The sequence below is a fragment of the Cuculus canorus genome, chromosome 23 (assembly GCF_017976375.1).
Source record: "Cuculus canorus isolate bCucCan1 chromosome 23, bCucCan1.pri, whole genome shotgun sequence".
NCBI classification, from domain to species: Eukaryota; Metazoa; Chordata; class Aves; order Cuculiformes; family Cuculidae; genus Cuculus; species Cuculus canorus.
The window spans coordinates 8,102,708-8,216,675 of record NC_071423.1 but is presented as its reverse complement, the minus strand read 5'-3'; the positions used below and the strand labels follow the sequence as shown (position 1 = coordinate 8,216,675).

The 113,968-nt window shown below is 44.3% G+C and overlaps 3 protein-coding genes and 3 non-coding genes across 6 annotated transcripts; all 6 read left to right on the top strand.

The window, feature by feature from the left end:
• Positions 1–31,333: 31,333 nt before the first annotated feature.
• Positions 31,334–76,247, top strand: CLMP (CXADR like membrane protein). Its single transcript, XM_009557539.2, has 7 exons — positions 31,334–31,739; positions 65,755–65,912; positions 66,580–66,781; positions 67,604–67,771; positions 68,128–68,250; positions 69,984–70,125; positions 71,503–76,247. Exons 1-7 carry the CDS (start codon positions 31,712–31,714, stop codon positions 71,795–71,797), a joined length of 1,116 nt encoding a protein of 371 aa, XP_009555834.2. The 5' UTR covers positions 31,334–31,711; the 3' UTR covers positions 71,798–76,247.
• Positions 76,248–78,596: 2,349 nt separating this feature from the next.
• HSPA8 (heat shock protein family A (Hsp70) member 8) lies at positions 78,597–84,157 on the top strand. Its single transcript, XM_054086935.1, has 9 exons — positions 78,597–78,731; positions 79,914–80,123; positions 80,668–80,873; positions 80,956–81,108; positions 81,203–81,758; positions 82,044–82,246; positions 82,563–82,761; positions 82,968–83,200; positions 83,670–84,157. The coding sequence occupies exons 2-9, from the start codon at positions 79,919–79,921 to the stop codon at positions 83,865–83,867; spliced, it is 1,953 nt and encodes a 650-aa protein (XP_053942910.1). The 5' UTR covers positions 78,597–78,731; positions 79,914–79,918; the 3' UTR covers positions 83,868–84,157.
• LOC128854392 (small nucleolar RNA SNORD14) lies at positions 81,885–81,972 on the top strand. Its single transcript, XR_008453452.1, has one exon. It is a non-coding gene; the product is annotated as a small nucleolar RNA SNORD14 (small nucleolar RNA).
• Positions 82,385–82,481, top strand: LOC128854390 (small nucleolar RNA SNORD14). Its single transcript, XR_008453450.1, has one exon. It is a non-coding gene; the product is annotated as a small nucleolar RNA SNORD14 (small nucleolar RNA).
• LOC128854391 (small nucleolar RNA SNORD14) lies at positions 83,265–83,361 on the top strand. Its single transcript, XR_008453451.1, has one exon. It is a non-coding gene; the product is annotated as a small nucleolar RNA SNORD14 (small nucleolar RNA).
• Positions 84,158–108,862: 24,705 nt separating the features above from the next.
• Positions 108,863–110,619, top strand: BSX (brain specific homeobox). The gene is made up of 3 exons (XM_009557544.2): positions 108,863–109,127; positions 109,877–110,073; positions 110,374–110,619. The coding sequence occupies exons 1-3, from the start codon at positions 108,863–108,865 to the stop codon at positions 110,617–110,619; spliced, it is 708 nt and encodes a 235-aa protein (XP_009555839.2).
• The last annotated feature ends 3,349 nt before the right edge of the window (positions 110,620–113,968 follow it).

Genomic DNA, 113,968 nt, shown 5'->3' with positions numbered 1-113,968 from the left:
TTAGTTTTGCTATTACTTTGCTTTTTGCAGACATCATTAGCTTAGGACCACATGTTTGTTTCTGTCCTGAACCAAATAGAGAGCAGTTGGAAGCTCAGCACAGCAAATACAGCTCCTAAATCATTCCCAACTGCAATTGGCTGCATCCTGCTAGGAACTGCTGTGGGAAAAAAAAAAAAAAAAAAAAAAAAAAAAAAAAAAAAAAAGGCCTCATTCTTCATTTGCAGGTCCTCTGGGGAGACCTGAAGGAAAGCAAGGTTTGGCCCTTCCATTACAAGAGAAAATAGAGCAGTGGAATTTTTTCTCCCCTCCCAGCACCCATAAATTTAAATGTAAACCATTTATCAGTGCATTGGAGCAGGGAGAACGGAAAGCAGGCTACTTAATGTCAGAAAATTCAAGAAGAAATTGAGCAGTTTCTGGCGTTGCATAAGGCAGCTGGAGCATGGGATTTAAGTAACATCACATGATTTAAGAGGTCACTAGACATCTATTCAGTCCCCTTGGGCACTCTGCAGGATTGCTCCCCACTGGAGACTGATAGAACTCGTAATCCAGTGTTCAGGAAAGGCTAATGTGAAATGACACAACCAATGATGGATTCTTCTTCTCTCTTGGGAAATGACAGTGCACTCAGACACCTCTCCTGGAAAATGTTTCAGCAAAACCTTACTGTTTACTAGCCCATATTACACAAGCTTAAACTACTCAAATCCCCTTCGCAGAGAATAGGCCCAACAGCTGATCACAAGGTTGAACTTACAATTTGTCAGCTAATAAATACTATACAAACGTAAAAGGAGTCCTTTCAGGAAACTTGTTCTTTTTCTGACATACAGTGCTTCTACCACAGAAACAGGTCCTAGGGTTTGACCTAATTTCCTTCCATGTTTTTCTCTACATAACCCAATTTAGTTTTAAATAAAGGTATCAGGTAATTCAGAAGGTAAAAACTATCTTCATATCACTAAAAGCCGAAGAGAAATTAAAGCATATGTAGACTGTGAAGAACTTGAACACAGAAATGTTCATAACTCTGAATCACTTCATGAAGACTTCTTGAACTACAAGGAATTTACACCAGAAGAACAGGACGCTGCTCAAGTCACAGAGCTCAGGCTAGATTTGAAAAACACTTGAAAAAATAAGTATCTTTTCTCCAATTCAATACTCTTGGCAGAAATATTCAACTGTAGGTGCTGAATTTCTTCAGCGAACCATTTCATCCTTCTCTTAGCTTGTGTTTCCTTCAGAAATCCCCCTTAAATAATAAAAAAGCAGAGATGGGCAATTGGATGCAAAAAAAAAAAAAGGTACAATCTCAAACACCTTAGCGCCCTAACAGGGGTGGGCAAAGCAGACCTGGCAGCCAAGGATGTGATTGTTTTGAGCTTCCTCTTCTCAGGAAATAAACATATTATCTATGTCTCACATGCTGTAAAGGGACACCGTATCTCATATCTTGCAGACTTTTAGCAGAACTGCACAACAGTGAAACTTAAGACTGTCCGTTCCTGTTGTAATCCATAACACTGATAGGCAGAAGAAACAAAGACATTAAGACAATCAGATCCCTGATGGGCTGTCTGACATGGCCCTTTTTGAAATGATTAGGTCACCAATTCACCCGCTTTCAGCCTCTGATACCATTTGTGAACAATGAGAAACCTGGAATTGCATCTTCCGTTTTGATTTAGAAACAGTGATGCCATGGATTTAGATACACCTGCGAGTAGTCCCAGCTCAGGGGAGCTGTCAACTCAGATACCTTTAATCAACATGAACATGCCTCTGAAAAGAGATTTGGGTTTGTTCGGGTTTTTTTTCCCCAGTTACATTAACGCCATCACTTAGATTTAACTTTGTTTATGCTTACCTCACACACTCTTGAGGAACCTTTTCACTCTACCATTTCCTGAGATACTGGGCTATGCTGGACTTGAAGATCAAGCACATCATGCAACGCAACCAGAGACTTGCAACACCCACAGCAATAAAGAGTGGCGAGCAATCCACCTCAGGGAAAAATGCCTCCTCTCCCAGAAAATTAAGGTATCTGGAGCTATCCAAGTGGATGACAAAAGCGTATCCTCTGTCAATACCACTCCCAAATCCACATCAGACCTTTGGCAGGTTTAGAGCTGCAATTCCACAGTTGCAACTTAGAATTTTACTTTTTGTAAAAAAAGGCAAACGTGAATCAAGCCTTTTGCAAGCACAGACATAAACTTGGTGCTCAAACTCAGAGCAAAAAGTTTGTTCTACTTAGAGAAACTCATTGTGCGTTAGGGGGAGCATATAAATTCCAGCCGCTACCCTTAGGGCAATGTTAAGAGCTGTGTCCTCTGGGGCTAAAGTCATTTGCTAGAGTAATGGCCACAATTAGAGGCTTTTGTCTTAAAGGCCAGAGCTAGGCACAGAAGAGAGTTGACATCTTAACTACAATCCTTTCCCCTCCCATCCCAGCTGCTGTTGCCACCGAGGCCAAGACAAGAATAAAGCTGATGGATTACATTAGAGACAGACATTTAGCAGAAGACAAGAAAATACCAGAGACAAAGTTCATGAGCAAACCCGTGACCTCAAGGCTTCTTTCCAGGACAGTGTATTTAATAATAAATGAAAGATTAATACAGCTCTCAACAATCAGGACAGACCTTCAGGGAAAGACAGGGCTAGAGCCTGTTTTATTAGAGTCATTTAGCATATTCACAATGTTTGCTCCACACCAAAAACACTCCCCACAAACGGATGCATTGTTCAATTTTAGCTCTTCAATTTCACCTTCTTCCTAGCATTTCCACACACACAACATTTTTCGAAAAGCAGTGAAAAGAACAACAAAGCCAGTGAAAAATCACCATTACATCAAGGGCATCATTCCTGCTAAGCAGTAAAACAGTTCCTCTTTCAAAACAATCTAATGAGCAAGCTCTCAATGTGAACATATGGGGAGAGCATCTGCATTCAAAACTCAAACCTTCCTAGTCCTTCTGGAATACAACTACCTACAATAAACATTCCCCAGCCTGAGCTATGGAGCTCAGAGCACTATGTACTGTCAGTGGTTTACGTAGAACTGCCAAACCCCAAGCCACCACACTGATCACGCATTAAACTCCAAGATGTGCTTCAGCAACAGGAGCTACCAGATGCCTGGAGCTCCAGCACTATTGCTCTAGAAACTGGGCTTTCCATACCTGCGCAAATCAAGGCAGTTGAACCCTGCACAGAAGACACTAAACTTTCAGTTCACACAGTGAAGTTGAAATAATGCAGCAGTAAAGCCACAGCTCCTCCTACCTCTCCAATCAAGTCACAGAAACAGCCAACTGTAATATTTTTCAAACCCTGTAGCCACAGGGTTTATTGAAGCACGCCTACTCCAAATAGGGATTCAAAGGTAACTTGAATTTCTGCACCTTAAAATAGCTACGGAGTGCAAAGGTCTTTGTATTTGTTTACTTGGACACCTATTTTCATTGATCAAATTATAAAACAAACACACTAAGGTATTATAACAGATTCTGACAGAGCCACCATAAGACTGATTACTATGGCATCAGTGACATTTGGGGATTTGCAATGTTATAACAACAGTTCATCACTTCTATGTCCCTCTCCCATATTGTTTCAGTAAATAACTTCTTAAACATTCAGATACATACAGAGTATGTAATAAAAAAACCCCCTTTTCTTTCAAGGCTAATCCATTCTTCCTCCATGAGGACCTGTTTAAGTCTCATACTGCAAGTACTTGCCTTTATCTGCCCAGAAGGATCCCTGCAGCTGTAAAGCAAATTCAAAACATGCTGAAGCCACAGCCTCAGACAACCCTCCCAACACCCACTGCAGTCCAGGGGACCTTCACCCCAGACAGCACCACACACAGAGTGGTCTCAGACAGAGGAAAAATAGTTACCTATTTATAAGGTATTGCATTCTGCCTAACTACCCTTGAACTCGGAGAAGATCATTACCAGCCCTTAGAAGAGGCTCCTCTGAGGGTCATCTGGAACCTTCCACAAGCAGAGCCTCCAGCTGCCCTGGCCCAGGACTGCTCACCTTGTCCCTCCACGCCTTTTTCCTATAAAACAATATGAAGTTACCCAGTTCGCAGAGAGGCACTGCCACACAGCTTCTTCCTCAAGAAGAGAGAGGACCCTGGACAACAAGACCTCACAGAGCTCTCACTACACCTCGGCTCAACCCCACAGCTGTGTCCACTTACAGGAAAATCTGCTGACACAGGTGGGGAACATACAAGTAGGAGTTTCCACTAGGTGCATTGATTGCAACTGCTAATGCCTTCCCTCAGATAGATATTTTTCAGCAGCCAAGTTCCTTTTGTTTGAATTCCCCATTGCACCAGGCAAATATTTATGAAATTAATAACCTTCCCTAGCTCTATTTTTGCCTTTGCTGCCACACTGCATCCCTAGATGCTACACTAACTTCAAGCAAGTCCCAACCTCGCCTACCAAAAATACAAGTGGAGGTTTAGGTTAGATCTTAGACAGAAACATTACTTCTGTAATAAATTGACTGCAGAGGCTCCTGTCAGGTCCCTTTTATTCATGGAAAAGCCACTGAGCACCCAGACTTGCCCAAGCCTGAAATAAAAAAAATCCCTGTCTCGACTTCACATGCGAGGTTGGATATTTCCATGCCAAGTGACGAATCTGACTTTTCAGTCAGCCTTACACACACAAGCTGCCTTGGCAGAAAACTTTATACCTATTGTCAAATGAGTGAACCTTTTGATCCCTGAGACACATACTGGGGAAAAAAATTGCTATTCTTTGGCTGAACTTTTAATCTTATTAACTGAAAAGGGAGTAAGACGCATGCTAGCCTTAGTTCTGTGACAAGCCAAAAAGGTCTATTCATTTCTTAACACAACACACCAGGAACAAATAGTCCAGTGTAATCACAAATTTACCACTTCTAGGGGTAAAGATTAGATTATTTCAGCAACAATCGGAAGTCAAATCTGAGCACTTCTTGCCTGTCTGAATACAGGAACTAGAGAAGTCCAGCAGACACAGTTTCCTCCAGGATGATGCACGGAATTTGAATTTTAGTCTTTCCAACAGAAAACAATTGCATGGTAAATTAATTGTTTCATTATCTAGAACCAAGTTATCTGAAGGGCTGTCAACACACCAAGATCTGATAGAAATGGTTGGACTCGATGACCCAAGAGCTCTTTTCCAACCTGGTGATTTATATGATCTAAATATAAAGCCTCTATATGATCTTAATATAAAGGCTACAGCTAAGCTGTAGAGCTCCATAAGGACGTAGACTCACCATACAGGAGGCCATTTGTGTTATTTCTCTGGGAGACACAAAGGTTTTCAACATGAACTGTCAGATTGCATACCAGGCTACATTCAGAAGCTGCCACCCAGAGGAGGCTGTCGTTATGCTTAAGCCTCACGATGGTTTCACAAAGTATTTTGGGATTGCGCTCAGGTGACAAGGTCAGCATAAATCCAAGTTTATCATCACTTCACCTACAAAACCCTCCACTGCGACCTCCACTTCAGTCAAGGAAAGCTTCTCCATAAAGTCTATATCTTCAGCTTAAACCTCACTCCATATCTAAGGGGTGCTTGTACTTAGATCACTTGTGCTCAAGTCTATGGTTCTTCAGCCTGAAGAGTGGTTCCTTACACATCCCAGGCTGCAGAAATGCACATGCTTTTTCATGCTAGCCATACAAACCACCTAATTTCAGAGCAAGCCTTTGACTGCCTTATTTACATCAAGAATATATGCTGCCTTCCATGTTCAATCAACATTCTCTAAGTGCAGCTTGAATTCCTAACCACTTGAAAGGCAGACTAATTGCTACTGAGAACACCGAGTGCTATAAATCATCTGCTCTCTAGGGATTCCAGCAGGACACCACTGACAGATTTCAGGACTAAATACCAGAAGCTATAGCAGAACAGCAAAAGGGAGTATTAAAGAACAGGGCAGCACAACACTTCACACAAGAGCATGATGCTATAAATACAAACTCACACCATTGTGCAGGCATACATACATTCCTGCATGAAATATTTACACAATGTTTTAACTCACACTACCTAGACTATCTTTGTGATGAATACCACTGTCCAAGTAAAGATTGCCAAAGCTCTTTACAAGTTCCAGCTCTAGTTCATAGAACCATGGAATGGTTTGGATTGGAAGGGACCTCAAAGCTCATCCAGTTCCAACCCTGCAGCCACGACTTCTCTGGGCAACCTGTGCCAGTGCCTCACCACCCTCACAGGAAAGCATTTCTTGTTAAAATCTCACCTAAATCTCCCCTCTTTCAGCTTAGTTTACAAAGCACTACCTTTTGTGCCACTGCTAAGACCAGCACTGAAAGCACAGCCTCTTTGATAAGGAGTACTCCAGCACACAAGTATGTTGACCACCCTTCACTGGGGTCCTTAAGGAAGATTTAAAAGCTCTATGGGGGAAGTAAAATTCTACTCCCTTGTAAAGGAGCATAAACTTCCCCCTTTGAGGAAAAACAAAATCGTTATCCTCAAAAAGATGAACTCTGGCATTTTTCCCCAGCCTTCAGAGTCTTTCAGCCTGTATAAACTGCTCAGATGACAACCACAAAACTGCAGTGAATAGGATGTGGTAGGGTTCAGACTCTTTACTGCTGTGTACCAGCAATTGAGGGAGTTATTTTAAGCTTTCTGTAATTGACTTAATTTGCATGCAGTATAGTCTGTAGGGCAGGAACTATTTTTATTGTTTATGCAACACCTAGCAAAACTGACTCCTTGACCACGCTTAAGGATCCTACATGCTAAATGATACCAGGAATAGATTTATGTATGCTGCTGTTGAAACATCTGACCTGAGGGATTAACACAGTACCTAAGGTAGAACTGAGGTCTTTCAGTTGAACAGTGATGAAAGTCAGCACCCTTTTCAACCACCTACCCTTGAAAAACCTTCCTTGAGGTCAAATGGACAACTGTAATGATAGCACCCATTCTGTTTGTGATGCAAAGCCTTCTTTTATGAAGATGACATTCTTGCAGTTATGATCGCAAGGAAAGATGAGGGAATTCTAACAGAACTATTCCATACAAAACCCCTGCCAATGCTTCTTTAACAGTATCGCACTTTCCCCCCAATGCCCTGTACCATCAGTGGACTCCAGCACATCCCTCATTTTAGTCATTCCTGCTCTAATTAATTTCTCAACCATGCTTCTGTCATATGGGAGAATTCAGTCCTTATATGCCCTCTTCCACCTTATTATGTGGTCTAGAGGACAAGAAACATGCCTCTTCAATCCTTCTCATATTAAACAACTCAGAAGACACATTTGCATACATTCACTTGCATGAAATTCCTTTCCATAGCAAGATGTCCATTCCCCACCAGCAACGGAACACACCCAGACTAGCTCTCTAGCATTGCCTAATAAGCACCTTCCAGCTTGAATTTGCTTTCCTCTTATGCTAAAAAGAAGCTTCCCCAGCCAGTCCTATGCAAAGGACTTTCACCTAAAAAACAAATTATTGCATGAAATCTTGTTAACTGCACTACTCCTGGGTCCTCATTTTGCCTTCAGGGGATTTTGTTAACATCCAGTAACAGATAAAAGCATACACAGGTATTTACAAAGAACACTGCTAGGACACTGCTGTCACATCTGAACAGCTGAAGCAGCCATCTGTTTTCTATACCATCTGGTTTGCTGTAGTCCTCTCGGTGCCCACTGAAATGTTGATCTCCTGCTGGCCACACCATGACTAATCCAAGTCAGGATGTTCTTGGCCTTCCTACCCACTTGGGCCACTGCTAGCTCATGTTTAGCTGCTGTTAACCAGCACCTCCACGTCCTTTCCGACTGGGCAGCTTTCCAGCCATTCATCCCCAAGCCTGTAGCATTGCACAAAGATGTTGTGGCCCAAGTGCAGCACCTGGCACTGTTGAACCCCACACATTTGGCCTCTGCCCATTGACCCAGCTTGTCCAGACACCTCTGTAGCACCTTCTTTCCCTCAAACAGATTAACACTTCCACCTAGTTTGGTGTTGCCTGCAAACTTAGAGGGTCCATTCAATACCTTTGCCCAGGTCACAGATAAAGATATTAAACTGGCCCACCCCCAACACGGAGCCCTGGGGAAAACCACTTGTGACCAGCTACCAACTGGATTTAACTCCATTCCCCACAACCCTCAAGCCGTCCAATCAGCTTTTTACCCAGCGAAGAGCATGCCTGCCCAAGCCAAGAGCAGTCTGTCCAGCAGAACGCTGTGAGAAACTGAGTTAAAGGCTTTAGTAAAATCTAGGTAGACAACATTCATGGGGTTCTCCCTCATCCACTAAGTGGGTCACCCTGTCACTGGAGGAGATCAGGTTGGTCAGGCAAGACTTGCCTTTCCAAAACCCATGCTGACTAGGCCTGATTATCTGGTTATCCTGTATGTGTCATGTGATAGCACTTCATAACATTCCCCAGCACAGAGGTCAGGCTGACAGGGCTGTAGTTCCAAGGATCCTTACTCCTGCCCCTCTTGGAGACAGGTGCCACATTTGCTACTCTCCAGTCAACTATGACCTCCCAGGATAGGCAGGATATCAAGTCTTTTAAGCATCAGTATAAAGCAGCCACCAGTGCAAGTCACTAGAACATAAAAGCAGTAGGGAATGGCATTAAGTTTCCTTGGAGTCCTGGAGAGAAACATATCTAAGCTTTAATGTGGTATGACATAATTAGACTTAAACTGTTTGATTATGATCCAAGCCTCTTCCCTAGACCCCTAGTAGGGATGAAGTACTAGGCTCTGGTCAAAAATGTTCCAGTTTTTTCAAGCTGTTAAATGCTGCTGTGGGTTTACCAAAGCAATTTCTTTCATCTCCGCTCTTCATGTGCAGCAATTTCTTTATCTTCTGGATCAGCTCATGCAAAGAAATAACCTTCAACTACTGCTCTTTCCTCCTTATGCCAGCAACCACTGCCTTGCTCAGACTTCTCGCATAGCCCGCTGCGTTTAGCAGACGCAGCAGTCACTAGAAATGCTCAGCAAGGGCTCCATCTACTGGGACACAGGGCAGGCACAGGTACCACCCCGATGCAGGGATGAGGAGCTAGCAAGCAGTCCTGATGCCCCTGAAAGTTGCAACGTTGATGCACACATTCACTATGTTCATGCAGCTGCAGACTTAAGCAACAGCCATCTGGATAAGGCAAAGCTTAGATGTCCTGAACTCACTCAGGCTCCAAGGTCTAAAGAAACTCATCTTTCACCTTTTCATCTACCATGCTGAAATCATCTATGCTTCCCAGAGCATTCATGATTGACATCCAAGAACTAAAGGAAAGATATTTCACAAAGTAGTCAGGTGTGACTTCCACTCTCTGCTGAGCAGGGCTCCAGGCCTAAACTAGAGCAAACAGGTCCCAGCCAGCCAGCCTCTTCCTCTTACTTCATACCTTCAAGTCCCCTTAGCATGCATAGTTTCTGTTCCAAGTATGTCTTCTGATGGGCCCAAATACTTGTCAGGCAATGCTTATTCTGTGTCTCAACATAATCATTGCTAACATGTAGAAACTGTTGGCAGTCTCCCTCAGGAACGCTTGTTATGAAATGGAAACAGAAGGGATGTTTCTGCTTTGCAGGCAAGCCATGAGCTCATTTCACACATACTTGTTCCTTGTGACAGAGAAATCAGGTATTTGGAAGGCAGCATGAACCAATAAGCAGGCATTTCTGTTTTTTTCACCCAGTCTGCTAAATTTAAGGGGATTCTTCATGAGATTCTAGCAGAATTTAGTTCTAAATGCAATGTTTTAGCATCTGTTTTGCCTTTCAGAGGCAGGTTGTTGCATAGTGACACAATGGAAAACTTAATTCTAGAGAAAATACAAAAATAGCAGTACGTGTAAACAAATTTCAATTCATAAAAGCTTTTGGTTGTCTTTTACAGCAGAAGCATAGTTAGCAGAAAGAAATTTACAGGTTTCTACTAGTATTTTGGAGAAGAACCATGTAGATCCAGCTTGCAAAAACTGTCTAAATCTATATCATAGCCATACACGAGAAGCTTATCCCCAGAAAGGCATAGATGGATTCCTATGGGACTAGGGACAAAAGAGGTGGAAGGATGAGGTGCTGCCTATACTATCACCACATTGAAGCTTATCAGCACTAAGGGGCTTTGGGTAGATGGCAAGTTATCCAGTTACTGAAGTGTAAGAAGTTGTTGTGAGAGACCAGATACGTAGCTCACTCCAGTGCAGGACTGAGTGTGAATGAACAGGTTAAAAAACACATGGCTCATAAACCCATGCACCTCTTTGTTAGCCAAAGCCTCTTAGCTAAGCCAAAAGCCTCTAGGACAGCTGAGGAGGGGCTCTTAATCAAGGGTGCAGGGACAGAAAGAGGGGGAACGCTGAAAGAGGGGAGATTGAGATCTCAGGAAGAAATGTTTTCCTGTGAGGGTGGGGAGACCCTGACCCAGGTTTCCCAGGGTAATCGTCGTCCCTGGAGGTGTTCAAGGCCAGGTTGGATGGGGCTTTGAGCAACCTGATTCAACGGGAGGTGTCCCTGCCCATGGCAGGGTGTTGGAACTGAGTGGGTTTTGAGATCCCTTCCAACTCAAACCATTCCATAATTCTGAGCCCCCTTTTCTAATCAACTCCTCCGGAAAATAACAGAAAGGGCACACACTGTTCCTTCATGGAAGGGATCCACCACTTCTAAGCTATTGTATGTATTAGCTCTGACATGAGACTCAAGGCTTGAGCCCAAGCAGTAGGGAGTTCTACCAGCGTGCAGGACATTTAATTTAGCTTCAATAAGACAGTCATTTTAAGAAGATACAGGATTTCACATTTTTTGTTTCTTTGCAAAAATTAAAACGGAGACCTAGTCACAGTGTGGAGAGAGACTTTTTCCTCTCACAAATGAGTAGAACAAATCCATGCAACTGCCCTGTGCTGTGCTATTAACAGAATTGTTTTCTTCTGTCCATCACTGTCACAAGATATCACAGCATGTAATAACTGGTTTTTGTTGATGCTGCAGGCCAAAGAGTCCAAGTATTCTCTCTCCCACCCTTGCCTTTGAAAACATACCAGAAGTTTTCACTAAGAGGAAGAAACAGAGGGTTTTTTTTCCTAGAACTTGAGGACAGCACAGAAAAATCAAGGGATCTCATTCTTTAAAGGCGTTTTGAAAGGTATTTGTGAGTAGAAGGCTTACAGGACAGCCTCAGATACTAGAAATATCAAGAACTTCCAAGAAGATTCTTCTCCATGCCTCATCTATCTCAGATGGATGGGGGATTTAACTGTACAAACCAGTCTGTGAGTTAAACCCTTCAAAATCTTGAGTAAGAAACAGTGTTTGGCAAGTACAAGTCACTACAGCTCCCAATGAATGAGCTACTGGTGGCACAGTATTTCTTCAATGCTTATTTAATAGAGGTGTCCAGAAACTTAAAGTTATTGCTTTTAAAACTGCAAATTAAAAGCCAAACAGGCCGCCTTTTACTACAGCAGTGAGAATTTGGAAATAACCAGATAGCAACTGAGTAAGTGTAAAAAGTAATTCTTAACAAGAAAATTGTTGCTGGATAAAGCTGTCTAATGGTAAAGGGAATAAGATTGGCAAAGGCAGATATCACCAGCTTTTCCAAAGCTCTGGGAACACTGATCCCGTCATTTCTAGCCCACCACCCTCCCTCCCGCTGGCTCCCACTAGATGGCATCGGCACTAAAAGAATAGAGCCTGCAAATTCTTGATCTTGCAATCCAGTAACCAACAGTCAAATACAACCCCCTAGGCTTTGACTGAAGTTGGAAACTGCATTTTCATGAAACAGTGGCTTTTTCATGCCAAGTTTTTCCCTTAGTTGAACACTGAGAAAGAAATAAAAAGTCAGAAGCAGTATCTGCTCTGCATTCATGGTGCATCTAACATCAACACACACAGCTCCAAATGAGGCTCTTCAGCAGTGCTGTATCTCAAATCACATCCGACTGCCCCCTCAGAAGGACAGAATGAGCCATGGAGCCTTGCCTCAGCATGAGTTTTAGTTTTAACAAGAGCTATTGTCTGGAATCCAGTTTTAATAAACCTGTGTCTGTCATGCCCTAGAGCTTTCATGCCCTTGTGCATCTCCTTTCCAATCCTAATTTTCATAACAATAACGGCAACAGAAGAGCTCTCAGTTTCATTGGTTTTGACATATGGCACAATATTTAATGACTGGAATAGACTACTATCTTCTTTTTCTGTGTCCCTTGTTATATTTCAACTGCTAAGTCCAAGATTCTTCCTATTGCACCTTCAAATGATAAATATACTCCAATTTTCTGTTAAAACGCTGTGGCCAGCAGTTGCTGAGAAACACTACATTTCTGTTTAGCTCCATGATACATTTATACTTCTCCGCATCAAAAAAACCCTAAACATAACAGCATTTTTCCCTTCCTCATGGTAGCAAAATGCTCCTAAGACACCACCAATATCCACAAGCCATACACCGCAGGTATCTAATGCAAGCAAGAATTTCACCCACTAGAAAACCACTAAATAAGGATCAAAGTCAGAAGCCTACATTCTTGATCTATGCTATAGAATCAAGTAGCACATCTACTTACGGTGGGAGATGCAAAGGTAGACACGTCCCACTTCACCCTGTCTTAACTCCAGAACACAGCCTAACCATGGTTATACCACCTTTGAATCAACTCGCACCTCCAAAATCTTCAGGTGATAAAAAGCTGAAATCAAAGTTTGTTAAAACCAGTCCATGTCTTTACCTCACTTGACTGGCACCTACCTAGATAATTTCCTCATAAATACTACACTAAAGGCCCAAAACAGGAAAAAATGTATCCCTAAATCTAAAAATGGCCTTAGTGCTAGAAAAGTAGGAAAAAACACTGTCGTATTTTATTTCCAACTGCATTGGATATTAATAGCCAGGCTGAACAGCTTCTACTGTTTCCTGCAGAGCACGAAAGCTGCAAGAATCATGGGTTTCTGTTGCTAAAGATCATTCTGTGCTTCTCCAAGACCATTGTAATCAATGTGACAGAGGAGAGCCTGAAACAAGGTGACATTTTCTACCTCACTGTACAAAACACAAAGGAGTAGGTTGCATTCCCAAACTACCAACAATCACAAGCATCTTACCAACTGAAGGAAAAAAAATAACAAATACCCACACTGTGGTGCATGTGCACATGCACGAATGGCGTAAGTCCTCTAAGAGATGTGTGATCTCAAGTAAGAGATGGTGGCTGTGCCTTTCTGCCAGAGAAAGGACAAAAACCAGACAAAATCTATTCAGATTTTCCCCTCCCTAATTTTCTATTTTTCAAATGCTAAAGCTCCCAAACATTTAAAAGGCTTTCATCATCCTCCTGAAAGTCCAAGCACAAATACAGGCTGGGTGGAGACTGGATGGGGAGTAACCCTGAGAAGGATTTGGGGTATTGGAGGATGAGAAGCTCAACATGAGCCAGCAACATGCACTTGCAACCCAGAAACCAACCGTGTCCTGGGCTGCATCCAAAGCAGTGGAACCAGCAGGGTGAAGGAGGGGATTCCACCCCTCTGCTCCAGTCTGGTGAGACCCCACCTGGAGACCTTTGTTTACTTTTGGAGTTTCTTCCTCCACCTTACCCTACAATGTATAAAAATTAACATCCCATAACCAAGGTAGCAACACAGAAGCTCTGATAGGATTGTTAATAGGCGTTAGTCCAGTTACAGGCATTAATCCCAACAAAGCATGATCTGTAAATTCTTCATTAAGCAACATTTTTCTTTCTTTTTGTAGTTAAATGTTGAAAAAAAAAACCCCACAGTATATATAGGCAAGTTGTTACAGATAATGCTATCTGTGAAACATTTTTCCTTTTAACAGACCTCTAATTATGTAAAGTATGGAATTTCTGCATTCGGACACCAAGAAACAGCTTCTGTAATGTCCATGTAGCCATGTGGGAAGCATGCAGGCCCAAAAGACTGAGCATCTAAGTTTTGAGGTGCACATCCAGCCTTAATTTCACATCACAACATTGACATCACACGCTTTTGATTGGCAGATGAGATGTTTGATTTAATCTCCTGTCTTCTTTCTCTGTTAGATAACTGCTTCAACCCCCTTTCTTCCCTTCATCCATCCAATTATTCCACTGTACTGAGGTCACATCAATTCTCTTGCCAAATTATTCTGAGGAAGGGATAAATTCAGCGCTGCAGAGCTGTCAATCTAAAACTTTGAACGAACATCCACTTTCAATAGAGCATCCGTCAACAGATCAAGCAACAAATAACCTTGATAGTGCAGAGAAGAGTTTACATTTTATAGCTATTCTGATTCTCAGAGATCAGGAATAATTGCTGCTCCCCCCACATCAAACTTTCCACCCCTCAGTGTTCCCTTCCACCCCTATCACCCACAGTCTAAGTAAGAAACAACTTTTCACATCACAGTAATGGGACAGTCTGGCAAGTAATAAGAGCTCCTTGCAAAGGGGATGAAAGGAAAGATACCGAATTGTCCTTGACACCAAATTGATTTCATACACATAGTGGGAAATAATACCAATTTCAGACGCAGAGGCAGCTGCTGGTCCACACTCTCCCGCTGCTCAGGATTCCCTCTGGATCTCATTGAAGTGAGGCAAAGTAAGGACCAACTCACAGCCAGCACTTGACTATCAGCAAAGCCTTCACGTACAAGTGACTGAACAAAATACAAGACAGCAAAAGGAAGAGCGACCTGCATGAACAGGGACACTATCACGTTCATTATTGTTTGCACAGGAGAAAGCTGTTTCATCAGAAAGATGTAGGTAAACTCCCACTATGCAGACTATGTTGCCCAGCTAGCAAGCATGTCAGCATTTCTACTGCCTCTCTCTGCCTAGCCAGTCCAGCAGAATAATCATGGGTGGAACCCAAAGTAACACTCCCCTTCTGAAACTTGGGCACAACCAGATGGTTAGTAACTCCAGTTACTCAGTAAAGTGATCAAAATCCTTCTGTCAAGCAAAAGGTGGTGGTGCAGGAAAAGCTAAGAATCAAAACAGCCAACTACGCAAGAGAAAAGTTGGTGCAGAAAGCTAATGGCCATATCCCTTTGTCTGAAAGGCCAAGGTCAATTCTATTGAACTCCATGCAAGGGTTAGAACACAGTCCGTTCCATCTGTTAGCAAAACCAGGAATACCTCTCTTCAGGTAACCATAGCCAAATCAGTGATCAAGCGTCCCCTTCTCCCAGAAAACATAGGTCTTGGTGAGTTCTCACTGTTTTTCTTCTCACTGTGAAGAACAGGAGATAACATAAGAGAAATGCTACATCTGCAGGCTTTGTGGTGCCAGAACTTACTTCCCTCCCTGAGGAACTTCAGGCCACCCAGGATCCCCCTGCTTGCAGACAGCAGGGCACAAGTTCCTACAATTTATGTTCCAAAGGGCTTTTTGCTTTATCATCTCCCAGACGTTATTTTGTCTTCAGCCCCAAACAGACACATGATGTACTTAGGAAAGGTATTTACATTTTGAAAGCATTTCCATTAACTAGTTTTTTTCTTTTTCCTCCTTTCTCTTGCTTTTTGAAGGTCAGTCATAAATAATTCAGAGCTACATACTGAAAGAACATGCAAAGCTCAACTTTTTACATACTCTGGAGTTAAAGAACCAATTCCCCCTTAACAGAGCATCATGGATAGGTAATCTGTGTGCTATTTAATACAGTAAGAAAATCATTTAAGCACCTGAATAAAACAGCATTAAGTACAAAAAACCACAAGGTACTTCAAGAATTCAGTTGCAGTAATGCACAGGCATACTTTACCCTGTAACACACACTGATGTGGAATAGGCCAGCTTATCTAAAAGCATAGTTATAAGCATAACCAGGCATACAGCGGTTCATATTAAAGCCTGTTTATGCCTTCTGAAACTTCACAGAAGCAAGAACACTGGATGATAGATAAAACATTGAGCCATATACGTGTACAAAACAGTACTTAGTCAAGAATAGACTAGACAAAACCAGTAGTTTTTCTCTTCTTCCAATTTCCCCAGCTATATTGAGTTAATAGTTTATTTTTTCAACCGGCAAACATTGGGAGGCAGTTACAGCCTCTGGCTCAGAGAATCTCCAAATCACTTCTTGGAAAATATCAGGGTGATGCAAAGGAGAAGGTCATACTGTGTTTGCCTGCTTCTTCTGCTTATCCACTAAGCTTTTACTACCAACCAGCATCACAGAGATTACTGCAATTTCTGGACTTCTGCTCTGATCAAGTACAGTTGTTCTATTCTTTAAAGTTTCCAACAGGCATGGAGAATATTCTTGTGAATGGGCACAACTAAGACAGGACTCATAAGCAACCTTGCAGTAGTGGAATAGGATACATTACAATGATGAAAGCGCTGCTGCTTCAGAAATATCAACTTCCTCACCAGGACACATGGACACACTCTTCACCTGAAGGTTTCTGCTACCTGGTGAGCTCTCAACTAGCAGCCCTCCTGGGTATATAATTAAAAACCTGCTCAGGTCCTTGTCAATGTAACAGCCTTTCTCACATTGCTATCACTGCACAACCTGGTTATGCAGACTCCTTAATTGTCACAGCAACACATCGTGACAACTTGTTTAAAATTTCACTGAAAACATTTATCAAATGCAACCAAAACATTTCTCCAAGAGGGAGGAACTAGATTGTTTGCTCCTTCCTCTCATCACTGCAATTTCTTATCCTCAGGTTACCAAACTCAGGGGAAATTATCATAATAGAATAATCTAAAAGAACAATAGTAACAGTGAGGTACAAATAGATCCAAGGGCTAGAAGCCAACCCTCAACACTAGCATTTTCACAACAGCAATACTGCCTGGGAATTCTACGGACTGATCAGCCCCTGCATGAGGTTTGCAGCCAGAGACAGGGAGACCAACCTCATACAGCCAGTGGCAATGTACTCGATTAAACTCTTTACCTTTGGAAAGAGGCAGTGTCACTGAAATCAGAAGGTTTCTGAGAAACCTTCAAAGTGCTAATTACTTAATCCCTGTCTGCCAGCAAGATGTGAGGGACAGAGGGGTTGAAATAAGAATATCTGAACATCTAATTCCAATGTCAAAGTAGCTCCTCCTCACTTTTTCTGATTTCTTACACAAAAACATCACAGTGACTTTAAGCAGCCAAATGTCAGTGATATCGCTAAACATTAGTGTAAGAAAAATGTTAATTCAACTTTATTTTTCCATAGGTTTAGCTGTTTGTTTCTATGTGGAATCATTTTTTAACCTGATTGTTGATCATGGAATGGGAATTCTATTCCTAGACTGAGAATATCTCATTAAGAAAACTCGTCTGCATAGCTGGCTGAAATTAGAAGTTGAAGCAGAAAAGTTTATTTAATGAAGTATTTAAAACTTTAGTTTTGAACCAATATAAATGGAAAGCAAAACCATACGTGTAGCAGGTTATCTAATAGCTCACTTGGAGGGCATGAAACAGATTAAGATCATTGTCAGCAGCAAAGCTTTCTTTTGCTTTCTCTGTCACACTCGCACAACTCTACCCCATTGCATACCTGGAAAACGTTCCAAATAAAACCAACCAGGAAGAGTTTGAGATTCTGCAAATGCAACGTATCTCTTATTAACACAGGTCCCTCATTCAGAGGTCTAGCTAAGCCCAAATATTCACTTCAAACATTCTTCTGCTTCAGTAATCCAAAGCTGTAAGTGTCCAAAAGCAAGCTGCTCCGTCTAGTTCCTGTCCAGGTACAAGTCAATACTTCCTAAGGTGTCATACACAGATCAATTCTCCTAGCTGTAAACCAAGTTAGTTATTATGCAAAGCAGTTTCCTCTAAGCAATGAATCGAGAGTAGTCTTCCTCCCTATGGAGCCCAAACAGATCCTGGATTGCATATCTCAGGCTAACACATCTCTTTTGCCAGAAGTTTAATATTTGGTTTCACTTTATTCATATGAGAAAGCCCCAATGGGAAGGGAAGAGTGCTCGCTCCCAGATGGGAATTCTCACACTGCTTCCAAGCAGCTGTCTGACAGCTGACATTAAGCATGACCTGGTTTGAACATCATCTTAATGCAGAGGTTCCCAAGCACCACAGTTTAAGCACCACATATCTCCCATCCCAATCTAAAGCAAGATACATAACCTTGCAGTCATAGTGGCCTAAGGGTACCAATAACTATCATAATACATGTCAGCAGACACAGTAACTGGTTAAAGAATGTCATCTTCATCACATCCCCCGAGTCCTAAGACTGCATCTTATCAAAGTCATAGTTTGCAGGGTTGATTAACTCCATGAAATTTATTGCCATGACAAAAGGCAAGTATTGCCCAAGATAGATCCATCATGCATTTGTCAGAAGCAGGAAATGAGTCACCTCAGTTTGGGATCTACTTTCTTTTAGCATCTGTTCCTCATCTGATGCTAGACTACTAATTAATATGATGCTGAGAATTAGCTTCCATGCAGGATACACATATTTCAATCTAATACACAGAAGAAGTGCAGCTGGTAACCCAGGAGGGGTTAGCCAAAGGACCCGGCTGGTGAGTAGCTTTCTCCATGTGCACTTGAATGAGAAGACAGGGAAAATCCTGTTCCAAGTTCAGTGTTTCTGGCAAAGACACAGCATTCTCAATGACTAAAAGCATGCAGGTGAACACCTTCAGCTAACTAGCAGTGTACAGAAGAGATTTCTCCACTGCTTCTATGAGCTGAAGAACTTTCATTTGTACCTTTCACCTCTCTATTCCTCCCCCTCCTCTCTGCCTTTTAAAAATATTTTGTATTTTAAGTTAGCTGCAGAAATTTAGTTTGGAGCTTTTCCAGGTTGGAGCCTTCAAGTCCCTGTCAGCAGAAGCCTGTGAGTTAAGAGAAAGAAATTTGCAAAAATCTGACACCTGCCACTTTCCATTGAGCTTTGGGTGGAAAATGTCCCTGGCCTCTTCCATTTTTAATGTCAGACTCAGCCTGGCGGAAAAGATTACCTCCAGGTAAAGTCATTCAGAACAGGACTTTGTCTGCCAAGCCCCTCCTCTCTCACCACTCCACTGCTGCACCACAACATCCATGGGTAGTCAGGCTGAGCATCACTTTTTCCATGGCAGGGGAGGTGCACACAGATTGCACAGACAGCATTGCTGCCTCCCGGGTTGTATTTTTGAGGCCAGGACTTTAACAATATCCTGATGAGATTCTCCTCTGCAGGAATGAAGCAGGCTGTCCCCTTTGCGATTCTTTCACAATAAAACCAAGCACATTTCAGGGGCTTCTCATTGCCAGAGGTTAGCAATGTGGGAATCTCCCGCTTCCCAGATATTTAGCAGCCCTCAAATGCCCTTATTAGTCTTTGAGGAGAGAAGCTCAGCTGGAAAAAAGTCAGTATTGTTCCAAAGGATTATGCATTCTAGCTCTTCCCAACCTGGGCTACAGCAGTAATAATTGAAGAGCCTTCTCCTGCACTATATATAGGCACTTCCAGAGAGTTCTGTGCTGTATGAATGTTGGTCAGGGATGGGTATAAGTGCATTTAGATCAGAAATAAATTACAGAAAACCACTTGGTTCCTCCTCCAGTTCCCTCCAAGAGATCAAGATCTGTAGCTCAGTAGGGGAGGTACTGCATGGAAGAACTGACAGACCAGCGTTCCTCTTTAATAGGTGAATACATAACACAAAATCAGCAAGGTGGTACCACCAACTGGTACAGCTCTTTATACCAGAAAAGCAGACAATTTCAAATAAAAAAAAGTGCCTTTCAGGTGATGCATTTCAGATCAGGACTCGAGCAATAGCCTGTAGGCTGCCTAAATCTTAAGCAAACGGCCAATAACAGATTTCTTGGATAGAGGAACCCAGAAAGGGCAAGGAACTCTTGAAAACTCAGTAACAGGATAATTTAAAAGTCTGAAGGAGGCCATGAAGATGATCTGAGTGCTTGAGGACCTCCTATATGAGGACAGGCTGAGAGAGCTGGAGTTGTTCAGCCTGGAGAAGGGAAGGCTCCAGGGAGACCTTAGAGCAGCTTTCAGTGCTGAAAGGGGCTCCAGGAAAGCTGGGGAGGGGCTCTTCATCAGGGAGGGCAGGGATAGGGAAGAGGGAATGGCTTTCAGCTGAAAGAGGGGAGAGATTGAGAAGAAATATTCTCCTGTGAGGGTGGGGAGGCCCCGGCCCAGGTTGCCCAGGGCAGTGGTGGCTGCCCCATCCCTGGAGGGGTTCCAGGCCAGGTTGGATGGGGCTTGGAGCCCCTGATCCAGTGGGAGGTATCCCTGCCCATGGCAGGGGGTGCAACTGGATTGGCTTTGAGGTCCCTTTCAACCCAAACCATTCTATAATTCTATGATTATCTAAGAGAACAGTTATGACATGATGAGAGCAAGTTTATACCAGATACCAAAGTTGCTAGATAAGGCTCATCTCTTAATTAGTTCTGGGCTAATAACTTTTTAAAAACCTTGATCTTTCTGAGAAAATAGGATTCAAGTACCACTACAGTTACTATCCCCGACAGCATACAAAAAATCCACCAGCTCCCTCTGCTTGCTTTCTTCCCTACATACGCTTATTTGGGGAACCTGCATTCCTGTTATTCCTCCAGGACCTCTCCAGGCTGAAGTTAGGTAAGTCAGCAGCAATCTCAGACACCGAGATGCCCCATGGAGAGGTCTTTCGGAAGTCTTACACAGCTGCTCACCCCTCAACGGAGCTTAATGGATTCCTTTTGTGCAACACAAAGTACATTTTTCTTATCAAATCCTCAGAAACTTGCTTCAAGTGTCATTTTGAGCTGAATATTATAACCTGAATGTTCTAAATTAGAAGGAAATAAAAGCAAAAAAGATGTCATTCTTTCCTCTCTAATATTATACGATACTGATGCTCTTTATTTATTGATAGAGTACTCTCATTCCAGCCTAGCAGTCTCAACATCTTCATGAATATTTCTATGCACACAGGAAGGAAATCCTTCTGCTTCTGTCCTTGCTGCTGGGACCATGACAACTGATGTCCTTAGAGATCCCAGGCTATTGTAATTCAGCTACCAAGAAACCTGAGCAAACCCATCTGTCTACCTGCTCTCCTTAAACTAGAATTCCTTGTAATTAACACACAAACAGTTTTAAGGAGCTGGGAATACTTTTGAGAAGGTTTACTCATTTAACGACATGATTAATTCACAGCACCATACGTGCTTAGTAAGCCTTTTCCAAATACTGAAATCTGTGCCATCTCTCAAGAAAGATCACAGTGGGTGGAGAAAAGCAAAGAACTAACTCTGGTAAGAGAAATTTATCAGACCAATCTGGGAAGCTAAGAGGGAATAAGACTCTTTCAGAACTTGATCCTGAGTGGAGTCAGACCAACACACCCATCTTAATATCTATACCAAAAATTCCAATAAGAACCAGGCTATAGAACCTCAGAGGAGATCAAAAGAGAAAAACATGTCAGAGTAGATGTTCTTGTTCAATAACAGGAGCCACCTTTACTTCACTTAAGCAAGCTAAGGCAGGGGTCAAGAGAGAGCTACTGCCTTCTGTGAGACAGCTGGCTTGTACAGAAAGCAATTGCTCCTCAGTGTACTGGCTCAAGCAGTTATCAGATTACTCCTATTAACCATGGTCCTAATTCCCCCAGGTTGCCTACTGATGCCCAAATGATTTGACTATCACTTGGGGACCCATACAGGAACATGGCATCATGAGGAAAGAGACAAGTGATTTCCTGCATTACCTGCTGCATTCACTGCCTTTTTATTTCACTGCTTGAGTTCTTCTGAAAGAAGGGGGTGGATTTCCCCCAGTCACAACTTGACAATACAGGCAGAGCTGTAAAAGGAACTTTTAAGAACATTGCCTCCATCTGCATCACAGGTTCCCATACCCTGTATCCCTTGTCTGGGTTAAAAATCTCCCACCACTTCTCCAAAAAGACTCCTTTGGGTTTAAATGGCTTTGATTGGTGCAACTGAGACTGTCAGAAAAGGTTTGGCAACTGAGCAGTGAACCTTTCTGAGAATCTTTTAGCCATGCAGAGTCAGCGTCAATCTCAGTGACCACACTGGCAATTTAATAGGAGCTGAAAGAACAGGTCTTGGAACCTTCACTCTTTGCAGCTCACATTAAATTAGTAATATGCATTCAATGATTATCTTAGATGGCATTATTTAAACATAACCTCACAGGACATTTGCCTTGAGCAAACTGTGGCAGAAAAGCTGAGACATTATGTAGCTCATATATGCATGAGTGTACAACAACCAGCTTGCACACATAAGTGTGCCCAGGGAAGTTCACAAGCTTTAATGTCTTTTTGAAGCGTATGGATACACAGAGCACAAATCCAAACCCTTCAGTCCATACTGAAAAGCCAGATTTTTATAATCGGTAGTAATTTTTGGACAAGGTGGAAGCCTCCTGTTTTCAGGCAATCAGCACACAACTATTTTCTTAAATATCAGAACCACCAGTTCCCCTGGGTCAGACACACAAGTGTCTCAAGTGTTTCGTGAAATCTTAAGTGTCACATCTCAGGTTACTCACACAGAGGTCTGCCTTACTTTATTTGTCAATACAACAGTACGTTAAGTCATAGTTTGCAGTAATTAGGTTAAATTAAGCAGCACAATGCAATACAGTCTACAGCAAGAACACAACTACATTAGCAACTGGTGCAATAAAGCTGCCATAAAATAAAGCAATCCTTGTACATAGGATTGCATCTAGAACATTATCACCCACAGAGAAAGTACCAATAATGCAAGCCCAAGTCCTCCAAAACAAGCCTGCATCTTTCCACAATCCAATGAAAAGAAGGTGAAATTCGCATAGCAAATCACACAAACCCCATTTTCACAGCTACAGATTTATCTTTTTCTACTCCACTCCTGAACCAAGGCTTGGTTAAGTGCTGGAAAAACATGGGGCAAAAAAAATCTTGTCCCACCAGAGTTCTCAGTACAGCAGGAAACAACCATGGTGTGAACAGTCCGCATAGAAAGGCAAAGAAAAGTTGGGTTTGGACTCTTCAGATGTTCTTTCATATTAATGTAGGCATCACTTAACTGTCCTAGAAACTGGCTTAAGTCTTAACCATCTGGAAGTAGGAATGGAACATCAAGTTCAAGATGCCAAGATAAAAGCAAGCTGAGAAACTCAGTAGAAATTTTCTACTTCTTAGGAGCAGCAAGTAGGCCCAATTACAGTACTGTAGTGCATGGTTAGTGCAACAGTGTGATAAACCTTGCAATTAGAATACTTAAGCACCAGGACACCAAATCCAGAGATCAACCTTCACAACCAAATGTTGGTACTCGTTAAAAACGGGACATCACCTCTAATTCAATGGCAACACTCCTTTTGATTCAAACTCGCATCTTCAGTTTTGGCATCTCTTCAGCATCTGGAGTTCAGTGCAGTCTTAGAGGACAGTCATACATTCCACTTAAGCCACTTAAGAGGCTGACATGCATGCATGGAGAGGTAAACTGAGGAACAATTTAACAGCTCCTTGTATCTCAGAGAGCAGGTAAAAAAGGCAGAATTGAACACAGGAGCACAAGTGCTCGAATGCCACACATTGCCATAGCAGACCATCATACCATTCCAGGTAATGCTTTATATTGGCCCTCCTTGAATAAACAGGCTCTTGAGTTGTTTTGCATACTCGAAGTGAACTTTGTGTTAGTGGAGTCTAAAACAAAGCTCCAGAGACAGAAGGTTTCTGCCTGGCCCCTGCTTGCGACAGGCTGGCTGCCATTCAAAACCGGAACACCCCCATATCATTTCCACTTCACAGTATTTTTCTTAACATTGACCTAAAAAAAAAAGTTTAAGAATAAGCCCACAAGTCTCCACAAATCTTTATAACTACAGCATTCTGCCGCCCCATGCTAGGTCATTGCAACAGCGTGTGGGGTCAGTGCACCCACTAAACACTCAGCTGAAGCTTTCACTTTTGTTTCTTATAGGTCTGTAAACAGCCACCACACATAAAAAAACTCTTGCCTACTTCCAAGTTGGACTGGGTAGCAGTCAAGAGATTGGAGTTATGCATGCCATGGTCCCTAATAACAAGGTTAATAGAAGAGAGAGAGAAGTTTCTAAGATGCAAGACGTTTATTTGTCTTCTCTGGTTTGATATAATCTCTCCTTTTCCTTAGGGACACAGAGGATCTTACCCAGTTGTTAAACACTGCTGCTAACAAACTGATGATTGCTGCAAGAGAGCAGAAGTGAAGACAGCAGGGATGGAAAATTCTACAGAGTGACCATGCGCACACAGAAAGAACCTGCTGGTTCTTCCTCTTCCCTTCTCTAAGGCTGAATAAATAAGTAGTATAAGAGGACTAGACTCTTGGGACTCACAGTAGGGCTCTTTATCAGGGAGTGCAAGTATAGGAGAAGGTAGAATGGTTTTAAGCTGAAAGAGGGGAGATTGAGATGAGATCTTAGGAAGAAATGTTTCCCTGTGACAGTGGGGAGGCCCTGGCCCAGGGTGCCCAGAGCAGTGGTTGCTTCCCCATCCCTGGAGGTGTTCAAGGCCAGGTTGGATGGGGCTTTGAGCCCCTGATCCAGTGGGAGGTGGTGTGTGTATGTATGGTACTGGATGATCTTTAAGATCCTTTCCAACTGAAACCGTTCTATCATTCTATGGGTATTCCTAGGTTGCCCTACCTACTATACACAGCAGCTTCAAGTTCACTACTAACACTATTCAGCATTCACAAATGTATTTATAGGAAAACTCATAGCATTTCTTCCTGCCCTTTGGTTTTTTTTAAGCTGGTATTCTTCTAAGTCAGCACTTCTAAATAATCTCTTCCTAATATCATGAAGAAAATGTTGCTTGCTAACCAAGATGTTTTACAGGCTGCAAACCAAGCTGAAGCACTGACTTCCCCAGGCAGCTGGCAATGCTGTGTCATACTAACTGCATCCTCTGATGGAGGTGGTCAAGAATGTAAGCTTCAGCCTAGTTGTTTATTAATAGAGAAAGGTTAAAAGGGCAGAAGTATTTGGACAGAATTTACCTGAAAGTAATTCAGAAGTACAGCATGCCTTGCTGCCCTGGAGAACGTTATTATTAATTTTTTCAACAGCAGCACTGACGTTTATATGGAGACTATCACAATATTTGTTTAAAGTTGAAAAGAGCAGAAGACTAAAAGGGATGTTCACCTTTTACCTTTGACAGTTTCATGTGAAAAGGCTTAAATGTTTGTTTTTGTGATAAAAAAAAAAAAACAAAAAACAAAATACTCTTTAATTTTTCCACAGGTCAGTATTCAACTCCAATGACCTCTATCAAGTCCTTTGAAGGAGGTTATTTCTACAGAATCACGACAGTGCTCACGATGAGCCTTATTACCTCCACTACACCTGAAATAGAAAGACATTGCAACATAAAACGGAGCTGCAAGGAATTTTGAAAGTCTGTTAAATAGTACTACGGGACTCTACCTGCAAGCTAATTTAAAATCCCATCCTCCAGTATTGACACCTTATCTGTTTAATTAAACTACATTATTGCTTTCTTTTGCTTCTAAGCAGCTGAGCAAATTTCTGCTGCATGTTCAGTTTTATCTATTCCTGAAAGAACTCCTACCCAGAATTAACAGGGGTTTGTACTGTGAAAATACTTGGCAAACAAACCTCCTAGTTCTTGTTACACAACATTTGAAAGCTCTAAGACACAGATTCCATAGTGCCAGTTGCTCATCTAGTAACTAGTGTGCCACAGAAAACAAATTATAGAATAATTTGGGTTTGAAGGGACCTTAAACAACTGAACGACCCCAACTCTCACAGCCTGTCATATGGGAGGTGCTCCAGCTGTCTGATCATCTTTGTGGCCTCCTCTGGACCCGTTCCAACAGCTCAGTATCCTTCTTATATTGTATTCTTCTTACAGTAAGAAAAGGAGAAAATTAAAATTGGAGAGGGGTAACAGCCTGAATATCACATCATAGATCGGTGACAGGACTAGCAGAAAGGCTTAAGAGCATCTATCAATTTAAAATGTCCAGGTACTAAACAGGTCCTACTTCAGAGAAACACCTACACGCTGGGAAGCCAAAACATAAGTCTTAGGAGTTTAGTCTAGTAGGAATTGTACTCCTGTCTTCCCTAATAAAGAGCTTCAAAAGGGAAAAAGTAATAGAAAACTGCACCAACGCAAACAACAGCATCAGAACTAAATTATTAATTTATTAAATTAATCAGTTAAAAGTCACAAGCACTTACAAGAGAAATGCCACAGTTATACAAGCCTCCCTGGGCTCACGTTCAGGCAAAGTAACACTCCAGCCATCTCACTCAATCCTTCTACAGTACAATCCTTCCTATGTTTTCCTGTATTCCACTCACAATAAGTGAAGCTTGTATGCTCAAACCATTTCCCAATGCATAAAAACTGTACTTACTTTAAAATAAGCTTATTCTAAAGTGCTAAAAACAACATAGTTTGCACTTACTTTACAGTAAAAGCAACAAACAACTTCCCTTTTCTTCTTTTTCTGAGCCATTATGTTCTCACGCGTACTTCTTCCTAGATTATATATTCAGTTTTTCCTCCAGAATTTCCTGTCTCACCTATCACACAAGCATAACAGAGTCAATATAAAAAAAATAAACTTTTTCCTATCATAACTCCTCTACCTAAAACACCAACCATCCTTTTCTCCTGCTCTTAACTCATGCTCTGACCCTCCCTGTTGACTCTCCAGTGCTCCACACCTGTGTTGTCACCCCCTGTAATTTCAAATGATCCCCACCTGTGATTCACAGGTAACCTTTTGGCCAATTTTCCAATCTCACAGCTGGGAAATTAAACCACAGTGTTTCATTGGTAGGTTTTTCAGAGGAAACAGAATAAAATCTGGCATTCTGGATTGGATTATTTTTTTTTCTCCTTTGTTAGCAGTCTGAGCTGTGAAAGTAAGGAGAAGTTGTTTATTTTTGATGCTTTGGTGTTTTATTAGGCTAGTTGCTACTGTTTTAGCTGAGAGAATGCTTTCCTCTTTGGAAACAGAAGCATTATATTGTATAAATATCTTATTACTTTGGTGTTTATGCACATTATAGGGTTTGACCTGGTTTGCCTTCTGCTGCTAAAGCAATTAGTACAATACAAGCAGTTTATGTTGTGCTCAGTTTTTTTGCTGTTGTAGCAGCAACATAAGATTAATAAAGGTTAAAAAAAAAAAATCTGTTTCTGTGCATGAGGAACTCTTTACTTTTTGTTCCTCAAAGTATAAATACAGAGCACAGCCCCAGGCTTGCATAGGAAATAGGAGTATAGGACAGCAAAAGTAGTAAGGGTGTTTTCCTGTAAAGCAAATGTGAAAATCAATGTTGGAGCAATGAGTTGTGTGGAGTGAGGCACTTCACACTAACTAGAGCTTCAAGGAGCTTCTTGGTTGTATGCGTTTTTTGTTGTCAGTGATACATTTCCTGGGAGTGTGAGTGCTAAGGCTTGTTCAAGTGAGACTTTCTGCTAATATTAAATGACTAATAGTGCTTTTATAATCAATTATTGAAGCCTACTCGAGAGACGAAAGCTTCTTAAACAACAACTGATTTCTAAGTCAATGTCTGAGTCCTGATGCAGCAGAAAGCAGCCTTTCTACCAGTGGCTTATTGTGAAAACAAATCTGTGTGAAGGGTTTTGTTTTCTAGCCTCACATTCCTTGTTGTATGTTCTGAGTTTTCTTGTTCAGAGGTTGGTTTGTGGGGTTTATCTTCCCTTGGTCAGAGTATTTCTTGTCCTTTTTATTACTTGCTAAGCCAAAAGGTGGGCAGAAACAGCTTTGCTCACTAGATTCAAAGCCCTCATCTGACTGTCCTGGTGGGTGAACCTTGTTCTTCTGCTGGCTGTATCACTAAGCTGTTGAAGTAATTTAAACTGAGATACATTTGTGTTGGGAGTCTCAGAGAGCAGACTTAATGAAGAATCGACACAAGAGGGTACCTGAGTAGCTGTAGTCTGCATTACTACTATGGAATAACAGTTCTGGAAGAAAGCATGGCTTCTGGATACATTTTGGGTGATGGGGGTGTTACAGCTGCTATTGCCAGGCATCTGCAGCATTGGTTTGTGTTGAGAAGGTAGTGTGTGGCTCTGCAGCAGTGGGAGAGCAGTTACGTCTCAAGGAGATCTTTCCTTGGAGCAAGAACAGCAAGATGGATGGAATAACCCAATAAAAAAGAAAATCTGTAGGGGTCAGAGGAAGGTTCCCCTCAATGCTTTTGTGGGTTGAGGTGCAGGAACAAGTTAACGTGTGTTGGACAAGCTCTTGGGACATGCAGACTGAAGAGAGCATGAAAGGCAAGGGGTTACTCATGCAAATGTGAAGAGGGCTGAAATGGTGACAGCACATGGGAAGAGCACAGAAAAGCTGGGCTGCGGCCCATGAGGATTTCTATGGATGTTTGTACACAGATATTTTATTTATGCCTGAGAATTAAAAGTCAGGGCATGGCAACAGCAGTACAGGAACCCTGAAAACCTATCTCAGTTTAAGGGGTTTTATTTTCCTTAATGCTTATGATTTCAAACATCAGCTTCTCTTCCCCTGCTCTTCCTGCTGAGGAGTGCATGACACACAGTTCCCATGCTGTGCTAACACAGTACAGCAACGGGTGGGAGCATCCACATACTTGCTAAGAGAATTGGATTCTTCTGGAAAAATAATGTGCTGCAGATAGGACCTGTTGCCCCAAACATCTCCTGAGGGGGTGTGTTGGTGCGATGATGTGGATGTCCTTACTTGTACTTAACGCCAGTCTTTGCTGGCCTCTCGCTGGAGCTGTTGCACAAGCAAGAGATGCTCTTGCCATAACAGGTGTGAACACCAGAGGGAGAATCCCCACCGAACCCCAAAGCCTGACTTGAGGAACTTTCTGAAGGGGCTGAATGTGATGTGAGAACAGGTTATGGAGTGGCTTGTCCAAGATGATGGAGAGGAGATTTTGCATGCATGGCCTCCTCTTTGAATCCTCTGTGTGCCCCTCCTCCTCTGTGTGCATCCCTCAAACATCATAGAATCATAGAATAGTTTAGGTTGGAAGGAACCCTAAAGATCATCTAGTTCCAACATCCAAGCTCTGTGGATTTTGGTGGAGGCTGGGCGGTGAGAGCAGGGTGACAAGGCTTCTTGCTGTTTTATTTTCTGATGCATCGATTCTATTAAAGCAAAGCAGCATGCTGGGTATTTACAGCGTGGCTTGGGACATCTGCTGTCAGGCTGGTAATGCAGAGAGACAAGCTCAGTGCTGCTTGGCTTCTGGAGAGCGGGGGAAGGGATGAAATGCACTTTTCTCCATTGATTTGTGTCCTGCACTGAAACATCAATGATGTTCTCTCAGATCCACTCAACTGTTTGAAAACCAGCAGCCTGTTTGGTCAAGTGTGTGTGGGAAACTTCTGAAGGAATGGGTGGAAGGGCTAGAGGCAGCTGCTCTGTAGATGCTGTTATATTCACCTGATAGTGATTGCTATTGTATCATTAGTCAATATTAGTTGTATATGCTGTTAAAACATTTTCTTGCTCTTACAGAGAGAAAAGCTGTTTAGGAGAGGAGGAACCAAATGTTTGGTTTGTTTCCATTAGAGGCTGGTGCGAGTGAAATGGAATTTTAATGAAACAGTATAGAGAAGGTTGCCTTTATCTGCATTATTTCTCTCTAATGAGATCTACCTGAATCTCAAGTCCAGTTTTGTGTAAGGCAGCAGTGTGTCTTGTTCAGTAGAGTTGAAAAGAGTTTCTAAGCATTGTGCCCCTCATTGAGGACTTCATAAAGATTGATGTATTTGTTTTCATCCCTGAAGAGGGAGAGCAGCAACTGTCCCTGATCTCGCAAGGGAGGTATACAGAAACTGTGTAGATGGGGTTACCCAGGGAGATAATGAGAGAGCTTGAAACTGAAGTCTGAGGTCTCAAACCACAGGCTGGCAGCCCTTTCTCCTGCATCTTAGAAATGCTTTCCTAAGTGTGCCTAAGGAAAAGGTTTTTTTGTTCTGTCTTCCAAAGTTTTCCTTTGTTGTACAAGATGGGTAAACTTGATTTGCAATCAGCTGTGTGATGGAGATTTCTTGGTGAGTATGCCATACAAAAAATACACTGTTGCTGCTTATGTAGGTGCACCTTAATGCATTTCAACTATCTAGCTGGGGTCCTGGTACCTGTACAGCTGCAGCAAGACCCAGATCAGCACAGGAGAGCCACCAAAATGCTAACTCAGCTTCTTGGATGGTTTTACAGCCACTGTAGAATTTGAGGTAGCAAGTGTTACTCTTCCTTTAATATCCAAGTAGGCTAGCTGGAAGTGCTTTGCATCTCTCAAAAGCAGATGTACCCTAGGGCATACGGGTATAAAGGAGCAAGCATGACCTGTATATGTGTGAAGTGCAATAGATCACAACTACGGTGCATACACAGTCCTGTAAAATATCATTGTTTGCAGAGCCTTGCTGTGAGCAGCCAGATATATGCATGGTTTACCAAAGAGTAAAGTTCTCTTCTGGCTGGCTCAGCTCAATAGAGGGCCGAAGTTGTCTTCTGTGAACTCTCCACCCTACCACCCTTGAGCCTTCTTACAGAAATCAGGAGGTTTGTCTTCATTGCTGGGATGGCAGAAATGGAATGGAGTCTCTAAGCTAGTTTTTAAAACTTGCTTGCTCGCTACCTGCATGAGCGTGAAGCTGAAGATGGGCTGTAAAGGTCTCCTGGGCTGCCTTAAAATGGCCTTTAGAGCAAGTGGTAAGTTATATCCCATAGTGTTGCTAAGTGTAGGTAGCCAATGTCTACCTGATTTTGCTTTTTCTTTTATCAGTGAAGCACAGATAAAATGCATAGTTAAATGAATTTTTAGGAATAAGTAATTAAATCAATTTTTAGGCATTTCTTTCTCTCCTAGAAATTCAAAAAGCAAACCGTGAAGCAAATGGAGAAAGTACTCTAGTAAGACTAAAAGCTTTAATTCTGCAGCTTATGGTCTACAAAAGTGAATAAAGACCATGTGTATATGTGAGCGTGTTTATCATTCTGAAGAGCATGTGTGCTTTTTCCGAGAGTCTCTCTAGCCCTTGAGTGATGAATCTGATTTTTTTCCATGCTTGATTTTTACTGCCTCAACTTAACTCTTGTGACACTAGAGAGAAATCGTCACTTTCTTCTTCAAAGGTAAATATCTATAGTGCTAGAAATTGGCTTTACCTCACCCACATGACTGGTCTTCACTATTAATCCCAGCTGATGGCAGGGAGGGGCTCTTCTGGGAGGCAGCCATGTGGTGAACATTGAGCACAGTGTTTTCCCCTGCTTCTCTCCTTTTCAGACAAGCAAAATTGTTCTACGCTGCCGTAGATGTGAACTCCTTGCTGCACTGCCTCTGTCTCTTCTTTTCCAGAAACTCAAGGGCCTGAATTTCCAGCCATAGATCAAAAAGCTCTCACTGAATCCACCGGAATATGGACAAGGAGATGAAGAGCAGAAGGGAAGAAAGAGTGAAGTTGGTTATTTTTCTGGCACATGGATGCAATTACCCTCAGTGCATTCCAGAGGCGTTCCTTTGAATCCTGTGCAGGTCTGCCTGCCATTCCGGGGAGAAAGGAAGAAAAAGGGAGGAAAAGTCCCTCTTGTCTGGAGACGGAATGTCTGTACTTTCAATTCTCTTTTTAGGTAGGTTGGCTTTTTTGTTTTGTTTAGTGTTTTTAATCAAACTTCCACGCGCCCTCTCTGCTTGATTGCAGTTCATTTCTGAGCAGCTGGAGAAAAGAATTTTTAAAGAAAAAACTTTTAGGGAAAACAAGTTTGGGTATTTTTTGCGTTCTGATGCTTTTCTTGTTGCTTTATTAGCACAATGGGTAGCCAGAGATCTTTTAATGTTGGGATTCATTTTTAGAAGTGGTGGTTAAACAGAGTCCTTTTAGAATGTTTTTTGTGTTTAAAGACGGCAGTGTTTTTTAGCAGGGAAACTAATGAGGCGCTTTAACCTCTCTGGCAAAACAAGGTGAACAAAATGTCTTTGTTTCGGGTGTAGTGTCAAATTTATTTAACTGTTTTGATTTGCTTCGCATTTAACATTCGGAGTTTAAAATAAAAAGGCTTTCTTGTTTCCAACTGATGCCAAAGATGAGAAACAGATGTGCTCAAGTGCAAGAGGGAGGAGTTGGGGGAAAGGATGGGAGAAGGGGATAAAGGGAAAAAGGGAAAAAATTGGGAAGAAAAGGCTGCTGAAAGAAGGGAAGGAAAACAGGTGGAATTTGACTGTTGAATAGGAGAGGAGCAGAGAATGGGGACCCTAAAGGAAGGGGGAGAGTGAAGGCAGAATGGCTGAAGACTACTGTTTATTTAAGCCAGAGCCTACAGAGAAGAGTTTGCAGCCCGGAGGTCTTTGAGGGGGCTAGCCTGCAAGACTGGCTTGGAAGCAGCCTGGGTTTCTGCATTTCCAGAGGCACGGTAATGTGATGAGTGAGCTGCTGTCCCCATTCCGCTCACCAGATCGCGCTGACAGGCAGACAGCTTTGAAATCTGTCGTGGCTGGGCAAAGGCTGTGATTTTTGGGTCCTCCTGTCCCCAGGAACCTGGATTCAGGTATGAAAAAGTGAGTTGGTGTTTGATTCCCAGGGAAGAGTTGAGCCCCACAGGGCTGAGGTACCTGGGAACAGGCAGAACAGAGGTTTTGGACAGATATAAAGAAAACCTGCAGGGGACACCCTGTTCCTTAAGCCTCACAGGTGTGGAACACGGGCTATCCAGATCTTTAGGTACCTGAATGACAGGCAGCATTTGTAGACATGCTGAATGTCTAGGAAGGGAAGGGAATGTCTATGTAGGGAAGATTTTTGCTCTAAGGATTGCCATTAGCACGGGTTTTATCTGTAAGAGTGTGATAGGGGCTTGGACGTCCTGCAGAATCTGCAGAGGAGTGCAGGCAGAAGTTTGTCCCCTCTTCACATCTGCCTTGGCCATTTGTATCTCAATGTGGTGGAGATAATCTTTAAAGAAGACTCCAGGAGATGAGGCAGAAAGGTTAGGATGAGCAGCTAGACTTCTGCCAGAAGTCTGGGCTGGGTCAGCCCAGCAGAACTGGCCAGCAGTGGCTCTGAGCAAGTTAGGAGACAGAAGGGTACTGTTGCTTATCCCACTGATGGAATCAAATGGAACTGTGGTCTTTGATCCACCAACCTTATTCAGCTGTTGAACATTCCCATAGGTTGAAGGGTTGGAGCAAAAGAAATGAGGTGTTCCACAGAAAAAGTGCTTTTGTCTGTAAGGTAATGGCAACTTAGCTACTATTGCTTTTAGAGATAAAATATGGGCTTCATCATAATTTTTGTCTTTGGCATCTAGGCATTTCCACTAGGTTAGCAATACAAACACCAGGCGAGACAGTCCCTGCTTTCATCAGCTTAATGAATTGAGTCTCTCAGCCTCCTTGGGAGTTGTCCAAGCACTGATGAGGGGAGGATAAGTGGCTTCCCAAAGCTCACAGCAAAATCTGAAATGTTTAGTTTCCAGGTATTATTCAGTCACCAAACTGTCCTTTGTCTTTCCCTGTCTTGCCAACAGAGAACTTGGTCTTCCTGCTCAGAGTTAGGCTTCATTCAGCAGTATTAGAAGAATGTTTCAGGGAAAAGTGAAGAAGTATTGTGGTTCCCTCTTCCTAGATTGTCCTGAAAACAAGGAGGCTGGGGAGTTCCACTTGCTAACTAGAGAGTCTAATTGGTTTCCTGCAGTATAAAGGTTTAGAAGTGCCGGTGATGGTTTTCTTTTCTTGCTGATAAAGTAGAAGATTAATGTGGAAAGAAGTGTTTAGAGAAGCCAAACAAACATTAAAAGAAGGTTGCCTGGTTCGGGATTTCATTATTAAATGTACTAATAGCATGTCTAATATATACAGACCTTTTCTTATACTGTTTACCTCTCTGGAACAAGTAAACAGCTGTGTGAGGAGATGCGAAATGGGAGGTGGTAAGTTTTAAGGAGACCTGTAACAACAGAAAGATGAATGACTTCTCTAAGTATGGGCAAGAGCATGACCATGCTTACTTCCCTAATAAAGTCCAGGTAAATGAAGCAGGGAGAAGTGAGGAGTGGAAGGTGATGCGTGCTAATGTGTGTACCTACATGGAAGTGTTTGACATCTGATTCTCATCTCAGCCCTCAGCTGGTCAAAATCATTTCAAACTGTAGGCACTCTTGAAAATCAAAATGGAAATTTCCCAAGGAAATAACTAATTCTTCACTTCTATTATGAAGCTTTTACACTCAATGTTGCATTTCTCAGCCAGTAAAAGTAGCAAATCATGTAATATAAGTGTTTTACTGAATTGGTTTAAGTTTTCAGGTGCTGGAAGTCTCCTTTGTCTTGTTTCATCACCTCCAATTTTTGAAATCATTAAATTTTGAATGCTTTTGATGAGCCTTTGTTAAAGTAGAAAGCTTATTTTCCTATAATGAAATATGTTCACATGGGTGGTGCTTGTATGCCTGGCTTTGACACTGGTATGATGTGGATTTTCTTCATTTGCTGGCTACTGCATGTTCTCCGCTTTTCAGAAACCGATGGGTTTAAGATTCAAAGTAGTAGATGTGCCAAGCCAAATCAGTCAGCCAGCTATTGGCAGTGAACTTTTACATTCATGTTGGTGGTTGCTCACCACGATGCACAGTCAGCCTGTCTGGGAGATGTGATTCTAACACACTGAGCAGTCCTGTTATACAGGGGAGATGTTGGTAGAGTGGATGCAGCTGTAATGGTCAAAGTGCCTTTGGCACAGATGTAGCCAAGCTCTGCCCCTCTCTGCTCTGGGGTCCATGACTCCTTTTCAGTGCTGTCCCAGGGGAATGCAGTTGCTGCATTGAAACACCAAGGCTCTGCTTGTCTCACAGCACTGGAAAAAAGGTTAAGGCATAGATCCTTCCAGTGCCTGTTGGTATGAGCAATTGGGTCTGACAGCGTGCATTTGCCTAGATATTCTCCAGACTTCTAGCTTGAAAGTCTGTGATGATATGGAAGCAGCTCCACAGCGGTAGGTCAGCCTGGGGCTGTGCTCTGGTGTACTGACTCTGTCCTTCTCTCCTGCTATAAGAGCACAGGCAACCTGCAGTGTGCCCTATCGCATCTCCTTGAGATCCTTCTCCTGAAAGCCTTGCAGTGCTGCCCTCCAGGAGGGGGGGGGGGTGTGTGTTAAAAAGGTTAACCCCCTCCAGGAGGGGGTTAAAAAGTGTGTAGATTTGGCACTTTGTGATTTAGTCGGCATGTTGGTATTGAGTTAATGGTTGAACTGAATTGCTTTAGAGGTCTTTTCCAACCTTAATGATTTTATATTTCCTAATTTTTTCATGGTTCCAACTCTGCTGCCTTTGCCTGCTTCATAGAATCATAGAATGTCCTAAGCAGGAGGGGACCCACAAGGATTGAGTCCAACTCCCGTCCCTGCACAGGACAACCCCAAAATTCACACCATAGTTGTTTCATGCTGTACTGAGAACTCTGGTAGGACAAGATTTTTTTTGCCCCATGTTTTTCCAGCACTTAACCAAGCCTTGGTTCAGAAGTGGAGTAGAAAAAGATAAATCTGTAGCTGTGAAAATGGGGTTTGTGTGATTTGCTATGCGAATTTCACCTTCTTTTCATTGGATTGTGGAAAGATGCAGGCACCTTCTTGGTGTATTTAGCTCTAAAGACTTCTCCCAAGGACTGATTTGTATCATCAGTAATTGAAAACTAATTCCTGTTATGACCACTCCAAAAGCAGTCAAAAAAACATGTATGAGAGATTCAGCCTGCCACAGCAGTGAGAATTTAGTTCTAGCACAGGGCAAAAAGCTCTGTGATATAACACTACTCTAGGAATACCTAGGGGAAGGGAGCAAAGAAAAGCAGTGTATCCATTTGGCACTCTAGGGGGAATTCAAAGGAGCTAGACATAATTAAGTGAGTTGCTATCTGGCAAGATATCAGGGTTAACACTACTTGTGAGGCACTAAAATTCTTCTAAAGCCAGGGATGGTTTACATCAAGTATTTTCTGTCAAGATGCTCGAAAAGAAATGGCCTATTTTTCTCTGCTAGTGCTTTGTTTCATGTGAGGTAGTTTGTATTTTTAGCACCCAAAAATATTTATTTTAGGTGTTAATTTTATCCACTCTAGTTTTTCCACTCTACTGTGTGGAAGAAAAGGAGAAAAAAGGTAATGTTCCAGAGTGAGGAGAAGCAGTGTGCCAAAGGTCAGCTGAAATTCTGAAGATGAATCTATTTTATGGGAAGTAGACTTGTGTGGGAGGCAGCTTTTCTGAATTCCCCATGGAGAACAACTGGTGTTTTGCCTTTGTGCTCACCCCAGACCTTGCCTCCTCCGTGTAGAAACAGTGGTCTTTCCGTGGGATGCTGCAGCCCACTTCAGAAGGATTTTTTTTTGACTAAGAGCAGCACAAGCTTCCAGAAATGCCATTGCACAACTGGCTTGGAGATATCCTGATGTTTATCTTCAGCATCACAACAAATGCCCCTGTCTTCCTCAAGGCAAATACAGGGCTTTATAGAGATCTTAGCAGGTTTCCAATTTGGGATTTGTTTGAGTTTTCAGGAACTGCCTGAAAAGAAATGTAAACACTTCCCCTGAAAAAGCCTGGGGTGCACTTGAAAACCTGGTGTACAAGTGTGCTGGCTACATGGTGCTAAATCACAAAATGGTTTGGGATGGAAGGCACCTCAAAGCCCATCCAGTTCCAACCCCCTGCCATGGGCAGGGACACCTCCCACTGGATCAGGGGCTCCAAGCCTCATCCAACCTGGCCTGGAACCCCTCCAGGGATGGGGCAGCCGCCACTGCTCTGGGCACCCTGGGCCAGGGCCTCCCCACCCTCACAGCAAAACATTTCTGCCTAAGATCTTGTCTCAATCTCCCCTCTTTCAGCTTAAAATGATTGCAAGTGTGTGCTTCGTACCAAGGAAGTGGGATGCTGCAAGCTGTTTTCTCTTCTTAACACTCTCCACAGCTTGAGTCAAACTAGACCTTAGACTTCTACCTGAATTGGTCACCAGGCACTAATCATTGCTTGTGTGTCTTTAATGTATTTTACACACTTGCAGGGAAAATGCACACAATATTGTGTGGTTTTTTTGTGTTACAAAAGAGGCTACTTTGGGTGCAGTGGGAACTTGGCTGTGCCCTGTCTAAAAGATGAATGGATCTTTTTCTCCCCAAAGCCGTTTCTTCATCCGTTTTTAGAAATGGTTAGTTTACAGAAGCAGCAAAAAGCCAAGGGTGAAGTCAGGTCAGTGAGGTCCACGAATAGACGTGCAAATGACAGGATAGCAGGGGATGCAGGCTGTGCAGGAAGCACAACAATAGAAAAAGTGTAAAGTGATGGCAAGTCAAGCCAACAGAGGTGAGGGGGGTGAATTTCTATTTTGTTCACCCCTTACATTATCTTCTCCTTTGAGTCTGCCTCTTCAGTGTTGCTGAGTGGAATAACAGCCTGCCTCTGCCACCCAGGGGCTCAAACCTTGCCTAAATGTGCTTTTCCCTGGGCAGAATACAGAGGGGCATCTGCAGTAATGGCTGGGAAATCCAGAAGGGGCTTAACAACCCAGAACAAAGCTGGTCCTTTTTTCCAGAAGCTAAGTATTAGAAAAAGCAACTAGGCAATGTAGGAGGACGGGTACTGCCCTGCCTCAGCAAAGCACCTTTGCTAGACCTTTCTCAAGCCAAGGTTTCAGTGCCTATGTTTCTTCATGTGACTTATTAGGGGAGCTCCAACTTTTGTTTTGTAACAAGCTGCAAAGAGGACTGAGCAATTGTAAGATGTATTGAAGGTGGTGAATGTGATAAGGTTATGAAACAAGTCCTGTCCTCATCTGCTCTTTCATCTTCTCCAGGAAAGCATTTGGCAGTTTAAAAAGGCAAATGTTGTAACTCGGCATTTCTCTTAATGGGCCACACAGACTTGTGATGTCAGAATTGCTGTCCCACAAGAATCAATAGGCATTACAGTGTATTTCCAGCCTGTCTCTTCTCCTATGTAGCTGTCATCCATTTTTGTGGCTGGGAGAAGGTTATGAAGCCTTGGGGTGTGTGTGACTTGTTCCCGAGGAGGTAGAAAGGTTGAAGTTCAGCTTAGTGCCTGCAGTTTAATTGCTTTTGGTAGGGAAAGGTCACTGAAAATTTTGTTGTGCTGGTAATCTGCATCAGCAAGAGAGGCTGCCCTGCTCCAAAGAGTCTTTTGAAATGGAGCGTGCACAGTTAGAGGCAACTGATGACCATGACTGTGTTTGGTCTGCCATTGTACTGCACTGCTGCTGCTTCTGTAGCGTGATTTGTGGTGTCACACTTAAAGCTTTGGGTAACTCAGTCTAGCAGAGCAATACTGGATAGAGAAGTATATTAAGCCCATCTAACAGAGGATGGAGCTAAGATGGGGTGGGTGCACCCTGCCTAAAGCTAAGGTAGCTGTCATATGTCTAGAGCCCTCGTGCTCTGACTTAAAGCCAGTCTCCTTTTAATACACCCTCAAACAAGAGTAGGAGTAGTGATGGGGCCAGATCATGGGCAAAGAGCTGGATCTATCAGCTACATTTCATCAAGGCGAGGTCCTGCTGCTGCCATCTGAAGGGATGGCTCCTAAGCAGTGAGGAGGTTTGACTTCTTTACTTTAATAAGACACTTGGTAAAGTATTAATGGCTTTTGAGTACTGATGTGCTGAGAAACTTCACTGGTGGTGTGAGTGAGTCCCCTGGCCTTCCCTGTGTCTTTGAATAAATGGGAATCTTTTGCCTAAAAGCACATGCACCAACGTTTAATTAAAAGTTGAACTGCTCTTTGTAATCTCTTAACTAGCAGCAGTTACAAGGTAACTAACAATGTACTGCCGGTGGAAATGCCTCTCTGAAGCTGTTCTGCAGAGGGTAAGGGTCTGCTTTGCTGGAGTAACTGAAGGTAAAGCAAAAAGCAACTTCAGAGAGCAGTCAGTGTATGTGCTGGAAGTCTGGATGCAGTTCCCTACTCTGTTCCATGTCTTGGCAAGTCAAGTTGGTCCCTCTGTAGCTTTTTTCCCCCACTGCCTTGCATGTTTTACACTTTAGTAATTAAGTCTATAAGTTCTTCTGAGCAGAGACCCTTTCCTTATGAGCCGCGTGGCATTTAGTACAAACTGGGTAGGTCAAAGGCCTTTCCAGGACTGGAGCATGAAAGTGGCTCCTTGCCCTTCCTATTTTTGTGTCTCAGCAAAAAAATATTGGAATTGAGTGGGTTTCCAGTGTTTGGACTATTTGAGATGCATTCTGGCTATTTCATAACTGAAACTGCATAAGCTAATTTTTGTTAAGGGCTTAATAACATTGTGAAGGCAACGGAAATATTTAATGCAGATATGAACCTTTATCTGTGGGTAGGGCTGCAGAGCTCCAGGAAATGATGGGGTGGTTTTGTGTGAAGGGGAAAGCTGTTCACGTAACACAGCAAACCTTGAGTATTGAACTAAACCAGAGCCAGGCACGTTTTTGTGTAAAAAAAAAAAAAAAAAAAAAAAAAAAAAAAAAAAGCAGGATTTTCAACCTTGAAGGCAAATCACTTTATGACTTCATTGTTTAAATTTAGGTTTTGTTTTGCGGGGGGATCGTTAGACTTGAAGCAAAAGCCTTATAGCCCAGGGACTGTCACTTCTGATTACTTCCAGTGACACTTCCAATTATTTCCAATCACAATTCCAGGGACAAGAGGAAAAAGGAGCCACATTCTCCAACATCAGTGCTTTTTTTTTTCTGAACAAAGGACCATTTGTCAACCCTCTGCAGCAAAAGGTACAGAGCTGGCTTTGGAACTCTGCTGCGGTAGGGTAATTCCAGAGTAAATCTGTTGGAGTGAGACTTGAGGGCAGTGTCTGGCTGGGTGCTGGGAATCCTGCAGTGGATCCTGCCTTGTTGAGTAACATTAAGGAAATTGCTTCATTTTCCCCAGGCGTTAACTGGCACTAGGACTGATTTCAGTGCAGCAACACGCAGCTTCAGTGAGCGTCTGCTAAATGCTCTGTGGGTCTTGTAAGACATGAGCATACAGAAGTGCTGCTTGTGGAAAGCAAACAGCTTGGTGTGCTCGAAATGGGAAACGAGAGCCTGCTGAGGGAACCTGACCGACTTCTAGGTACATGAAGTGAAGAATGTGGTGTGTTTTATCCAATGGCGAGCCAATAAGCTATTATGTTCTTCAAAAAAAGAAGCCAATAGAAGCTGGAGCACTTAATTTTTAGATGTCTTGGGTAGCACAGCTTCAAGCTGCCTTAAAATGGTGCCTCAGCTTTCACATGTCGTAAAGTCTTTCATTTCCTCAGTTATACTACACCAGGCTGTTAGTGAGGCTGAGCCTGCTGAGTGTAGGGGTTATAATTGGTGACTGCTTGCTTTATTTGCTTTATAGTAGTTCTTAAAGGCCCCAGCTAAAATCAGGACTCTGCAAATACTAAGGAGACTGTTTTATGTTGTGGTAATAAATGATGAGCAGCAGACCTGGTCTGATGTCAGGAGTCGGACATTTAGGAACCTGAGTCAATTCACAATGGGCGTTGCATGCTGGACCTGAGCAGGCTTTGAAAGCAGCATAAAATGAATGCATAGCTTCATGTCGTGACTGAGATCCACGTCCCTCTGCTTTTAAAGTGGAAATACGTACCATTTATGTGGTTGAATGAAGTTCTGGTGATTGCTTATTCCTGCCATAAATCTCTGGTGGTTGTTTCTCAAGTTATGGTAGCGTTCCTGGATCTGGAGTATTTGTTCTGGGCTGCCTGGGATTGGATGTTGCAGAGCCATCTGTGGCATCTTCATCTGTGTTCCTATAAGGGAAGACTAGTGTGTCATTGTAGAACTGATGCTGCTGTAAGATGCAAAGACTGGGAGTTATTTGCCACTCGAGCACAAAGCAGATCACATATGTTTTGTCAACACAGCTCAGAAATTCAATCCCAGGTGAGCAATTTGGCACTATTCTTGTTCTGAGACCTTCAAAGTATTCCTGACCTGATGTGTTTATGGTATGTTTTGATGTCTGAAGTAGGTTCCACTGCAGGCACCCATTATAGACTTTGACCGAAGTGGCTCGGGCAGAAAGCTTGGTGCCAGTCCCGGAGGAGTCTCAGCATTTCACATCAGGAGCTGTTTTACCAAATTCATCCAAACTGAATGGATGTTCCCACAGTACAGCCTCGTCTTGTTCTAATGTGGTCTGTGCTGTGGGCAAACCCACTCTGCATTTCCATTGTTTCAAGCTCTTGCTTGGAGAGACAGGAAATTTCAACCAGACAAAGCATAGAGGTTTTTTTTGTTGACAAATGCTGTGATGTTTTTTAAATGTCTCTTCCAAAGGGGCATTTAAAGCAATTCTGGTCAAAGCAGCATTAGGGATGTTTCATTCTGTTCTTGGTTTGGCCAGTGACTCAGTGATTTAGTAATTCAGGCTCCATTTTTAAGTGCCTGTTAGCTCTGAGTGCTTCCATTTCAAGTGCTATCAAGGGCCAGAGCTTCTGAAGATGCCAGTCTAGGGAGCTTGGTGGCACCGTATGCTGTCAGATGTCCTTTAAGTGTTGAAAGTTTTGGGGGTGCATTTGAAAATGCCAGTTTCAATGCTGCTTTGTGCCTCAGCCTCTGTTTTGCAGAATAAGAGCTCTCACAGATGTAGCCACCTTACCCTCATGAGCTGTAAAATGCTTTCAAATCACTGCAGAAGTGGAGCTGCACAAGTCCAAAGCTCATGGTGTGTTAAAACATGTCAGTAGTTTAATGGGTGAAGTCTTCCTCTCTTAACTGTGGTAAATTGATCCCAGCTTATCTGGCTGTCAGAGTTCCTGCCACGTAGCCCAGGGCTACCCTTGGAGTCAATTAAAGAGAATTCTGCAGCTGCTAGTGAATTCAGACCAAACTTGACTTGGTACAAGAAAAGTTCAAAACTCCAAACTCTTCTGCTTTGGAGCTAATCTTGCATTGCACAATCCTTTTCCCTCTAATGAATTCAGCTTGCATCTTTTTCCTATTTAGTAATGCCCTGGGCATGTGGCTTCAATTGTGGGATAGCAATGAATACGTGCCCATTAGTACAAGCCATTGAATGCAGGGGAGGCTGCAGTGTTTCTTTTCCTTTTGAGTTGTCAGCAAGCATCCTCCCCTGCCCCATATACTCTTCTGTGAAAGCACGAGAAGAGAGAAGGACAGCCAGAGCCAGAATGTGACTGGAACAAACTGGGCCTTCTTGCACTGGATGGAAGCATTTAGGATGAGATTTTCTGGGCTGTAAGTTTTCTGAGGCAGCATGGTGGCATGGAGCAGACTTGTGCCACACTTTGGGTGCTGTGCATCACACTTCTGCCACGTGCTCAGGACTCCGAGGGTTTTATCTGTTTGGCCTTGGACACAGACCCTTTTAAAGCCTTTCTGAAAGCATGGAACCTAGGCATTTTTGAAAATTTTAGTTACTTTAATCAGTCACCTTATAGAATAAGACCTTTAAATCCAGGAAATGACGAATACTCCTCAGCTATGTTCTTGCACCTGTTTTCTCAGCTCTCAGAACAACCTGTGTATTATTTACTTTTAAAAGGAATGACAGTGTTGCTTAGATTAATTCTCTTTATTTGCCCCTTACCCTAAAAACATTTTTAAAAAAGGGGAGAGGAGTTGATTATTCATGTGTGTTGAAGGATTTTTTTTTAATGAGCCAGTTGGGCAATATTGACATTTCAGTGTTTGTTTCTCCCTTATAAGTGGTTGTCTGAGGGCTAATGAAGATGTGGACTGTTCCTTGTTCCATTCTTTATTACCAGAAATGAATGCACTGGTAATTCACACATGCTTAATTTCATAGAATATAGCAGTGGTACATGGCAGACCCTGCTCCAGCCTGGAGATGTGTTAAATAAACAGTAAAACCACAATTGTTTGCTGTCAGTGATCTACTGCTGCTGAAACAGCTCAATTGGGCACTCGCTATATGCTTCAAAACTACCCCTTCATGGAGGCTGTGCTGGGCAGAACCATGTCCTTTATTCTGATAAAGGCTGCCTTCCACGAGGAGAATTCATTGAATGCAAATACTTTTTATCACTTGGCAATGGCATGTGACATGCAAGAACCTTGTGCCTTCCTGTACCGCTGCTGCCTGTCTTTCCTGCTTACAGAGCAGAGTCGCAGCCTGCCCCATGCTTTGCGGTGCGAAACCCAGTGTTGCGGCATGCTTTGCTTCTGGCTGTAGCTTTCCTTTTTAGTCCCTGTCCTCAGGCTCCTCAGTGTTTCCTTTTCTGCAACCATGTGCATGGAAAACCCAGCCTACCCAGAAAAACAGTGACTCCAATAGCTGCTGGCATCCTTCATTCCAATGAGACATGCTTTGAGTATGCTGGAGGTCTTTTAACTCTATGTGCATATCTTGTGGGTTTGGGCTTCATACGCCTTTCATGGGGTCTGGGATGTTTGCTGTAAATCTAATTCTGGCAGTCTCATGGCAGTGAGGTAGAAAATCTCACTCCACTGAAAGCACTTGATGTACAAAGCCTGGCACGTGAACATCTTTGGCCCTTGGAAGGGAAATTAATTTCCTGTTCCTTCAATGGAGGAGCTTATTCAGTGAGGAATCCACCCTTGCTGCTGATGGAAATGCTCCTTTCTTTTTTTTATGATGATCTTGTGTAAGTAGAATGGGAACAAATCCACTAAAAAGCAATTGGATTCTGTTTTTCTAAAGTATCTATGGAGTAGATCAGAACTGAGCTCACTTAATACTCTCTTTGAAAAGATGTCTTCTAGCACCCTTCCAGTATGGATCTGCCTGGCAGTGTGATCTCATTACCCTGCATTTAGCAGGTTTGTGATGTTCTTGGCTTTTATTACCAGGGAGTGCAGGGATAGGATGGGGGTGGTAGTTTTTGAACTCATAGAGGGGAGATTGATATGAGATTTTAGGCAGAAATGTTTTGCTCTGAGGGTGGGGAGGCCCTGGCCCAGGGTGCCCGGAGCAGTGGTGGCTGCCCCATCCCTGGAGGGGTTCCAGGCCAGGTTGGATGGGGCTTGGAGCCCCTGATCCAGTGGGAGTTGTCCCTGCTCATGGTATGGGATGGGACTGGATTGGCTTTGAGGTACCTTCCAACCCAAACCATTCTATGATTCAACATCCAAGTCTCATCAACCCTCTGTGCCTTGGCGTCCCAGTATCATTTCTGTTGTGACACTGGGCTGCAAATGCTTTAGTTCATGGAACAGAGACAGTGTGTTGGTCTCCTTGTTACTGAAAATCAATTCTTATCAGCAAGTGAAGAGTTTGGGATGGGGGGAGGCTGTCAAAGGGTCTGTGCCTTGTTCCCTCTGGATAAGATCTGTAAGAGTCTAGGTTTAGAATGGGGCTGAGTTACAGGAGGAAAGGACAGCAGTAGCAGTATACTCCTGATCTTGAGGGAACAGCCCTGCTCATTGCTTTAAATCATTCTGGGGCTTTATATTTCTGTGTCAGCACTGTCAGAGCCTATAATCCTCAACCAAAAGAGGCCATCCTGCCCTACCAAGAGAAGGATTTAAAGTGAGGAATCCCCTTCAGCAAGGATGTGGCAAGCAGACTGACAATGTAAAAGAAAGGAAAAATATCCTGAGCCAATGTGCATAAAATTAGGGCCTGCTTATTATGCAGGATTAAAAACAAACCACGAATTCCCCTAGTAGGGGGGCTGGTGGAGCCTCACAATGGGCAGCACTTACTGCTAGCCATGCATTACAACATTAATTGAGCAAGTAATGAATGAATATACATGCTTTATAGACACTGATCATCACTTATGTTCATCCTGTGCAGGCAGGGAGGACTTAATGTAGCAGGTTAAATGTTATTTCTGCAGACATTTTAAATAGCAGTCACTGTTCACATTTTCTCTACATGTCCCTCTGATCCAGAAGAAAGTAGTACATACTATATGAATGTTCGGAGGAGATGCCGGGGAAAATATCTTAGCCAGTTGTGAGAGATTAAAGATACCAGAACATTAGATTTGCATCTGTCCTGAGCTGTGCTATGAAAGTTGAGACACGTTGGCGTTATGGGCAGGGGAGCTCTGTTCAGTATCTGGCTCTTGGATCCCCTGAAAAAACTAAGCAAGACACTTCCCTCGTGCTTCAAGGGGAAATGATGACTTTTTGTATGGTAGTACAGTGTGACTCATCTGGAAAATAGCATACAGAACTTGGTAGTGTCTTTATTGCAAGAGTCAGATTTGTAAGGAGAGGAGATGGGAAGGCAGGAATCTGTTTTTTGCTTCCAGTTCCAGTGGTGACTCTGGATAGTGAGACTCATTCCAGTCTCACTGGAATGGAAATCCTTCCCTGGCATGGTTCAGATCTGTCATCCATTAACTTCTCTCATCTGAACTGTAATCCCAGTAGGTGGCTTTACAAGTCCTTTTGGAGCCTTGGTTTCCCCACCTGTAAGAAGGGAAACACCTCATTACATAATGTGGTTTATGGTCTTCAGACAGAACAATGTGCAGTATTAGCAAATAGTTTGATTATCAGCTCTCCCTCTCCAAAGAGCTTATAGCTGCTGTCAGTCTGCATTTGTATTTCATGCCACCAGGATGTAACTATGCCCTGACAGTGCCAGCTCTTTCAGCATTTAGGGAAGAAGAGTTTGAAATCTTTGGGAGCCATATGCGTCCTTACTTCAATTCTTTATAAATTTTGTAGGAAATACACTCAGCCATACTTCCTAAAAGAGGAAATGCTCGAGTCCTGTCTCCTGTGTTTAGAATAAACAGAATCCAGATAATTTAATCTAAAAAGAAAATGTTCTTTGGAGGGTAAACAGCCTGAATAAAACATTCTTGAGCAAACCCATGATGATGCCCCTCCTCTTGCACCATCCTCCCCTCAACAGCAGTTTCTATCCTGATGCCAGAAGCAGCTGCCTCATCAAGGGAATTGGCTGCACCGCAAACCAGACTGTAAATCTTACTCGGGATACCCTGTCATGTCTGTTCCTATCATGCTGCTAACTATAATCATACCAAATGATCCCTGAGGATCGATAGTGACCCTGCAATTAGGCACATCTTATTTGGCTTTTTCTGCCTAAACGTCAAAGACCCACTGCCTGGCAGACACTTAAGTTTTGTTTCTAGATGTTAATGAGGGCCAGATGCAGCATTGTGTGGTCTGTGGCCAATGAACTGCTGTTATCTGCAGTGTGGAGCCATTTGATTCCTTTTCCCTTCTCTGCTAGGCAAACATAATAAACTATTCTCAGTATTACAAAGCTGTTCCAACTTTTCTATTTGCTGAGCTTGCTGGGCTGAAGAAACACAGGAGGCAGAGGCTAGGAGGGTAAAGTCAGGTTTCAAATGGGAAAATGAGGGGTTTATATCTCCTGTCACTCCTGATATGGCAAAAAGCAAATAGGCATGTTAACTGTCAATGCAAGATTCACACACTAATTGTGTCCTGGAAAGAATGCCAGTGTCTAATAAGCATGTGTTACAGAATAAGGAGTACAATAAGGATTAGAATCCCCACTTAGCTTGTCATCTTGTTTCCAGTTATTATTAGGAGCATGGTCTGAGGAAAGGAATACAAGAAAAGGGTAAAAAGGGGACTCTTCCCTGGCCAAATATTCCCCAATATTTATAGCCAGCAAATGGCTCTGTACTCATTTAGCCACACTTTCTACTGCAGCCCATAGGTTTGCCAAGTTTATTCATGCCCTTGATTCAGTTCTGTGAGCTGTCACAACTGCATCAGACTGACAGATGCCTTGGAAACTCTACGGTAACCCTAATAAGTTTCATTTCTCTTACATAGATTCAGCCTGTGAGTCAGACTCTTGTCTGAGAGCAAATGTGGAAATAAGGAGCTAGGAATTACTGGATCAGATGAGATGGACAGCATCTAAATGACTGTTTCACTCCAAGATGGTTCAGTACTAGATGGAGGTGGAAGAAAACCCCTACCTGACAGTATGGATTTGCATGCTGATACGGGAAACTTATTGTTGAATATGAGGCAGTTAGGGGAAAATTGAAGTAATAAATCTAATGTTACTTGTGATTGGGCATTTTAAATATCTAATATCTTTGAGCAGGAGTTAAACTGTTTGAATCTATTCACAAGAAGCCAGGTCCTCCATTTCTTAATGCACGCTCCTGATTAAAATGGATTTTCTACCTTTGCTAGTCTGTAATATTACAACAGTCAATTACTATCTCACAGATGTGCCTACCCTCATGTTTTCTCACCAAAGGTGAAGGACCACTAATCATGCTGGCTTCAGAAATAGTCTCTGTACTGTGGGACTAGACCTTTCTGGAAGAGAAAGGTGAAAGTCTGTTTAAAGCACTGTGAACTTGAGTCTTGCTTTTGCTGTTCTTGGGTTGCAGGAAAGGACAATGTGTCAGGCTTTGCTCGTAGATATATTCTTCTATTACAAGCCCAAGTCTGTCTTCTGCCATGCAGTTAAAATCCATTACAAGTGCTTTGTGCACAGAGAAAAGACTGGGATGCTACATAGCATGTACAGGTCCTTGATATGATGTACCCGGTTTGGCATGGAACCAATCTGCGGAGGAAACTTGCCTAACGTGCTTCAGTGTTGAACTTACTGAGATTTTATGGGAAAATAAGTTTTATGGCCAATACTTAGAAATAAAAAGCATCGACACTGGCTGAGTATATAGGTCTGAACTGCTGAACTCGAGTGAATTGGAGCTGGCTGTATCAGTCCTCAGATTCATAGAGGAGCTGAAACAAAAATAGGTTGGGGAACCTATTGAGGAATTTGAGCTTTGGCTCTGTAGATAGTCTCATGCAGCCTCAGGTGGTTTTGTGAAGAGCTGGACTTCCCTGCAGCCTCGCAGCCATGCTTTTTTTTCTCTAGCTGGTTCAGGACAGAAGAAATGCATAAATAATTGGAATGTGGTGCTTTGTGTAGAAGCTTGTGCCTGGAGACTCTTGCTTAGTCTGGGTCAGGGTAAAGGTCCCTGCAGCAAACTCCTGGCACAAGGCTGCTTTTCAGCTTGTTGAAACAGTGCAGCCAAGCTGGGTTTAGCTTAAGGGAGGAATGTGAGCTGTTTGAGACTGGGAGATGACTCCGGACTGTGCTTGCCGTCAGATATACACAAAGCTCCATCAGAATGTGCTGTCTGGCATTGCTTGGCACCTCCCATCTTTTACCTTATTACTTTTTATAGTAAATGTTTTTTGAGCACCAGTGTGTCCAGGCGAACGCAGACATGAGGAACATTTTGCCCAGATCAAGAGGCGGGGTGCTGTGATTGATTTCCTGAAAAGAGGGAGAGAATTAAACTCATCCAGTTATGTGAATCCCACCCTCGGCTCTGAATGAGCCCTGGATCCCAATATTAACTGACAACTAGGGCTGGTTCATGTTAAACGTCTCCCTCTCTGTGTAGAACCTGAGATCAGGACAGCCCCTGCTGCCTTTACGGGGCCCTCAGAACAGTTATCTAATAATCTAGAATGCAAGTATCTTTGAGAGCTGGTAGCTGTAAGTTTGAACCTTGACAAATGCAGGATAGAAACTAAGATTCAGAGAATCATGAGGGTGTCTAATGCGCCACTGAATCAGTCTATCTGTGGAGCAAGTAGGACTATTTCTTGGAAAGAGATGCTAACAGAACCACAAGCAAACTGTGCAGACAGTGATGCTCTGTGGTCGCTGCTGTACTGAGAACTTGAGTGATGAAAATTTATCCATTCTGGTATTGAATATCCATTAATAAACGTTGCATTTCATTCTTACAATTGTGTTATGAACTGAGACTTTGTAACCTTGATGGAATTATGCACTTAAAATGTCCTATTAAACTACTATGGGCTTAAAATATACGTTGTGAAGTGGAACTACTGTAATTCCATAGAGCTGCAGGGTGCATGACCATCAGCTGAGGTGGCAAGTGCAACTGTGGGTAGACAAATGTATATCAATGACTGGATCGAGCCAGTCTTAGACTCTAAAGAAGATCATGCAAGTGTCTGACTTAGTTCACAGTTTCTTTCTTTTCTTCAGTTTCTCTATAAAAATATTTTTCCTTATCCATTTAAGTTTCATGTTAGAAGAAAGGCCTGGCTTATCTGCACTCTTATTTATTCTAAAGATATGTACAAGGCTGCTTTTGTTTTGAGAAACCCCGTGGGGCCTGAGGCTTTGTCAGCCTCTCCAGCTAGTCAAAGAAAACCCTTAACAAACAGAAGTTCAAGTATCAATTTTTCCTGTTGTTTATACCCACAAGTTTTTTTCAGCCTGAAACAAGTCTTTAAGAACAACTGATTTTCTGGACATGGAGCACCTATTGTAATGTTGTATCAGGAGGAGGTTGTTCTAAGTGTTTTCCAGAGTAGTGGGTGATAAGCAAGTACTATGCAGTGTAGGTATGGAATCATAGAATGGTTTGGAAGGAACCTTAAAGATGATTCAGTTCCAACAGAGTATGTTCTCTCATTGTCCTCCTTTTTGTATATGTCCAGTGATGCTGCTTTTCCCATTTGTCTGCTACTTCTCAGTCTATGCTGAAGAGCATGTAAACCGAGAAGAATTTGAACTAACATTCGGGCTTTTAAATTTGCAACATTTGAATGAGTTTGAAATTATGTAGAGAGTTAACATCCCTGTGGCTTTGTAAAAAGTCTTCAGCTGTCCAGTTTTTCCCCAGCCACTTGAATAACCTAAAGTTTTTAAGTCTCAAATGCTTTTCTGAGTTCCCTTATCAGTCTCAACTTGCCTGCTGTCTCCTTTTTTATACACAAATTTTAAGATACTCAGTCATGACTTTGTTATTCTCTACTCTGCATCTAAATAAAATATATCCTTGTCTTGAGGGCTTAGCCTGATGTAAATTATAGCAAGCCACACTGTCTAAAAGACGTTTTCAATTAGCCAAATTATGTAGTCAGAAAAACAGTAGAAAACAGTTTTTACTAAGTAGTAATTTAGCCCTACACATGAAAGCCTCAGATGCTCTATTTCTCAACTGCCTCAGCTTCTGAAATACTCTGATTCACCCCATTGAGCCTTACAGTAGCAGGGAGGCACCACGCTACTGCTTGTCTCATTCATTTTTGATTATTTATTTATTTGATCTTAAAAGTTCTTTGGGGAACTCGCTTATCAGCTCTAAAATGTGGTTGCACCAGTAAATAAGAAGCAGTGACATTAAAAGTAATTGACATTAAAGTGTTGTGACATTAAAATTAATCATGTTTGATGGATGTTAGAGACTGAATCTGCAAGGCTCCCGGGTTGATGTTTTAGCAAGTTCTGACGTTCATTCTCCCCCTCAGTTCCTGCAGCAGTTACATAACTGCCTTTCCCACCCACTGGTCCTGAAACTTCATGCAAGGGAGGAGATACTGGTTTGGAAGTGAGAAGGAGTTTCCTTGGAACTCACAACTTAGTAGCTTGGGGTAAAATGTCTGTTCCATTCTCCATCCAGCAAACTAGTGTCTGATTCTCAAAATCAACACGGTATGGTGACACTGGTTTCCTTAACCGAAAGAGTGGTGAAGCACAGGCAGAGGCTGCCTAGGGCAATGGTAAAGTCACCATCCTGGAGGGGTTAAAAAATCATGTAGATGTGGCTCTTAGGGACATAGTTTAGTAGGCACGGTGGGGTTCTGTTGATGGTTGGACTTGATGATCTCGGAGGTCTTTTCCAACCTTAATAATTCTATTATTCTAGTAATAATAAACCTTATTCTTCATAAGGTTGAAGATGAAAGGGACCACTGGGATGTTTGCAGCAGAGCTGATGGAATTGTTCTGGAGTGTTTGTTCCCCATGCTATGGCAGTTCCAGGGAGAAGCAGCCTTGCAAGAAAACCTGGCTCTTACAGTGTGAATAAGGACTTTTTTTGTTGTTGTTGCCTTTTTTAGTAATAAAGGGAAATATTTATTTAGGTTTTGTAACAATTGAGCAAGGTTCAGAAGGAAACGCTGCCAGCTGCTAGTTCTGCTTGCGAGGCACCAGTGAAGTGAAAAAGAAACTGTCAGTGTTTTCCTTCAGGATCTGGAGTTTCTCAAAGAGCTGGAGGGGATATGGTATAACCTGACACCTGTACTTTGCAGCCAAGCTCTTTATGATGACAGTCAAGAACACAGAGGGCTGGTCACTGTTCCCATGCTTACTTTGTGAAGCAAGAGTCAGGTGGAATCATAGCAGCCCGCTCCTCTTCTTTTGGCTCACCCAGAGATGTTCCCTCCACACAAGGAGCAAGAGGGAGAGATGCAGCATTTCTTGTCTCCAGTAGAATGTTTTCCAACTTCCTTTTTTAGCAATGTGAAACTTGGAGGGGCCTCAGCAAAATGAACTGATGTGTTGGGCAAGAAGCCAGCTACCTCCTTGCAGTGCAAGCTGTGTGCTGGCTTCACTTTCTGTCCTATTTGGAAACGAGAAGTAATAAGCTGACACGAGCTGATTTTCTTTCTTTTTCCCTGTCCCACTGTGGTCTGTACAGGGTGCCAGTCTTTGTGAAAGTCAGCACAGTGGCCAGGCAGCCTTTTTTCCATGGCCTCTTTCTGGCACGCAGTGATAATTTGTGTGAAATTCAATGTAACTTAACTATATAAGAAGCGAGATGATGGTGCCGTAGGTTAAATTAGCTGGATTTAAAGCTTGAGCTCATGTCTAGGGGCACTGAGAACTCCTGCTTTCTGCAAGCAGCCAGTCAAGAGGCACTTCTAGTGCACAGTTTGATTTGGATGGACCTTGTGAATTGCAGGTCTTATTCCTAACTCTGCCACTGATTACTTGTAAGCTTGGTCAATCCTCTTGTGTCCCTAGTTATCCATGGGCAAATTGAGCTTTCAGTGCTGACTTTCCCTTTGCAAATCATAAACAATAATACTTAAAAATTCACTTAAGGGGTTGTGAAAAGAACACTGAGATCCTGGCATAAAAGAATCATGTTTTTGTCCTGCTCATTGTACAATGTGCACAAGTCATGCTGTGGGACACCAGCAGGGGAAGGTGATGTTAACAGTGTTTGCTTATGCAACATGAAACTCTAGGTAATTGACTGCCACCGGACGAACCCTTAGGGTTTTAAAATAAGTGACAGACTTCATAGAATTATAAAGTGGTTTGGGTTAGATGGGACCTTAAAGCCCATCCAGTTCCATGCCCCTGCTATGGGCAGGGACACTTCCCACTGGATCAGGGGCTCCAAGCCCCATCCAACCTGGCCTGGAACCCCTCCAGGGATGGGGCAGCCACCGCTGCTCTGGGCAACCTGGGCCAGGGCCTCCCCACCCTCACAAGAAAACACTTCTTCCTAAGATCTCATCTAAACCTCCCCTCTTTGAGTTCAAAAACCATTCCCCCCATTCTATCCCTGCATTCCCTGATCAGGAGCCCCTCTCTAGCTTTCCTGTAAGGTCTCCCTGGAGCCTTCTCTTTTCCAGGCTGAACAACCCCAACTCTCTTTTCTTTGCACTTTTCAATCTCCTTGATATTCAAGTCCTTGAGCAGTAATAGCTAGGCTTGACTATCCCCAATCTCTGGATGTGCAAGGTAAAGTACTGAAAAGCTGCAGTTGAGATTTTCCTGGTTTGTGGAGGTGCTGCAGACCTGCAGCTGTGTGTGCCCTCAGTGAAGGGTATGAGGGTAAACAGCAGCTTGGGGAGGCAGGGGCAGAGCAGAGTATGCAGTTTAGTCTGTTTTTACCTAGACTCTATTCTGACTGAAAACACCGCCTTAAAGCAGAGGGGAAGAAGCTGTGTCAGCTCCTATTAAAGAAAACTGATTTTCCTAGAGAAGCCAAACTAGCAAAAACCCACGAGTACTGCGGAGACTAAGCCAAATATTTTGGCAGCTTTTTGTGGCAATTCTGGCTCAAAACACAGGGCAATTTTTGAAGACAAAATTTAATCCATGGGAACACTGAATAGCAATAATATCAACAAAGTTGATTTCAACTTGTAGGAAAGCATGTTTTGTGTTTTTTGCAGACAGGGCACCTCCCTGCAAACTTGGGTTTATATACACTTCCAGAATCATCAAGAAGATATGGAGGCAGAGGAAGCAAACTGGAGTGTTTGGGTTCCTCAGTTCAATTCCCCAAATCAGAGCATTGCTCGACAATGTAAATTACTGCGTAAATATTTAGGCTTTACTTTAGCACATTTGCTTTGGACCTTTTTGTGCCACTTTCTGTGGTCTGTTAATGATTTAGTTGTTTTTCTGGCACTTCGAAGTAAATGTCAGTGCTGCCCAAATCAATATTGGGGAAAACAGATGTTAAATAGGTAAGTCATTACTTGCAAATTCAGGCAATCAAGAAGTGATACCAGGTGATGTATCTGACCAGTTACAACAGATTTTTTCCATCATGTGAAGAGAAAAAGGAAAATAAAGCTGGTACTGGAGTGAAACTGGAGACGGCTGTGATATCCTCTCAGATGCTGTCAGCAGTAAAAAAAGGTTGAATTCATCAAATAAATTATGTGCTTAGTTATCCCCACAGACCACACATGCTAGGAGAGCTGGGCTTTGCTGTAAATGTGGCTGCCAGATGGCTGCAAGACATTACAATGGAGTTAATCATCGAAGAGCCCCCCACCCCGGTCCAGCAGCTGCATACACAGTATGTATCACAGAGGCTGAAACCAAGTAGTGGCACTTGGGATCTTGTCCGTAGCCAAGGCAGTGGGAAAGGAGCCTTGAATGTGTTTTCTTTGGGCAGTGTAGAAGCTGCAGTGAAGCAGGAAGGCCTGAGGCTACAAGAGTGGGGCTTGAGTCTCATGGGGTTCTTCACCTGCTGTAAGACTTAGTTTGTCATAGAATAGTACAAATAGCAAGGGGTTTCTGGAGGACTCTGGCTCAAAGCAGGATCAGCTCTCATCAGGCTGCTCCGGATTTCAGCCAGTCCAGTTTTGAATAGTTCCAAGGATGCTGATTCCACATTCTGAGAGCCCCTGTTCCAGCTGTTGACTGTTCTCATAGTGATTTTTTTTCTCAATATCTAACAAGAATTCCCCCTTTTAGAGCTTGTCTGTTGTCTCTCATCCACTCATTGTGTCCTTCTGAGAAGTCTGGTTCTGATCTGTCTATGACTTTGTTGTTCCCTCTGTAAGCTTTACATATGCATCCCTGAGGCATGCAGGTTTTTTTACATAAATTAGAAAGGACAGAACTGAGGTACAGAGAAGCTGCAGCTGGTCCAGGAAACCTTTCTTCTGCATCAGGGCTTGAGGTCCTTTTCTAGCTCAAGCTTTCCTACCAGGAAGCTTAGATTAATTTCCTGAGAACTCCCCACAAGTCTCCCAAATTATTCAGTAGAAATTTTTCCTCTGTCACTTCTCAAACCATACAGATCCACTGAGATCCTTGTTTCCATGGAATGCCTGTATTCCTGCACCAGCTCTGGAGTCCTTCCATCCTGTAGCCTATAACCTTTTCCCTTTTATCATAGGCTAAGATACCTATGGGTTGGCAGGACAACAAGGTGAACCAGTTTTGTACTGCCCAGTATGAGGCAAATACATTGGAAGAAGTCCATCTAAGCACCACAAAGATGATTAAAGGACTGGAGTGACTGCTTGGAGCAGAGCATTGGTCTAGATTATGTCCGGATGTCTGTTGTGACCTTTGCAGTTCTGTGGTTCTAAAGCAGTTCTGATGAAACTAAGATACCGGGGGCTTGTGGTAGGTGCTACAGATATCATTTATTGTCCTCAACAGCAGTTATAAAAGTGGCCCTCAAAGATGATGCATGCACAACAAAACCCAAAATACAGTTCACAGGGTAAGAATAATATAGTGTAGTATAATTTGTGTTCTCAAAGACTGGCCTTTTCTGCAACACTTTATTTCTTCAACATCTCCTGCTTTATGATAAGTCAGGGCTGTCAATAGAAACTCTTCTTGATGTTGAGGAAATCAGTTGGTCAAGTTGTGGCAGGGGCTTCAGTCAGAATAAGAACACAGGAAAGGTTCAGTAACGCTTCTAAGTCGGTCATTCCTCCTAGGCTTACTTCTGTGTACTTCACCTGACCTTTACAGTATGTTTCTTGACAAGATGCCTGACCTTTTCATATCTAATTAGCAGATGTGTTCAACTGTTGTCTGGATCTCATTCTTGCCCTCCTCCCCCTCCCAAACCCCTCTTTCCTGTTCAGCATCTTGGAAACATCATACTTGCTCACCAGAGCTCAATGATGTACTGTAGCTCTCAGAATGTCGATACACAGTGCTTATATTTTTCAAAGGACTCTGCCTCTTTGTTACTTCAGGCATCCCTCACTTGAGGAAAGGGACATGTGCCAGAGGAGAGCTAGATTGCTCTTTTGAGCAAAGGTCACAGGAATATTTGGCAGGCATGATGCTTGCATGTTCTCGTTGTGGGTTTCCCCTAGCAATGGCCCTAGGCTTTTGCAGATTTTGTTGCTTTGCAGAGCCCTTGGTATTTGCAAACATGCAAAATATATGAACACGCGTTTCAGCTGCTGGCACTGAAGCCCTGTGGTGAGCAGAGAGAAAATCTCATGCCTGTTGCAGAGGGAATTTGTTGATGGCACGCCCACTAGAAATGCAGTTCAGGGCAGTCTGGCTTCAATAGATTCCAACTCTGGGATTGTATCCCTTCCTGTTGTCCCCCAACACTTTGCAGGTTTTATTTAGCTCAAGTAGTACGGAAGGTTTTAGTCTTTACACCTGCATGTTTGAAAGCCAGTTAAAATTGGGTTTGAAAAGTCACTTCTTTGAGTATGTTTCTATTTCTGAAGGAAGCAAAATGGATCTGTCTTCTCTTTTAGTCCTTATGCCTTTTCCAAGCATCTTATGGGGTAACTTAATTCATGCTCTTAACTCTTAAAATAATGCTAGGGCTTTGATAAATCTAAACTTAGATTAAAAAAGAAACAGCGCAGGTTTAATAAGTAAATACGTAGGCACTTGAAAAGCAATAAACAAGCTTTCCTACATTTTTAAATGTTCCAAAACTTTCAGAGAAGCAAAAATTCTTAATTTTCTTATGTTGTTTCTTATGCTGCAACCTTGTTCCAGCACTTAATCAACTTGATGGATGTAGTTTATTGCATAGTCATGTCTTTTTAGGATTGTAGGCTGTTTTCAAGTGGGAATGGATCCAGGAGCGGGAATTTGGCCCTAGCTTACACACTGCAATCTTGTGGGCAGTGGAATCATCTTCCTCAGTCTTTGTCTCTGGCTATTGTCAGTATACAAGGATGCCTTCAGCTCAGCTGTGTCCTGACAGTCTTTGAAAAGAGAAATATGCAGGAATCTATTGTATTTTATGTTAAATAACATTTCCTAATTTCCTGTGTCTGACTTTTTGGCCTTAATTTCAGAATCGCTTGCAGCAGCTGTGCAGTCTTGCTGTCAGTTCAAACAGCGATTGTGTTCTGCTTTGGAAAGCTGTCCCTCTGAAGGGAGAATGCTTTCCAAACTTCTTGTCTCTCTTAAAGTCAGTGCAAGTTCTCAGGAGTATAGTATTCAGGCTAGGCTTGGGTTTGTAAATCTGCTGGGAAGAGCTTCAGGATCCTTTTGAGCACAGGGCCTCACTTTCTCCAGTACAATCTGAACTAATACACAGCGTGTGGAAACTGAGACTTGTCTGCATGATGCCAGCTTCCTGAAAAATGCAGTTGGTGGGTGTCTCTTCCAGCATTTACAGTTTGGTTTGCATTCCTCAGTAATCCCCACCTGCTCAATTTATAGCTCTGATTCAGAAAGTGGGATTTGCAGAGCTCCACCTCTGCTCGTCTGAGACCTTAACATACATGTCTAGATGCTATAAGTCCTGGTAACAGTGGACAAAAAAAAGGAGATAAAAGATTTATCTATTCTTAGAATCTGCTTACAGCTGCTATGCTGTTGTGCCAAACTCCAGGAAAGATGCGAAGAGAGAGCTGAATCGTAGTGATAAGGTAGTTAAGAAATGGATCCTCCTCTTTTCTGGTTCATAGTGAAGCCAGTGCAAGGATGAGGAGCAAGAGAATGAGGTTTCTTTAATTTTCTAACCTCTGATGGGTTCAGTAGATACTGATTAATTGATCCAAACTGCTACAGTGTTAGTGAGAAATGGCAGCTGGGCAGCCAATATCTATAACATAACTCTTACTGAGTCAAGCTGCTGTGTTCCCGGTCCTGCGCTTGGACCAGGAGACTGCACCTTGTATTCATCCCAGAAGTGTCGCAGAGTTTAATGTGTCTCCCTCGCAAGATTTATGGGGGTGATGGGGAGGAGCTGCTGCTGTTGTTCATTTTCTGCCCTAGGGCAGGCTGTAGCTGAGGATTTGAGACTAAGAGAATATGAAAAGTGACAGAGTGCTAATACATTAGGCATTCATTTTGTATCCTATTAGTAGTGCTTGTAGTGGATAAGTGAGATGTCATGCCGTGTTATGTGCAATTATGAGCATGCAAGAGCACATCTCATTGAGGTAACGTGGATGTGCTGAGCAGGGACTGAAGCCTGTTCCTTAAAACAGTACCAAACTTTGCTGAAAGTCTCTGTGAGAGAAAGATGCAGGAAGGCACAAGCTTCACTGGTGAACACCTTCGAGGTTTCTTGGTACCTTTTTTGGAGCGCTTAAAACAAGTTGAATGTCCATGACAAAAAACATCATCAGTTTAGTGCTTCCGGTTAATATCTTACACTTCGATGCTGAGGGAAAGAAAGGGAGTTCTCAGTACAAGAATGGCTGTATTTGGTATCTTTATCAACCTCAAGTCTTTCTCCCTGATTTTCAGTTACCTCAGCTGATGCAACCTACTCCTTGGATTTTGAAATTGGTGAAGAAATATCTGATGGACAAATACTATTTTGAAAACAGTTGTGTTGCTGTCTCTTCTGGTTTATGTTCTCGATTCTGCTTGGTGTCTGCCTTGGGCAGATAACTTCATTTCTGTGTGCTTTCATTTTTATGTCCATAGACTGACAGCAACAATAGGCTCACTGGAAGACTGAGGCCAGACTGAAGACACCCTAGAAATTATTACTGAAACCATTTTTCTTCTCTCATTTTCAAGCCTCATTTGGAACCAGGCAAAAGGAGTGAAATTTCTGATCATAGGGGTGAAATGTCTTGTTCTCTTGCTTTCCTTGATATAAAGTTTTGTAAGGTATACAAATCAGCCCAGAGATGCTTGTGGAGGAAGGGAATATCAGACAGCTCTTGGTGCTTCAGCCCCAGAGGTATCTGATCTGTACTGACAAGGTCTCTGTACAGATCTAGTCCACACAGCTGGAAATCACCAGCTGCATTACTGAAAGGCTTAGCTGAGCTGTTGCTGTAAACAGAAGACACCTGGGCCATTTTACTCATAAAACTGCCTGGTCTAAGTGCTAAGGAACTTCACATGTTCCTCTGTACAAACACTCTGTGAACCATTAAATAGGAAGATGCAGTTCTGGTGCCTTGTTTTCTGTTCTCTGGTCTCCAGGGATGTAAAGCCAGAATATCCTACTTGCATTTGATTTCTAAAATGCAGTGAGAAAAAGGACAGCCACAGCATATATGGCTGCTGGCTGGCTGTGAAGACCCTCAGCCAATACTTTTCTATTATTCCGAAGTCTCTCCAGTCTTTGGGTTCCATTGTGTGTCTTAGTGCCGAAGACAGTCTTTATGTTGGCATTTACAGGGACAGAATTTTCTCTCTTGCTTATAGGAATGTATAGGCAAGCTCCTATACATTGCACATGGCCGCTGGGTGCTGTGGGATCAATCTGGATTTAATCTACTAGAGAAACCCCAAGTTCTCCCCAGGGAATTTTGCACCCTTGCTGCTGGGGCCATTTCTGAGACCCAGACCTGCACTGGGTGGACCATCTCATTTGTGCCCAAGAATGGTGCGAAGACATTCATAGTACATTTACACACACATGTGCACTACTGCTGTGCTGGTAACAGCAATCCCACAGGTCACGCCCTGGTTTATCCAAGTCTGCCCAGGAAAGAGTCAGTGTCCAGCTCCTGGCCCTTGCTTCTGCAGCTGGAGGTATCTGTTAGTAGGAGCCTGTGTTCCATGAGCCAAATTCCAGCTTCATCCTGCAGTCCTGCTTTAATTCTTACAAACCTCTAAAATTCAGAGGCTTTGCTTTGTGAAATGTTGCTTTTTCTCTTTTCCTTGGGGCCTTCTAGTTCCTTGGCAGTTTCCATTCCAAATGCTTCACGTCACCACTTGGAAACCCAGCAACATACAGGACTCATCCCCTTCACTTTCTGTTTTAACAGCCTCCTCAAACCTCAGCCCCAAGCACACATGTCTCCGATTACAGAGAACCTCTGCAATGCTATGTGAATGCAGATGGGGAGAGGCTGACCTCTTTATTTTAACACAGCCAGCCTGTTCCTGTGGGACCTGACTGTTAGCTTACATTTTTCTTCTTTGAGATGCTTTTGCTTCACAACTAAATTCCTGATATCAAAGGGAGGCAGAGGGGAGCAGGCTGCAGGCAGCATGCGCTGGTGGCCAGGTCTTGGTCACTTGGAGCATTTGAGCTCTCTGGAGAAGGTGACCTTTGGCCCTTGTCTCTGCCAGCCAAGGAATACAGAAAGCAGATGTCTCAAGAGCACAGCCTTGGCTGAGTTAATTGTCCTTAGGAGAATTTAGCCGCCCCCAGTGTCTCCTCCCTTGCACAAAGAATGCAAAACAGTGGTGTGTAAGAAGAGACCATTTCATATTTGTTTTGGCCTAAGATGCTGTGAGGGTAACTAACTGTTAGGTTTAGCGTGGTCTGAGGGTGAGCAAGGGGGTTTGACCCTGTGGGTTCTCCTTACAGCTCCAGAACAAACCAACATTGCTATCCGCTGTCGTGGTTTATCCACAGCAGAAATAGGGGAAAAGAGTCAAAGGGGAGATAAAAGATTTAATGTGCGTGTCCCTGTTATTACTGAACAGCCATAGTGGAGGGAAATGTTTTGTTTCCCAATAGAGAGCTTAATTATAAGGCTTACTGAGCCCTTAAATACTTTGCTGTAGATCTAGTGTCTGTGGTGTCTTTAGCAATTGGCTGATTTGAGCTTCCAAACCACGCGGGCACCTCTGAAAGTTTCATTTGACATGTAATTCTTTGGTTGTAAAAGTAGTTGTCAGCCTCCTATGTAAGCATGTAGAATTCTAAATTTGCTATTGCTAAATGCTCACATTTTGCTCATTACCACTGGGCAGAGCAGGAGGCAGGCTTCTGTTTTTCCATAAGGAAGCTTAGTAAATCATTTCCTATAAGATTGCAGCAAGATGCAACTAACAGATGTGAAATGTCTTAAATTCTTGGCACGAAGGAATGGTTCAGAGTAGCAACATGGCAGGCTGTCGTAGCCTTTTGTTTCTTAATACTCAAACATATTATTTGTACATATATCTAATTTAGACACTCTGTTTTCAAATACTTTTTTGAGTGGGATGTTTTTAGCACAACAATCATAACAGTCAAATGTGCAGGATTATTCAGTTGGAGGAACACTGTAAGCCTGAATAATTCCAGGGATATTTATTCTTGGGGCAAATTTGAACTGTTTAAGTAGTTTTCGTGAATTTGGATCATTTTTACTAGGATGAAGTGCTTACACAAGCAGTTCAGCCTGCAGGGCTAGCTGAGACCAGCTATAGCATGGGACTGGGATGCACTAAGGTGTCTTCCAACTGCCTACCTGGATTTTGAGAAGAATGTGTGTTACTCAGAGGAGTCCAAAACTTCCTTCCTGGAAGGATCTCATTTTCAGATAGTGAAATCATACAGATGTGAAAATTATTTTTAAATGTTTCCCAAAAAGGACTCAAAATTATTGGCTCCACTTGAGAGAGCCTGTCAGTAGGGGACTGTTCTTCTTTCCAAAAGGCTGTGATGTGCCTTGACAGCAGTGGCCATTCACTGTTCCTGTTATGTTTTTATCCAGGAAATGTTTTGATATTAATGAATAGAAGCAGAGAGAGCACCTATCACAGGTGGAATGGAAATTGTCCGGACAGTGCTATGAACTCTGTATGTGGATACTATTGGAATTCCTGCTTTTGCTGTTGTGTTGAACAAAGTTTTCCTTGGCAGCATGGTTGAGTCACTTGCTTCCTGAGTTGCTTCCCCTTGGTGCCAGTACAGGATGTCTCGAGTTGCAGGAAGATTACAGACTCTATTTCTACTCCTCCATGCACATCAGTATCTCGGGATAATCTGTTGCAAAGGTCATCCTTGATAAAAAGCCAAAAGAAATCAGAAGATATGTAGGTGAATAACATCACAGAAGTTCCTAGAACAACTGAACATTTTCAAGACCCATGTTGGACATTCACATCTTAAATGCACTTGGTGTAGGTGTGGCTTGGGCCAAGTTTACAAAATATCATTATGGATTTCTCTTTTCTAAGATGTCCCTCCTAATTCCAGCCATTAAGTAATATAGCACAACTTATTACTTTTTTAGAAGTATAATCTATATTTAGCATTGCTCCCTAATTCAAGCTGCCTTCTGAACCTAATGAAAGATTTAAATCTTAGAAGCTCTTTAGCTTTTAGCTCATGAATTTGCCTGCAAAGAAAAAGGTTGGTGAAACACGTATTTTCACTTTGATTCTGAATGTATGTTCACATGCCTTGCAGGTATATATATTTGATTTTGTTGATAGGTCTATTTGTGTTTATACGCATATTTGGTTTTGGGTGGGCATGAAAATAAACTGAGTTTCTTAATAGCATTTATATGAAAACGTGTGAATCATGCTAAGGATTCAGATATGGAAAACACTGTTTTGGGTGGTCAGAACCTGATAAGGCCAAATACACAGTCCAAATTTCCTCAGCACTTGCTACATTGAACAGATGGTTCCTTCCCTCTACCCCCGTTTCGTAAGGCAGGCTTTTCTGAAATTCAGACCTGCTCTCGATCCTACCATCCAAGTCACTGATGAAGATATTAAGCTTTAAGACTGACATTTTTGCATGAGAAAGATGCAGGATATTGTCTACATTTTATTTTTCTTTAAAGTCTGCTCTGTATGCAAGATGGAATGACCTGTTCAGAGGGATAAAGGTCTGTTTGTGTGTCCTGGCCCAATCTGTGCCCTTCCCCATGCAAATCTGTGCTGCTGTTGGGTACTCTCTGTTTAGGCGTGCTGGCTTTGGTGTTGTTTAAAATATTTGTTGCTCTATGTTTCTTGGATATTTAAAACATTGGTGCGTAATGAAAAACAGTAATTGTTCTCCCTTGTCTCCAGCGCATTGGATGAATTATCATCTTCTGAACAACAGAACAGACATTTAAATATCACAGTGTTGTCCTCTCAAACACAGAGCATCCTTTTGCGTGCAGTGGGTCTGCCAGCCCAGCGCTGCACCCAGCGGTTCTTTTTCAGGCCCCCAGCCAATGCTTTCAAAATGCTGCAGTCGCAATAAGCTTTTAGGCCTCTGCTTGGCAGGAAAAACAAAACAACCTCCCTCTGAAGTCATGGGACACGGGCTGAGGAAAGCTGAAAGAAGTGAATACCGAATTGCTCTTTGCAGCATCACAAGCTGAACACAGGATGTGGAAAGGAAAGTGGGTTTTGGGGGTAAGAACTACAGAGCTTGCATATCTGTGGCATTACTGAGCCAGACTCTTGGATCTGACTTCTGGGAAAATCTTCCATTGTCTGACTATTGTCTGCTGGAGCTCAGGGTGTTCCTGAGCAGGCTCTGCCCTCCCGTGGCTGCGACGCTCTTGAAGGGGAGAGGCTTTGGAGCCTTGTGCACCCATCCCACAGAGCAAAAGCACTTTTGTTCCCTACTTGCTGTGTGCCCTGGGCAGTGTAGGGAGGTGTTTGCTGCTCCAAGGTGTAGACATTCTCCTTCAGTACTCGTCTAAATGGAACTCAAACTACAGGGGAAATAATTGCTAAAAGCACTGTCAGCAAAATAGCATTTCTTGGAGCTGTTCTTGTTAGATCACATCTACACAAATACAAGAGGCAGTTGATCATTGAATTAATCACAGAATCATGGAATGGTTTGGGTTGGAATAGACCTCAAAGCCCATCCAGTTCCAACCTCCTGCTGTGGGCAGGGACACCTCCCACTGGATCAGGTTGCTCAAAGCCCCATCCAACCTGGGCTTACACACCTCCAGGAACGATTCTACCTAGAACAGAAAACTTAAATTAACCTAGTGGGGACTGGGCTATGTGGCTATGTTCTCTAATTCCCTTTTCTTCCCAAGGCACATACTGTAAATTCCAGCATGTATTTAAAAGCTTGTGGCAGTGAGACCCACCCAAGCCCCTGGAAGGTCGGAGGATGGGTCCCATCTAGCATTCTGTGGATCTGGCATCCTGTGTTTGGTGCTTTTATGAAGTTACGTTTTGAGCTTCTTTTTGTCTGTATACAGGTATAGGTGAAAAGAAAATAAAGCAAGAGTGTTATCTGGAACACTTGCAAAACTTACAGATTTCCTTGTGAGTTCATGGTCATTATTAAAGAACTAATAAGGACTAAAGGGACAAGTTTTTTTTTTTTACAATCTAGTTGGTTCAATGGTAAATCAGCTCCAAATTATCTCTGATTGCATGTACTTGAAAAATAAAGGGTGATTTAGAAATTTGCAGTCACTATCTCACTGGATGTCTCCCTCATCTTACTCCCACACAGGGAGATGAGCTTACAGGCACTTCCCCTTCCTCAAATCCAGAGTGTGTTTGCTGGGCAAAACGAGAACAGACCAAGGTGTGAGCTCCTGAAAGCATTCTATCCAAGCCAGAAAGGAATGAATATGATGCTTGTTATACTCCTTCAAAAGGTGATTTATAAATCCTGTTCAACGCTTTTCATGTAAAACTACATTTTAAAATGTAGAATATCCTGTGAGGTGTGCACAAAACCTCTGTGCTGCCCCAGGACTCTGAAAATGTTGCAAATGTTATGTGAATGCTTGCTATTGTAGTGCTTAAATTAAACTTATTGATCAGTCATCTAGTGAGTGTCAGTGCGTTAATGAAGGCAGCCTGCAGCAATGTGGGCTGTAAGAGAAAGCAGGCATTCATCTTACGCAAAATGTGTAATTGTATTTGGCAGATGGGGCTCTGAGACTAGTGAATCCAGTGATAAACTGGATTAATTTTCCCTTTAAAGCAAGCAGCTAATGTGGCTGAAAAGGAGCTTCCACTCTCCTCGATTCATGCAGAGATCCATGCAGGGGAAGAGAGTTTAATCCTTTGCAAGACTCCACCTGTGTTAAGATTCTAGGTGTTTTATATATGTGCATGCATGTGGCAGATGATGCCTTTTGCTTGGTAAATATTGATTGACGCTCAGGAGCTGAGGGATGGTCATGCTAACTCAGGCAGAGCTGGGAGCAGGAACAGAATGAATTTTCTAAAACCAGAGTTGGTCCTGAAGAAACAGAAAAAAATGAGGAAGGGTCATGTTTGGTGTAATTTTTCCTGTTGTTTTTTTTTTTTTAAAGGAAAGTTCATAGATCCACTATTTAAATACAAGTATAGGAATAAATTTAGCAGATGTAACTAGAGCTTCTTATGCTCTTGCCAGTAATCTGGTTCTGTAATCATAGGATTGTGTGTTCCATCACACGTGTGACTTCCTAGCACTGCCAGCTCCTACAGTTTTCATCAGTTTCACAGTGTTTGGCCCAAGAAGTGACATATTTCATCTTCATTTCAGAGGGGAAAAAATGCTTTTATCCTTTCTTCTTGCACAGCAAAACTTAAGAGCAGCCCAACTGTACTCTAGAGGTTTATACACAAAGGGCAGGTGGTATTTATGCCCCCGAAATCCCCATGGAAAGTTGGTTGGAAGATTTGTTATTTGGTGTCATAGCAGACCTGGGGGATGCTGACCTAGATGCCTGCAATTTTCCATACCAGTGATCTTCTGGGTGAGTTTCAAGAGAGTTTGAATTTACCATGGCGAGCCCATGTGTTATCAGAAGTTGGAGATGGGGAAAGCCAAGAATCAACCCCAAATTTGTTCAGTATGGAGAGAAACTCGGAAAGAAGTAGTAAGTTCCACAGTCCATAAGAGCGATGTTGGTTGAACACCATGGCGCTAGGGAGTTCAGATGTGGTTTGGGATTTGCTGGTTAACATTTAAAAGGCTCTGCTTCCCTCTCGTGGTCCAGCTTGGCAATTTCTTTCTGGTTTTTTTAGAGCCTGACAAAACCTTTTTGAGAACTTAATATATTTTTGATGTTGCTATTCAGAGACACCTTTCTAGCCTACTGGTACCGTGCCTTTCTTAAGGTTAACCCGCTTGTCCCCAGTCTGGTCTCTCACTCCCAGAACTGAAACACATGCAACGAACATCATCCAGTGTTAGGGAGAAGACTCCAAACCTTGTTAGGCTGCCATAGGAATAAAGCGATGGAAATGCTGCTTATGAATTAAGGTAATAAAAAGCAAAGGCAAAACCAAGGAGATTATCTGAAATTTGCATAGAGGATGTGGGTGAGACTTCAGCATTGACAGCTCTGGAGTGTGAAGCCATCTGTTTGTTCTTCGTGCTTACATACCAGTGAGAAGCTAACTGCCTGTGTGCATATAGATGTCCCCTTTAATCAGCTGCAATCTGTCTAGGAAGCCAAGCTGTTGGGTTTTCTTTGATGCTGTGAAGTAAATGAGGAAGAATCCAGGGAAACCTAAGCCAGCAGCACTTGTCAGCACAGAGATGTGTCCTTAATCCTGGCCTCTAACCACCGTCGTCTGTCTTTCAGCTTCCTGTTCCATTTGGCTGTCACAGGCGCAGACTGAATTTAAGAGAGTGGCTGAAGAAAACGTGACTTTGCCCTGTCATCATCGCCTGGGCCTCCTGGAGCAAGGGAGCTTGGACATTGAGTGGCTGCTGCACATTTCGGAGACAGTACACAAGGCGGTAGGTTCAGCCACTGAGAAAAGAACCTTGCTTCTCTGCTGACATCAGCAGCTGTTAGCTCAGAGACTTCTGTGATTATCTTAGCAAGTTATTCTGATGAACTAAGCAGTGTTTAGAGAAGAAAGCTGACTTTTTTAGATTTATTAGGTATAAAAGTTATTTGATATTCACGCGTGCCATCTTGGAACAGGTTGTGTTACAATCAAAGTTCCTTTAAACAAACACTCTTGTGTAATCAGTCATTGCTGCATAAACTTCAGAGTTGCCCTTTGGGTTTTCAAAAATGACCTTGGGTTTTGTAGGCCTAGTTTCTGACATCTTGGTTTCAGGAAGAAAAAAAGAATAGTTTAGTACTTATAAAATCCAGGTCTGCAGTCAGAGTTAGCCAAACCCAGACAAACGTAAAGACTGTGCCTACACAGTGTGGCATAAACTGATGTCTATTTTGACACTGGTATAAAAGCTGCAGAGTAAATCTCTAGCATAAATGTTTCAGTCTCAGACTTGAAATCCAGGTTTAATCTTTCACCCTGTGTGACCGTTGGCAAGTCATTTCACCACACATAGCCTCTGTCTGCAGTTCCTGGGAACGCTTTGATTTGTTGTTCCGTGTTCAAGTACAACCTCAGCTGTACTGAAATGATCTGTGCTTGTCTCTGCTCCTTAGGTGATCACTTACTCCGGAGGCCGTGTTTACGATGACCTGAATGAAGAGCAGAAAGGGCGTGTTTCCTTCACATCTAACTTCCTTGCTGGAGATGCATCCTTACAAATCATATCCCTGCAGTCCAGCGATGCGGGGAAGTACATATGTAAGGTTAAAAATGCTGGGCAGTACGAATGGGCTATCATCACACTGAAGGTTGTAGGTAAGGTCATTTTCCAAAGGGAAAAAATCACTAGGTTCATTTCCTGGAGAGGGATTTATTTCAGCAGGGTATAAATACAAAGATCTTTCTCGATCAGGTTTCACTATCCCACTCCATATCTGCCTTTGCGGTTTTTTTTTTTTGGCAAAGGACACAGGAAAAGCCTAAGGAACTGTTTTGAGGTAAATATAATCACCTACAAAATCATATGAGCTGCTCCTTCCAAATTCTCTCTATGATCTCATCACACAAACGAGACTCATATTCTAGCTTAGCTGGTGATAGCCCTGTCAAGATCTCCCGCTGAAGACCCTGGGGTTGTGTCCAATCTGATCCAGGCCAGCGGAGGCGACAAATAAGCTGCCGGGGTTAGCATTTCTCTTCCTTGATTTCAGTGTCTTGGTTGGCCTTCTCACATAAACTGTCATCCTGTGGAGGAAGTGCTGTGGCCTGCAAGACACTGTGGGGAGAAGGAAGAAATGGAGAAGTAGAGGGAGGGAAAGGATATTCTCTAAATAGTATCGAGAAGAGGAATGCAGTGATACAGCTCCACTGATGCGAGTATTCACAAGACAAACTGCCCCAGAGTGTTTTAACATGTCATTTCTATGTCTGAGGCAGCCAGCTCCACTGCTCAGACTATGAAGTTGCACACAATTGCAGCTAAAGTCCCCGAACAAACATCACTGCTGTAATTCCTTAATGCGTTCCAGAGAAGGCAGCTCTTGGAAGTGGCTTAAATTACAAGCTTTTGCCAAAGAAAGGGTTTTCCACCAAGAAAACAGTCTGCTGCATTTGCATGACATGTCTTGTTTCTTCTAGAAAAACCTTCCAAGCCCAAATGCTGGCTAGAAGGGGAGCTGTTGGAAGGAAAGGAACTGTCCCTGCAGTGCCACTCCGCCTCTGGCACTGCACCCATCTCCTATCGATGGCAGCGCATAAATAAGGAAGACGAGAGAGCAGAACATCTCCCACCGACATCAAGAGTCAGTAAGTCAGGACATTTCGCCTTGGAGCTCTGTGTAAACTCCAAGTCCCATAATCATTCACATGCATGTGTACCTTCACAGGCCTGCTTTTGAAACAGGGATCTCTTGCTGGCAGTGATAGCAATGGTGTCCAAGTCCCTCTCCTGACTGCAGTTGGACATTGCAGAAGGGAGGAAGTGCTGGAGAAGTTTGTTTAGTGTTTTGCTGAAGGTTGACAAATGATCTTCCATGAGGTATCATTGATCCTCATTGAACTGATTCAATCCAGAAGTTCAATTCATGATTCTGTGTCCTATCCACTGTTAAGGTCGCTTAGTCTTTTTTTATTAATTCTGCTGGTGATACTTCCTGTTTCAGACATCTCCAATCCTGGGCAAGTCCTACTGAAGAATCTTACGCAGATGAGCACGGGGTTATACCAATGCATTGCCACCAACGAGGCTGGACAAGAAAGCTGTGTTGTTCAGGTGACAGTGCAGCGTAAGTATCAGCACACAATTTGTGAGCAGTGCTGTTTCACCAGTGTCCCATCAGGACTGGCAGATTCTGTGCCACACCTCTGCCATTCCATACTGCAATCAAATGGAATAGTTCTTATATATTCACTGTGCTTACGCTTTGCACAGCAGTCCTCCATAAAAAGTGAAGTGGTAAATAAACCATTTGGCCTCAGGTGTTGTGGTTTGCTATAAATTTTGATTTTGAGAACAACTAATGAAATATGAAGGGGGAAAAAACGATGAGTTAAAGGTTCCAGAGTCTCCAGCTTTTGAGGTACTTCTGGTTGGAGTGACTGCATGAGATTACTCTCAAGAATAAAATCTCTGTGTGAACGGTCTATCAGTGCAATTCCAAATTACTTGTCTATTAGTAAACTATCTAAAGGCAGCTGGAAAAGCTGACTTTGACATGAAGTAATGCACTGGATGAAAAACAACTTTTGACACAGTTTGGTTTCAATCTAGATTTAAAAACTTCTGCCCAGAACAGCAGAAATTAAAATCAGTGTCCCTCCTGACTAACCCCATCACGGATGTGTGTCCGTGAGGGATCTGCGTCTTTGCATATGAATGCAAGAAAAAGGGTGGCATTTAGCAGCAGTACTGAGGACAAATCCAAACAATACAGTTTAGGTAGCTTTAACGTGCAGCTCAGCAGGAGCTGGATCGGCTGTGATAAAAAGCTGCTAATAGTGAAGTCTCTTCTGTGGAGATTCCATAGCTCTGGAATTTTTCTGGCCAGCCAGGCCTGAAATAACCCCAAAACGGTCATGTAGCAAGGAAAATGGGTTCGCCTCAGGCATCTGAGTAAAAGCGTCCAGGCGACTTTTATGCCAGTTTAACTGAATTGGTTTAAAACCTCACTTTGGTTTGCTAAACCCTCCGTAGGGACAAGCCTTAAGGAAACAACCTTCAGCCAAACCCAATCTAACCACTCTTAGCAAAAGAAGTTGTCATGAATTATCAACTATGGTCCTATAAACACTAAGAAGTTTTCTTTCTCTAACTTTGTTATTTGGGATGGAAAATGCCTTGCACCTGCACAGTGCTGCCTCCCTTTCCTCCTCTTTCTCCATCCCCCCTCAGGTCACTTTCTTCCTCAACTGAATAATTCATTCTGCAAGTGAATCATTTCAGGGTGAGCTGAAGGGGGGGGGGGAAAAATCCTCATGGGGAAACATTACTAGTTTAAACACTCTTCTGCTTCTAGGAAACTGCTTGGTGCTTAGTTTCACACGTGGGTTGTCCTGTCCGTCTATACTTTCTGCAGTTCTGTGCTCTTAGGAGAGGATTTTTTCACCTCCTCCTCCACACCTCGCTGGAGGTGTTCAAGGCCAGGTTGGATGGGGCTTGGAGCAACTTGATCCAGAGGGAGGTGTCCCTGCCCATGGCAAGGGGTTGGAACTATATGATCTTTAAGGTCCCTTCCAACCCAAACTATTCTATGATTCTATGATACCAATTCTGGACCACATCTGAAGGCACAGCACTTGTGATCCCACCCTTCCAGAGGTGAATCCTTTTATCACTGTCAGCTCACGTTTAGAAACAATGCCTGAAGATAAACCGCTTCAACCTCTGTTTGACACCTAAACAGTGTCTCATACCTTCTCTTCTGATTTATACCGAGAGGTGGAAGTTGTAGAGTAGGCTAGAATCTGACCGCATGACCAGAGTGAGAGTTTCCCAACACGTTTGTGTTCTGGCCAACAGATGCACAAAATACTGGCATGATCGCTGGAGCGGTTTGTGGTGTGGTGGTAGGACTTTCCCTCCTCTTCCTGGTGGTGAGGCTCACAATAAGAAGGAAAGAAAAGAAGAGATATGAAGAAGAGGAGGCACCAAATGAAATCAGGTAAAGCCTGTTATTTAATCCTCTACTTCCCACATTCCTTTCTTGCAGTTTCACACATCTTTTTACTACCGTTTTAAGTAACTTGAGTATAAGTGTCTCAAAAAGTTGTTCTAAAAAGCTTTTAAAATCTCCCTGAAATATCAGTGACAAATCTCTTGACAGTGAGCATCTTTGTGAAGACTTCCCAGAAAATTATGTAAATGAAAATGTCTTTTTTTTTATTTCCTTGGGACAAATGAACATATAACTCAACAAAATATTCTCTCTCACACTTGCAATTTACAGCATTTTAAAGAATTTGCATAATCCCCTCTGTACTAAATTCACCTCACTTGTCTGTTGTGGTTCTGAGAGGTTAGAGGTTGTTTTTCTTTCCTTTTTAATTGCAATTTCTGCTGGCAATGCTACAAGGCAGGCAAGTTCTCACAGTCTTTCTTGAGCCTTTTGAACAACTGTGCTTCTGGATTTAGCTCAGGGTGAAAAATCCCCTGAGCTGCTGTGCGCCGAGCTGAGAAGCCTCGCCCTGAGTGGGCGTATGGAGAATGCTGACACATGTTCTTTGAACTCATCTGTTACACATGGGTGAGGTCTGCCACTTCACTCCCCCAAGCAGAGATTGGTGTCCAGCCAGTCAAGCCTAAACTTTTCTGCAAGGAAAGTGCTGGAAAAAAAAAGATCTTTCCAGGAATGAGTTTGAGCTGCTCCTGCCCTTGAAGAAACACCTTGCTTTGTGTCATTCTTATGTCTATTTCTAAGTCTGCCTGCCCTCATCCACTTCTATGTACCAGGTACCATTAGGCACCTCTGTGATCTGTGCAGCAGCTCACTACTCTGCCAGAAAGAAGGTGGCCTCTACTGATTTCTTCCCTTTCTTTTTACTTTCAAATCTTGCATGCCTTTTTATTTTTAGTCCAAGGTTCAACCTCTTATAACACCTTTTCCTTACCTCCCCTCTCGCTGCGCCCAGTCCTTGCGTTTCTTTCACTACCCACATTTTTTTTTTTTAACTAGAAGAACTGGTCTCAGCTAATCCTTGTCATTATGAGTAAGGATTACAGAGCAGACAGTGCGATCTGAACTGTTCACACTGACACTTGGCATTCATTCCGCAGACCTCAAAGCTGCACACAAAGAGCCAGTCATGTGCAGCATATATTCTAAATCCAGTAGCTCTGCAGAGCAGTAGGGAGTTCAATCCACAAAGTTATATAGAAAATAATTCAGAAAACCCTGTACCTTGCCCAAACTGCTGGACTAATGTGCCCTGGTGATGTGCATTTTCACTTATTGAAGCAGCAATTCAGCCTGGTAAAACGTGTGTTCCTGTGCATTTCTGTTCTCTGTGGTATTTGAGCCCTGTCATATCTTTGATTGCAGAGAAGATGCAGAGGCACCCAAGGCCCATCTCGTCAAGCCCAGCTCCTCTTCCTCTGGTTCTAGAAGCTCACGCTCTGGTTCCTCCTCAACCAGGTCAACAGCCAACAGTGCCTCTCGCAGCCAACGGACTTTGTCAACGGAAGCTACTCCCCATCTAACTCCTCCCCAGTGCAGCCAGAGGGAGATGGAACAAAAAGAAATCGAGCCAAAGAAAGTCGACTACACTAACCTGATGAAAATGGGAGCGACGTTGGTGATGGTGCCTGCCCAAAGCCGAGCGTTCCAGACCGTGTGACTGCTCACCAGCCAGCTGGAGACTCCTGCTGTCCAGAAACACTTCACACACCACCAGCCACATAGGAATTGTTAGATTAGTTATCTTCCTGGTCATCTTGATTTTAATCACTTGTGATTATTCACACCACACGAAGCCCTCCCACTCAACTCTTTCTTACATCTTCCAGCACTGAGGTTCTGATGCAGAATTTTATTTTTTTTTTGAGGCAAGATACATTTGAGGGAAAAGGGAGCCTTCTTTTTAAATTATCTTTTTTTGGAAATGGGACACTGAGCATTTTTAAACTACAGCAGCTAAGTGCTGTACAAATGAAATTAAGCCAAACCTCAGGATTTTTTAAAAGGGATCAATAGAGACTTAAAGATGCATAATAATGCGGAGAGGTTTTGTGGGGAGAAGTCTCTTGTACTGGTTTGGGAGAACTTTTTTAAAGATGCATTGTCTTATCTGAAGACTTCGAGGCAGACTCTCTGCTGAGGGTTCCAACTTCAAAGGGAACTGACAGACACTTCTAATGAAATACTTTTAGAGGCTCTAACTGAAGTGGAAATTACAGAATCACTCAGAAAGGTGAAGAGATGCAATATTAAGGCATGTGTCTCAACAAAAGAGAAAGGAACCTTTATGTTAAAGAAACAGAGGTGCTTTAATTGCCAGAAGAAACTTAATCATGTACCCAGAGAGATGACTGCTTGTATGGTCAGTACTTCTGAGCTGCAGTAGCTCCACAGGAGCAGAATCTGTGGCAAATGAGCCTTAGTGTGATGAGAATGGGGGACTGAATCCAGAATGAAGACGGGACCTCAAAAAGTGAGGGTCACCAATCTACCAACAAGCCCGCATGAAGCATTTGGAAGAAACCTTTGCTATCGACAGGTTGTCAATTCACCAGTTTTGGGGTAAGCCATGCTGTAGAAGCCTTATGGAGAACTCTTCCCAAGACTGACAGAACAGAGTTCTTGAGCTGACCTTCAGGCAATCAGGTAAGACTGAAGACAGAGTGACAGAGCACACAGTGAGGAAAAATCACCAGGGACAGGTAAATAAGCACGATGCTGCTTCCATTAGAAAATATTTTGTGCAATGTCCCATTTATACACCAAACACTTGACCATGTGCTATTGTTGAGGTTAGCAAAAAATCAGAAAAACACTTTCTGTGACTAAATTAATCAGAATAAATGCACCCAAGGAATATAAAGTCTTACAGTTTAAGCTGAAGGCCAATAGGAAATGATGGGAGGAGATGGGGACAGGCTTCCTCTGGAGGCAGATGCTTGCATAATTCTGACGTTTATATTTTCCTCTGAAGGACTTGGCACTGACCACTGCTACACACAAGACACTGAGCTTGTTGGTTCCAGATTCCTGCACTCCCGGACTGTTAAAAAAAATGAGAGGCTTGGGGGTTGCTTTTTGCTGTTTGAGGGAGGGAAGGTTTCCTCCAGTTTATGGAACTGGAGTCTACAGGAGATGGATCAGCACAGAAGAACCACAGATGTGCAATTCTTCAACTCTAGGGACTGTAATTAATTTTCTTTTCTGACTGAGACCTAGAATTCTAGCTTCTTGGTTTGAGATCTTAGACAATCTGATCAAAGCCAAGCCCTGCTTGGGCTACTTCCTTATGGGAAATAGTTTTCAAACTTGCCTTGTGCTGTCTGAGCACATCTCTTCCTAGGAGCAGTCACCCATTTTCATCACACGTACCAAAATGTCACTTGCACTCTTTACCCCAGAGTCAACCCAGCCACCCTTGGCAGGACAAAATACTGATCTGCCGTGCAGAAGGCAGTCCCCAGTCACAGATTTAAACAAAGGAGACATCTTAGGGGTTTGATAAGCTGCTACTTTCATCATGGCTCCTGGTGTTGGATACTGAGTCATTTTACCTAGACATTTTCCCTGGATACTCTAGAGGCATATTCCTGGATCAGCTCTCTTGGTGGATTTGGTCGTGGCTATCACTGGTTGGAAGCAGTGTCCATGATTCCTCTGTATCTGCTCTTTTCCTGGACCTTGAAGGCTCAGGCACTCCAAAGTGCTTGCAAGATACTCCACTGCTGGGAAAGTCCTGAAAAGCAGGAGCAGGACTGCTCAAATAGTTCGTAACTTCTTCTATGGTTGCTTATTGTTACCTACGTTGCATCTGAGGATACTTATGCTATGCACATAAACCCAGGGGTGCTCTTCTCAGTATAGAAGGCATGCCTGAGCACCCAGCAGCTTATTACCACAAAACAAGGGTAACAATTCAAAGGGTTGAGTTGGCTGCAGTCCCAAGTAGTACTAAGTGCTGCAGCTTAGCTTTGAGTCACCAGCCAGGCCTGCAACTAGGGAAGGGGAGGATGCTGTGTCTACAGCCTAGGGCCACTTGCTGCCGGCTAGGAGAATTTGCCCAGCCTGCTCTTGGCACTCTCTTTCCTGGAAATCTTCGTGGAAAAAGCTGCAGGGCATATCAGCTGTGGCAGCCCTTTCCTGGAGCAGAGAAGTCACTCCTTGTCATACAAGCTAGCTGTCTGATTGCAGGGGATGAAAGGTTTATGGACCTTGAGAAAAGGAAGTTGGTCAGATGCAATTGCTGAAGCCTGGTGTGTGTGATCATTCCTGGCTTTCCTAGACCCACTGGGAAGCAGGTGGTACACGTGTCTGCTGCCTGAGCACATGCAGACAGCCCTGGATACAAACCATGTCAGTAAAAACACTGTGGAACAGTGTTCCCACCATGGAACAAAGATGTGTGGCCTTGGTTAGAAAGTATAGGCATTGTGGTGATTTAAAACCACCACGTCTGAAATGCTGCGGTGCTTTTCAGACCACAGTGCATTGGTGCTCTGACAGGTAAACACGGGGCCAGCTCTGCACTTCAGTTGCTAGCGTTTAGACCAAAGCAAAAAGATCATTACTCAAAGGAAATGCAAGAAAGAGATAATTTCAAAGGTATTCTACTTCCAAAGGGACATTTTTCTGAGGTCTGGGTGATAGTAAAAGGAATTGCACAGGGGAAGCAAATGAACCATAAGCCAAACTCTGTTTTGTAAAATAGTGTACTTAAAGCATTTACTGTCATATACCAGATATTACTAGTGTGATTAAATGCATATGTTATGTAGCTTTCTTTTGTTTCTCAACAGCTAAACTAAGATTACATGTCTGATGCCTGCTATAATTGGTGTCCTTAGGTACTGTGTCTGAACAACTCAGAGGAAAGCAAATATTTATTATTGATTCCTTTGAATCAATGATTTCATAATTTTTTTTTTCGGTTGGTTGTTTTATAAATAAATCTGCTGCAGCTGAAGCACTGCAGCTCAACTAAACTTGTACTAGTGCTCCATCTTCTGTGGTATCATGTGTTACATGCTGTCAAGCTGAATCTAAGGAAAAATTTACAAAGTCAAAAATACTATTTTTAAGCTAACAAGGACTACATGCATATAAAGTATGGAGAAGCTGGTTTTTTCATAGGTATTTTTTCAGTCTAAATAATGTGACATGACATGAAATCTGTGAAACCTTGGGTGTATTAAAGTAAATGGTGTTTTGATGTCCATGCCACTATTTCACCCGAGATATTTTGGCTGAGGATGCAAAATGCTTGAAGCTAATTCAGTAAATACCACCAGCACAGACACAGCAAAGATATGAACCTCCAGTGACACTGCCCACTCCCACATCTGCCACCTTACTTGTGATCCACCTAGCGCGTTTCAGTTCATCTCCTGAACTGGGCATGAGATGACAATGAGAGTGTGAAGTGACAATAAGAGCCATGTTCAGATTGTTTAGATCTTCTTTACAGATAAACATTTTGAACCAGCTAACAGGAATCTCCAGCCAGGGAGATGTAAGTGTTATTCTGGGTAACTAAACATGACTGCGGCTGATTTCTCTCGCAGTGGTTCAGCCTTCTTTCCCCCAGGGCGTTTTGCACAGATGCCTCCCAACATCAGCAATCTTCTTTACTGAAATCTGGGAGTAAAAATTGCAACATGAATACACAGTATTTAAAACAAAACTCTGACAACACAGTGGTCTCATAGGTGTGTCCTTCTGCCTATCCCTGATTCACAGGGAAATGAACTGTCTCTCTCTTGAGCTGATGACATCCAAAATCCGATTAAGCTATAAAAGTTTTGAAAGGAGTTGTGCAGCTGCATACTGCTGTTAAAGTATTGGGAGTCTTGGGTTATTTTTAACCTGGGTCAGTTTGTACTGATAGACTGAAGGGGGAGAACCGTGTGGGAAAGGGAAAGTCCAAGGTGTGATTTCAGATGCAAGTGTTGTATAATAACAAATGCTACTGTTGTGGATAGGAAGCCTCTTTGATAATCACCACTCTCTCCCCAGTCCTGTTGTAAACGCTTAAAGAAGAAGCAGTGCTTCATCTCTAACGTGCTAAATTGACTTCAAAAAATAATGTTGGCATTTATCATCTGTGGGACGTGTCCCTGCCCATGGCAGAGGGGTTGGAACTGGATGATCTTTAAGATCCCTTCCAAACCAAACCAATCTATGATTCTAGATCTGAAAAAAAAAAAAAAAAAAAAAAAAAAAAAGCCCACGCAGAAGACTCATCAGTGTCCAGGCTGCCTAGCCTTAATTTTTCTGGTATACAGTAAATGAGCTACTTTTGTCCACTATGTTAAGAGCCTTTAATTTCTCCCATAATGAGTCACTTGCCAAAGTGCCCTCCTCTCTGCACTGACTCATTGTGGGTTTAGGCTCCCTTCACTTGCTATCAGTCTGCTGTGTGAAGCATGGTTGCACATCTAAATGTCACCAGCTAATGTCAAGGTGCAGGTAAAGCTATTCTTAGGTCTCAGTGAAATTCTGTCCGTGATTTAAGGCAAGGAAACAAAAAAAAAAAACACCCAAAAGCAATCCCTTGCTAACAGCTTGGCTCCTGGGACGTGGTGTGTGATGTATTTAGAGCAGATTAGCATGCATACGTCCTGAGAAGCATCTCCTATGTAGCCTGGGAGCTGAGATCTCCAGCAGCCTGTACTCTGGACAGGGTGGAGTGGCTTTGCATGCCATACCTGGTCAGATAAGGGGCGATGGTTCAAATTGTCTGCCCTTATCTTTAAAAGCACAGGAGCATGACAGCTAATGCTCTGTGATATGGAGCCCCTTTCTTTTTCCTGCTGCCCCTCCTGTTTCTAACCTTGCACACTGAAGTTTCAACTAAAAACTGTGTCTTCTGTGGTCACCCAAAGGTCTCGATTCAGGTTCCAGCCTTGTGCGTGGCAGAGCAAGAATGGAAACCATAAAACATTGCTTCAGAGGAACAACTTCCAGTGGGTCAGCACACCCATCAGGAGCCTAGGAGCTGTGTGGCACTGGGAATCTGCATGTTAGAGGTCTGATAATGTGTTACCAGCCATGAGCTGATCTGGGGTAACTGCATCATGTTCCCGAGCACAGATCACTCCAAACTGCCATGAATGAAAGAAACGCCAATACCCACCTGTCTCGGGGTGCACACTGCAAGGTAACACAGAGAGCAAACAGCTATTTGATGGGGATAAGACTGACAACAGACTTGTCAGTGCCCTTCTCCTAGTACTGGACTTCAAGGGGCTGGTGAACAAGTATTACGAGGAGTGGCTGAGGGAACTGTGGCTGCTTAGTATGGAGAAAAGGGAGGCTGAGGAGAGACATTATCATTGCCTACAGCTCTCTGAAAAGAGGAGGCTAGCACTCGATCTTGCTACAACTTCTCCGAAGTAACAAGGGATAGAACGAGAGAAAATGGCTGATTCTGCAAAACACGGCCTTAATTTGCACCACAGAAAGTCCAGATTAGATATTAGGAGAATTTTCTTCACTGAAAGGGTTCTCAGGCAACATCCCTGGAGGAATTTAAAAGACAAGTAGAAGAGGTGCTCAGGGATCATTTAGTAATAGACAGGTAAGGTTGGACTCAATGATCTCAACAGTCTCTTCCAACAAAACAAATCTATAACTCTACAAACACGGACTTTGTCTCAGGCTGAGCCTGTGGGCAGCACTAAGAGCACCAGAATGCTTTTTCAGGCAGTCCTTGCCCATTAACAAACCTCCTTTGCCCTTTTCCCACTGCACAGGGCCAGCACAAGAGGTTTCTGCAGCCCTTCTACTCCCTGCCTTACTCCCTCAGGATTTCACTACGTGGAGTTTTATTTCACAGCGCTCCTGACAAGTGACTTATGAACCCGATCAGCCTCAAGCATGAGACTGGCTGCGCTGCAGAGTCGCCCATCTGCCTGCTTGAGCCCCAAAGGCACCGTTCAGAGCCTCTACCCCCGCCTTAACCCACTGCTGCCCACCAGCTACCCCAGTCCCGCCGCCATTTTGCGCTCCCCCTTCGCGTCGCTCTCTATGCAAATCAACCCCCAGCCGCGCCCTCTGATTGGCCACTCCTGCCCTGGGCCGCCTTCCCCCTCGCGCGCGCGGCATATGCAAATGAACCCCCGACGACGCGCTGCGATTGGCTGCCGCTCGCTCCTCAGCGCCCTTTGAGCTCCCCCGCTCCCCCCCTCCCGCCTACGCTTAGTGATGACGCCACCCGCAATGCGGCCGCTGGAGGGCTTTCATTGGCTCCCGCGCAAGCGAAGCTCCGCCCACCCCACCCCCGCCTGTTGCGGTTGGGGGGGGGGTGAGGGGAGCGAAGAAAGCGCATGAAGGTTCGAGAATACCGGCTGGCGGGCGGGCACAGCCCCTTCCTGCTTGCGTCACGGGCGGCTATTGGCTGGCCAGGCGGCGCAGGCACACGCTGATTGGCTGGAGCGCAGCATGGGCGCGAGCTGATTGGCTGGGGCGCTCAGAAGGGGTGGGGCCTTCTGGAAGGTTCTGCGCGGCTATATAAAGGCGGCGGGGTGGGTCGTGAATGCTCTCATTCAGCAGTAACTTTCGGTGAGCGGTGTCCTCTGTGCCCCTGGGACGAGCAGGTAATGGGGCTGAGGGGGCCCCTACAGGCGGTATGGAGGGTAGGGAGTTGGCGGGGGACGGTTTTTTTTCTGTTCTGTTTTTTTTTTTTTGCCTAAGCGCACTCTTTTGGTGGTTTTTCCACATTTTCTTTGTTGTCCGCTAATGATGATTAAGGGGATGTAGTGCCTGGCGTAGCGCATGGTGGGGGGAGTAAGCGGGGGGTTGCACGACCCTAATGGATGCGGGTGGGGGGATAGCGGGGGAGGGGGGGGGGTTTGAGAATCTCTGGTGAGGGTGGGGGACAGTGAGCCATGCGGAGCAGGGAGGGGAATCGAAGGGAGGGGGTGCGAGTTGTTGGTGTGGGGGAGGCTGAAACAACGGGGAGGGATGGAGATGGGGGGGTCTGGTGTTGGGAAGGGTGGAAGAATGGGGGGTGGGAGTGGGAAGGGGAGGGGCAGGGACTGCGAGTCTGCGGGGGCGAGCTGCGGGTCTTGATTATTGGCGAGGAGGGGAAGGAATTGCGGTCTTATCGTGGGGAAGCAGTATTATGTGGGGGATAAGAGTTTTTTTTTTGAGGTAATGGTATTGTGGGGGCTGCGGGGTTCCGTTAGGTTAAGGGTGGAAGTACGGAGGCAGCGGGGTGTCTTTTTAAGAGGAGAAGCGTGGGAGGTGCAGGGAACGGGGTCAGGAGCTGCGAGCCCCTAGTGGGGACGGGAGGAGGAGGCTGGAGGCACGGAGGCTGCGGGTCCCCGGAGGAAGCGGGGGGGGCCTGGGTGTGATGGGGGATAGGTTTGGGCTGCGGGTTCACAGTGAACGCAGAAGAGGCGGGGGCTGCCAGTCCCTTTGGAATGCAAGGACGAGGGGGCTATGAGGAGTACCTAGTGGGTGGGAAATCGGTGAGGTCTGCCGCTCCCAATGGGTGCGGGAGGGAAGGCTTTGAGCTCCCTGGGCGGGCGGTGGGCGGAGGAAGGGAAGGGGCGGGGTGGGCGGGTCCCCAGTGCTGCGGGGAGGCGGTGCAAATAGGCACATGGCCCGCGGGCCTTAAGATGTCTGTGCTGCTGCAGGGAGTGGTGGGAGATGGAGTCCACGTGGCTGCACCCTGCTGAGAGGCAGCGCCCGTGGGTGCTGGAACGGGGGCAGCACCAATGGAACATTTCTATTTTAGTTCGATTTTACGACGGTTTTTCTTACTTTGTTTTCAGACAAGATGTCGAAGGGACCAGCTGTCGGAATTGATCTGGGCACCACCTATTCCTGTGTTGGTGTATTCCAACACGGGAAGGTGGAAATCATTGCAAATGATCAGGGTAACCGGACCACACCAAGCTATGTCGCCTTCACGGATACAGAGAGATTGATCGGTGATGCTGCCAAGAACCAAGTTGCAATGAATCCAACCAACACAGTTTTTGGTAAGGCTGTGAGATTTGTGTTCTCGACCACAGAGCTCAGGGTGGCTATGGCAGATGTTCGTTGCTGATGAGGATTAATGATAGCAGGGTTAAAGCTTAAGGGAATGGACACTCATTTATTTTACTGTGAACAATATTTATTTACACTATATTGTGTGTGAACGTTAGTGATTATTTATGTTACTAATAATTAAGCTCTGTTTAGGGGAAAGTATGTGCCTTAAAACCTTACACAGTTAAAACCTTACATTGGTGTAAGTTCTTAGCAGTTAGTGTGAAGTGATCATGCCAGTTGTCTAAGTTAGGTTTCCTAGAGTGCACTGCAGTTGATGATACAGTAGCTGTAGCCTTGCTGTGTTGGCTGTGAGGTGATGCCTGTGAGCTTGTGCATACCCAAGAGATGAAACTTGGCAGTGACTGCAGCATGGTCTGGATTTCAGATTAGTCAGTGTTGTAGGGTTTTGTGTGTGTGCTGCTTTTTGGGAAGAAGCTGATAATCTGTCTTGTGAGTGGGTGTATTTAATGTCGCCAATTATTTTTCCAGATGCAAAGCGGTTGATTGGGCGTAGATTTGATGATTCTGTTGTCCAATCTGACATGAAGCACTGGCCTTTCACTGTGGTGAATGATGCTGGCAGACCAAAAGTCCAAGTGGAGTACAAGGGCGAGACAAAGAGTTTCTACCCAGAAGAAATTTCTTCCATGGTTTTAACCAAAATGAAGGAAATTGCAGAAGCATATCTTGGGAAGGTGAGGTTTGGGGAATGTAACAGTCAGTTCTATATGGAGGAGTAGTTAGGATTTGTAACTGATTTCTTTGTCTCTTTTGTAGACTGTTACTAATGCCGTAGTGACTGTACCGGCCTATTTCAACGACTCACAGCGCCAGGCTACAAAAGATGCTGGAACCATTGCAGGGCTGAACGTCCTGCGAATCATCAATGAGCCAACAGCTGCTGCAATAGCCTATGGTCTGGACAAAAAGGTATGTTCTGGAGTGACGGCCTGGTGCCCAGCCAGTAAACCTGCACCAGCAGTAGAAAATGAAGTGTTTTATGAAAACCTTTTTTTTCCTCTAGGTTGGTGCTGAAAGGAATGTTCTTATTTTTGATCTTGGAGGTGGCACCTTTGATGTGTCAATTCTGACTATTGAAGATGGCATCTTTGAGGTGAAATCCACTGCAGGTGACACTCACTTGGGTGGAGAAGACTTCGACAACCGCATGGTCAACCACTTCATTGCTGAATTCAAGCGCAAGCACAAGAAAGATATCAGCGAGAACAAGAGGGCAGTTCGCCGCCTCCGCACTGCCTGTGAGCGTGCAAAGCGTACCTTGTCATCCAGCACACAGGCCAGTATTGAAATTGATTCTCTCTATGAGGGTATCGACTTCTACACATCCATTACTAGAGCTCGCTTTGAAGAGCTGAACGCTGACCTGTTCCGTGGCACCCTGGATCCTGTAGAGAAGGCCCTGCGGGATGCCAAACTCGACAAATCACAGATCCATGACATTGTCCTGGTTGGTGGGTCTACTCGTATCCCAAAGATCCAGAAACTGCTGCAGGATTTTTTCAATGGCAAGGAGCTGAACAAGAGCATCAATCCTGATGAGGCTGTGGCTTACGGTGCAGGTAAGGATGAAAATACCCATCTTTCATATTAACTGAATTCTGCAGTCTCAGCAGTGCAAGGGTTGACCCTGGATATTCCACTGCAATTGGTGAAGTTTCTTAAAGCAGTAAGAAGCTTATCTTGACTTGCAATGATGAATCTGGTTCCAAAGTCATTCGTAGTTTCCACCAGAAGTCCAATGATGGCCAAAAGCTTCCTTGGATGTCTGAGCGAGCCATGGGCTAAACTGTGTAGTGGGCAGCCTTGTGTGTTGAAGGTTTCCTAACACTTTTCATCTTCCTCAGCTGTGCAGGCTGCTATCCTGTCTGGAGACAAGTCTGAGAATGTGCAGGATCTGCTGCTGTTGGATGTGACTCCTCTGTCTCTTGGTATTGAGACCGCTGGAGGTGTCATGACAGTCCTGATCAAGCGGAACACCACCATCCCCACCAAGCAGACTCAGACATTCACTACGTACTCGGACAACCAGCCTGGTGTGCTGATCCAGGTAGGCAAGTAGCACTGGCGTGAGTTGATGAAACACTGAGTTGTTAAAAACTCCATCAGCATCTCCAGTGGTCGATACTGGAAGTGATCATGCCAGAGGTCTTCCTGTTCAGAATTTATGCCAACAGTAAATATCTGGTTGCTGTGATGAAAGTGATTCCAAAGCCATTCGTAGTTTCCACCAGAAGTCGAAAGACTTGTGTTGGTCCAAGTACCTTCCTTGGATGTCTGAGCGACCACGTCACTTAAATGATTGCTCTGCTATGACTTTGAAGTGCATAGTCGAACTTGTGATTTAAGGTGTTTTTTCTTCCTAGGTGTATGAAGGAGAACGTGCCATGACTAAGGACAACAACTTGCTGGGCAAGTTTGAGCTGACTGGTATTCCTCCTGCTCCCAGAGGTGTTCCTCAGATTGAAGTAACGTTTGATATTGATGCCAATGGCATCCTGAATGTTTCTGCTGTGGATAAGAGCACTGGCAAGGAGAACAAGATCACAATAACAAATGACAAGGGTAAGGGTCATGTGTCTGGGGTGGGAGTCTGGGTCAGATTTGGCTACAAAGTTGTGTGGACATCAGAACCACGAGCCTTGTTTACTGTGTGGTAATCTTATGAGTTTCTATGAAAGCCCATAATGTTTAAACTTTAATGCACCTGATTAAACTATGGGAGGTTGTAATGTTTTAAGAAAACTGACCTGAAATGCTCTGTTGTCCAGGCCGGCTGAGCAAGGAAGACATTGAGCGGATGGTTCAGGAAGCAGAGAAATACAAAGCAGAAGATGAGAAGCAGCGTGATAAGGTATCATCCAAGAACTCTCTGGAGTCCTATGCGTTCAACATGAAGGCTACTGTGGAAGATGAGAAGCTCCAGGGCAAGATCTCCGATGAAGACAAGCAGAAAATCTTGGACAAATGCAATGAGATTATCAACTGGCTGGACAAGAATCAGGTATGTCACATTCCATGTTGGGTCAGAGTGTCTTGCTGAGCTCAAGAGGATGGAAGATGACTGGTTGCTATGATGAAAGTGATTCCAAAGCCATTCGTAGTTTCCACCAGAAGTCAAAAGACTTGTGTTGGTCCAAGTACCTTCCTTGGATGTCTGAGCGACCACAGCTGGCAGGTGTAATAGCTGTCAATTCCTCCTTGTTCTGCCTAGCTATCTTGGCCAGGGTCATGATCTTTGACTTTAAATGAGGTCATGTTCCTCCAGGAGGAGGGATGTAAGCCCACAAAGTGATTGGAGGGAGTCCAGATGAGTTGGGTTAGTTGCACTTGCCTCTTGTCAGTGCAAATCTAACTTGGTGTGGCTAAAGACTCTTAGAAATGGCTCTTAAAACACAGAAGCCTCAGGTAGTGCCACTGAATCAATCTGTGTTGTGAAGAGCAGGTACTCAGCTTTTGTCCTCTTCTTTCAGACTGCTGAGAAGGAGGAGTTTGAGCACCAGCAGAAGGAGCTGGAGAAGGTGTGCAACCCCATCATTACCAAGCTGTACCAGAGTGCTGGAGGAATGCCTGGTGGAATGCCTGGTGGGATGCCTGGTGGATTCCCTGGTGGTGGAGCTCCTCCTTCTGGTGGAGCTTCCTCTGGACCAACCATCGAGGAGGTGGACTAAAGCCAGGGAAGAATGCATTCCACTAGCAGTTAGTGTTGGAGGGGCCCCACGCCCTGTGTGGGGGTTGGATTGGAGGACCCAAACCTGTAGGCACACCAGGGTTCACTTTGCCAGATTAGAACTCCATAACTGAGCTGCTGTACAAATAAAAACATTTTTTCTGGGCATTTTAAATACTTGAACATGTGCACAGGAGGGGAGATGGATACCATTGCACTTTACAGTACTGTAAACAAGTGGAAATGCAATTAAAAGTTGTAAGGAATAAAAATATTTAATGGGCATCACAATGTTTGTTTGCTTATTTGTGTACAAAAATAAAGTGAAAATTAAAAGATATTGCTGCTTATGAGCTCGGTGTGAGTGAAGAATAAGGGTTAATGCAGGCTCTGGGTTAAGCAGGCTGCAGAGAGATTGCTAGTTTAGAAACAGGTTGTTTCTAAAACAGGCCTCAAAAGCATCAAGGCTGTGTTTAGAGGAGGGATGATGAGCTGGGTGACCCCAGCCTCTATAAAGGATTAGTAGCATGTTCAGCTGGCTCTTGAGCTCTGTGTAACTGCTCGTGGCTAGACAATTCATCCAGAGGGACTGCATCAAAAGGGTTACTGAAATGGTGGGGGGAAAAAACCCACATCCTTTGCTGGGTGGGTGTTGCAGTTAAACAGCAGTTGGTGTCTCGGCCCAACCCAGCTGGTTACTCAACCCCCCTGTGGAATAGGGAAGAGAAGCAGAAAGGTTAAGTAGAAAAAGGCACGGGCTGGGAAAAGACAGTTAAACAGGTAAAGCAAAACATCGTATTCATTCACTACATCCCATCACAGGCAGATGCTAGGGCAGTTCCAGGGAAGCTGGGCTGTAGGGCATGGTAAGGTGACTTGGGAAGACAAAGGTATTATTCTCACTCCTTCCCAGAGCTGTGTATGTAGAGCATGGCATTGTGTGGTGTGGGGTAGGGTTCCGTGGGCTTACCCCACACTCCTTGGTGGGGCAGTGTAAGAAGCAGAAATCGTTTTAACCCTGCTCAGCACCAACTAATACATTCCTGTGCTGTGACCGCTGCTTTCAACATAAACCCCAAAGAAGCCACTGTGAAGAAATCAGCCTCCATTCTAGCACAGCAGGTGTAAGATAGTAAGGAGGCAGGTCTGTCCCTTTGTACCCCTGTGTTGTCTCTGCCTGCTGATTTGTAGAGTCATGGAATACTTTGTGCTAGAAGGAACCTTAAAGGCCATCCAGTTTCCCCCCCCGCCATGGACAGGCACATCTCCCACTGGATCAGGGGCTCCGAGCCCCATCCAGCCTTTCCTTGAACACTTCCAGGGATGGGGCAGCCACCACTGCTCTGGGCGACCTGGGCCAGGGCCTCCCCACCCTCACAAGAAAATGTTTCTGCCTAAGATCTCATCTCAATCTTCCCTCTTTCAACTGAAACCCCACTCATCCTATTTCTGCACTCCCTGATCAAGAGCCCCTTACCAGCTTTCTTGTAGGCTGCTTCCTGCTAATAATTAGGGAATAACCAAAACATTAATTATACTTTCACGCAGAATAGGAGGAGGAGAAAAGCAAGGTGCTGTCAGTTTATTGTTGCGCTCCAATGATCTAATGCATTTGAGCTTGGGGCATGGCCTCGGGGGGCTGGGACCCCCCACATCAAGGCACTGGGCCACCAGACGGCAGCACCCAACCACAGAATGGTACAGAGGAGCTTCTTTTGCTTCCTCACCCCCCAGGTTCTGAATTAAATCCCAAAAAAACGTTTATGGTGCTTAATTCCATCCTTAGAAGCATCTTCCATTAGGAGTGCGTGATGCTTTTATTGCTGTAGGGGAGGCTGAATGAAAATGGGGGTTGGAGATGTGTTTCCTGGTATTTTAGAAGCAATAGCTTAAGGCAGCCCTGTTTTTACAGGAGGGCATTCTTGGGGGTTGTCAGAGCTGTGATACAGTCTTGTCAGGCTGAGGGACGTGGTTTCACAGCACCAGTTATGAACAAGAACAGATCCAAGCTGAGGGTCAGGCCACTGGAAATGTGAGACTGAGGGGGAGATGAGGGGCTCACAGGCGCACCAGCACAGGCATGAGGCAGCCTTAGTGAAGTAAATTAATGAAAACAATGTCAAACTTGTGAGTTTTCACACTCTCAAGGGCCAGCCCCTGCGTAGCTGTTGGGTTTCTCCATCGTGTGTTGATAACGCTGCTGCCCTGGGTGCAAGAGAGAGGCAGAGAAACAAATGTGAGTAAAAGCACACAACTTTATTTTGTGCATCTCTTGAGGATCTTGGTTTCCTGCAAAGTGGCAGGCTATTCAGCTTTATTTTCTTCACCAATAAGCAAGATCTGTCTCTGTCTGGGCACACTGAAGAGCGGTGCTGTGCCTGGCAGTGACAAGAGGCCATTGCAAGAGGCAAACTCCCCATTCAGGTTCCCTAAGTAGCAAATTCTGCAGCCAAGCAGCTATTGCAATGGCTCGATCTTGGGCTGCTCGGCTCCTGTGCCCTGTGATACAGCTATTTCTGTTTTGTAAGGTCTATTCCCCTTCCTGAAGGGCTGTGGAAAAGCCGGTCACGTGAATCGCCTCCTTTGGCTACTGCCAAGGGCAAAATTAATCCATACTTTATTTGGGGGCTCCAAGACCTACCGGGCTTTTGTCTCCCTGGAAATTCTCATTAGGGTTGTCTCTCCTGAAGTGGTTAGGTTGCATTAGTTTGGTAGCAGTGACATTGCAAAGGAAAGACTACTGTTTTTGAATTCAGCATTAAAGCTTCCCACTGGAGCCTCAGCATTGAGCAGAGGACCTTTTCCAAGTCTCTCTGTCTGGTATCGCAATCATGAGGGAACAGTTCTCCTGCATAGTTTCACACTGAGGTCCAGAGGGGTCTGAAATGCTGATGCCCAGGGGAGTGTCTCCCTGCTGCTCTCAGATTCTCTAGGGGCTGAAGAGCAGTCGGTGGATTAAAGTCCAGCTAAATGGAGATCTGTCAGTGACCAGCGTTGCCTGTCTGAGAGGAAAGCATCAAAAACGTCTCAGTGAATGGGCTTCATGGAGGATTTTTATTTGATATTTGTCCAGAAGAGGCTGAATTTGGTTCTGCTGAGGAGGAACCCTCGATTCCCTTGCAGGCAACACAAGCGTGCTGCATAGCCTGTTCACATGGCAGGAATTAGCTTAAGGGCCTGTTTTACAAGCTCAGAAGTCTGTTGGGACACCGCTGACTGCTTTCTGGGTGCCTTCACCAAGGCAAATTAAATCTCTTCAAAGTGTTTTGGTGTCTGTTTTCAGGGCTGAAGAGTGCTGTGGCTGTTTTGTAGAACAAGGTAAGACATGTTACTGCCTTGCCCCTGTGAAAGTTCCTGCTTTGGGGTATTACCCAATTCTCTGTATGTTTGTGTGTGTTGGAGAGAGAGAAAGAGAGGCAGAGAACATTTATTTGTTAATAAAACTGGGGTGGAGGTATGCAGGCTATGATTGGGCTTATAGGAGACTCCTGCTGGAGTCAGAGCCCCAGCTGGGGAAGAGCTTGGTTCCTGCTAACAGGTGGGAAAAGGAAGCTGGGGTATAGTCAAGCTGATCTTCCAAGAAGGTCTTCAAGCACCTAATTCAGCTTCCTAGAAAACCACAGCCTAAGGGTTACACAAGGAGTCCAGGAGCAGAGGTAAGAAAAAGGCTCTGGGTTCCTTGTAAGGTTTTATTATGAAATTCTTGACTATTAAGCACTCTGCTTGTGAGGGAGGGAAACTTGTGTTTGCTCTGGGATTCAGACTTGGTTTAATTCCTACAGACACAAGAAAATGCAAAGAAAGGCTGCTTTGAGTAAGCTTTCAGAGTTTCCTGAAGAAGAAAGCATTATTGAAAGACAATATTTTGGGGTTAAACACTCATGTTTTGCACGAAAACCCAGATTCATAATCTGCAGTAGCCTTGAGGATAATTAATCAGGCTGTGCTTGACTTTTTTACCTTGGAGAAGAGGGAACTCCCTAACCTCCAGCAATTGCAAAGGTGCTGTTAACTCTTTAAAATAACCATTAAGAACTCCCCACCCCGCACACAAAAAGAGAAAGTAATAAAAACAGCTCAGAAAAAGTGAGTGCTGGGTGTTCAGCAGTGGATGGCAACAGCTGGCTGCAAGGAAAAGCCATGAGTCAAAGCTGTGATTTCAAATTGCTGTTATAGAAGGGCTGGCTATAAAGGCAAAATGCAGCTAAGCCAGGAGACCAAGCAGCTTTCTCTCTGCTGAGCCTCAGTACTTGTCTCCTCTTCCTGGTCAAGTGCCTGTTTTTTCATCACACGATTGACTCCAGGGCTGTTCTGTTCTGGCTGAAAGACAGGAGTGCTTGCTGGAGGAGGTAGTCAATGCAGAGGTCCTGAAGCCTTGAAAAAGCAAAGATTAATAGGTTTGCTGCCTTCGAGCTGTGCACCCAAGTCAGAAAGGCCATCGCAGGCAATCACACTGGAGACTCTGCAATCCCTCAGGGTGCCTGGCTGGGAAGTGGAGTCACAGTCCCTGGGTATGCGCCTGGCTGGCAAGCTTTGTGGGGTCCCCCAATTCCTTTCTGAGGGTCAGCCTGGAGCTCTGTGGTGGGAAAGGCTGCTCTGCTGCTGTGTGCCCTCCTCACCCTCAGATCAGATGGTGTCTTCAGTTTCCACGGTCCTTTACTCCAAATGACAACACAACTTATGGCATCATACAAGGTTGTGTGATGCTGAGGGTGGGGAGGCCCTGGCACAGGTTGCTCTGGGAAGTTGGGGCTGTCCCATTCCCAGAGGTGTTGAGGGCCAGGCTGGATGAGGCTTTGAGCAATGCAATTGAGTTGAAATTGTTCTGCTCACTGTAGGGGAGTTGGAACTGGCTGACTGATTGGAATTCTCTTCCAATCCAAACCATTCTATGACTCTGATTCTATGAAAATAAAGCAAACCTCAGGGCATATCCACCTGCGTTTTGTGTATCATGTGGATACTTTGACATTTAAGGGCAGCAACAGCTCACCTAAGCTTGGTGTCTGGGAGCAAGGTAGAGGGAATGGCCCAGTTTTTAATCTCTGTCCCATTCATTAATATGGATTCATTAATAATGCTGCCTTTGGTTACCAAACAGAAGGGCATTCAGCAGCCCTCTCTCAGTCCTCGTGCTCCCCTCGTGACTCTGCCCCTCTATTCCTCTCTTGTGAGACCTCATCTGGAGTATTGTGTCCAGTTCTGGAATCCTCAACATAAGAAGGATATGAAGGTGTTGGAACGGGTTCAGAGGAGGACCACAAAGATGATCAGAGGGCTGGAGCACCTCCCAGAATGTTGGGATTGTTCAGCCTGGGGAAGAGAAGGCTCTGAGGAGACCTTATAACGACCTTCCAGTACCTGAGGGGGCTACAAGAAATCTGGGGAGGGGCTGTTCACAAAGGCTTGTGGTGACAGGACGAGGGGTGATGGGTATAAACGGCAGAGGGGCAGATTTAGGCTAGACATAAGGAGGAATTTCTTCACTAGGAGAGTGGTGAGACACTGGCACAGTGGGAGGTGTCCCTGCCCATGGCAGGGGGTAGGAACCGGATGGGCTTTAAGGTTCCTTCCAACCCAAACTATTCTATGATTCCATGATTCCACTAGCCCACATCATCCTTCCTTTTCTGCCGATTTTCCAACAATGCCTAATTCTATTATTCAGAATGATTTCCCACCAGGCAGTAGTTTATTTCTGTCATCAAATCTCTGATGAAATCTTTAAACATGAAATATTTAGCCCGATAGCAACAAACCGCACATAGTGTTAACGTGTCACAAGCTGCCTGGAGACTGCATTAGGTTGTAATTTGAAAGTGAGTGAAGTGATAATGCCATGCACACTGCTTTTGTAAGCATGCATTAATGCATCTTTTGCCAGGGCTCCTCATTGACAGCAAATCGACTCCCACTAATAGTATGCAGGAGGGTGGCAAAATTGGGGGTGATGCAGAAAATAAAGCATATTGACCAGCCAACTGCAGCGTCTCAGTAGCTTTTAATCTATTATTGCCCTTGATGGGGATGTTTTAATGCAACTTTACTGTCAATTGCATTTATAGTCGCACACTCTGCCTGCTGGGGAGCACTGTGAAAATGGCAGAACTTGGATCATGCTGTTGCTTAGAGCTCATAGTTATCGATTAAGGCCGCGCTCAGGAGTCTGGGTTATAATTATTTCATTAAACCATTTAATGGTTATCAAATATGAGCCCTTTTACCATTCCATTTAGGAAGTGCAGTGAGCTTTATGTTTTATTGCTAATCCATGTTGATCTTATTTTTCTTAAATAAGTCCGATGCTCCCAAGTGGTCGCTGTTCCTCTGCCAAGGCTCTCACTGTATTGATCTCAGGAGAGCTGCTCTCGGTGACAGTGGCCTCTCCCATGGCACAGGGAGATGGGATTATACAGGAATGACACTGCCTTAGCAGATCAGCCCAAATAAGAACTGGACGCCCTCCCTGCAGGTATATAAACCTTCCTCCCCCTCCACCCTCTGACCTCTTTTTGCCATGGTGAGATCGCTCCCAGACTGCCACACTGGAGAAAAGACTTGGCCTCTTCCCTTATGGAAGACATTTCATGCCTCAGTTTCCCTGTGCCTCAGTTTTGCGTTTAACCAATGGCATTATTTGCTTTTTTTACTCATTTGGGGTTTAGGGATGAAAAGGGCCAACTATTACAACAAAAATCCTCCCCTTATTCAAAGACAGGTTGTTGACATCTATAAGAGAGCGAAGAAATTCCCTTTCCGAAGTGTTCTTGATTATTTTTTTATAAGAACGAAAACAATTCTGTTGTTTTTCTCATCTACCCAGAGTATGCCTGCACCCCATTTGCTCCCAAATGTTTGAGGCAGCCTTAAAAGCATGGTAGGCAGAACGCAGTCTGTCACTGCGTCTCTGACACTGAGCGTTTGCCTCTCTTCCCCGGGTGTGTCATCCTTGATGTGGTGGCTTGGAGCTTCTTGTAGCGGTGTAATGGCATCATATGGGGTCACAGCAAAACCCAGGTGGTTTTGGAGGGGCTGCTCTTGGTTCCTGAACCTCTAGAGGTACAAGAGCTCTTTCTGGCACAATCTCTGTGGGCTTTGGGCTTGGGTTTTTTTTTTTTCTGTTGAAGTGGGTCAAGTCCTCTGAATTCCTCTCCATTTCGCTTTTCCTCCATGTGAGTGGCAGATTAAGCCAGGGCTTAATTCCCTTAACTGGAAAACCCCATAGGAACCAAAGGAACTGCAGCAACCCCAGGGACTCTCATCAGCTGCAGCAGGGCATGCTCCTGCCTTCTCTGACATCCTTTTGAAAGTCACACAGACATCAGCATTAAAACACGAAGAACCCAGGAACAGGGAGGCTTCGAGGAGGTGTCTTGGTATGCATTTGTATTCCGGATCCACTGAAAGTCTGTATTCGTTGGTACCTTTTCATTAAAACCCTGGATGCTCTGGAAAAGCTATATCTTAATTTGAACAAACTGATTCCTTTTTCCTGCGGGCAGGCAATACAGTTTCTCAGAGTCCTTTATCAGTATTCTGCGCTGCCTTCCTGCAGCTGCTCATTTTGTGTTGCCTCAACCTATGCTGACCTCATTTTCTATCACAGAGCAGTGAAGGATTTGGTAAAAATTAGTTATATTAGTAGCTCCCGACACAGCCAGTTTATTTGTGATATGACAAATATTTCAGCCATTAGGATCTTTCCATCTCTTAGCAGCTTAAATGCACTCACTTATATTCCAAATCACTGCTTAATTTAAAAGCCTATTTGTCTAGATTGTTGCAGGCATGAAAAAAAATGCAGAACACTTACCCTTTCAAATAGGCCGGCAGCGCAGATGGAGTTGTGCCTGTGATTGGATCTCTCGCTCCATAACTTTACACTCAGCAAAGCCACACACTAATCATTTAGTGCATGGCAGAAGCACATCAATTCCACACCGGAACAGTGGGTGTGATGCCGGAGATGTGGAGGCTGGATTGCTGCCTTCTCCCCCCCCACCTCATACAGTGAGTCACCAGCCTTGCCTCAGTTTCCCCACCTGCTCTCTCAGGATGTGGGAGGTGTTTGCTGGCTTTCTGGAGCCACTGTTGCCCAACTGTTTGGGAATACAATGTGTGCAAGTGCAAGAAAGTCACTGTAGGATTAGGGAAGGACAGGGAGGCTATGAAATCACCCCCGCAGTGGGATGGGGTGTTTTATTGCCAGCTAAAGCTATCTCTGAAGCTCCTGGCTGCTTGACAAGAGTCTTCAGCTCCATGGGGGGAAGAAGGCAGAAGCTTTGAGGAGTCCAGCTGTGGAGATGTCAGCACAGGAAGGATATGGAGCTGTTAGAGTGAGTCCAGAACAGGCCATGAAGATGATCCAAGGGCTGGAACGCCTCCCGTGTGAGGACAGGCTGAGAGAGTTGGGATTGTTCAGCTTGGATAAGAGAAGGCTCCAGGGACACCTTAGAGCAGCTTCCAGTGCTGAAAGGGGCTCCAGGAAAACCGGGGAGGGACATTTTAGCAAGGCCTCTCTTGAAAGACAAGGAGTAATGGGTTTAAACTAGTGAAGAATCCACAGACAGGTTGTGTGATGCGTTTGCTGCCTTTCCTGCCGCCCCTGATTTACCCTCCTTGCAGATCTGCAAACCTTCCTCCCCCTCCAAGAGTTTCTCTGGATCTCAGCTGTCCCATTCAGATTAGATACACTCGACATTGCCATTGGGCTTTTAGGAGATGAGACTCAAAAGCTGAAGTTTGTTTTCAAGGGATGTACAGGTTAATCCAGCTCATTTCTGCCTCTGGGGCTCCATGGAGGGAGCCAGTTCCAAATCTTTACCCAGGGACTGTGTGTTATTCCTTCCCTTGGGTCCCCCTAGCCTCCTCCCGAGAGGGTAGCTGGTGTTTCTGGATTGCACCTCGAGGCTTCACAGGCCAATAGTGCTAGATTTGATGGGAAGAAAAGGAATTCACAGGCTCTAAAAGGCAATTGCTGAAAGTGCCATTTGCTTTTGAGGGAAGCTTTTTTGCTGGTGGCGTTAGTCCCTCAGGCTCGAAGCATCGCCTGCTGCTGATCCTTCTGCAGAGCATCCTTTTGGTTGTGAAGAAGTAAAGAAAGGAATTTAAAAGTAAAATGCTTCTCACATGCAATTACTGTTTTGGATTGTGTCTGCTGGGATGTGTGACAGCTTCTCTAAAGGTAAATTACCTCTAAAAATGTATGGTATTTTATAGTGGGCTGCAGCAGGGGATGCTGAATAAAAATAGTTATCCTAACGTAACTCAGCCTTGAATTTTCCTGCACCTTTCACAGTTAAGGGGTTATAGTGGAGACGTATTTAATTGCTAGGAAAAAGCCCTGCGAACCAGAGCAAACTGTAATTCTTGCTTTGCTTCACCATCCAACTTGCAAGACTCTAGGAGTTCAGATGCTGATGGAAGTGGATCGATATTCCCCTGTATAGAATGCTGCCAAAAAAAACTGTAACAAAGAAACCCAACCCACCTCCCATGATGCAAGTCCCATGGTTCCAATTAAAATCACCTGTTAACTTAAAAAGGTCCCTTTTTAAAAAGGGTTTAAAAGATTTTCATTTAATTGATTCAATGTAAAATGCCCTTTACAATTAGCACTATAAACTACTTGTTTCCTACTGAGTAAGACACAATGTGAGATGTTTATCAAGACTTTGCACTCTTTCCACTCTTCATACTGAGTTCTTAAATTCCTTATTGACAGCTGCATCTGCCAGCAATGGATATTTTTAGTTTGTTGCAAGAAAGCTTTTAAAAGGTTGTAATGGCTTGATTTTGTCTCTGTGGTCTCAAGCGATAAATCAGTTCTGAATGGCCTCATCAGTGTGGGCAGCTCTGGGTGCCCTTTATTTTAGAACAGTAAAATGACATGATTTAACAAATTTCTTCTTTCCTTCCTCTCAGTATTTCCGTGAAGGCAGTGCTGTTTAATGCAAAGATCACACCCTTCGTTTTTCTTTACTTTTTTCGTCTTAACAATAAACTTCACAACTAATCACAGAATAGTTTGGGTTGGAAGGGACCTCAAAGATCATCCAGTTCCAACCCCCCCTGCCACGGGCAGGGACACCTCCCACTGGATCAGGGGCTCCAAGCCCCATCCAACCTGGCCTGGAACCCCTCCAGGGATGGGGCAGCCACAGCTTCCCTAGGCAACCTGGGCCAGCACCTCGCCACTCTCATAGTAAAGAAATTCCTCTGTGGCACTGGTTTCTGCTGACGTCTCTGTGGCTTTGACTGCAGGGCAGATAAGGAACTTTGTCTTCAAAAGACTGACACCTCCCTTCGGCTCCATAAATTGAGATGAGTGCACTTTTATTAGGAGATCTCAAGTTCTTGTTTGACCTCATTTGTTTTCTCACTGTGCCTACAGACCACAGACAATTTATTTTTTCACGTGAGGGACATGGATCTGTCGGATCGAGTCCAAAGGAGGCCATGAACATGATCCGAGGGCTGGAGCACGTCCCATGCAAGGACAGGTTGAGAGAGTTGGGGTTCTTCAAACTGGAGAAGAGAACATGCAAGGGAGACCTTAGAGCAGCTTCCAGTACTAAGAGAGCCTCCAGGAAAGCTGGGGAGGGGCTCTTGATCAGGGATTGCAGCGACAGGATGAGGGGGAACAGTTTTCAGCTGAAAGAGGGCGGATTGAGATGAGATCTTGGGAAGAAATGCTTTCCTGTGAGGGTAGGGAGGCCCTGGCCCAGGGTGCCCAGAGCCGTGGTGGCTGCCCCATCCCATGATTCTATGAATAGCACTGGGTTTGCAGTGCATACGTGTTTCCTCAGCATATTTTAGCTCCCAAAGCCTACCAGGGGAGAGTTCATCCATCTAGAAAGCCACCACCTTTTGGTGTCTGTGAGCTGGATGGTTTTACAGATAAGTTATACAGTCTGCACCATCTTCTGAGAAGGGGACCCAGACGCTAATGATCTTCCCTTAACAGAAGGTAGAAAAGCCACAGAAATTACCCGACCACCCAGAGAGGAAGAACAACTGATGGAGGAAAGAAAGCAAAGAATTGTAATAACAGATTCAGAAACCAAACCCATCTTGCTGGGTGTGTTGAGGAGGTAAGGGATCCTCAGCTTTTTTTAGTCTGGGAGCCTTCATCTGGGGAAAAACAAATTTCTCCTTGGGCTGAGTACTTGCATCGCCCTGAGAAATCAAGTCATGCCTGTAACCACATCTCTCTATGAAATATACTATGAAATACTAACATTTTAGCAACCAAAAAAACCCTAATTTGCAGTTGTACACCACTGGACTCTTTGAGCTCTTGGGTGTCTTACAGAGGCAGAGAAGGATGTTTCTGCAGAGCTGAGCTCGGTATATCCATCTCAGCTGTGCTGCAGGTCCCCAGGTACCTGCTGGCAAACAGGTTTTTCTCCATAAAACCCAGCAGCTCCTCCAGACTTGCAAACTTTTTGGGTACCAGAGTGAAAGAGGTTTTTCTCCCTTGCAACCAGCATGGTTTGTATTTGGGAAATATCAGTCCCGCTTCTGAGGGATGCTCATGCTCTTCAGCCACAAAGCATGCATCCCGGCTTTTTCCCTGTAAACCTATTTGTGTTTCCATTAAAGCAGGTGCTTCCATTCAGCACTGTGAGTGCTTGCAGCCTGTAAATCTTCCGCTCTTCACAGAACAGCTCGGCAGTGAAAGTATAATCACATTATGCAGTTTGTTCTGGGTGGGTTTCAGCCTTTCACCAGCATTTTTGGGGTGTTTGGATCTAGCTTCTCCACCTAAATATTATTCTGGGCCAGCTAGTGGGTGTGAGGGAGTTGTTTTCTTCTTATTAGCCCCTTGTTACAGAAAAAAGGCTGCGAAGATCTGTTGTCAGCTCCAGGGAGTTGCAGGTAGACTCACAACTGATGGTTGGACTTGATGATTTTGGAGGTCTATGCCAGCTTTAAGGATTCTATGAGCTCTGCTGTCCTTAGCCGGATGGTGCATTGAGACAAGAGTAAATAAAAAGCAGGGTAAAAGTTGGAAAAAACCAGAACTAGCTGTGTTCTGAAATGTGTTCCCGTGTCCAGCTATGCCCTTTAGCCACCCTCTGTGGATACAAATGAGTAAGTGGAGTTGTTTGGGGTGTGCCCACCTTTCCTGACCCAACCTGCATGTTCCTAACCCAAGGATAAAGGCAAACACATCGAAGCAAGAAGAAGCCTGCCAGCTGAATACATGGAGCGTCCTGGAGTAACTGTAAGCACCATTTTTTTCCTTTCCTTTGGGCATGCTGTGCTTTTTGGGGCTCACCTGACTGGGCAGCAGCTCCCTGCCAATGTGGCCTCATCCTTGCTGTGGATAACAGGAGGGCTGGGGGGGTACCAGGCTGTGAAGATGGGGCAAAGTGAGGTGAAGCAGGGATGCTGCATAGATGATGCCTCAGCCTCCTGAATCCTCGGCTCACGTCCTTCCTATGAGTGGGGAAACTGAGGCACAAGGGGATATTTTCACCCCTAAAAGAAAGCAATGACTCGCTAAAGGTTTTGAGAAAGGGTCACCCAGAGCCCAGATATTCATCCGAGATCAGGCTCGGCCTGTTTGCTCTCCTCCTAGAAGGCCATGTGCTGCTCAGCAGTAACACCACAATTTGTCTGTAATAAAACACACTTAAGAGTCACCTCACATGCTAAAACCCAGCTTTCTAACCTCAAGTTTGCTGCTAATAAGAAAGCCTCACAAATTATCCCAATTACACTTTCACAAACAAAGAGTTTGTTTTCACCCTTTCAATCAAAACTCTTGCTGGACCAGGGCAGAGATGTTGGCTTCCAGCCCTCGCTGCAGACATGCTAATTACAAACCGCAACAGGTTAAAGTGTCCAGCACAAAGGTGGTAAGTATGGGTGTAATTATGGGTTATTGTAGGAGCTTAATTAGGATAGCTGTAATTAGCCTATTTTTCCCAATCTTCATTTAGCAGCTAACAAAATCAAATGGAAAATATTTTAATTTAAAAGGTCTTCTCAGCACAGGGTTACTAGAAAAGACTTAATTACTCATTGCTAAATATGAGGTGGAGAAATCACCTCCTTTGTGCCAGTGGTAATAAAAAGCAAGGCTGTTAGCCAAAAAAATAATACCCAACAGGTTTAACCCTGGAATTTAGGTTTCAGTCCATGTAAAAATCCGGGACTTCTCACCTTCGGTTTAGAAAGGCTTAACCTGCAAACCAGCATCTAAACCTCCAGGGAAAGGAATAATTTCTGTTTTCTGGACTTGGAGGAGGCTGAGCACTGGCAGGGAGAGCCAGGGGTCCTGGTGTACCCTGTCTTTCCTGTCCAAGGAAAGGTACTTCCATAGCTTGGTGGTCAGAAAATGCTTCAGAAACATCTGCGTGGGTTTAAACACCAGGGGTTAGAGGTGAGTTTCCCAGCAGGATTGCAAAGGAGAAGGGGAGAGAGCTGGCAAGTTTTAAGAGGTTTCTGGGTGTGGATTTAGCAGTACAGGGGCTCTCCAGGTTTAATTCAGGTGCCTAGGGTCCAATGAATTCCTCTTTTTATTTGTATCTGAAATATTTGTGTTGTTGGAGCCTCCTCAAAGCTCTGAAAATGCCTTGGTGCTAGCGTCAGGCTGGTGCGCCTCTCACTTTGTGTGGGATCTCCAGCCTCTGGACAAGGAAAAGCCATGGAAATGCTCAGATTCCTTAAGATTAAATAAAATAATCAACTCCCAAACCACTTCTGGTGTTGTGGGAATGGGGTGCAACTCAGATCCAGCAACTCAGGGTTTTGGGGAATTGTTTTTTTTAAAGAAGCCACTCCTGCCAATGCCCCCATGGATTAGGTTGCTCATTTACTGGGCTTGAAAACACTTCCCTGCTCACAAGCTAAACAGATGAGACTCTAAGATTCCTCTCTTTCTTGTTCATCTAGGGGTGAAAAATTGCCAGCAAGAATTCAATTAGCATCATATCTTCTTAGCCTGGACTGCGCCGAGGGCCTTCCTCTACCCATACTTTCACTGCATCGTCTTCACAATAGCAGCATCTGCTTTATTATGAGTTGCCTAATTGATGCTGACATGCCCAGTTATTATACATTAACAATGTCCTCTGGGGTGAATAGTTAGAGGGAAAGAGAGGGGTGATCACAAAGATGTTTTTCTCCTGTTTCTTGGATCTTCTTGCAGAATTCAAAGCCCTAGCTGACCTATTGCATTGCCTTATTCACAGCAAGGCCCCTGACTTCTGGACCTAACTTACTTGGAAATGCTGGTGGCCGGTTTTCCTCTGGAAGTTTGCTTTCAGGTTGGTTTTCTCTTTTCCCTAATTGGAAAAAATGTATATTATTTCAACAGTGTCAGGAAGGTTTCTATACTGTGTGGTATAAAAATTAAAGTTGCCTTTATCATTTTTCCTGGCGGTACATGAGATGAGCTTGGCCAGGCTGGCAGTGAAAGGCAGTGTCATCCACCAGCTCAGCAGATAGAGATAGAAAACCTGGGCACCCACCAAAGCTCACAACCCTTTTCTCAAAGAACTCTATAAAATATTCAAAGCCACTGTGGCTTTGGTGGGGCTACAAGGTCAGCAGAAAGGTGTTGCTACTCTGTAGGAATTGTAAAAATATCCCAGCTTTTCATTCTGAGAGAAAAGGAGGGTGCTGCTGTCTGCCGGAGAATGAAACTTCTGGTTAGGTTGGCATTGCTGATACAGAGCACCTAAGAATCGTGGTGATTCATAGAATCATAGAATGCTTTCAGGGGGACCTTTTCAGGACATCAAGTCCAATACCTCTGCCATGAGCAGGGACATCTTCAACTCGATCAAGTTGCTTAAGTTGCTCGGAGCCCCATCCAGCCGGAGGATGGGCCCTCCACCACTTCCGTGGTCAACCTGTGCCAGTGTTTCACCACTCTCATGGTAAAAAATATCTTCCTTATATCCAGTCTAAACCTCCTCTTCTTTAGTTTAAAACCATTACTCCTTGTCCTGTCATTAAAGACTTCGCTAAAAAGTCCATCTCCGTCATTCTTATAGGCCCCCTTTCAGTCCTGGAAGCTGCTCTAAGGTCTCCTCCAAGCCTTCTCTTCTCCAGGCTGAACAATCCAAACTCTCTCAGCCTGTACGGGAGGTGCTCCAGCCCTCAGATCACCTTCGTGGCCTCCTCTGGACCCATTCCAACAGCTCCGTGTCCTTCCTGTGCTGAGGACCCCTGAACTGAATGCAGGGCTCCAGGTGAGGTTGCCCACAGCAGTGGTGGCTGTCCCATCCCTGGAGATGTCCAAGCCAGCTTGGATGGGGCTTGGAGCAATTTGATCTGGTGGGAGATGTCCCTGCAGGGGGGTTGGAGTTGGATGGGCTTTAATGTCCCTTCCAACTCAAACTATTCTATGATTCTATAATTCTATGATTTGCAGTAACCCTGCAAGAACTGCCAGAAGTGGCTGAGGTGGGTGAGTCCTGCAAGCGTTTCTCCCTGGAGCTTGAATCTGCCTTTGAGTCCTCTGCTCATTACGGCATTGCCAATTGCTGCTGCGCATCGGCTGGGCCATTCACCGAGCCGCTATGGAAAGTGTCCTGGATTTTGTCAGAGTAAGTTATTAGGGAGCATTAATAAAACTTGTTACCCTAATTGAAACAAATACTTAAATAAAAATCAAGGCTTCAGACTTTAATGGATGTGAGGGAACAGCACGCAAGTAACCAGGCTTCCTGTCCTTTTAGGATTGGATAGCAATAACCTCACAACGATGACAGCTAAATTAGAGAAGATGGCTTTCCATAATTTCTCCAAACAATCACTTAATGGGAGTGGTATAATTCCACGAAATAGGTGAATGGAGTACTGATCCATTTTATGGAACCATCAATAAACTAAACCTTGCCTGCTTTTAAGATTAAACTGAAAAAAAAAGGAGAAAAAAAAAAAAAAAGAAGCCTACAGCCAGGGAAGGGAAAAGAAAGAGTATTTATCTTTACACATAAAATTTGTGTGCTAGTAAAGTGCAGGCAGTGACAGGAATTTCAATTATTTAATCAAAAAGAAAATGAAAGTGGCTTTAAGTGTTGTGATTTGAGCCAGTGAAATCTAATGTGGGCTCACATTGAAGATGAGGAAAATGGGAAGAAAATTAAAGCTGCTCCTACTTAAATCATGTGGTTACAAATGGTAAATTAGTTTCTCGATGTTTTCATTTAAGTGTTTAAGTGGAAGGTTTTATTCTTAATGTAGTGTTGTGACACAGAATAAAAACCGTATCTGTCTCTATAGTTTTTTCCTTCCCCCCTCGATGATGCTGCCTTGGAAGGCAAAAGGGGAAAAAGCTGCAGCAATATTAGACTGCTTTTGTTAAAACTGGTAGGCAATATGCTTTCACCACAAGCTCATTAAGGTAATAGATGAATAATGTCTATTAAAAATGCACTAGGCTAAATGAATTTAATGTGTGTTGGGAGGGAAATTGCACTTGCCGGAGGATACAAACTGGAAAATTCTCCTTTTTGTACTTATTTTGAGGCTCAAGTACAGATCTCAGTTGGACGGAAACATACACACAAGCATGCACACACAGGTCTCGTATTTTGGACCCTGTTAGAAAGCTGCACAAGCTTATAATATTCTGAAATACCCCCTTAGCATGGAGGATGTTTTGTATGGTGTGTTGTTTCCCATAATTGTGCTGCTGTTTTCTTCCATTCAAGCTTATGGCTCTTGACCTGTTGGACGTCTAGGTTTAATTTTCCGTGTATAATAACAAATGGCAAACTAATTTGCAAAGACGGCTGTAGGCCGTTGAATGCCAAGGCTTGATCCCCCGAAGTCAAACGAAAACAAAAGCAGATTTGACAGAGAACAAACACTTTCTTTGCATTGGTGAGCCTGGTGATTACATTGCATTGATCATTTCTAACACTGGCTTTGAAGAGCAGATAATGTGTTTATGAAATAGGAGACCCTGTAACTCGTTATGGAAAATACTTGGATGAGTAGAAGCTAAATCAAGACCAAAAAATTCAGATTTGTGCGTCCCATAAGTAAGAAATCATTAGGTGTTTTTAAGTCCGTGCAGTTTTCCATCATGCTTCTCCTGTTCTAAAAAAAAAAAAAAAAATCCCACGTTCCATATGTAATGACATTTCTTCAAACTGGGAAAATCTTAAAAAAACCTATATAAGCATATAAGTCTTATTGTTATGTGGAATGTGTTTAGCCCAGATACAAAATTCTTTAGCGTGCGGGCAAGATGCAAAGCTGATCCTGTAGTCCAATTACATTTGTTGTAATAGTCCCATTCCCCATAGAAGCACCCATAGAATTTAGTGAATAATTAAATATGATCCTGAAGTACTGTCCTTTTGCCTGAACAGACCCTGGCTGTACATCCGTCCCTGGAGGAGCCTGGCTCTCCCCAGGAACCCAAGCCAGAGCCTGTTCGCTGTGTTAGGTCCTCATATTTGTCTGGAAGGGGTTTCTTCCAACATTAGAAACCCTGGCCAGCTCTTAAGTCAGCTGGATTTCTCTCACCTGCTGCTGGAACTGTTATAACCCCTCGGCATCCTCCCGTGAGGCAATGCCTGTGCATTGGCTTTTGCTACACCAGAGCTGGTCTGGGTCCTCCAGCCTCGCAGCCCGGTCTTGCCCCGCAATAACAGCATTGTTGCCTTCCGTGCAGCCTCTTACTTTTTGGAAAGGGTATATTTGATCCTGCTCATTGTCCAACTCATTCAACTGAGCTCTGTTAAAACCTTACCAAACTAAGAGAAGAATTAAAGGGACAAAAAATTTCATTTTTTTAATCAGGAAACTGTATTAAAATAAAATATCACAAAGAGCAAGGAATAGCAGGATTGAATCAAACCTTGCTGAACTAAAGAATTGAGTTTATTTTCTAAGGCATGGAAAAATCATGCAGAAGTTATCTTACTAATTTGTTACGGGGCATCTGCCTGCATTGTGACTCCTTTTGGATGACCTAGAGCTCTTTAACATTTCCATTTAAAAATAATATTGATAAATAGGAGAAAGTGTTTTTAACATAATACGATATTATATTACGTCATATCGCCATTTGAATACCCTATCCGTGGAAATGTACAAAATGCTGTTTCAAAATGTAATTTCCAGTTTTAAAGCATTATTTGAAGATGCATTTGCGAGATGCTGCCTAGATTCTATCTTTTTCTCCCAGATCTGTCATCCACTTCTGGAGTGCTTAAAATAAAGTGCACAGATACAGAGTAAGCTGAAACAGTCAAGAAGCAATATAATACAAAAATGTTTTGAGTAAAGTGTGTTACTCAGATCTTTCTAAAGTACATTTCTCCCTTTATTCTGAAGGCCATAGCACAGCCAAGTCTGACTAATGCAAGTAATGGAACCAATCTCTTCCTTTGATCATCAAAAAGGTTACCTTTTTTGTAAACTGAGTCCAACTAGTTTTGCAATCTGTTTGGAGCAAACATGAAAGAAAAAGGTTTAATTGCCTTGCAATAAAGATACCTTTTCTTTTAATGAAATGACTGGCTAAGACAGCATCAGCTTGTGGCCGTCACTGTGCGTGTGAGAGATGCGTGGAAGATGTGACATTTGTGTTTCCATCTCAACAGAAGTTGATATAACAATTCGTGCACTTAAACTGGGAGAGAAAATTAAGCCAGAATGCTGAGTGATTTATAAACTCCACTAGTAGAGGTTGCCCTTTTAACTGAAGGCTGAATTGTATTTACAAATGCTTAGTGGAGAGTTTGTAACTCATCACAGGTTGTTAATGGTGTTGGTCAAAATAGAAATGGAGAGGTTGATAGAGACTGAGAGAAGAGAAAACTGCTCATTCACCCTATTTATAAACACATATTTCCTATGTATGCATTGTGGTGTATCAAGCGTAATTTTAAGAGTTAGAAAACCTGTATTCTTCTTCCACAGGGTGCCCAGGTTAGGTGTTTTTTCTAACGTCAATGCAGGAGTTTATGGATGAAACTCTGGCTCGTGTGATTCAAGAGGTCAGTCTGGGTGGGCATAATAGCTTCCTCTGACCTTGGAGTGTATCGTTTGTGTGCTTTTTATTTCTAAGCCTTCAAAATGTGACAATTTAAAGCTGGAAAGCAAAGAATGGAATTGAAAAGAATCAAAGTATGTGCGTCATTTAGATTTACACACTCTATTGGGTTTTATATGTTACTCCTGACTTACGTCAGTCTGAGGTCAGAGTCAGGATTCTACATTCGAAGTATTCCTCTAAGTAGAAAAGGTATATGAGGTTTTCATGAGGAACCTGGGGCTGCAGAAATGATATGACAAGTAATTGGAGAAAAACCACAAAGAACAATAGGAAAACAATGGGAGTAAGATAAAGGCTGAATGCATAAGAAAGGGAAAAGAAGTATTATCCTGCCCCAGTGGTTAAAAGCGAGGATGTACAAGGTTCATGCATCATCAAATCAAGGAAACAAGGGAGGCTCTGAGTCATAAACGCTAAAAAGTGGATCAAAATGTTGAGTTTTGCCGATGATTGTTACACAGCTGGAGTGAAAGAAAACGAATAAGCATTAATGTGTTGAAGGTGACAGCAAAGCAGTGAGTATGGCAGCAAGAATGGATTTTTTTTGAGAGCAAAGGATTAGCTGAGTTCATGAAGTACAGATGGTCCTGGGTAAAATAATCACCTTCACCTCAAGGGAGTAAGCAATGCCCATGGGCTGGTCACAGGATGAGGGGGAATTGATATGTAACCAAATAAAGAGAAGACTAATTGAAAGCAGGTCCCAGGGAAACTTCTAAGCCTCTCTCCCAATTTCTGGCTCACTCCAAAAATAAAGGAAAGAGAGAAAGAAGGAATAATCTTGCTGTGTTTTGGAACTGTGCAGATAACCCTGCTGAAGTTGAAGACAAATATTAGACAATTAAAAGATCCTAGGTCTTAGTTAATAAGAGTCACTGTTAGGGGGAGAGTTTACACCAGCTTGTCAATGTCAGTATTTTAATTTTCTTTATGTAAGCATCCCTGCCTTCAGAAAATGTTCAGGAATATCAGATAAGGAGGGAATTTTTCAATACAAAGACAAAATTCTGGATTTTGGAATGAAATCGCTGAGGCCATGCATGGAGAGTGGGTTTGAGAGGAAGGTAAGGAAGTTACAGTCTAAGCTTTTACCCTTTGAAGCAATTTTTGTCCTTCATTGATTCCATATCCCTTCTTCTTATGAAATTTCTTGCAGTTATTGGTAGTGATACAAGCCTCAAAAGTACGTTCCTGTCTCAGTCACTTCTTATCGTGGTCCCTTCACATCTGCAACTCTTCCATGCTTCCCTGTGTGTTTTACCTAGAACTGTAGCCCTGAAATTTACCATGATGTTTGTGAGTAAATTCAGTAATTCTGTCAGAATGGCACAGGCTTAGTTTTTAACCTGAGTGTTTATTGTCTTGGAGTAAAATTAACAGGCTGATTGCTTCTTTATTTCTCATTCTGACTTCTTATCTGAGCTACGAGCAAAGGAGGGTGCCAGTCCATGGGCTGGAGGATGACGTATTTTAAGGCAGCAAAAGCTGAGAGGGGCAGAGTTACTAGCTGTGGAAGACCTGGTTGGAACTTTTCCTGGTGCTGTCACCAACCCTGGTAAGAAGGTAAGAGCCTCTTTGACACTTTCCTTGATTCCCACCTTCCACCAGCCCTACTCTTTGCACTCCCTCTCCTGAGACAACTTGTCGCTTCAGGCAGGAGCCCATCTACCAAGCTTTTCTTGAACTTGAGCTTGTGTCAAGGCATGATAAAAGGTTGCGAACATGAAAATATTATCCCTGGCCATGCTGAAACATCAGTAGAAACCTCTAGCACAGACCTAACTTGGTAGTGAAAGGGCTTCCCCCCCCCGCCTTTGACTGTACTCTTACGTCACATTGACAGAATTGTAGGATAGTTTGGGTTGAAAGGGACCTTAAAGATCATCTAGTTTCAATCCCTCTGTGATGGGCAGGGGCACCTCCCACTGGATCAGGCTGATGAAATTGAACTAAAAATATCTCTCTCATCATGAACACAGTGGCGCTGGGCTCTGGGAGCCACAACTTCCCATCCTGAATCTGGGTGGTAAGAGGCAGGGCTGGGTGCCAGGTCTTGGAGACCTGTGGAGAAAGTGTAGATGTAGGCAAAGGTAGGTGAGATGCAGGTGGGGAAATGGCTGCTGTGAAGCATAGGAGTGTTTTTCCTTCTCACCAGCAGCACCCAATGAGTCTCCAGGCAAAGGCACCCCGCTCCTTCACAGTGGGGAATGGTTTTGTCTGAAGCATCGTGCATGGAACATTCTCCATTAAGCCATGCTTTGCGTTCAAAAGACCTCTCTCTATGTCACGTGTGTGGCTACTCGAACCGAGCTCTTCAGACCTCTTTCCTGCAGCCAGGCTCCCATTTTGATCATATCAAGGCTGTCTGGTTTTAATTTAACCCTTCCTTTTGGAGTGGATTTTTCTTGAAAGGCATGAAAAGGCCAGGCTCCCGAGGCACCTTACGTCTTCAAGAGCCACAGGAAGGTAAGTGCATGTATTTTTAAACCACAACAAATTTATCCCTAATGCAACACACTCAAATAAAGCTACTAACATCAATATAGCTGCACCAACCTTTTAAATGACCCTTAGGTTTTAAGTCAAATAAATTTATGTTTTCCTGGGCAAAATTTCTCCATAATGCCTTCAAATAATATTAAGTCTGCAAATAGTGATGACTGGGGTTTCTATAAGCAAAGCACATGTATGTTATTAAGCCAGGAAAAGCAGGGGAGGTGTACATACACAGGGGGGGATACTCATGCATCGCTACCAGCAAAGTTTATAAAGCTCTTTGAGCCTGGAGAAAACCTTTTATTTTATTGAAGAAACAACGATTAAAATCCACAGTAGCGTGGTGACCTGGGTTCACAAGTGCCTGCCTCTGGAGGGAGCTGGAATTGTTTGGGGCTGCAGGCTTAAACATTACACAGTTCTACAAGGTGTTCAGGGGAGGACACCAGAGCGCAGTGTCAAGAGGCAATTCTGGTCCCTCTCCACTGGAAGGGAAACACACAGTGGGTGAACCAATCAAGCCTGCTTCTTCTCCCTACCCTGCACTGACGCCAGACCCCCTCGTTTTCTCACCTAGATATGTCCCTCAGCCCAGCGAGACCTCATCTTCTGCCCAGGTTTGGGGCAGTTTCTGCTGAATTTGGGTAAAAACTGGGGAACCACATTAGCAGGGGAACCTGCTTTGTTGAGAGGAGTCCATAGAGGGTCTCTTTGGAGACCTCACTCACTCATGGACTTGGCAGCAAATACAATTGTGTATGTATGCAAAATTACGGAGGAATGTCTGTTGAATATATCTATGCAGCCAGAAATAAAAGGGTTAATCTGTGATCCAGGGGCTGGTGCTAGGAGAGAGCCAGGGGTGTAGTCAGGGCTGGGAGTGTTTGTGGGTCCCCTGGTCAGATCCACACTCTTGGAACCCTGTCTCGGTGGAGAAAAACAGGTAAGAAGCTTATGAGGCAAAGAGCCACCCTCCCAACAGAGCCCACTGGTGGTGGGAAGCACCTGATGCCCTATTTCTGCCACAAAAAGCCATGAAATGCTAAATTTTCATAATCTCTATGTGCAAGGACTGCACAGACCCTTCCTGGGGTCTACCTTCTATCCAGGGGACCTCACAGATTGGGGGTTACCCCCTCCACTTCTCACCCTTGAATCAGCATCAAGGAGAGGCTGCAGTGCCTGAAGTGCCCCTGCCCGGTTTGGGACCAAGTTTTGCTGCAAGGTAACACCCAGACAGCGGCTCCCATTCCCCTCTCTCCGTCTGTACCCTAAATAAATCCTAAATAAAGAGGCATTCAAAAGCAGCCCCTCTGGATGAGGTTCAAGCAAGCTCTACCCCAAGTCCCACAGCTGCGACCCAGTATGGCTGAAGTAACTCTTCTTTAATCCATCAAATCTGCCTTAAATATGTACATGTGCACCCTCCCGCGCTGCGTAAAGCCCCAGCCCTCCCGCAGAAACAATCCCAGCTGATGAAATGGCCAGTCAAGCAGCTTACACGACCCTGGCTGCGCTCCCTACGTTAATAAGTCGAGCATTAGACCCATTTCATCACTGTTAATTCATTTGCTTACTCATTTGCTCCTCGGAGAAAGTTGTTAGCCTGCTGGGTTCTTAAACTCCCAAGCCAAAATCTGGGGGCTGATGCTGAAATGGGCATTTCAGGACAGGATGCTGCAACAGATTTTCTATTATTATTATTAATAATTTTATATTATTATTGGTGCTGGTATCATTATTATTATTATTGTTATTATTATTGTCATTATTGTTGTTATTATTATTATTATATTTATTTTTTCTGGAGAAAAAGAGGGATCTTTGGTGGCAACAGCAGGAGAGGCAGCTAGTTTTTCCCCCAGCCCTGCCCTTTCCAAAGGATTCCTGCCTCGGAGCAGCAGCTCATCAGCATCCACACTGTGCTGGCACGGACTTATATACATCCATATATATATATGTGTGTGTGTGTGTATATATATATATATATATATATATATATATATATGCGACTTAAGTGCGTGGTGAGAGCAGTGGTGCCTGCCCGCAGGTGAGCACTGCAGGTGTAAAAGGAAGCGGGTGTGTCTGTGTATGGGGAGAAAAACGCTCCCAGGGATTTTTCCAGCGAGGCAGGGAGCTCTCTTTTGTGTACCCCACCCCCAACCCCGAGTTTGGTGGAACTGGTGAAAGAGCCACCCCTGTCCCCTCGCCCTTGTGGAGAAGAGACAGCACCGCTGGAAAACTCGTCCGAGCCGAATTCCAGGTTCATTAACACCGGGCGAGGGGCATTTCTATTCTTTTCGAGTTTTTTTCCCCTCCTCTATTTACCATTTACCAGCTCATCCATATGGAAGGCATGGCTTACATTTCCCTGAGAACTGTACTTTTAGGACTAATTGATTCTGGTAATTAATTTGTTCTACCTGCTGGATCAGATGGAAACGCTGTCCGTGTGCCCAAGGATTAGCACTTGCCTTTCTAACATCTTTCTTAATTATCTAATAGCATGGGTTGCGCGAATTCTGGCTCTATTAGAACACTTTTACTATTAACGGCAGTGATTGGAATTGTGATGACAACTCGATTTCAACAAATTAGAGCTTAAAATCCGGAGATGAAGGAGAAGTGCCTTCTTTTAATTTCCCTGAGTTTAACATCAATAATTAGAGCAATTTTCTGAGATGCGAACTGAAATTATCTCGGCTATGATGTGGCGTATCACCCTCATTTTAGCAAATTGACTCCGGGGAAATGAATGTTACAGACTAGGGGTGGGAAGGACAAACAGAGGAAAGAAGAAGAAAAATAATGATAAAAAAAAAGAAGAGTTAGCACAACAGTGTGTGTGGGATGGATGGGAACAAAACCCCAAAGGGGGGTAGTAACTGATGAGAAAGGCAGGAGCTGGTGCAGGGGACGAGTTGGGAGCGGAGCGCAGCGCAGGACAGGTCGGGAGTTTCTATTTCCCAAAGTTTTTGCTTTTTAAAAAAAGGGAGAAAACAATTATATTGGGAAAACGACCCAACGCAAGCGCTGGGACAGGGGCTGGGGATGCTGAGCGGAGGATGTTGCACGGGGGATGCTGAGAGGGATGCGGGGGATGCTGAATGAGGGATGCTACGCGGCTCTTCCGCTGCCGCGCCCGCTCCTGGCCGCGGCGGGGCTTTAGGTGGCCCACGGGCCCGTCCCCCCACCCGCCCCATCGCCATTGGTTGGCTTCGCAGCCCCTGCCCGCCGCGCCTCAAAGGCGCGCAGCTCCCCGCGCATCCCCAGCCCATCCGCCTCGCAGCCCCGGCCCTTCCCGAGTTATTTTTTTTTTCCTTAAATTATTACTATTTACTTCTGTTCCGCCTTTTTTTTGCTTAAATTGTTTTTCAGTTGTTAGCGTGATTTTTATTTATTATCTGTCCAGCCCTCAGCCCGGCTCACTCCCTTCCACGCTGCCCGAAGTGGGGAGAACAGAAATGAACCTCAACTTCACCTCGCCCGTGCACCCCGTCTCTGCGCCCAGGCCCACCTCCTTCTTCATCGAGGATATCCTCCTGCACAAGCCCAAACCCTTGCGGGAGGTGCCCTCCGAGCACTTCCCCGGCTCCTTGGCCTCCCGCGTCCCCCTCTTGGACTATGGGTACCCTCTGATGCCAACCCCGAGCCTCCTGGCGCCTCACCCGCACCCTGCCCTGCACAAGCCGGAGCATCACCACCATCCCTACTTTCTCACCGCCTCGGGTAAGTGCAGGAGGAACCCGCAGAGTTTTGTGGCCGGCTGGCAGCGAGCTGGGGACTTAGGGGGGACCATTCAGCATCCTTCACCCAAATCGTGGCTGCATCCCCCCGGCTTCGTTTTGGAGGGAAAGGAGCCCACTGCGTTGTAGCTTGGCATTCCCTCGATTGCCCGAGATCTCAGGGGCTTCCCTCTGCCTCGCTTTGCTTTTAATTGTTACGTTTTTAGCGTTCTTTTTAAATTTTGGACCAATAATATTTCTTTTTTCCTTGCGTTGCCCCTCTGGGCTTTGCTTCCCCTCCTCCAGCAGCGCTGCTGGGATGCTCCAACTTCTCCCCCCGGGACTGGAAGAGGTTTTCCCTCCCGGCCAGAGCCCGAAGCAGGGATCCACGCTCAGCCTTTCCCGGGCCGGTTCCTTGCTCTTGGAAGCAAATACTCTTCCCAAGTTTCCCACCGGGCAGCTCAAGTTGTGCTCCGGCGCGGCTGTGGAAGACCTTTCTCTCTCCTCCCAAGCTTTTTTCAGGGCTCCACTGGTTTTCCCGCATCCATTTCGTTGTAGTTTAATTGCCAGGAGGGTGGAGGTTTCCCGCAGCGGCAGTGGGAAAGGAGCGCTTCGCAAAGCCGCGTGTCTTTAGAGCAACGCTACCCCCAAAACAGTAAAGAGACATCAAAAAAACGAAACAAACGAAAAAATACCATAAGAAAAAAAAATAGGGAGGCATGGGGAGAGCCCACCCGTCGTGTGTCCCTCCAGGAGTGCCGGTGCCAGCCCTTTTCCAGCACCACGCTCACGCCGAGCTGCCCGGGAAGCACTGCCGCCGCCGCAAAGCCCGCACCGTTTTCTCCGACTCGCAGCTCTCAGGCCTGGAGAAGAGGTTTGAGATCCAGCGTTACCTCTCCACGCCCGAACGGGTGGAGTTGGCCACGGCCCTCAGCCTCTCAGAGACACAGGTATCGCAGGGACCGGCACTATCCCGCCGGGAAGGGGTCTGGCACAGCATCCCACGCAGCGTCCCCATCCGTTTCCATCCCGTATCCCATGCAAGTATCCTGTATCCCTCGCAGCATCCCCATCCCGTATCCCACGCAAGCACCCTCTTTCCCTCGCAGCATTCCCACCCGTCTCCATCCTGTATCCCTCGCAGCATCCCTACCCCGTGTCCCACGCAAGCATCTCCACCTTTGCTTTTTAGTTTTCTTTTTATTCCTTCTCTTTCTTCCCCTTCTTTTTTCCCCCCTCTCCCTCCTCAGGTGAAAACCTGGTTCCAGAACCGTAGGATGAAGCACAAAAAGCAACTGCGGAAAACCCAGGACGACCCCAAGCATCCAGAAGGCGAGGAGAGCCGGGAGCAGAGCTCCCCCGAGCCCGAGCTGCCCGAGGCTGCGGGTACCGAGCCCCGCAAGGCTCCTCCCGGCCCCTTCTTGCTCCAGGACCCCGAGGACGAGGTGGACATCCTGGAGGAGGGGGACCTCTGCCCGGGTCCCCACCGCCTCTAAGGAGCCCCGTGGCTCCCCCGTGGCTTTGCCCCAGCCTCGAGCAGCGCCCGAGGGGCTGGAAGGAGGTGTTGATGCGGGGGGAGCCCCGTTCCTGGAGGGAGAAGAGCAGCTGCATCACCGGCTTCCCCGCAGCATCACCCCGAGCCGGAGCTTTGCCTGAAAATCTGAGGAGGGAGAGCAAAACAGGGCGAGTTTCCTTTAAGTTTCCCTTCAAAATATCGGACTTTTCTCCTTTCTCCCCCCTCCCCGATTTTAAAACAAAGCAAGCCCGTGCCAGCATGTTGTCGCTCCGAGAGCGGCAGGCACGGCATCCTCCCCCGGCCCCCCAAAACCTCGCTGCTCCCCAGCCCCAACGAGCTGGGTCCCCCCGTGGTGCGGGAGGTCGGGGCAGAGCTGCTACGACACGCATGTACTCTTAAAAAATATATATCTATTAAATTGTAGAAACCCCTCCCTCGAAAGAAACAGGTAAGACTGAAATCACCGTTTATTTAATTCCGATACGAGGGGGAGCATCACTAACAACTCGATCCTGCCAGGAGCAAAGGCGAGAAAAAGCGATTTTCTCCAGCTTGGAGAACCACCTGCAGCGGCAGCTGGGTTCTTTAACGGCTTCCAGGTGTGAATCACCTTCCAGATACTTTTCTTTTCCCTTCAAAGAGCCCCAGAGCCGCTCCCACCTTTGGGTCCCGTTTCCCTCCCGCCTGCATCTGTCTCTCCGAGCTCCGCGTTGCAGCCAGACAGAGCCACCGCCCGTGCTCGCATTGCCTTTATCCTCCTGCCAGGGAAACGGGTTTAATTTCCAGGTAAATTGAGATATTTTTCTTTATTTTTTTTCCTTTTTTTTTTTTTTTTTTTTCCCTGGGATGGAAAGAGAGCTGTGAGAGGCTCAGCATCTCCAGGGGAGGGCTGGGCTTTTCCTCGGTAAAAACCCGGAGGAGAGGCTGTGCTGGCTGAGATGCTGTCTGTACAACACTAATAACTCGCTGGCATGCTGGTGTCTCGTTAGATTACTTCATTTTTTGAGCTTTCCCCCCCTCTTTATTTATTTTTGAACAGGAAGTTAATTTAGTTGTCCGGTGTTGTTAGTGCTTTCAGGGCATTTTGGATGATGGGACACGGGATTTTGAGAGGGAAAACGTGTCCCTGTTTAATATATAAAACATAGATGATTGAAACGTGTATGTTTGTTGCCTCTTTGTGGGTTTCCCTTTATGTTTTTACACTTAAAACAATAAAGATCACACGGGGAGGGGGCAAAATACCCAGACAGCTGTTGAGAAAATTGGCTTTTATGTCGAGTTTATAAATATTTCCAGGACAATAATTTACATCAACAAATTTTGCTATAATACCCTCCGCCTCCCTCAAAATTATAATTCAGAAGGTAAACCAACCGATTTTGTCCTAAAGCCTGGATGTAATTTGAAGCACAGCAGAAAGCCAAGCGCAGGTTATTTTGTGCTGCCAGGTTGTGGGCTGGAAACGCTTCTCTCAACTCCTCGGCTCTTCCCCTCACTCAACCCCTGCCCGAGTTCAGGCAAGAGGTGATGGAAACAGTCTCTGAAACCTTTCCATTCGATGCCGTTTGTGTGCATCTGTGCAATTTTGTTGGTTTTGTGGATTGTCAGCCTCCCTTGAGCGCGCATTTCACTAGGAATACTAGAAATGATATAAAAGAGAAGCTCCACCGTGATATTTATGTGATAATTTCTTTCCAACCACGTCCATGGCTGCTGTTCCCCGGCTGGGCGCTGTGGTGCATTACAGATGCCCATCTCGGAGCTGGCCTGGCCACGCAAGCTCTGCTCTGAGGGTCAGAGGCTTCATCTCCATCACTTGGGTGGATTTGTCTTTGGTAATAGCATCAGGCAGCAAAGTATTTAGTGAGAGAGAATACCAGGAGCAAGCCTAAAGATGTAATCACTAAAAACAAAGGCACCTGAACGAAAACAGATATTGAAAGTCCTGTTTCTTTACATTTGTGCTTCATTTTACTTGTGCAAAGAGTTGTTTGTTCTCTCCTTATTGAAGACAAAGGGGTGAAAAAGACTCTGAGAACAGAAATTAAAAATGCAGGAGAAAGTAAAAGTAGCAGATTAAGACAGAAGTTTTTAGGCACAAAACCTTTTTTTCCTCCTTTGGGCATTCCCACTGCTCTTTTGCAAGGTGGATGCCAAGGAAACGGTGTCAGGCAGTGGCACTGCCAGGCTCTGCCCTCCCAGCACAGAGCGAGGAGTGTGGTCAGATGCTGTGTAACCAAACATGTTCCCATTGCACCGGACATCCCCGAAAGTTAGTGCTCACCACTGTTGCAGCAGCAGGTCCCAGGACATTTGGATGCCCGTGGGCTGGTGATATTTGTAGTCTGATGGTGGTTCCAGAGGGAGGGAAGGGTCCTGGGGTGCAGGTGCTGGATGCACCTCCAGGAACAGGCTCTGCAGCACAGCAGGTGATGTCAAGCGAGTTCAGGGCAGCTAAAACCCACAGGTGTCCTCACCTCAGTCCCCATGTTTGCAGGAGCCCCTGAGCAGCCAGGTGCCATGGTTCCTCTGGGCACAAAGAGCCCATTCCCTTTCCCACCACCAGCTTTATCACACTGAGGCCATGCCAGGGCTATGAGGAAGGGGCAGATGACTCAAACAACACTTGAGTCTCTGCTGCCTCTTCCCTGCCACCACAGGAACCTTCTTCTTCACAAAGTCTTTATGTTGATCAATGAAATCCAATCCAATCCACAAACACCCAACCATCTTCACCTCTCTGCAGTGTTAGGCTAACATTTAAAATGACAATCTGGTTTAAAGCCAAAGACAGTGATCACAAGCAACCTCAGTGACAAATACACATGGAACAGGACCCAGGGAAGCCCCCACACCATCCCAGACCCCGCAGTGCTGTGCCCTGAGCCTGGCAGGTAACTGAGCCTTTCGGAACAGGGTGCTTATCCCAGAAAGTTTGGTGCCAACAAGGGCAAACCCCCTGAGAATGAGACAGAGGAAGGAAACGGTTGCTACCTGAGACATCCCCATCCCTCGAGAGCCAGCTCCTTCTCTGCTGGGAAGCAGTGCCTGCCTGGCCGTTGACAGGAGGCTGCGGCTTTGGAACGGTCTGGGCAAGCTTTTGGGAAGAGTTTATCATGTGTTTGGAGAATAGAGACGGGTCTGGGAAGAAGGAAGGGCTGGGGAAGCGGTTTTTTTTTCATGTGTTTAAGAGAGTTATTTTTTCTCTCATTATAAGTGAAGTGAGGTTTTTGTTTGAGGCTCCTGCCTTATTTAATGAAGTCTGCTGACTTTTTCCCGCTCTCCCTTTGCTGCTCTGCCCAGGCAGCTTGAGGAGCAGGGATGGA

Excerpts from the sequence above, each read along its gene's own strand:
- CLMP (XM_009557539.2), top strand. The coding sequence starts at position 31,712 with ATGTCTGTACTTTCAATTCTCTTTTTAG. Across the intron at positions 31,740-65,754 it reads ACTTTCAATTCTCTTTTTAG|CTTCCTGTTCCATTTGGCTG; the intron begins GTAGGTTGGCTT and ends TCTGTCTTTCAG. Across the intron at positions 66,782-67,603 it reads CATCACACTGAAGGTTGTAG|AAAAACCTTCCAAGCCCAAA; the intron begins GTAAGGTCATTT and ends TGTTTCTTCTAG.
- HSPA8 (XM_054086935.1), top strand. The coding sequence starts at position 79,919 with ATGTCGAAGGGACCAGCTGTCGGAATTGATCTGGGCACCACCTATTCC. Across the intron at positions 80,874-80,955 it reads CAGAAGCATATCTTGGGAAG|ACTGTTACTAATGCCGTAGT; the intron begins GTGAGGTTTGGG and ends TCTCTTTTGTAG. Across the intron at positions 81,109-81,202 it reads CCTATGGTCTGGACAAAAAG|GTTGGTGCTGAAAGGAATGT; the intron begins GTATGTTCTGGA and ends TTTTTCCTCTAG.
- BSX (XM_009557544.2), top strand. The coding sequence starts at position 108,863 with ATGAACCTCAACTTCACCTCGCCCGTGCACCCCGTCTCTGCGCCCAGG. Across the intron at positions 109,128-109,876 it reads CTACTTTCTCACCGCCTCGG|GAGTGCCGGTGCCAGCCCTT; the intron begins GTAAGTGCAGGA and ends GTGTCCCTCCAG. Across the intron at positions 110,074-110,373 it reads TCAGCCTCTCAGAGACACAG|GTGAAAACCTGGTTCCAGAA; the intron begins GTATCGCAGGGA and ends CTCCCTCCTCAG.